Below are 104202 nucleotides of genomic sequence, written 5' to 3'. Positions count from 1 at the left end.
AGATTTCGTACCTGTTCTCCACCCTGAAGGTTCTTATGATGGCAGCAACTGTGTAGCGGCTGAGGTTGGGTTGGACCGTCTGGCCAGCCTCCCTCATGCTCAAACCATGGTTGAGAACGTGGTCTACCACGGTTGCCCGTATCTCATTAGAGATGGTAACTCTCCTTCTTCTTTCTCCTCCTCCTCCTCCTTCTCCTTCTCCTTGTCCTCCTCCTCTTCTCCCTCTTTGTCCCCCTCCTGCTCCTCTACCTCCTACTCCTCCTCCCCTTTGACCCCCTCCTCGTCCTCCTCTTCCTCCTCTTCTTCCTTCTCCTCTCTGTCCTCCTCCTCCTCCTTCCCCTTGTCCTCCTCCTCCTCCTCCTCCTCCTCCTCCTCCTCCTCCTCCTCCTCTCACTCTTACCTCTCTCCTTCTCTGGTTCTCTCCAATGTTCTCCATTGTTCACCAAACAAAACAGAGGCTCAAGGCACTTTTATACTGCAGTCCTGATTGCAAATTGCTCAACAGACCTGAAAGTTTAGAGATTTGAATATTTGTGTGTTGTAGTTTGATGCTTTGAGATTTTATTTGAGAAGTGTGTTCAACGACTGAACATTGTGTGTAGTGTTTTGAATATTTGTGTGTTATAGGTTGATGCTTTGAGATTTTACTTGAGAACTGTGTGCAACAACCGAAAATTATGTGTAGTGTTTTGACAGCAAGGTGATTTGTAATTGACATCAGACTGTAAAGAAGGAAAGTCAGACTCTAATGCAGATAAGGGAGTGTGAAGTAGTGCCAACTTGGGTCAAGCAATTGATACATGAAGTGAAGGTTGTGCAAATTGTGCCAAATTTTTGCTTTTTGGGTGTTAGCAACTGTGAAAAACTGTAAAACCTGCCTCATCGACAAAGAGCAGCTCGTGTCCCATGGCATCTGCCTCCAGCTCCATTACTCTCTGCACAAGACAAAACAAATGCAACACATCAGACCCATACACAGCACTACAGTAGCCTATGCACTTCGAAATTCAGAACCAATGACACTATAGCTTACCTGCACATACTCATATCGCAGTTGCTTCACACGTTCACTATTTCTTTCGAAAGGAACTCTGTAAATTTGTTTCATCCTTATTCTGTTGCGGGCAAGTACACGACTTAGTACTGACATGCTCACACTGCGTATATTTTGGAAGATGATGTCATTATCAATTATACGCTGCTGTATTTCGCGTAGTCTTATTGCGTTATTGGCAATCACCATATTCACTATATGGGGCTCTTGCTCTGGAGTGAACATTCTTCCTCTGCCCCCAACATCTGGACATGTAGCAATTCTGTAAAGTAACAATTTCAGAATTTTTGCATGTATGGTATTGTTGTGTTTCTCATTAGAGTAGGGCAGTGCTACAAATCTTAGTGCAATGTGACTGTACTTACCGATTTTCATTTCGAAATGTCCTAATGATGCTCGCTACAGTGTAGCGGCTCAAATTAGGCTGAACCCGTTGGCCAGCTTCCCTCAGGGTCATTCCATGGTTTATGACATGGTCCACTATTGTTGCTCTGATGTCATCAGTTATTCTATTTCTTCTTCTTACCCTTCCTCTTCCCCCTCCTCGTCCTCCTCTTGCTCCTCCTTGTCCTCTTCCTCTAACTTCCTCTAACCCTCTCACTTCTTCACCTCCACGTCCTCTTCCTCCAACTCCTTCACCTCCACGTCCTCTCCCTCTTGCTTCTTCACCTCCACGTCCTCTTCCTCCAACTCCTTCACCTCCACGTCCTCTTCCTCGGCCTCCTCTGATTCTTACTCTTCTTGCTCCTTCCATTGTACTCCACACAGACAGCTTACCTGTGGCTTATTTATAGTGCTTAGGCTGATTACAAAACTATTTATTAAATTGAACTAATTCTCTAAAATTGTTTTCACATGTGAAAGTGTGCCAGACAGTTGGCAAAATAGTGTAAATAATAGCCATACATGTGTATAATTTTGCTATAGTGTTTTGGAAATTTGGCAATTGAGTGTAAGCAGCGAGTTGTGTTTAAAGTTCTGCAAAAAGAGTGCTGTGCAGTGAATTGTGCCTACAGTTTTGCAAAGTGTGTGTTACAAAATTACAAACTGAGTGCAAAGCAGTATTTGTGCTTTTAGTTTGGCTAACTCAGTGAGTGGTTTTGCTATATGTATTAATAGTTTTAGAAATTGTGCTACAAGAACATGATTAGCGCTTAAGCATTCAGAAAAAACTGTAATTCTCAGAATGAAACTGCAAGCACAAGAATAAGTACATTATTTCTCAAATTGTGGCATATTTAGTCACCATGATGTTTACTAGTGTACTTTTAAAATCTGAATGCACGAATTTTACTTTTAATTCAGTATTCTCTAAACTGTGGAATTAGCACTTTTACTGAAGTAAAGTATTGAATTACTTCTTTCATCACCACTGTGCACATTAATTAACACTCAAACCAATATCAATAGTATATGACTAAAACAGACAAAGCAGATAAAAACAGGGACATTATCTTTATTTAGAAGACTAGATTTAATCATTTTTAATCCCACAAACAACCAGTAAGTGGTGCTATACTTCAGCTAAAGAGAAACAGGGTTCATGTACAAGTACTGTCAGTATATGTACATTACCTGAAACTAAAAAGTGAATATTCAGAGATGGACAAACTAGATGGTTGATTATCACTTTTTCAGTGTGTTCATTAGTGCACTGAAGAAGGCTTCAGCGGTAAATGTTTTGTTTGGTGCACTCATCTGGAAATATCTGACACAAGGGTCTATGAGATAGACTGTATTGAAATTACAATAGATATATAGGTCATGTCAAACTACTGGAGTGAGTATAGCCGACACAGCATCAGTACAGCTCAGGACATCATCTGGTCAGAGTCACCTTTGACCCTGAGATGAGTAAATTGGACCAGGTTTGATATACAGACTGACACGGTCTCTCTCTTGGACAAGCAAAGATCCATTAACATTCCTCGAAGAAACCCTAAACCTAACCCAAAGTGACAAGAACTACATAAAAGTAATGTAAGACAGATTTTGGTGTCTCCTTCGGACATCATAACTTAACGGAGAGACTTCACTCCCCTTTTCTACCATCAGATTGGAGTCATACAGACCACCAGTCACAAATTAAAAGACACTGCACATTCCTAAGTTCCACCTCTCTCTCAGCACAGCATGAAAGTGAGAAATAGTATTAAAACTAATACAAAAACTTCTTGGTCAATAGTATGGTTTAAACACAATACCAATTCCTTATTATCAGAAAAAGGAAACTTCCATTATTGCATTTATTACAGCAGTCACAGATAAATAGATATTTGATTAACTGTCAGTATATTTTCTCCTTTCATAAACACAAATGTTGGTATGAGAACATTTCCTTAGTGTGAGAACATGTTACATTGATGTTATGTTTACATTATGATGATAATCAATTATTTATCATACAGAGTAGAATAACAATTTGTTATGCTATTATATAAACAAGATTAAATACTGAATGAATGAAGATGATGAAGTTTTGCGGTAAAAAGCTGGAAATTAGATCCTCAAAGTAGCTGTGAAGAATCTGATGGCTGCAACACAAGCCCTCCCCAGGAGAAAAAACAGCTGCACCCCTCCGAAACCGGCTTTGCTTTGCTTCAGGTTTACACGCCAATTTTTATTCTAAGTTTTAGTAATCTTGTATTTTTGTCAGCAAACCTATAGAAAAAAAGGTCTTTAAAGTAAACACATCATTAATTTTTTCATTCAGCCTGTTTTGACATTTTTGATGATTTTGACGTGTGGCCAACACTGAGATCTCTCCAGAAAGTTATTAAACAGTGAACTAGTTAAATTGGACTTTTTCCTCCATCTGTCATCAACCTAAGAGAACTTTTCAGCAGATAAATGTCTGTCAACCCTACGACTCTTCATAATTGAGAAGGACAAAGTCTTCAGGCAGACAACCAGCAGAGCCAGGCAGTCTGACAGAATATCATCATCAAGATCATCCTCACAGCACCTCACCCGGACCTACGACGCTCTCTGAGATCTTCCACTTGGTGTGCATATGTGTGGTTCTGAAGGACGGACAGCTGAGGCTCTCCATGGATGAAAGTAGGATCCAAATATTGCATTAATCAAGGGTTGATGTCAGATTGAGTATTGAAATTTTCTTTAAAAGTAAAACTCAGTAAAAGTTTCTCAGTTTCCACATAATTACATATCCTTCATTTAAATTCATCATTCACCATCATCTTTTATTCATGCTACTATATTGAGTAACAATCTGTTGAATTCCTTTGTTATTGCAAGTTCCTCATTATATTTATTTATACATCATTTATTAGTAGTGTGTAGTCAATTAAATCCATTAAATCCAGTCAATTGTGTGTTTATTCTTTGAAGTGATACAGGGGATTGATTGAACCGTAGAGCCACGAATTCAGAAATTTGACTGATTTATCAAAATGTATTGACTTATTAAACTTAACTAATTAACCTTTTGGTTAAGTATATAAATATTTCCTACTAAACACGGAGGTGGTGCCCCTGATAACGAGAGTTTATCATTTTAAACATCCAAAATTGCTACATGAGTAACACATATTATAAATATACCTATCAACACTATAAAGATACAGTTCTGTTATGGTCCTTGTGTATTTTGTGTCCCACAGAGAAAACTTCTGACTGCAAGTCTGAACCAGTTACCATCAAACATGAAGCAGCTGCTGAAGAACAAGAGGATCTGAAAGGTTAACATATGATATCATTTGTCACAGGGTGAGCTCGTGCCCTATAAAGTAAGATACACACTTACACATACACACTGTATAGTCATGTCCATTATTAATTAGATCAAGCTGGCTGGGAGGTGACTCTGTTGTAGTGTAGAGTAGCATGAATTCACATCTTCATTATTACTTCTGTTACACTTTTAAGAAAAGATACAGAAACTAGTTTTTGTTTTTTCAAACATTTCTGTTTATTGTTAAGTGTTGAATGAGATAATTATTTGTAACCTGTTTCTCCTCTTCTGGACTTGCACTCCTCTGGTTACACCTGGAACTGCCAAACCATACTGGAGGGTACCATTAGCTTATAAAGGGGGGTTCACAGAGGAAGGTACCAAGTATGATAGAGGTGAAGGGGTGTTTTCTGGTTGTTTAATTTGTAATGATATTTTAAATGTATATGGAAGAAAGTTCATGCCTAAATGTGTTTGAGTATGTTTTGATTCAACTGTAAATATTTGAGTATTTTGTGGACTAATCTGTGTATATAACAACTTCTTTGTCAGTTATGATCATTGTGAGTGTCATTAACTTTGTTTCTACTGCTTATTCTCATAACTGTTCCTGTACATTCACTCACCTGTCTTCAGCATCAGGTTGCAGCTGAACAGAGCACACAGTTTTGCAGTGATCCTGCAGAGGGCAGCAAAGATCCACACACAGACTACAAACACTAGTGAAGATTCACTTCATGTGAACATAAAGTGAGCTGTGCATTACAAGCAGGTATGGACCCTGCTGCATAGAGCATGTGCTGGATACTGTGATGTCATGCTGGTCAACAGTGTTATAGTAGGTGTTGGTGATGGTAGCCTGTTTATCATGGTGGGATGATAGGATGCCAGACAACTACATCATTTGTTGGTGTTATGATAAAAGCAAAATGAGAATATTATAATATGTTATATTTATGCCAGTAAACACCAAAGTAAAGAAAATGTCAGGTTTTTATTACAGTGCTTAAATTTGATGAATAAACACAATAAGCAGTTCTACAGGTTTAAAAGAAACTTTATTGAATACTGTTTGAAAAAAGAGAAAGACAGTATTTCAGTTTATTTCTGAGTTTGATTCATTTTTATTTAGTCACTGAAAATGTTCCATATTTACATGTCTACAGTAAAGATGTCAGAAGATACTTTGGACTCATTTTTATTTCATTTATTTATCATTTATTTTTGAAAGCACTATAAAACTAGTGTAAGTGTGCATGTATGCATTCTTCTTTATATTCATCTGTGTGAATTTGTACTCATCATTTATATGAACAGTGACTCAACATCTCTCCATGGATACATGACCCCTGACTGTACTACTCTTCTTACTTTTAAAATGTGCCAATAAGTTCATAATAATAATGTTAATAATTAATGCTACACTAAACATGGTCCTGGATTCTGAAATGACCACAATGTACAAATGAACCACATCAAGGGTAGTGATGATAAAAACTTTATTCATGCAGCATTTTTCAAAAGCAGGTTATACAATGCTTCATAAAAGACACAAAACGATTCAAATAAAGATCAATTTAACAGATGAAATAAAAAGAGAACAAATGGAGTTAAAGCAAAGAATAAAATGAGGATTTAAATGCAAATAAAGAGCTGGCTTGTCTGATCTCTTTCAGCTCATTTTACAGTGGAGGTGCTCTGACTGTACAACTCTCCTCTGGTTTAGAGCCTTGACTTGTGAAGTACTCATAGAGACCTATCAGAGGATCTCAGGCTGCACTCTTGAATGGAGATATTAAGTAAGAAATATAGTCAGAAGTCAATTCAATACATTACATTACATTTAATAGGTGATCATTCAAATATTTATGCCCAACTGAATCATATTTATCATCAAAGTTGTGTGTTCATATTACAGCTGACTGTCTCCATCTGCACCAGGTTCTAACTGCCTTTACACAATGTACACTGATGGGCTGTGAAAAGGGCAGAAATCATGTTGTCTTTCTGGATGTTTGCAACTTTAGCCAAATGATATAACAGGCCAATTATAATAATAATGTTTGGAGTAATTGATTACATTTATATGCCACTTTTTGATGTATTCAGACACGTCACAATACAAAAGAGAGAGAGAGAAAAAGGCAGTGAGGAGAACTGGTTGAGATATCTGTTCAACATTTTTCTGGACAATATAACTGTAGATTTCCAATGCAGACTGTTGATTTAAGAAGTTTAAGAAACACTGACAATACAGTTAAACAGGTCAGAGATCAGTCAGAAATGAAGTGATCAAAAACACAAAAGATTTCTGACTCCAGGCAGCATTACAGACTTCATATGATCTCTGTTGACCTCTAGCAACTGTGCAGCACTGCAGTGTGTCCTTTGTCATCAATGGCTTAAATATTACATTGGATGTCATATTGTTGTTGTTTTAGACTGAATAATTCAAAAGTGTCCCATTGATGACATGATGAATAATGAATCATATAGAGGAATAGTTTGTGCAGTAAAGATGCTCCTAATCTACAAATTAAACAGAAAACAAACTGTTGGTAGAGATGATCAAATCTGTGAAAAAGCTAAAAATAATTGTGACCATGATGATTCCTGTATCTTTGTTTTAATATTGGTTTAAAGCTCATGGCTAATTCATGTTGGAGATTTACTGAATAACACATGCCTTCTTTGCCACTGCAGTTATAGCTCCCACTGTAGCTCCTACTACAGCTCCTGCTACAGCTCCTGCTGCAGCTACCATTGGACCCCCAGACAACCCAATACCTCCTCCAGCTGCAGCTCCAACAGCCACGGCCGTAAGAAAGGAAATAAATGAGTTGTCTTCCTCTGCCATTTTTCTTGCTTCATCATGTGTCATATTTGGATTTTCCTTCTGGAGTTGTTTCATTTTTTTCTCTATGGCCTTCTGAGCCTCTAAGAACATTTCACTGGTGTAGTATTTTCCTCCATTTCTCTGAATCATTCCATTGATCTTCTTCAGCAACTCACTGACCTGAGAAGGATTCTTGTCTCTGTTATCAAAAACATGGTATCCTCCATGACACTGCTTGATGAAATTATGAAGAGCTGGATTTTGACCAATAAATTCATCCGGGGAGACTTCGTCCTTCTTCAGATCATCTCCATGTGTGAACAAGGCCATTGTGTAACGTGCTGCCTGTTCTCCAAACATCATCTGAATGATTTTCACTGTTTCTTCTTCTTCTTTTGTGAATCTGTTTGGCTGGATCACAACCAGGAACACATGAGGACCAGGAGCAGCCATTGTGATACATCTCCCAATCTCTGTCACCACTTCCTCTTGTTGTTTTCCAGTGTCAAACAGACCTGGAGTATCAATAACAGCCAGTGTTTGTCCACCAATCACTGCTCTTTCCTTCTGACAACGTGATGTCAGTGAGGAAGAGGACAGCTTAGATTGAAAATCTTTTCTCATCAAGATGGTGTTTCCTGATGCACTCTTGCCAACTCCAGTTTTCCCAACAAGCACAATCCTGAGCTGTGATTCCTCTGCTTCTGTTGGAGAATTTCAGAAGGACATTATTGATGTTGTAAAGGACAAACTTATGAATGAAAATAAAACTTCTAATAATTACTACAACAAGTCCCTAGACAAACTCAGTCATGAGGTCTCTTTTGTGTCTCATTGTCAACCTTTATCTAAATGAGAATGTAGCCAACTCAAAACTATTACATTAAACATGATCTTGAACTCTGAAATGTCCTTTGGTAAAATGAAAGAAGCATAATTATCACAAAGTTCTTACATTTACTTCCTATCTGTTCAAGGTGGCGCTCGTGTTAACTGATTTACAATATATACTGCTGAATAGTCCATGATACTGTATCATATTTTAAGTATTAACCAACCCAAAAATGAATCTGTAAAGTAACCATTAACAAGCTGTCAGATGAATGTAGTAAAATGACAAGTTCAGTGTTTCCCTTTTGAAATAGAATGAAAATAAATAAAATAAAGTACCTCATAACTGTAAGCATAACAGTTGAGTAAATGTACTTGGTTACTTTTCAACATGTGGCATTAAGGAGGTTGATTATTTAACTTTATCAAACAGATGATATCTTGTTACATTTTGATTGTTGGATGACAAGAACCACATCAAGGGTAGTAATGATATACACTTTATTCATACAGCACTTTTAGAAGCGAAAGTTATACAATGCTCACAAAAGATATAAAACAAGATTAAAATGTAGAACAATTTCACAGATGAAATAAAAATGTTTAATAGATTATCTTTCTGGCGCGCAGGTGGTCGAGTGGTTAGAGCGCATGCCATATACACAGCCGACCCCGGTTCCATCCTGAATCCCGATCGGAGGTCCTTTGCTGCATGTCACCCCCCTCTCTCCTATGTTTCCTGTCTATCTACTGATAAATAAAGGCGTCTAAAATCTTTTTTTTTTAAAAATAGATGATCTTTCTTGCAGTTTAAAACTATGTTTTATTGTATTTGTTGTTAATTTTTGTATTATTAGAATGAGGAAAATGTATTTGGGAAAATATCAGAATCCAATTATGACAAAGAGATTTTGACAGTAATGATCAAACCAGCATCCTGCATGACACATACAGTAAATTACTTATGATATTATTATTATTATGATAAGTACTTACTTATGTAGGAAAATATCTGTAAGTATATTTTTGACCCGCCCCCTCCAAAGTCAGATGTTCCAAATCATTTCCTGTGGTGACGAGTCAGTCTAAAACATACAGTTAACCAATGTATAGATGCTAGACATATTTTCATTACATGCAATTTTGTTATATTATTATTATTATATTATTATATGATTGATTCAATGCAACATGTTGGTCATTTTATCATTTTTTTGTGATTGTTGGTGTATCTTGATGAGTTTATGGATGTGGATCTTTCAGTGAAAGTATCACTTTCTCCTCACTTATCTCATTCTTCTCCTCTTTCTTTCACCAGAATTCAGATGATTAAGTAAAGGACTGTGTTAAAACCACTAACAACCAATTGAGGAATCCTCCCAATACTACTAACCACTGAACTGATATACATCACTGACAGTCTGAGTGTGTGTTCATGATTGATTGTTTCTGTAGTAATTTTACCTTAGTGACACATACAGTACAGTGTAAGTACTTATGAGCAAACTTTAAAAACATTGTAGGAATATAAATGCTAGTGTATTTTTGATCTGTGGTGACAGGTCAGTCTAAAACGTGCCATCAACCAATGTAGAGATGCCACAATTGGACATTTTTTATTATATGCAATTTATTATGATTGCTTTTTACTGAAGCAGCTCTGTATTGTGTTTATTGATCCAGTACTGTGTTGTGGTCAATGCAACATGTTTTATTGTATCTTGTTTTTATTGATATGTAGATCTTTCAGTACAGGTATCCTGTACTGAAAGATCCTGTTTCTCCTCCCTGTCTCTCTCACTGTCCATCTCCCTGTTTCCTTCTTTATCACTTTCTTCTTCTCTTTCTTTCACATCACCCTCCCCTCCCTGTGATGAAGCAAAGGGTTGTGTTATAATCCTCCTAATACCACTAACCACTGAACTACAGACAGATGTCACTGACATAGAAGATCCTCCCATATCACTGGGCTGAAGAGTGAAATATTCTCCCTTGAAGATGGAATCAATTTTGTCAAAGAGCTCTTTGACCTGATCAGTGTTTCCCATCTCTCTGTTGTTGAACACATGGTACTGGCCGCTACATTTCTTGAGCAGCTTCTGCAGGTTCTTATCTTCTCTGATGAACTGCTCTATGTTGGTATCTTCCAGTCGGTCTCCATAAGTGAACAGCACCATGGTGTGATCAGTGACTGCAGGGGACAGCATCATCTCCAGTGTCTCCAGACCTTTCTGTTCTTGTTCAGTGAATCTTCCGAGCTGGATGGTGAGGAGGAAGACGTGTGGACCTGGAGAGCTCAGCTCTACTGCTTTCATCAGCTCTGCTCTCACCTTCTCTTCACTCAGCTCAGTGCTGAAGAGCCCAGGAGTGTCGACCACACTGACTCTGCGATCCAGAACAAAACCTTCTCTCTTCTCACTTTTCAGTGTCACAGGTGTGCTACTGAACTTACAGTCAAACTCCTTCTTTCCCAGGATGGTGTTTCCTGCTGAACTCTTCCCCACTCTCTCCTGACCCACCAGCACCACTCTCAGGTCATACTCTGAAAATGACACAGCATTATGATTGTAATAATAATAATAATAATAATAATAATAATAATAATAATAATACATTTGAGCATAAATTTTGGAATTGCTTTGACTGCTGTAGTGGTTCTTAAGTGAGATCATGTGAGTCCTCAGAGTTCAAAAGAAGTCAATCAAACCTCTTTCTCTGGAATAATCTCCCTGTTGACATCAAACATGCTGACACTGATGAGTCCTTTAAATCTAAACTTAAAACTCATCGTTTTGCTTTGACCATCCAGCTGGTCTCTTATTGATTACTTGAGGCCCTTCTACCTGTTACTATAATATGTTCTTATTTAACCTCACTAAGTAAAGACCCCGTCTGTCCTGCCAACAAGATAAATGTAATAGTTCTGATAATAATAATTATTGCATTTTTTTTTACCTTCTTTTTTTTGTTGTCCCCCAGGCATGAGTGTCTGACCTGTGTGTGTGTCTCTCTCTCTCTCTCTCTCTCTCTCTCTCTCTCTCTCTCTCTCTCTCTCTCTCTCTCTCTCTCTCTCTCTCTCTCTCTCTCTGTTTTCATGCTGTATTTTGTATTTTGGTCAGTTCTGTGCATGTCCCTTCTTCCTCTTTGAAAACAAGGGTCTAAGGATGTTGTATTGCTTTAAAGGTTGTAAAACCCGCTCAGGCAAATTTGTGATTTGTGATATTTGGCAATACAGTTTAGATCATAGGACTTGTTACAATCACGAGTCCTATGAGCTAAATACAAATAATAGTGACTTGTCTTAACAGTAAAGAACTTCATGCAGATTACCATTTGTTATATTTATTAATGTTTATTAACATGACATAGATAAATACATGGGATACATGAAGTAAAAATCAACATAGTTCTGTGTTGTTAGATCACTTTTATCTAACTAATAACAATTTGAGTCTTACTTCCTCCATATCTGATCAAAGTACACAGTGCTGCTGTCACTGACATTTTGAAACCAAAGATTATAAATCAGTTTATTCATATAAAATGTCATTGTAGAGGGTCACTTCACCCAACATGTAAAAGAAAATCTCAATGAAACTGTTACCATTATGTTCTTTGAATATCCACATTAACCAGGACATTGCATCTGGAATAACATGATTATACTGTATACACATCTGATTATACTATTTTCAAAGCTGTGAACTTCAAAGATTAAAATTCTCTTGTGTCCACATGTTGGGATAGTGGCGGATGATGTCTCAAGGACTGGTAAAATGAAACCAAAACCATGGATAGATGTTTTTTTTGGTAATTAAGTTGAAGGGACCCTTCTCAGCATTAGTGTGATGTATTCAGAGAAAAGAGATGAAAAGAAGAATATGTAGGTTTTTGATTATGATTGTGTCCTTGTGTTTTGGACTGCAGAGTTCAAAAGTGTCTCGTTAATGACATGATGAATAATGAATCATAAAGAAGAATAGTTTGTGCAGTAAAGATGCTCCTAATCTACAAATTAATACAAAATTAAACAGAAAACAAACTGTTGGTAGAGATGATCAAATTGTGTAAGAGCTCAAAATAATTACTACCATGATGATTCCTGTACGTTTGTTTTAATATTGGTTTAAAGCTCATGGCTAATTCATGTTGGAGATTCAGTGAATAATGAATGTGTTCTTTGTCACTGATGATGTGTTCAAATATAGAGGGATGAAAAGAAGAATATGTAGGTTTTTGATTGTGATGTCAGACTTGATGTTGATAATATATAAATGTTAGTAGGTTAGGTTAGGTAAGTTTTATTTTTCCGATCATTTACAAAATAAATTCACAAGTATTTCCATGAATCATTTCTTATACAGATGTTCATGCAAACAAAACAAAAAGAAGAGAAAAACATTTTTATTCTTTCTCTTTTATTCTTTTATTTTCTTAAAGGTGTAGAGTGAAGCCTAAGCTTATTTTGTCTACCCTTTTTAAAAACATGAATTCAGTTTCTTTAAACAAAACTTACATAAGTAGCAGTGACTTTTAAAGATGACAAAGTAAAATACTGTAACACTTTTCTAAACAAACAAAAGCATAACTATCCAGATACCTGATTTCAACAATTCACAAATCCCCATATTCACTTCTTACATAACTTTCTAATGTTTTGGTTTTAAATTATTTCTTAAATGAACCCATATTTTTACTTTCTTTCAATTCAATGTCACAATCATTCCATAACTTCACTCCATACCCTGACACACATCTACTTTCCATATTAGTTCTTGCCCATTTTCTTTCAAAAATGAAATTTCCCCTCAGTGGATAAGTGCTTGTCCTCTTTGTGAATAACCCTTGGATACAGTCTGGAAGTGTTTTACAATGTGCTCTTTACATTAACTGTGGTGTTTTAAAGTTAACCAAATCCATACATTTCAAATGTTGAGAGTGCACGAATAACATATTGGTGGGGTGTGTATATTCAACCTTGTTAACCAGTCTTATAGCTCTTTTCTGCAACAAAAGAAAATTTGTGTTAGTTTTGAAAGTATTTCCCCATATCTCTATACAGTATGTAATGTAAGGAAGAATTAATAATGATGTATGGTCCAAGATGTCCTTAGTTTTATGAGTATTGCAATAGATTTTGATATTTTTGATTTGATGTAGTTTATGTGGGGTTTCCAGTTTAATTTATGGTCTATCATTACACCCAGGAATTTGTTTTCATACACTCTCTCTGTTTCTACTTTGTTCATCTTGAGTTTAACCTCATTGTTGATTTTTTTATTTCCAAACACTATTAACTATGATGTCTTACTTAAATTCAGTAACAGTTTGTTCACATCAAACCATTTTTTCTAATTATACAATTCACTTTCGACTATATCCAAAAGCTCATTCAGATCTTTATGTGAACAAAACAAATTGTGTCATCAGCAACAATAACCACATGTAGCAGATATCATTTAGATAGTATGCAGCAGTGTACAGTGATGACATCAAGCAACAAAGTGATGTTCTTAAAGTTTACCAAAATAAAGAAAAGTATCATTAAATGGCCATCATGGGTCCACAAATCATGTTGTCTTTCTGGATGTTTGTAACTTTAGACAAATTATATAACCAATTAAATCAATAATGGTTAAATCAAATGATAACAAGTCAAATTTATATGCTACTTTTTGGTGTAAAGAAAAAACAATTTTTTGGACAGTTTAACTGTAAATATCCAGTCCAGTACTTCATATGACCTCTGTTGACCTCTAGCTACTGTGCAGCACTGCAGTGGGTCTTTGAAGATTCCCTCAATCAATCAATTAATCAATATTTATTTGTATAGTACCAAATCACAACAAAGTTATCTCAAGGCACTTTACACATAGAGCAGGTCTAAACTGAACTCTTCAGGTTTAATTTTAAAGAGACCCAACATTCACACATGAGCAAGCACTTGGTGACAGTGGCAAGAAAACTTTCAGTATGAATATGTATTTACATTTTAATATTGGTCTTATGCTTGTGGCTAATTCATATTGAAAATTTACTGAATAATGCATGCCTTCTTTGTCAATGAATTTAAAGCTTTTGCTGAAGCAATGGTTAGAAGTTTCTTGAGGAACTCAGTTGCAACTTCATGAATAATTCTAATAACAATGGAAATGAATGAGTTGTCTTCCTCTACACTTTGTCTTGCATCTTCATGTGTCATATTTGGATTTTCCTTCTGGAGTTGTTTCATTTTTTCCTCTATGGCCTTCTGAGCCTCTAAGAACATTTCATTGGTGTAGTATCTTCTTCCATTTCTCTGAATCATTCCGTTGATCTTCTTCAGCAGCTCACTGACCTGAGAAGGATCCTTGTTTCTGTTATCAAAAACATGGTATCCTCCATGACACTGCTTGATGAAATTATCAAGAGCTGGATTTTGACCAATTAATTCATCTGGGGAGACTTCTTCCTCCTTCAGATCATCTCCATGTGTGAACAAGACCACTGTGTAACGTGCTGCCTGTTCTCCAAACATCATCTGAATGATTTTCACTGTTTTTTGTTCTTCTTTTGTGAATCTATTTGGCTGGATCACAACCAGGAACACATGAGGACCAGGAGCAGCCATTGTGATACATCTCCCAATCTCTATCACCACCTCCTTTTGTTTTCTTCTAGTGTCAAACAGACCTGGAGTATCAATAACTTCCAGTGTTTGTCTACCAAACTCTGCTGTTTGCTTTTGACAACGTGATGTCAGTGAGGAAGAGGACAATGTAGTTTTAAAGGCTTTTCTCATCAAGATGGTGTTTCCTGATGCACTCTTGCCAACTCCAGTTTTCCCAACAACCACAATCCTGAGCTGTGATTCCTCTGCTTCTGTTGGAGAATTTCAGAAGGACATTATTGATGTTGTAAAGGACAAACTTTTTTTTTCAAATTCAAATAAGCTTTATTGGCATGACAGATCACAAATCTGATTATCTTCAAGTTAAAAACTGGATTTTTGCCATTAAACTTCTCGCAGTACAACCTTAAATTACAACCTTATTTAAAATGTGGTGCAAAATAAGTCAAAGACTGAGTTTAAATGCAGTTTTGTATCCAGTGCATTGTAAAAGCTAGGATCTTTGTTTTCACTGCTTAGCTTGGAGTGACTAAGATGGAACTGTGTGAGGGGACAGTATTTAGTTTTGATTCTGCAAGTTATAAATAAATTTACTTTGAATGTGTGGTAGTTTGTGCTGTTTTATAATGACAGCTACCAGGCCATGCTGGTCCATGTGAACGGACTGATGAGATGGTAATGACAAGAGAAATATATATAGAGATGCTGTTGTTATTAAATGTGTTTGTTATTAAATGTGTTTGTTTAATGAGTTTCATGCAAGTTCGAACATGTTCATGCATTTAACATTGCAGCTAAAGCAACTTCACTATCTTGTTATATCATTTTCATGTAATTGACAGTGCAGTTATCCAATAGCATTCCCCTGATATAAAAGTATTATTAGGGCTAAGATGAAACAACTCATTGTTAGTCAGAATAACAGTAAACTATACTGTTAGGAGTGAAAGCCATTTGAATGTTAAGTGACATGTACATAATGTGTCTGTAATCTAACTGAAATTGTAGAAATAACTGAAGATCAGGCCTGGACTGGGACAAAAATTCGGCCCTGGACTTTTTGGTCCAGACCGGCCCACTGCAATCCATGCTCAGATACTGTGCCAACTCACGTTGATGTACATTTAAACACACAAGCCCTTAATAACAGTAGTATACTGAACAATATCCCTTATATTCTGGAGACTTGAATAGGCTTAAATTAGTTTTAACTGTATAATGTGAACCTGTTGAACGAGCAATAAACCATAAACACTGACTGAAAAAAATATGTAACATCATAGGCTACATATGTGTTATGTTGTTAGATCAATGTCCTTCATGAACATATTAGACTATAGGCACAAAGAACGGTGCATGTTGACACTTACAACACTTTAACTCTGGTGACCTGATTTGGCGGATGTCATTATAGGTAGAAATGATCAAAAATTGTGAAAGTAGCAGATCTACATGCTCAAACCACATCACATTGCAACATGTGAGTTGAGTGGTAAGCTTGCAGATTTGTAATTATGTGGCATCCTTTGATGAAAATAGTGGTAAGTGGTTAATAAAAGCAACTAATCAATTAATCAGGATAGTATATGAATATGGTTATTGTTTTCCAATACTTTAGATAACTAGATTTAGGCCTAGTTGTAACACACCACACTATGCAGAGTTTGCTATGTCAAGTGAAGTAGACAGTTAAGTAACCGTTCTGAACATTTAATGTTTGAGTGTTTATCCGCACCATGCTGGCAGGCACACACCTGCTTAAGACTGTATCACCACTTCCACATGGTGGAGAGTCTTCCTCAACCTCCTGCTCCTGCACCACCATGGCAGCAGGAGCCTCACTTGACTCACTGTCCGACACCTGCTGCTGAGAGGGACCCACTCCTGAAGCCGCTCCGGCCACGCTGGCCCCCGCAGCAAACATTTCTGAATTTGTTTTGCTCGTAGCAGCGTCGGTTGCTAGAGCTTTTCTTTTTTTTTTATCTCTTTGTTTTTCCGCTCCGTCTTTTCGCTTTTTAGCCGCATTGTCCATTTGTAGTATCTCTCACTATCTCTCATCTGATTGCTTGTCATCAAAGGTGATTGGACGAGAGGGGGTTGGGGGGGGGGGGGGGTCAAGAACCAGCGTGGGTGGGACTCCTGGGCCTCTGTAGCCAATCATAGGGCCACTGGGCCAGGTATTCTTTACCTACTAGACAGACAAGCCAATGGGCCTCTAATGTGTCTGCAGGCTGCAGCGGAGCACTGTGGGCCGGTGCATGTTTCTGCCCCTGGGCCGGGAGAGTAACCATGGCAAGGCGCAGCAAAAACTAAATAAACAAATAAAAAAATTTAAAAAACGGCAGCCACCGGCCCATTATTGACCGGCCCACCGGGAAAAGTCCCGGTACTCCCTATGGCCAATCCACCCCTGGTCTTAAGCAGGTGTGTGCCTGCCAGCATGGTGCGGATAAACACTCAAACATTAAATGTTCAGAACGGTTACTTAACTGTCTACTTCACTTGACATAGCAAACTCTGCATAGTGTGGTGTGTTACAACTAGGCCTAAATCTAGTTATCTAAAGTATTGGAAAACAATAACCATATTCATATACTATCCTGATTCATTGATTAGTTGCTTTATTAACCACTTACCACTATTTTCATCAAAGGATGCCACATAATTACAAATCTGCAAGCTTATCACTCAACTCACATGTTGCAATGTGATGTGGTTTGAGCATGTAGATCTGCTACTTTCACAATTTTTGATCATTTCTACCTATAATGACATCCGCCAAATCAGGTCACCAGAGTTAAAGTGTTGTAAGTGTCAACATGCACCGTTCTTTGTGCCTATAGTCTAATATGTTCATGAAGGACATTGATCTAACAACATAACACATATGTAGCCTATGATACTTTACATATTTTTTTCAGTCAGTGTTTATGGTTTATTGCTCGTTCAACAGTTTCACATTATACAGTTAAAACTAATTTAAGCCTGTTCAAGTCTCCAGATATTGTTCAACAATCAGGGATATTGTTCAGTATACTAGTGTTATTAAGGGCTTGTGTGTTTATATGTACATCAACGTGAGTTGGCACAATATTTGAGCATGGATTGTAGTGGGCCGATCTGGACCAAAAAGTCCAGGGCCGAATTTTTGTCCCAGTCCAGGCCTGATACAAACCCACCAACTACATTTAGGTAAAGAAGCTCTAAACTAAACTGGAAATATGGAAAGCCCTTTGAGCATTTATTCCATATCCTTGATATCAAACGTAAGTTTCCTCTACTAGTTCGGTCTTTGGCAGCACTAGTTGGACATTTTGTCAAACTAGTTGGCCATTTTGCCGTACTAGTCGAACCAAAACTCGAACTAGTTACGCTTTTTCAGCAACTAGTGACACTTTTGGCCGACTAGTTCGGACAAAAGCCGTACTAGTTGAGCCAAGCGCCGCACTAGTAGCGCCAAAGTCCCAACTAGTACGCTTTTTTGCGCACTAGTCGACTACTGGACCCAACTAGTAAAGCTTAAAGTCTTACTAGTTAACTAGTGCGCTGCAAAACCGCCAACATGTTAACTAGTCGAGCGCAAATTCGCCTTACTAGTTGACTAGTAAAGCTCAAAATGTTTACTAGTAGTACTAGTAAGAGCCAAAATGTCCACTAGTTACACTAGTGGGCTGTTTTTGGCCTTACTAGTACTACTAGTAGGAGCCAAAATGTCCACTAGTACTACTAGTAAGAGCCAAAATGTCCACTAGTTGCACTAGTATGGCGTTTTTGGCCTTACTAGTACTACTAGTAAGAGCCAAAATGCTTACTAGTTACACTAGTAGCGTGTTTTGGACCTTACTAGTAGTACTAGTAAGAGCCAAAATGTCCACTAGTGCTACTAGTAAGAGCCAGAATGTCCACTAGTTGCACTAGTAGGAAGTTTTTGACCTTACTAGTAGTACTAGTAAGGCTAAAAATGTTTACTAGTTGAACTAGTAAGAGCCAAAATGCTCACTAGTAACACTAGTTGTGCTAAATGCTAATCAGGAGGCAGGACAGGGGCATGAATTAAACCTTCCTATTGGCTCTCCAGGAAGAAGCCCCCTTAACCCTATAAAGCCTGATAAGTTTTCACTGTTGTTAACCACCAGCTCTTTGCTTGCTATCCATGCAGGATAAAGCAAGAATTAATTACTTTTTCTATTAACGACAATGAATATAAAGGTATTCAATTGTTTTTCTGTTGTTCACTGCTTGATTCATTTTTAACACAACACGGTCACATGAACATTTTATCATTCATATCATATCATCATATTATTTAGCAGTGGTGATGGTTAAAACCAAGTAACCACAGAGAAATAGTATACTATATTTTTTCTGGAAAGTGGCAATAACTCATCCAGCATATTATGCAATAATAATTAAAATCAAATGTGTCTACAACTTCTTGTTTTTTAGCTACTTTATAAACAATGAATGAGCCTATATCAGAAAAATATACTCTGCTAGGCTCGCTTTTATCAACAACAAGCATATTACACTTATATGTTGGCTCTATGTCACTCATTTCAATTGATGTGAGTACAGTGAAGGGGTTGAAATCATTTATCCAGGAGCAGCTGCAGTGTGCACCAACAACCACCAGGTGGCACATCGAGCGGTTCAGATGCAGCATTTGTCTCTTGTATTTTTTTATGACTGTTTTTCCTACATTTGGAGGGAGTTATTTTTTTAATTGAGAGTACACTAAGGAGTTTAAGGGGGCGGTAAACACACGTGTGTAATCAGTTTTTAAATATTGTTAAATAGGTGAACATTCATTTTAGCCATATTTACCGCTCCCCCAGTTGTTGACTATAATCACATGATAGCTGAGGTCCAGAGCTCTCTATAACAGTTGGTCCCATGTCTGAAGCCCCTTTCGTTCCTGAATTATAAGCCTTCAAACATGCACCGAGGTCAAGGTTCAAAGGTCAATATTTCAAAGCAAGAGCCACGTAGAACCTTCATACCAACATATGTTACTCTCCAGGTCGAGACCTTTCCAACGATGTGTTTGGTTTAACTCTACGACAAAGTTCTAATTTTCTCATTTCACAGAGACAAGCCATCGCAGGCCTAGTTTCAGAGACAACTTTGAAGGACCAAGATATAAAATTAAGCTTTTTCTTTTTTGTTTGTTTTTTCTTTTTTAGGGGAAATAGTGACCAAAATGAGTCCCTTTCAGAGATTACAATACTGCTGACAATCAAGTCAGGCTTTGAAAATCAAAACAGATTAAATCCTGTGCGACTGCGTATTTCCCAAAGCTGTACAGAAGTAAGCAACGTAATATATCACACATTTTTGGGATAAAATATATATTATGTCTAAATGAAAAGAACAAAATACTTTATTGATGTAGCATATGTAGACCTATTTATTTATTTTATTAGATCCTGTGCTTGCACTATGTTGGGTGTTACTTTTTAATAGAATTAAAGCCATTCTATCATCTTGGCTTTTATTTTTATGTTTTTACACTTCACTTCCACTTCCTGTCTGTCCCTAACATGGATGTAAGTTTTTAGAATGTTGTCACTAGTACTACTAGTGAAATGCAACTACTAGTACTAGTAGTACTAGCTGCATTTCACTAGTAGTACTAGTAGTACTAGTGGAAGTTTTAAGAAAATGCTACTAGTACTACTAGTACTACTAGTGAAATGCTACTAGTAGTACTAGTAGTACTAGTAAAATGCTACTAGTACTACTAGTACTACTAGTGAAATGCTACTAGTACTACTAGTACTACTAGCAGTACTAGTGAAATGCAGCTAGTACTACTAGTAGTACTAGTAGCATTTTAATAGTACTACTAGTACTACTAGTAGCATTTCACTAGTAGTACTAGTAGACAACTAAATGTTAATTAGGAGGTGGGAATGGGGGCGTACAAAGAAGCTGCCTATTTAAAAATAAAAGATGTTAGATTAGAAATGTTGCTGATATAATTCATAACAATTTGTAATTAACATAATTATCATAAAAAATAATTTAAATGAAATAGGAACAGTCTTTTTCAAGTAAATTGTGTAGTTGCACATTTTCTATACATAAAAAGATTAATGTTACATTCACTTTGGTTTTCATGTCATTGTACATTTAATCTACAAAATGCATTCAATGTATTGGCATATTAATACAAAATAAAACAAATTAACACACTTCCTGAAATGGCTGCTGCTTACTATACAGTGCAGGCACTTTAAGAGGTCCAGCACACAGTTTCAACACTGACCAATCACAATCTTTATCCCGCCTGCTTCATTTGCATGCAGTCCACTAGTACTACAAGTTGCCCTATTTCTGTAGTACTAGTACTACTAGTGAAGCTCAAAATGTTTACTACTAGTACTAGTAGGAGCCAAAATGTCCACTAGTTGCACTAGTTGAGTGTTTCTGACCTCACTAGTACTACTAGTAAGAGCCAAAATGTCCACTAGTTGCACTAGTTGAGTGTTTTTGACCTTACTAGTAGTACTAGTAAGGTCAAAATGTTTACTAGTAGTACTAGTAGGAGCCAAAATGTCCACTAGTTGCACTAGTTGAGTGTTTTTGACCTTACTAGTAGTACTAGTAAGGTCAAAATGTTTACTACTAGTACTAGTAGGAGCCAAAATGTCCACTAGTTGCACTAGTTGAGTGTTTCTGACCTCACTAGTTCTACCAGTAAGAGCCAAAATGTCCACTAGTAGTACTAGTAGGAGCCAAAATGTCCACTAGTTGCACTAGTTGAGTGTTTTTGACCTTACTAGTAGTACTAGTAAGAGCCAAAATGTCCACTAGTAGTACTAGTAGGAGCCAAAATGTCCACTAGTTGCACTAGTAGGGAGTTTTTGACCTTACTAGTACTACTAGTAAGATCCAAAAAGTTTAACTAGTTAACTAGTAACACTGATTTTTGTCTTACTAGTTAACTAGTAGAGTACATTTTGTCCGACTAGTAAGACTTTGTACCGAACATGTAAAGACTTTGACCGAACATGTTGGAAATTTTTCATACATGTTGACACTTTGCTTTAACTAGTTCAGCCTCGCACCGCACTAGTAAGAAACTGCGCGCAACTAGTAAGACTTTTATTTAACATGTTGGGCTTTTTGTCGAACTAGTTGAGGTCTTTGGCGCACTAGTAGATGTTTTCGTCGTACTAGTTCTACAAAAGTGCGTACTAGTCAACACAAGTGCGTGACTAGTACTACTAGTGACATGATAAACTTTCACTAGTTAACATGTATGACAGTTGCAATGCTTTACTAGTTAACTAGTCACGTGCTCATGCCGACTAGTACGCAATTTTGTCGAACTAGTACAACGAAAATGTCGACTAGTGCGCCGAAAATGTCAACTAGTTCGACAAAAAGCCCAACATGTTAAACAAAAGTCTTACTAGTTGCGCGCAGTTTCTTACTAGTGCGGCGCGAGGCTGAACTAGTTAAAGCAAAGTGTCAACATGTATGAAAAATTTCCTACATGTTCGGTCAAAGTCTTTACATGTTCGGTACAAAGTCTTACTAGTCGGACAAAATGTACTCTACTAGTTAACTAGTAAGACAAAAATCAGTGTTACTAGTTAACTAGTTAAACTTTTTGGATCTTACTAGTAGTACTAGTAAAGTCAAAAACTCCCTACTAGTGCAACTAGTGGACATTTTGGCTCTTACTAGTAGTACTAGTAAACATTTTGAGCTTCACTAGTAGTACTAGTAGTACGGGAATACAGCAACTAGTAGTACTAGTGGACTGCATGCACGTGAAACGGGCGGGATAATGAGGAAATTCTGAGTCCTGATTGGATGGTTTTCTTTATTTTGAACTGGAGTGCCAATTGGAAACCTCAGTTCATGCCTCGTCATTAGCATTTTGTGCAACTAGTGTGACTAGTGGGCATTTTGGCTCTTACTAGTACTACTAGTGGACATTTTGGCTCCTACTAGTAGTACTAGTAAGGCCAAAAACAGCCCACTAGTGTAACTAGTGGACATTTTGGCTCTTACTAGTACTACTAGTAAACATTTTGAGCTTTACTAGTCAACTAGTAAGGCGAATTTGCGCTCGACTAGTTAACATGTTGGCGGTTTTGCAGCGCACTAGTTAACTAGTAAGACTTTGAGCTTTACTAGTTGGGTCCAGTAGTCGACTAGTGCGCAAAAAAGCGTACTAGTTGGGACTTTGGCGCTACTAGTGCGGCGCTCGGCTCAACTAGTACGGCTTTTGTCCGAACTAGTTGGCCAAAAGTGTCACTAGTTGCTGAAAAAGCGTAACTAGTTCGAGTTTTGGTTCGACTAGTACGGCAAAATGGCCAACTAGTTTGACAAAATGTCCAACTAGTGCTGCCAAAGACCGAACTAGTAGAGAAAACTTACGTTTGATATCAAGGATATGGAATAAATGCTCAAAGGGCTTTCCATAAAATGCAGCTAGTAGTACTAGTAGTACTAGTAGCATTTTACTAGTACTACTAGTACTACTAGTAGCATTTCACTAGTAGTACTAGTAGTACTAGTAGACAACTAAATGTTAATTAGGAGGTGGGAATGGGGGCGTACAAAGAAGCTGCCTATTTAAAAATAAAAGATGTTAGATTAGAAATGTTGCTGATATAATTTATAACAATTTGTAATTAACATAATTAATATCATAAAAAATAATTTAAATGAAATAGGAACAGTCTTTTTCAAATAAATTGTGTAGTTGCACATTTTCTATACATAAAAAGATTAATGTCACATTCACTTTGGTTTTCATGTCATTGTACATTTAATCTACAAAATGCATTCAATGTATTGGCATGTTAATACAAAATAAAACACACAAACAAACATTAACACACTTCCTGAAATGGCTGCTGCTTACTATACAGCGCAGGCACTTTAAGAGGTCCAGCACACAGTTTCAACACTGACCAATCACAATCTTTATCCCGCCTGCTTCATTTGCATGCAGTCCACTAGTACTACTAGTTGCCCTATTTCTGTAGTACTAGTACTACTAGTGAAGCTCAAAATGTTTACTACTAGTACTAGTAGGAGCCAAAATGTCCACTAGTTGCACTAGTTGAGTGTTTCTGACCTCACTAGTACTACTAGTAAGAGCCAAAATGTCCACTAGTTGCACTAGATGAGTGTTTTTGACCTTACTAGTACTACTTGTAAGAGCCAAAATGTCCACTAGTAGTACTAGTAGGAGCCAAAATGTCCACTAGTTGCACTAGTTGAGTGTTTTTGACCTTACTAGTAGTACTAGTAAGAGCCAAAATGTCCACTAGTAGTACTAGTAGGAGCCAAAATGTCCACTAGTTGCACTAGTAGGGAGTTTTTGACCTTACTAGTACTACTAGTAAGGTCAAAAAAGTTTAACTAGTTAACTAGTAACACTGATTTTTGTCTTACTAGTTAACTAGTAGAGGAAATTTTGTCCGACTAGTAAGACTTTGTACTGAACATGTAAAGACTTTGACCGAACATGTAGGAAATTTTTCATACATGTTGACACTTTGCTTTAACTAGTTCAGCCTCGCGCCGCACTAGTAAGAAACTGCGCGCAACTAGTAAGACTTTTATTTAACATGTTGGGCTTTTTGTCGAACTAGTTGAGGTCTTTGGCGCACTAGTAGATGTTTTCGTCGTACTAGTTCTACAAAAGTGCGTACTAGTCAACACAAGTGTGTGACTAGTACTACTAGTGACGTCATAAAATTTCACTAGTTAACATGTATGACAGTTGCAATGCTTTACTAGTTAACTAGTCACGTGCTCATGCCGACTAGTACGCAATTTTGTCGAACTAGTACAACGAAAATGTCGACTAGTGCGCCGAAAATGTCAACTAGTTCGACAAAAAGCCCAACATGTTAAACAAAAGTCTTACTAGTTGCGCGCAGTTTCTTACTAGTGCGGCGGGAGGCTCAACTAGTTAAAGCAAAGTGTCAACATGTATGAAAAATTTCCTACATGTTCGGTCAAAGTCTTTACATGTTCAGTACAAAGTCTTACTAGTCGGACAAAATGTACTCTACTAGTTAACTAGTAAGACAAAAATCAGTGTTACTAGTTAACTAGTTAAACTTTTTGGATCTTACTAGTAGTACTAGTAAGGTCAAAAACTCCCTACTAGTGCAACTAGTGGACATTTTGGCTCCTACTAGTACTACTAGTAAACATTTTGAGCTTCACTAGTAGTACTAGTAGTACGGGAATACAGTAACTAGTAGTACTAGTTGACTGCATGCACGTGAAATGGGCGGGATAATGAGGACATTGAGTCCTGATTGGTTGCTTTTCTTTATTTTGAACTGGAGTGCCAATTGGAAACCTCAGTTCATGCCTCGTCATTTGCATTTTGTGCAACTAGTGTAACTAGTGGGCATTTTGGCTCTTACTAGTACTACTAGTAAACATTTTGGCTCTTACTAGTAGTACTAGTAAGGTCAAAAACAGTCCACTAGTGTAACTAGTCGACATTTTGGCTCTTACTAGTAGTACTAGAGGACATTTTGGCTCTTACTAGTACTACTAGTAAACATTTTGAGCTTTACTAGTCAACTAGTAAGGCAAATTTGCACTCGACTAGTTAACATGTCGGCCGTTTTGCAGCGCACTAGTTAACTAGTAAGACTTTGAGCTTTACTAGTTGGGTCCAGTAGTCGACTAGTGCGCAAAAAAGCGTACTAGTTGGGACTTTGGCGCTACTAGTGTGGCGCTCGGCTCAACTAGTACGGCTTTTGTCCGAACTAGTCGACCAAAAGTGTCACTAGTTGCTGAAAAAGCGTAACTAGTACGAGTTTTTGTTCGACTAGTACGGCAAAATGGCCAACTAGTTCGACAAAATGTCCAACTAGTGCTGCCAAAGACCGAACTAGTAGAGAAAACTTACGTTTGATATCAAGGATATGGAATAAATGCTCAAAGGGCTTTCCATACTACTACTACCACTACTACTACTACTACTACTACTACTACTACTACTACTACCACTACTACCACTACTACTACCACTACTACTACTACTACCACTACTACCACTACTACTACCACTACTACTACTACTACTACTACTACTACTACTACTACTACTACTACCACTACTACTACTACTACTACTACCACTACTACTACTACTACTACTACTACTACATATGATCAGTTACAAGCAGAACAACCACAAACTGTGAGCAGAGAGAGAGAGAGAGAGAGAGAGAGAGAGAGAGAGAGAGAGAGAGAGAGAGAGAGAGAGAGAGAGAGAGAGAGAGAGCTGTAGCTGTTTGCAACAAAGTAAAATAAATCTTAATGCTGGAGGCTAAACTGAACAATAAGACTATCTACTAAATCATGTTGTATGTGACTATAATGTAGATTTCTTTATTGGCTCATTTGTTAATCTGCTGCTGGGATATCTAAGGGAAGAAATCATGGCTTCTCATTCGCTACTTAATCCATTTGTTATATAGGCTGAAGTCCCCCACTGACAAAGAGCTCTGTGAATCATACCTTGGTCTAGTGGAACACAGGACTAAACTCAACAGGCACTTTTGGATGGTTCTCATACACAGGAGGGCCAGAGAGACTTCTTGTACCATGGCTGCCATCACACTGAAATGCTTTTTACTCATCAAATGGTTTTATTTGTTCTGTTTCATAAAGCAAATATTTCATGATTTGTGTATTTTGCCTGTTGTAACTTGGATTTTGAAAAGTACTCTATAATAAGTTCAATATCATTATTACTATCATTATTGTTATGATTATTATTATCAAGGGCCAAAATCAGTATGATGTTCATCCTCCTGGAGTCAGAAACAGGAGTAGAGCACAGGAATGTCTTCACATAGGAGGGCTGGAGTTTTGAATGTGCTTTATGAACAGAGCCACATGATGGCAGCATTGTGCTTCCAAGACTGGACAAACCAGCCAATTACTGCGGTAACTGAGTCACTGCTGCCTTATGGATGCAAAGACTGTATAAACAGGTGACGAATACATAATTCATTAACATGAAGTTAAACCAAATGAAGGAAACACGAGTGCCTCTGTCAGATGAATCTAAGGAAACATCCTTAAGGTTAAGAAATCCATGTCAATGTAGATGTGTTAATGTGTTCCCTTATAAACAACATTTAAACATGCATCTTATCATAATTTATACTACATCATTGCTTCAACAAAAGTAGCATAAAATGATGTATTTAATAATATGATGATAACATTATACTGAATTAGCCTAAAGTACAATCTTAGCCTACCTTCCACATTTGATTCAGTTCATTGAGTTACTCTTCACTGTTGTTATTATTATTATAAAGTATTCTGTTTATAGTCATGAGATACATGTACATAGAATGAACTCCACCTTCAACAGACGTTCAGTAAATACTTATATAATAATACTTCCTGATTATATTATCTATATTAGTCAATGATAAGAAAATGTTCTTCCTTCTTCACACTTCCCTCCCTTCGATCCTACTAAATTCTTGTGTGTCACTAAGGCACGTCTTTGAATTTAGAACTTTATGTTTTCTCCTGATTAAAATCACAGTTCTAGTTAAAAACTAATATCAAAATATAGATTTCACACAAGTTGAGACAGATTTTAAATAATTGTAACATAGGCAACATAATTGTTTTTCCAGTTTAATCTAAACTAAATGAAAAAAACTGTAATTTGATTTGATATTTTGTTTACTTTTGGGAATTTGTATTTTCTTGAGACAGATAGATCCAACTTGCTTCACACTGTACTGCTACAGCAACAAGGATCAATACTTTTTATCATGGAAATAGACAGGGTTTCTGGAGCCTTCCAGTAACTTTATAGGACTTTAAAAACACTTCGATTCACAGTGGCTGTTTTTTCATGGCTGGAAATGACCCACAAAGAGTTCTAAAGGAGGAAGTAAAACTATTTGCATGAACAGATCACACACATAGCATAGAACACGGGACTTTAACTCTGTATAAATAAACTTTTTAAATGTTGATAAATGAAATCAGAATGATCAGAAATAAAACCCAAAATATACTTTTTAAAATGGAGGAAATATATAAAATCAACCTGATGAGGGGCCACAGCTACTTTAAAAACAGGGATGTACCTTCAGTCAGTGGTGCAGGCTTAACATGCTGCCAAAACCAACTAGAATTAAACACACAATAAAAAACACACACACTTAAGGAGAAAACAAGCAAATATAAGAAGAACCACTGATTACACCAAACAACCCTGTAAAACAGTGTGACTACTCTAGGATGCTTCTTTCAATTCAACAGCTCTTCAGCAACACTTCCTAACAAACTAAAAGCAGAGTCAAATCACTAAAACCCAATAATATTATGCACAATAAGAGTAAACGTAAAGTTCAACTACAGTGAAATATCAAAACAAAGATCATTAAATAAAAACAAACAGATAAAGGTCCCATAAAATAGAATAAAAATAATAAAATTAAAGAGAGTATAAAATCTTATTTCTCAGCTGAGCAAAGCAGCACGTAACTCTCCTTGTGCAGCTGTAGCAGCCTGAAGTTGCTTTACGGCTGGTTTAACCTGCTGGTTACACTGATGAAGCCAAACATGACTTCATTACAGCAAACCATACTTTAGATAAGAAGTGTGATATACTAGTGGTTTGAAAAAGAGGCTGATCACATGTTTTATATGTAAATATGAACCATGCATTATATTGTAATATAATACAGTCATTAACCGTAACCCTAATCCTACATATATGGCTGTTGTAGGGTGTGCTCCTCTCCACACACCAGCACTCAAAAGCAGACCATTCAATGACACCATGGTAGATTGCGAAAGACAAGAGTAAATGACAGGGAGTCCAGCTCTGCCCGAGACCTACTATGAGTTTCAAGTTATAATATAATAAGTTATCATGTTATAATGTGATCAGTTGTAGCGATTCATATTCCTGCTCACTGATTTCTCTTTGAATGTTATTATCCTCCTTCATTGTGTCTCAATCTAATAAAAATCTAATGATTCCGAGTCCGACCATCTAGCAGCTGAAATGGTGACGGGTTTTAAAGGACAGTTTTCAGAGGTTAAAAATATATTTAGGTAAATTTAGCTCTGTCTCACCGATATGATAAATTAAAAATACATTTGTAACTTTTTGTAAACAAAACAAAACAAAACAAAAAAAACCCCTGCAGTTTGTATTGCTATAATAATGAATGATCATCGCAAAATTCTCCAGCACACCTGGACTTGCACACTGTTTGGAATCATCATATTGGAGGACAACCACTACAAACTATATTTTAGTATTTATTATTACTTAATAACTTCACTAATTTCTTTCTCAACCCCTGTTTACATGTTTTTTTTATTCTCTTAAACGTGTCAGAAACAGTTCACTGTAGGAAGGTCAATGTTTGTATGACATTAAAAGATACTTTGACAGGAACCAGTTGTTTATATGAAAGATGAATTGTTTCTCTGCTGATTGATATTTGGAGAAAAGTGAGCGGTCACGCCAAGAGTAGTAGAATTATAATTGTACTTACTGGGCTGAGCAAGCTTGCTGGCCATGTTTGTCTTTTCCAGGCTGTTGATCTTGTAAAGTCTTGTCAGTCTTGATGTCTCGCTGCTGAATAGTTTCATTTCCATCTGATCTCTAGATTATAATGTCTTTCTAGTCTCCTCCCCTTCCTTGTTTTATGTAAATTTAATCAACCCTCATGGCTATTGGCAGTTTATCAACCACTGCAACAACTTTGACTTTTATTTTCAAATAATATGAAGGTAAAGTTCTTCTTCGGGGACAATTAAATTTAGACTCACTCATTTTGCAAGATAATGTGAATATGAAGTGTATTGTGAACTTACTACTACTGTACTCAGTACTCAGAGACTAACGTTTGGAGCAGAGCAGTGAAGTCCAGCATTAACACAGACTGGCTGACCAACACACACTGCAGCATAAAACTACTTCAACCAACTCTGAGGTGAAAAAATAACTTCAAAATAAGAGTCTGTTTCAGCTCTAAAGCCCTCTACCTGCTTAAAGTCTTTCCCCCAGAACTAATGGTGCAGCAGAGAGGCTGCTCTCCACTACTGAAGACATGGTGTTAATAATAACATAGCACAACACTCCAGCAGGGGCAGATTTAATGATGTGGGAGTCTCAGCTAAACTCTGTCTCGCTTTATTTTCACCATCTCTCTAACTGGAAATGTTAGTATTGGCAATGATAAGCAAAAGTACTCAGTACTTTTTTCTCAGGTACAACTATTAATACCACACAGTATTATTTATGTTTTAGTTAGTTTTTTTGTTGTTTTTTGTGTGTGTTATATTTCATGAATTAAATCTAAATCTGCATCATAACCAGTAACATTCATCTGTCAGGTACAGTAAGTGTAGTATTACAATGTTTTCCTTTGAAGTAGAAGTAAAGGATACAATTGTGTATTTTTTATTTTTGTGTTATTTTGGGGACAGTGAGTTAAAATAGTATGTTTCATATCTAAACATCATAATAAATCTATCACTAGGGCCCCAACTATAGCTTTTAGTTGAGGGCCCCAGGTAATTGCCTTAATGGTAAAGTCTGCACCTCACTCTGCCTCCCCCTCATGTTGTTATTCTCATACAAGCAGGAGACTGTAAAGCACTTTCAATTTAATTAATGTATTCATTTAATTCAGTTAACTTTTTCAAATAAAAAGGCTGTGGACCATTTTTCTTAATTTCCAGTTTTGTTTCCTATTGTATTTCAGTGGACTAAGTACACCTGTGAATGGTTTAACACACATTATACTGGAGCAATAGACTGAAAATAGTCTCCCCATTTCTATTCATTTAATCCAGAATTTCCAAATTCCCGAAGATTGAATTTCCCTTCAATAATTAAAGGCCAGTTTCAGAATACTGTGAGGCGTATGTAATAGATAATGTTGATATAAATACTACTTATTAGTAGTAATTATGATCCTACAAAAATAACACTCATTTTTTAATTGGAATGCCCAAATAGTGTGTGAGTAGATGTGTAGCAGTGGAAAACACACAAGCTCCATGCAAACACTATGGTTAAGCACTTCTTAAAAGGGGTCAGAAGATAACAACCTGTGCTGCACAAAAGGAAAGTGTTAGACATTAGTTTAATAAGTAACTGTGATGAAGGGCATAATGACTGTCTCTGTGTTTATCCAGTGGCCGATGCATTGAGATCACAATAGAAACATTCTACCCCTCCCTGCATTTCTTGTTTTTTTTCTGGCACAGATTATGAGGTTTCCAGTAAGCTGTGTGGTACATTCACAGTCAACATGTTAGACAGGTAGGGTGACATTGTAGAAGGAGAGAAGAGTCTTTCTCATCACACTAAGTATGTGTTTTGGGAGTGCTCTGCACATCTACTTAATAAACCGGTCCAACAATGGCAGTGCGTGAGAATTAAAACTTGTTGACTGATACAAAGTCATGCAGTAATCTTTAAATGGACAGTACAAGTCATGAAGTACCTCGTTTATATGGGTAAACAGGATGGGTTCCAGGATGTGGCAAACTTAAAAGTGACTTGATACTAGAGTGAAACCTAAACATAATCTTTTTTACTAGTAGGAACTGCAGGATAACAAGGAAGTATCCTAAAGACTCTGAAAACTCTATAACACACACAGATGTGCAAGAGATTCTGTTAATACTACACTGAGTGAAGGGTGGTACTACAGTCAGTGTGTGAGTAGATGTGTAGCAGTGGAAAACACACAAGCTCCATGCAACCACTATGGTTAAGCACTTCTTAAAAGGAGCCAGAAGATAACAACCTGTGCTGCACAAAAGGAAAGTGTTAGACATTAGTTTAATAAGTAACTGTGATGAAGGGCATAATGACTGTCTCTGTGTTTATCCAGTGGCCGATGCATTGAGATCACAATAGAAACATTCTACCCCTCCCTGCATTTCTTGTTTTTTGTCTGGCACAGATTATGAGGTTTCCAGTAAGCTGTGTGGTACATTCACAGTCTACATGTTAGACAGGTAGGGTGACATTGTAGGAGGAGAGAAGAGTCTTTCTCATCACACTAAGTATGTGTTTTGGGAGTGCTCTGCACATCTACTTAATAAACCGGTCCAACAATGGCAGTGTGTGAGAATTAAAACTTGTTGACTGATACAAAGTCATGCAGTAATCTTTAAATGGGCAGTACAAGTCATGCAGTAACTCATTTATATGGGTAAACAGGATGGCTTCCAGGATGTGCCGAACTTAAAAGTGGCTTGATACTAGAGTGAAACCTAAACATAATCTTTTTTACTAGTAGGAACTGCAGGATAACAAGGAAGTATCCTAAAGACTCTGAAAACTCTATAACACACATAGAAGTGCAAGCAATTCTGTTAATAATACAGAGTGTAGGCATGGGTGGTACTACAGTCAGTGTGTGAGTAGATGTGTAGCAGTGGAAAACACACAAGCTCCATGCAACCACTATGGTTAAGCACTTCTTAAAAGGAGCCAGAAGATAACAACCTGTGCGCTCCTTGATTTTTTAAACTATTTATTCTAAAGGACATACAGTAGTCTCTATATGTAAACTTCTATTTTGATATCCATAGTTAAGTCAAGCAGAGAAACAACAGAGACATGTCCTTAACAGATGAGATATAACATGGACAAACTAAAAGCTTGATTATCACTTTTTCAGAGCTAATTTTGGCCGTGGGCTGAAAATGACTTGTGACACCAGGCCTCAAGTGTTCATCAGTGCACTGAAGAGGGCTTAAGAATGAAAGGGGTGTGGTCTTTTTTTTTTTTTTGATAGCTCTCTTTATTTATTTTTTCCTTGACAATAGGCAGACACAATCAAAAAGTTGGTCATCAAAATTAACCCACCACTCCTCCCCCACTCTTAAGCCCCTCCCTCAACCTCTGGCACCTAGACCAAAAAGAACAAATAATATAAAAGTAAGAAGTTGACTGAAGACAACAGCCCTTGCCTATCGTTTACATACAATAATAAGCATTAAACAGCAATTGTGAAAAATAAGTAAGTGGCATACAAAGTGTAGGAAACCACGCACACACAGAAGAAAAAAAGAAAAACCTACTGCATCAAAAAAACCACCAAAGTTAAGACAACTACAAGAGACAAGCAAACATACCTACAAACCAAAAAACATTTAGATTGTCTCAAGGCCAACATTTTTATGAATCCATGTAACCATTATAGTTTTAAGTTAGGGAGGAGAACTCGTTGGGTCTCAAAGAGATGAAATAAGTAATACATTTTATCAAACCATGTTGTTCTTTCTTGCATATCTAATTTTCTCCAGGTGCAAAGGGCTCATTAGGTCTCTCACCCACTCAATAAAGGTGAGGGGGATCTGTTTCCAGTTCTGGAGAATGACACACCTAGCTAATAGCGTTGAAAAGGCCAAAGCACTACCTAGTTTGGGGGGTATTGAAGAGCCCTCAGGCACAATACCAAACAGCGCTACGAGAGGACAAGGATCAATGCATTTATTTGAAACGGAGGAGAAGGTATTGAAGATAGGCCACCAAAACTGAGTTAAAGAAAGACAGGTCCAGAACATATGAATAAGTGCTGCGTCTGATGGTATCTGTTGCAGTTAGGGCTTATGTCAGGGTTAATTCTGGCGAGCCTGGTCTTAGTCCAGTAGACCCTGTGGACAAGACTGTGGACTTTAATTGAATGAGACCAAGATGGGCATAAGGGTGTGGTCTTACATGTGGCAAAAAAAGTCATACGTGCAGACTAAATCTTGTACTTTTATGACAAATGTTTTGTTTAGTGCACTCATCTGGAAATATGTGACACAAGGATCCAGACTGGATCCAGGAGGACATAATATGATTACAAATATTATACATATATCTATCAACACTCTACAGATACAATTCTGTTATGGTCCTTGTGTATTTTGGATCCAACAGAGAACCTTCAGACTGACAGACAGCAAGTTTGAACCAGTTACCATCAACCATGAAGCAGCTGCTGAAGAACAAGAGGATCTGAAAGGTTAACATATGATATCATTTTCACAGGGTTAGCTCATGCCCTATAAAGTAAGATACACACTTACACATACACACTGTATAGTCATGTCCATTATTAATTAGATCAAGCTGGCTGGGAGGTGACTCTGTTGTAGTGTAGAGTAGCATGAATTCACATCTTCATTATTACTTCTGTTACACTTTTAAGAAAAGATACAGAAACTAGTTTTTGTTTTTTCAAACATTTCTGTTCATTGTTAATTGTTGAATGAAAATTATTTGTAACCTGTTTCTCCTCTGCTGGACTTTCACTCCTCTGGTTACACCTGGAACTGCCAAACCATACTGGAGGGTACCATTAGCTTATAAAGGGGGGTTCACAGAGGAAGGTGCCAAGAATGATAGAGGTGGAGGGGTGTTTTCTGGTTGTTTACTTTGTAATGATATTTTAAATGTATATGGAAGAAAGTTCATGCCTAAATGTGTTTGAGTATGTTTTGATTCAACTGTAAATATTTGAGTATTTTGTGGACCAATCTGTGTATATAACAACTTCTTTGTCAGTTATGATCATTGTGAGTGTCATTAACTTTGTTTCTACTGCTTTTTCTCATAGCTGTTCCTGTACATTCACTCACCTGTCTTCAGCATCAGGTTGCAGCTGAACAGAGCTCACAGTTCTGCAGTGATCCTGCAGAGGGCAGCAAAGATCCACACACAGACTACATGCAGTAGTGAAGATTCACTTCATGTGAACATAAAGTGATCAGTGCATTACAAGCAGGTATGGACCCTGCTGCATAGAACATGTGCTGGATACTGTGATGTCATGCTGGTCAACAGTGTTATAGTAGGTGTTGGTGATGGTAGCCTGTTTATCATGGTGGGATGATAGGATGCCAGACAACTACATCATTTGTTGGTGTTAAGATAAAAGCAAAATGAGAATATTATAATATGTTATATTTATGCCAGTAAACACCAAAGTAAAGAAAATGTCAGGTTTGTATTACAGTGCTTAAATTTGATGAATAAACACAATAAGCAGTTCTACAGGTTTAAAAGAAACTTTATTGAATACTGTTTGAAGAAAGAGCAACAGTATTTCAGTTTATTTCTGAGTTTGATTCATTTTTATTTAGTCACTGAAAATGTTCCATATTTACATGTCTACAGTAAAGATGTCAGAAGATACGTTGGACTCATTTTTATTTCATTTATTTATTATTTATTTTTGAAAGCACTATAAAACTAGTGTAAGTGTGTATGTATGCATTCTTCTCTATAATCATCTGTGTGAATTTGTATCATCATCATTTATATGAACAGTGACCCAACATCTCTCCATGGATACATGACTCCTGACTGTACTACTCTTCTTACTTTTAAAATGTGCCAATAAGTTCATAATAATAATAATGTTAATAATTAATGCTACACTAAAGATGGTCCTGGATTCTGAAATGACCACAATGTACCAATGAACCACATCAAGGGTATAGTGATGATAAAAACATTATTCATGAAGCATTTTTCAAAAGCAGGTTATACAATGCTTCATAAAAGACACAAAACGATTCAAATAAAGAGCAATTTAACAGATGAAATAAAAAGAGAACAAATGGAGTTAAAGCAAAGAATAAAATGAGGGTTTAAATGCAAATAAAGAGCTGGCTTGTCTGATCTCTTTCAGCTCATTTTACAGTGGAGGTGCTCTGACTGTACAACTCTCCTCTGGTTTAGAGCCTTGACTTGTGAAGTACTCATAGAGACCTATCAGAGGATCTCAGGCTGCACTCTTGAATGGAGATATTAAGTAAGAAATATAGTCAGGAGTCAATTCAGTACATTACATTACATTTAATAGGTGATCATTCAAATATTAATACCCAACTGAATCATATTTATCATTAAAGTTGTGTGCTCATATTACAGCTGACTGTCTCCATCTGCACCAGGTTCTAACTGCCTTTACACAATGTACACTGATGGGCTGTGAAAAGGGCAGAAATCATGTTGTCTTTCTGGATATTTGCAACTTTAGCCAAATGATATAACAGGCCAGTTATAATAATAATGTTTGGAATAATTGATTACATTTATATGCCACTTTTTGATGTATTCAGACACGTCACAATACAAAAAAGAGAGAGAGAAAAAGACAGCGAGTAGAACCGGTTGAGATATCTGTTCAACATTGAGAGATCAGTCAGAAATCATGTGATGAAAAACACAAAAGATTTCTGAGTCCAGGCAGCATTACAGACTTCATATGACCTCTGTTGACCTCTAGCAACTGTGCAGCACTGCAGTGTGTCCTTTGTCCTCAATGGCTTAAATATTACATTGGATGTCATATTGTTGTTGTTTTGGACTGAATCATTCAAAAGTGTCCCATTGATGACATGATGAATAATGAATCATATAGAGGAATAGTTTGTGCAGTAATCTGCTCCTGATCTACAAATTAAACAGAAAACAAACTGAAAAAGCTAAAAAATAATTGTGACCATGATGATTCCTGTATCTTTGTTTTAATATTGGTTTAAAGCTCATGACTAATTCATGTTGGAGATTTACTGAATAACACATGCCTTCTTTGCCACTGCACTTAGAGCTCCCACTGTAGCTCCTACTACAGCTCCTACTGCAGCTCCCACTGGACCCCCAACCAACCCAACACCTCCTCCAGCAGCAGCTCCAGCAGCCATGGCCTTAAGAAAGAAAATGAATGAGTTGTCTTCCTCTGCACTTTTTCTTGCAACTTCATGTGTCATATTTGGATTTTCCTTCTGGAGTTGTTTCATTTTTTCCTCTATGGCCTTCTGAGCCTCTAAGAACATTTCATTGGTGTAGTATCTTCTTCCATTTCTATGAACCATTGCATTGATCTTCTTCAGCAACTCACTGACCTGAGAAGGATCCTTGTTTCTGTTATCAAAAACATGGTATCCTCCATGACACTGCTTGATGAAATTATGAAGAGCTGGATTTTGACCAATAAATTCATCCAGGGTGACTCCTTCCTCCTTCAGATCATCTCCATGTGTGAACAAGGCCATTGTGTAACGTGCTGCCTGTTCTCCAAACATCTTCTGAATGATTTTCACTGTTTCTTCTTCTTCTTTTGTGAATCTGTTTGGCTGGATCACAACCAGGAACACATGAGGACCAGGAGCAGCCATTGAGATACATCTCCCAATCTCTGTCACCACTTCCTCATGTTGTCTTCCAGTGTCAAACAGACCTGGAGTATCAATAACAGCCAGTGTTTGTCCACCAATCACTGCTCTTTCCTTCTGACAGCGTGATGTCAGTGAGGAAGAGGACAGCTTAGATTTAAAATCTTTTCTCATCAAGATGGTGTTTCCTGATGCACTCTTGCCAACTCCAGTTTTCCCAACAAGCACAATCCTGAGCTGTGATTCCTCTGCTTCTGTTGGAGAATTTCAGAAGGACATTATTGATGTTGTAAAGGACAAACTTATGAATGAAAATAAAAGTACTAATAATTACTACAACAAGTCCCTAGACAAACTCAGTCATGAGGTCTCTTTTGTGTCTCATTGTCACCCTTTATCTAAATGAGAATGAAGCCAACTCAAAACTTTAAATAATGAATATTACATTAAACATGATCTTGAACTCTGAAATGTCCTTTGGTAAAATGAAAGAAGCATAATTATCACAAAGTTCTTACATTTACTTCCTATCTGTTCAAGGTGGCGCTCGTGTTAACTGATTTACAATATATACTGCTGAATAGTCCATGATACTGTATCATATTTTATGTATTAACCGACCCAAAAATGAATCTGTAAAGTAACCATTAACAAGCTGTCAGATGAATGTAGTAAAATGACAAGTTCAGTGTTTCCCTTTTGAAATAGAATGAAAATAAATAAAATAAAGTACCTCATAACTGTAAGCATAACAGTTGAGTAAATGTACTTGGTTACTTTTCAACATGTGGCATTAAGGAGGTTGATTATTTCTATAACTTTATCAAACAGATGATATTTTGTTACATTTTGATTGTTGGATGACAAGAACCACATCAAGGGTAGTAATGATATACACTTTATTCGTACAGCACTTTTAGAAGCGAAAGTTACACAATGCTTCAAAAAAGACATAAAACAAGATTAAAATGTAAAACAATTTAACAGATGAAATAAAAATGTTTAATAGATTATCTTTCTTGCAGTTTAAAATAATGTTTTATTGTATTTGTTCTTAATTTTTGTATTATTAGAATGAGGAAAATGTATTTGGGAAAATATCAGAATCCAATTATGACAAATATTAGTTTAAAAAAAACAATTTGGACAGTGTGTTGCTGGTATGCAAACCAGCATCCTGCAATGACACATACAGTAAAGTACTTAAAGTACTGCATGTATATTTTTGACCCGCCCCCTCCAACGTCAGATGTTCCAATTCATTTCCTGTGGTGACGAGTCAGTCTAAAACATACAGTTAACCAATGTATAGATGCTAGACATACTTTTATTATATGCAATTTTGTTATATTATTATTATTCTTATATTATTATGATTGGTTCAATGCAACATGTTGGTCATTTTACCATTTTTCATATTGTGATTGTTGGTGTATCTTGATGAGTTTATGGATGTGGATCTTTCAGTGAAAGTATCACTTTCTCCTCACTTATCTCATTCTTCTCATCTTTCTTTCTACAGAATTCAGATGATTAAGTAAAGGACTGTGTTAAAACCACTAATAACCAATCGAGGAATCCTCCCAATACTACTAACCACTGAATCAATGTACATCACTGACAGTCTGAGTGTGTGTTCATGATTGATTGTTTCTATAGTAATTTTACCTTGGTGAAACATACAGTACAGTGTAAGTACTTATGAGCAAACTTTAAAAACATTGTAGGAATATAAATGCTAGTGTATTTTTGATCTGTGGTGACAGGTCAGTCTAAAACGTGCCATCAACCAATGTAGAGATGCCACAATTGGACATTTTTTATTATATGCAATTTATTATGATTGCTTTTTACTGAAGCAGCTCTGTATTGTGTTTATTGATCCAGTACTGTGTTGTGATCAATGCAACATGTTTTATTGTATCTTGTTTTTATTGATATGTAGATCTTTCAGTACAGGTATCCTGTACTGAAAGATCCTGTTTCTCCTCGCTGTCTCTCTCCCTGTCCATCTCCCTGTTTCCTTCTTTATCTCTTTCTTCTCCTCTTTCTTTCACATCACCCTCCCCTCCCTGTGATGAAGCAAAGGGTTTTGTTAGAACATCAACATACTGGGGAATCCTCCTAATACCACTAACCACTAAACGACAGACAGATGTCACTGACATAGAAGATCCTCCCATATCACCAGGCTGGAAAGTGAAATATTCTCCCTTGAAGATGGAATCAATTTTGTCAAAGAGCTCTTTGACCTGATCAGTGTTTTCCATCTCTCTGTTGTTGAACACATGGTACTGGCCGCTACATTTCTTGAGCAGCTTCTGCAGGTTCTTATCTTCTCTGATGAACTGTTCTATGTTGGTATCTTCCAGTCGGTCTCCATAAGTGAACAGCACCATGGTGCGATGAGTGACTGCAGGGGACAGCATCATCTTCAGTGTCTCCAGACCTCTCTGTTCTTGTTCAGTGAATCTTCCGAGCTGGATGATGAGGAGGAAGACGTGTGGACCTGGAGAGCTCAGCTCTACTGCTTTCATCAGCTCTGCTCTCACCTTCTCTTCACTCAGCTCAGTGCTGAAGAGTCCAGGAGTGTCGACCACACTGACTCTGCGATCCAGAACAAAACCTTCTCTCTTCTCACTTCTCAGTGTCACAGGTGTGCTACTGAACTTACAGTCAAACTCCTTCTTTCCCAGGATGGTGTTTCCTGCTGAACTCTTCCCCACTCTCTCCTGACCCACCAGCACCACTCTCAGGTCATACTCTGAAAATGACACAGCATTATGATTGTAATAATAATAATAATAATAATAATAATAATAATTGACTGCTGTAGTGGTTCTTAAGTGAGATCATGTGAGTCCTCAGAGTTCAAAAGAAGTCAATCAAACCTCTTTCTCTGGAATAATCTCCCTGTTGACATCAAACATGCTGACACTGATGAGTCCTTTAAATCTAAACTTAAAACTCATATTTTTGCTTTGACCATCCAGCTGGTCTCTTATTAATTACTTGAGGCCCTTCTACCTGTTACTATAATATGTTCTTATTTAACATCACTAAGTAAAGACCCCATCTGTCCTGCCAACAAGATAAATGTAATAGTTCTGATAATAATAATTATTGCATTTTTTTTACCTTCTTTTTTTCTGTTGTCCCCCAGGCATGAGTGTCTGACCTGTGTGTGTGTGTGTCTCTCTCTCTCTCTCTCTCTCTCTCTCTCTCTCTCTCTCTCTCTCTCTCTCTGTTTTCATGTTGTATTTTGTATTTTGTTCAGTTCTGTGCATGTCCCTTCTTCCTCTTTGAAAACAAGGGTCTAAGGATGTTGTATTGCTTTAAATGTTGTAAAACCCTCTCAGGCAAATTTGTGATTTGTAATATTTGGTAATACAGTTTTAGATCATAGGACTTGTTGTGACAATCACGAGTCCTATGAGCTAAATACAAATAATATTGACGTATCTTAACAGTAAAGAACTTCATGCAGATTACCATTTGTTATATTTATTAATGTTATTAACATGACATAGATAAATACATGGGATACATGAAGTAAAAATCAACATAGTTCTGTGTTGTTAGATCACTTTTATCTAACTAATAACAATTTGAGTCTTACTTCCTCCACATCTGATCAAAGTACACAGTGCTGCTGTCACTGACATTTTGAAACCAAAGATTATAAATCAGTTTATTCATATAAAATGTCATTTTAGAGGGTCACTTCACCCAAAATGTAAAAGAAAATCTCAATGAAACTGTTACCATTATGTTCTTTGAATATCCACATTAACCAGGACATTGCATCTGGAATGACATGATTATACTGTATATACATCTGATTATACTATATTCAAAGCTATGAACTTCACAGATTAAAATTCTCTTGTGTCCACATGTTGGGATAGTGGCGGAAATCTCAGAAATTGATGTCTCAAGGACTGGTAAAATGAAACCAAAACCATGGATAGATGTTTTTTTTGTAATTAAGTTGAAGGGACCCTTCTCAGCATTAGTGTGATGTATTCAGAGAAAAGAGATGAAAAGAAGAATATGTGTCCTTGTGTTTTGGACTGCAGAGTTCAAAAGTGTCTCGTTAATGACATGATGAATAATGAATCATAAAGAAGAATAGTTTGTGCAGTAAAGATGCTCCTAATCTACAAATGAATACAAAATTAAACAGAAAACAAACTGTTGGTAGAGATGATCAAATTGTGTAAGAGCTCAAAATAATTACTACCATGATGATTCCTGTACGTTTGTTTTAATATTGGTTTAAAGCTCATGGCTAATTCATGTTGGAGATTCAGTGAATAATGAATGTCTTCTTTGTCACTGATGATGTGTTCAAATAGAGGGATGAAAAGAAGAATATGTAGGTTTTTGATTGTGATGTCAGACCTGATGTTGATAATATATAAATGTTAGTAGGTTAGGTTAGGTAAGTTTTATTTTTCCGATCATTTACAAAATAAATTCACAAGAATTTCCATGAATCATTTCTTAAACAGATGTTCATGCAAACAAAACAAAAAGAAGAGAAAAACATTTTTATTCTTTCTCTTTTATTCTTTTATTTTCATAAAGGTGTAGACTGAAGCCTAAGCTTATTTTGTCTACCCTTTTTAAAAACATGAATTCAGTTTCTTTAAACAAAACTTACATAAGTAGCAGTGACTTTTAAACATGACAAAGTAAAATAACAATTTTCTAAACAAACAAAAGCATAACTATCCAGATACCTGATTTCAACAATTCACAAATCCCCATATTCACTTCTTACATAACTTTCTAATGTTTTGGTTTTAAATAATTTCTTGAATGAACCCATATTTTTACTTTCTTTCAATTCAATGTCACAATCATTCCATAACTTCACTCCATACACTGACACACATCTACTCTTCATATTAGTTGTTGCTCATTTCCTTTCAAAAATAAAATCTCCTCTCAGATGATAAGTGCTTGTCCTCTTTGTGAATAACCCTTGGATACAGTCTGGAAGTGTTTTACAATGTGCTCTTTACATTAACTGTATGTTTTAAAGTTAACCAAATCCATACATTTCAAATGTTGAGAGTGCACAGATAACATATTGGTGGGGTGTGTATATTCAACCTTGTTAACCAGTCTTATAGCTCTTTTCTGCAACAAAAGAAAATTTGTGTTAGTTTTGAAAGTATTTCCCCATATCTCTATACAGTATGTAATGTAAGGAAGAATTAATAATGATGTATGGTCCAAGATGTCCTTAGTTTTATGAGTATTGCAATAGATTTTGATATTTTTGATTTGATGTAGTTTATGTGGGGTTTCCAGTTTAATTTATGGTCTATCATTACACCCAGGAATTTGTTTTCATACACTCTCTCTGTTTCTACTTTGTTCATCTTGAGTTTAACCTCATTGTTGATTTTTTTATTTCCAAACACTATTAACTATGATGTCTTACTTAAATTCAGTAACAGTTTGTTTACATCAAACCATTTTTTCTAATTATACAATTCACTTTCGACTATATCCAAAAGCTCATTCAGATCTTTATGTAACAAAACAAATAGTGTCATCAGCAACAATAATGAAATGTAGCAGATATCATTTAGATAGTATGCAGCAGTGTACAGTGATGACATCAAGCAACAAAATGATGTTCTTAAAGTTTACCAAAATAAAGAAAAGTATCATTAAATGGCCATCATGGGTCCACAAATCATGTTGTCTTTCTGGATGTTTGTAACTTTAGACAAATTATATAACCAATTAAAGCAATAATGGTTAAATCAAATGATAACAAGTCAAATTTATATGCTACTTTTTGGTGTAAAGAAAAAACAATTTTTTGGACAGTTTAACTGTAAATATCCAGTCCAGTACTTCATATGACCTCTGTTGACCTCTAGCTACTGTGCAGCACTGCAGTGGGTCTGCGAAGATTCCCTCAATCAATCAATTAATCAATATTTATTTGTATAGTACCAAATCACAACAAAGTTATCTCAAGGCACTTTACACATAGAGCAGGTCTAAACTGAACTCTTCAGGTTTAATTTTAAAGAGACCCAACATTCACACATGAGCAAGCACTTGGTGACAGTGGCAAGAAAACTTTCAGTATGAATATGTATTTACATTTTAATATTGGTCTTATGCTTGTGGCTAATTCATATTGAAAATTTACTGAATAATGCATGCCTTCTTTGTCAATGCACTTAAAGCTTTTTCCGAAGCAATGGTTAGAACGTTCTTGAGGAACTCAGTTGCAGCTTCACGAATGATTCTAATAACAATGGAAATGAATGAGTTGTCTTCCTCTACACTTTGTCTTGCAACTTCATGTGTCATATTTGGATTTACCTTCTGGAGTTGTTTCATTTTTTCCTCTATGGCCTTCTGAGCCTCTAAGAACATTTCACTGGTGTAGTATCTTCCTCCATTTCTCTGAACCATTGCATTGATCTTCTTCAGCAGCTGACTGACCTGAGAAGGATCCTTGTTTCTGTTATTAAAAACATGGTATCCTCCATGACACTGCTTGATGAAATTATGAAGAGCTGGATTTTTCCCAATGAATTCATCTGGGGAGACTCCTTCCTCCTTCAGATCATCTCCATGTGTGAACAAGACCATTGTGTAACGTGCTGCCTGTTCTCCAAACATCTTCTGAATGATTTTCACTGTTTCTTGTTCTTCTTTTGTGAATCTATTTGGCTGGATCACAACCAGGAACACATGAGGACCAGGAGCAGCCATTGTGATACATCTCCCAATCTCTGTCACCACTTCCTCATGTTGTCTTCCAGTGTCAAACAGACCTGGAGTATCAATAACTTCCAGTGTTTGTCCACCAATCACTGCTGTTTGCTTTTGACAATGTGATGTCAGTGAGGAAGAGGACAGCTTAGATTTAAAGGCTTTTCTCATCAAGATGGTGTTTCCTGATGCACTCTTGCCAACTCCAGTTTTCCCAACAACCACAATCCTGAGCTGTGATTCCTCTGCTTCTGTTGGAGAATTTCAGAAGGACATTATTGATGTTGTAAAGGACAAACTTTTTTTCAAATTCAAATAAGCTTTATTGGCATGACAGATCAGACATCTTATCTCCCAGTTAAAAACTGGATTTTTGCCATTGCACTTCTTGCAGTACAACCTTTGGTATTTAAAATGTGGTGCAAAACAACTCAAAGACAAAGCTTGAATGCAGTTTTGCAGCCAGTGCATTGTAAAAGCTAGGATCTATTGTTTTCACTGAGTGACTAAGATGGAACTGTGTGAGGGGACAGTATTTAGTTTTGATCCTGCAAGTTATAAATAAATGTACTCTTTGTATCCAGTGCATTATAAAGCTAGGATCTATTGTTTTCACTGCTTAGCTTGGAGTGACTAAGATGGAACTGTGTGAGGGGACAGTATTTAGTTTTGATTCTGCAAGTTATAAATAAATTTACTTTGAATGTGTGGTAGTTTGTGCTGTTTTATAATGACAGCTACCAGGCCATGCTGGTCCATGTGAACGGACTGATGAGATGGTAATGACAAGAGAAATATATATAGAGATGCTGTTGTTATTAAATGTGTTTGTTATTAAATGTGTTTGTTTAATGAGTTTCAAGCAAGTTCAAATATGTTCATGCATTTAACATTGCAGCTAAAACAACTTCACTGTATTGTTATATCATTTTCATGTATCTGACAGTGTAGTCATGAAATAGCATTCCCCTGATATAAAAGTATTATTAGGGCTAAGATGAAACAACTTATTGTTAGTCAGAATAACAGTAAACTATACTGTTAGGAGTGAAAGCCATTTGAATGTTAAGTGACATGTACATGATGTGTCTGTAATGTAACTGAAATTGTAGCAATAACTGAAGATACACAATATAGTATCAATCCATGGGAATATATGTTTATAATGGTTATAGATATACATGTTTGGTTGGTGAGGATGATACTGAATTTAAAGAACATCCTTGAAATGATTTTAATGAGACAGAATAAAAATGGTGCTTGAGTTGGTCACACACTGATCATCTCTTGTTTGTTCCTTATTGCTCCACAGCCATTTAAGACTAAGCAGCACATAGCTGATGGCCCAGGTATACCTAGGCTTGAGACTAGTGTGAGTTGCATGGTCTGACTTTTATGTTACTTACATGGTTTTATCAGTTTGCTGTTTTCATAATGCATATTGTTTTGGGACTGAGGATCAAGGTGATGAGAAACAGCTGTGACTAACTGGACTACACCCCCCACACAGCCAGGACTGGTGGATACAGGACAGTGTGCTTTTTAAGATAACCTGAGACCGATGACGGTGCATAGAAAGACAGAGGAGTGAGGCATGAGTGAGCTCAGGGAAGCTTATACAATTCTTTTTTTCCATAAGAAAATGAGCATTTAAATGTTTAGCCCAAGCAACTGTATAAAACAAGCTTAATAACATTTAATTTAAAAACTACACTGTGTAGTGTAATATGATTCAAAGGTTTTTTAAATATGTAAATATGTACAGTTACATACATATATCTTGTGCAATATGAATGTACTATGCAAATTAGAGTGTATTTAAAGTGTATAAATGTTAAAAAAAACACAGGCAATTCAGGTCCAATAACCTGCAATGAACATATAGCATGTGGAGTTGCAGTTTATGAGAAGAGTAATTTAAAGATTGAAGAGCCTCACAGCCTGATGGAAGAAGCATCACTGCAGTCTGGTGGTACTGCTATACTTCTGTATCTCTTGTTTGATGACAGCAGGGTGAGCAGGTGGTAGCTGGAGTGGTTCTTGTCATCTTTTGGGCTCCACACAGGTATTTCATCTCACTGATAACCCTGATGCTCTATAGATGGTTACCAAGGATGTTCTGGGTGGTTTAAATCACCTGCTGCAGAGCCTTCCAGTCTTGGATGGTGTATATCCCATGTCAGTTTTCTTTTCCAGTCAGGATGCTTTCATTGTTCCTCTATCAAAATAAACCAGTGCTCCTTTAGTTTCTTTAAGAAATAAAGTTGTTGCTGAGTCTTCTTTACTAGGATGGATATATGAAATGTTCATGACAGGTCCTCTGTGATACTGATGGTCAGGTGTCTTAAACTGTTTACCTGCTGCACTTCAGCTCCACTGATGTAGACAGTAGTGAGTGTCTTCACCTCATTTTTCCTAAATGAACAATCAGCTCCTTTATTTTGCTGCCATTGAATAGTGGGTTGTTCTCTTTGCACTACTCAGTTATATTGAAATTGAAAGGGTAATGGAGGAGTAAACTAAATGCTCAGAGAATTACTTGATATTATACAGATTAAACATTAGCATGACATCGTCCTCTAAAAGGTATTCAGTGACAGTCCATGCTGGTGCTGCTTTATATGCAAAGTTATTTGATATTAGATTTAAAGTGTTGTCACACATACAAACTATTAAGATCTTTTCAAAAACAAGAATTAATTTAGACATAAACTGACTTTTTAAATCAACATGACACAATGTACATACAGACACATGATGTACATGTCTCTTCTCTACCTCTTCTATCCATCTCTTATAAATAGATTGAAGCAAAACTTCTCCTCTACTCGGACACAAAGTACAGATCAGTAAAGGAATAACTAACCCAAACTCAGACCAACTGTGTTCACATCAACATGTATGAATGAATGTATTAAATACAAATATTTTACAGTATTACCTATAAAAGCTCATCACTTCTTACTTTACCGTGTCTATATAGACAACAATGATAAACTTTAGTTACTTTGACTGTAATACAAACCCACCAACTACATTTAGGTAAAGTAGCTCTAAACTAAACTAGAAACCACTACTACTACTACTACTACTACCACTACTACTACTACTACTACTACTACTACTACTACTACTACTACCACTACTACTATTTGATCATTTACAAGCAAAACAACCACAAACTGTGAGCAGAGAGAGAGAGAGCTGTAGCTGTTTGCAACAAAGTAAAATAAATCTTAATGCTGGAGGCTAAACTGAACAATAAGACTAACTACTAAATCATGTTGTATGTGACTATAATGTAGATTTCTTTATTGGCTCATTTGTTAATCTGCTGCTGGGCTATCTAAGGGAAGAAATCATGGCTTCTCATTCGCTACTTAATCCATTTGCTATATAGGCTGAAGTCCCCCACTGACAAAGAGCTCTGTGAATCATACCTTGGTCTAGTGGAACACAGGACTAAACTCAACAGGCACCTTTGGATGGTTCTCATACACAGGAGGGCCAGAGAGACTTCTTGTACCATGGTTGCCATCACACTGAAATGCTTTTTACTCATCAAATGGTTTTATTTGTTCTCTTTCATAAAGCAAATATTTCATGATTTGTGTATTTTGCCTGCTGTAACTTGGATTTTGAAAAGTACTCTATAATAAGTTCAATATCATTATTACTATCATTATCATTATTATTATTGTTATGATTATTATTATCAAGGGCCAAAATCAGTATGATGTTCATCCTCCTGGAGTCAGAAACAGGAGTAGAGCACAGGAATGTCTTCACATAGGAGGGCTGGAGTTTTGAATGTGCTTTATGAACAGAGCCACATGATGGCAGCATTGTGCTTCCAAGACTGGACAAACCAGCCAATTACTGCGGTAACTGAGTCACTGCTGCCTTATGGATGCAAAGACTGTATAAACAGGTGACGAATACATAATTCATTAACATGAAGTTAAACCAAATGAAGGAAACACGAGTGCCTCTGTCAGATGAATCTAAGGAAACATCCTTAAGGTTAAGAAATCCATGTCAATGTAGATGTGTTAATGTGTTCCCTTATAAACAACATTTGAACATTCATCTTATCATAATTTATACTACATCATTGCTTCAACAAAAGTAGCATAAAATGATGTATTTAATAATATGATGATAACATTATACTGAATTAGCCTAAAGTACAATCTTAGCCTACCTTCCACATTTGATTCAGTTCATTGAGTTACTCTTCACTGTTGTTATTATTATTATAAAGTATTCTGTTTACAATCATGAGATACATGTACTTTACTTTATAATTGAGATTTGACTGTATGCTTTACATTTATCTGACAGCTTGTTACGAGTTACTGATTAAGAGTTTACAAACAAAGTATGATCAACAAGTACAGTATGATGAATTATTATAAACTATCCAGCAGTTTGTAGAACAGCTAGAATTTGCTCCACCTTCAACAGACGTTCAGTAAAGGTAAGTACATTGTGCCAATAATACTTCCTGATTATATTATCTATATTAGTCAATGATAAGAAAATGTTCTTCCTTCTTCACACTTCCCTCCCTTCGATCCTACTAAATTCTTGTGTGTCACTAAGGCACGTCTTTGAATTCAGAACTTTCTGTTTCCCCCTGATTAAAATCACATTTCTAGTTAAAAACTGATATCAAAATATAGATATCTATATATATATATATATATATATATGTACATAATTTTTTTCCAGTTTAATCTAAACTAAATGAAAAAAACTGTAATTTGATTTGATATTTTGTTTACTTTTGGGAATTTGTATTTTCTTCAGACAGATAGATCCAACTTGCTTCACACTGTACTGCTACAGCAACAAGGATCAATACTTTTTATCATGGAAATAGACAGGGTTTCTGGAGCCTTCCAGTAACTTTATAGGACTTTTAAAACACTTCGATTCACAGTGGCTGTTTTTTCACCAGTGTTTTTTCATGGCTGGAAATGACCCACAAAGAGTTCTAAAGGAGGAAGTAAAACTATTTGCATGGACAGATCACACACATAGCATAGAACACGGGACTTTAACTCTGTATAAATAAACTTTTTAAATGTTGATAAATGAAATCAGAATGATTAGAAATAATACCCAAAATATACTTTTTAAAATGGAGGAAATATATAAAATCAACCTGATGAGGGGCCACAGCTACTTTAAAAACAGAGATGTACCTTCAGTCAGTGGTGCAGGCTTAACATGCTGCCAAAACCAACTAGAATTAAACACACAATAAAAACACACACACAAACACACTGATTACACCAAACAACCCTGTAAAACAGTGTGACTACTCTAGGATGCTTCTTTCAATTCAACAGCTCTTCAGCAACACTTCCTAACAAACTAAAAGCAGAGTCAAATCACTAAAACCAAATAATATTATGCACAATAAGAGTAAACGTACTAAAACCCAATAAAGTTCAACTACAATGAAATATCAATAAAACAAAGATCATTAAATAAAAACAAACAGATAAAGGTCCCATAAAATAGAATAAAAATAATAAAATTAAAGAGAGTATAAAATCTTATTTCTCAGCTGAGCAAAGCAGCACGTAACTCTCCTTGTGCAGCTGTAGCAGCCTGAAGTTGCTTTACGGCTGGTTTAACCTGCTGGTTACACTGATGAAGCCAAACATGACTTCATTACAGCAAACCATACTTTAGAAAAGAAGTGTGATATACTAGTGGTTTGAAAAAGAGGCTGATCACATGTTTTATATGTAAATATGAACCATGCATTATATTGTAATATAATACAGTCATTAACCGTAACCCTAATCCTACATATATGGCTGTTGTAGGGTGTGCTCCTCTCCACACACCAGCACTCAAAAGCAGACCATTCAATGACACCATGGTAGATTGCGAAAGACAAGAGTAAATGACAGGGAGTCCAGCTCTGCCCGAGACCTACTATGAGTTTCAAGTTATAATATAATAAGTTATCATGTTATAATGTGATCAGTTGTAGCGATTCATATTCCTGCTCACTGATTTCTCTTTGAATGTTATTATCCTCCTTCATTGTGTCTCAATCTAATAAAAATCTAATGATTCCGACCATCTAGCAGCTGAAATGGTGACGGGTTTTAAAGGACAGTTTTCAGAGGTTAAAAATACATTTAGGTAAATTTAGCTCTGTCTCACCGATATGATAAATTAAAAATACATTTGTAACTTTTTGTAAACAAAACAAAACAAAAAAAACCCTGCAGTTTGTATTGCTATAATAATGAATGATCATCGCAAAATTCTCCAGCACACCTGGACTTGCCTCACAGCACACTGTTTGGAATCATCATATTGGAGGACAACCACTACAAACTATATTTTAGTATTTATTATTACTTAATAACTTCACTAATTTCTTTCTCAACCCCTGTTTACATGTTTTTTTTATTCTCTTAAACGTGTCAGAAACAGTTCACTGTAGGAGGGTCAATGTTTGTATGACATTAAAAGATACTTTGACAGGAACCAGTTGTTTATATGAAAGATGAATTGTTTCTCTGCTGATTGATATTTGGAGAAAAGTGAGCGGTCATGCCAAGAGTAGTAGAATTATAATTGTACTTACTGGGCTGAGCAAGCTTGCTGGCCATGTTTGTCTTTTCCAGGATGTTGATCTTGTAAAGTCTTGTCAGTCTTGATGTCTCGCTGCTGAATAGTTTCATTTCCATCTGATCTCCAGATTATAATGTCTTTCTAGTCTCCTCCCCTTCCTTGTTTTATGTAAATTTAATCAACCCTCATGGCTATTGGCAGTTTATCAACCACTGCAACAACTTTGACTTTTATTTTCAAATAATATGAAGGTAAAGTTCTTCTTCGGGGACAATTCAATTTAGACTCACTCATTTTGCAAGATAATGTGAATATGAAGTGTATTGTGAACTTACTACTACTGTACTTAGTACTCAGAGACTAACGTTTGGAGCAGAGCAGTGAAGTCCAGCATTAACACAGACTGGCTGACCAACACACACTGCAGCATAAAACTACTTTAACCAACTCTGAGGTGAAAAAATAACTTCAAAATAAGAGTCTGTTTCAGCTCAAAAACCCTGCACCTACTGAGTGTCCCCTGGAAGTAATGGTGCAGCAGAGAGGCTGCTCTCCTCTGCTGAAGACATGACGTTAATAATAACACAGCACAACACTCCAGCAGGGGCAGATTTAGTGATGTGGGGGCTTCAGTTAAACTCTGTCTTGCTTTATTTTCACCATCTCTCTAACTGGAAATGTTAGTATTGGCAATGATAGAAGTACTGAAGTAAAACTATTAAAACCACACAGTAAAAGTCAGTATTCATATTTTTACTTTAAAGAGTGAAATAAGTATTATTGACAGAGTGTACTTTCATGCACTTACCTTGTGGAGCTTTTCATTCTTATATAATGCTAGACAGTTTAACAAATAATGCTGCATATATATTTATACACATATCAGGCGTTATCAGCCGGACACACACAACTTAAACATTTCCTGTTTTCATGACATTGCGAGCCTACCTTTGATACAACCACCTCTCCCTTCTCCCTCCAGAGAGACTAACATGGCTGGCTTCCTGTTTCCTTGCACCACACCCAAAATGACTTTGCACGAATCATCCTAGTTTTAACACTCTACCTAAAATTATTTTTGTGCTATTTCAACGGCCAATGAGTTATATAATTCAATATTTTTAATTTCTAAACATCATAATAAATGTATTGCTTGGACCCCCACCAATAACTGTTAACTGAGGGCTCCAAACTTTACACAACACAATGGCATATCTTTCACACAACCACCTCTCACCCAAAATGACTTCACACAAACCATCCTGTTTTTAATACTCTACCTAAAATGACCTTACAACACCATATAGGTAAATGTGGACTTGTTTACTTAAAAATGTAACTCAAATGACGAGTTAACAAGCAAACCATCACAAGTCATTGTTATGTCAATGGGGTTTTTTTAAATGGAATTTGGTGCACTTAACATTACATCAAGTGCTGCTAAGCAATGGCTCTCCCTCTGACCAGATAAATCTCTGCCACACAGCCAGTGCTGAAGCCGTTAACAGACACTGTAACTGAGTTTATAATAATTCCTTGAGTATAAACAACAAAAATGACTCCATTAAATATTAACAGTGGCTTTTCTGAAGTGAATCTGAGTGTTTCCAACTAAAGTTTGTAAAAATATCCAGTCTAAAAATAGTACATGCACTCTAGTGTTTATACAGTGGGGGAGGGGTCGAGCCAGTAACCCTTCTATAATATCGACCCACCATTTCAGGCCTATTAAAAAAAAACCCTGAACATAGAAATGGCAACATGTCTTTTCATGTTATCAGCAATTCTTTTCTAACATGTATAATGTGTAGAAATCTCATTGTCCTTTTCACAACTTTAGGAAAGTTGATATATTTATTTATACTGAATTTACTTCTAATAAATAAATGCCAGTCTCACAATACAGAGAGACTTATGCAATAGATGATATTATATGAATATGAATATAAATGTGGCTTGATCATGAATGGAAAAAATGGAAGTGCAGAGGCTGAACTCATGGTCAGGAACAGAAGGCCGAGGCATTTCCCAGGGCAGAGAGAAGGCACAATGATCAGAGCTGAGCTGTGACCAGCAAGTCAAACCCATGGTGAGTGCAAAGAACAATCTGGCAATGAGTGAGTGGGCATGAGAGGCTTAAGTAGTGGCTTGGTTGCTAATGTGGAGCACCTGAGTGTCCAGGTGAACAGAGTTAACTGATGAGGTGGGTTTAGCTGACTGGCAGGCAACAAAAGAGAGTTTTTAATGATCATCTCTGAATGTTGAACTGTCTCTGTCCTTTTTTTCTTGTGTTCATGTTCATTTCAAGTGTTCCTTCCTCATAGGAAAATGCTGATTTTCCACACTGATTTAAAATCCTAGGATCCTGGCTTTAGAGTCTCCCAATTGTAATGTTGGATTGTGTGTGTACATATTTCCTACTCCATAGTGATAATATTATTCTAATTATATAATAACAGGTTAGTATGAGTAAATGTATGTTTTTCCCATGGAAAATGAAAAGTGCTGCATTGCTTGATTTACAGGGTTATTATGGTTATAGTAGGGCTGTCAATCAATAAAAACATTTAATCACGATCAATCGCATGATTGTCATGAGTTAACTTGCGATTAATCACAAATGAATTGGACTTTTTGTAAATGTTCTTTAAAGGGATATTTCAAGTTTATAATATTCTTATTAACATGGGAGTGGACACATATGCTTGCTTTATGCAAATCTATGTTTATTATTATTGAAACAATCCAGAACAATGAAATACTGCATGCTTCATCTATCAGTTATGATATCAGTTAAGAACTAGTTACATTCACTCATTTGTTCACACACACACACACACACACACACACACACACACACACACACACACACACACATACAGACACACACACACACACGCATGCACACACACACATGCACACACACACACACACACACAGTTCTGCAGTGATCCAAGCAGTAGTGAAGATTCACTCCAGGTGGGGAAAAGAGATCTGTGCATTAACAAGCAGGCATGGACACCGTGTTGAAAATAACAGCATAGACCACATGCTGGATAATGTGATGTCATGCTGGTCAACAGTGTTATAGTAGGTGTTGGTGATGGTAGCCTGTTTATCATGGTGGGATGATAGGATGCAAGACAAAAATACACTGATGGACAGTAAAAGGGCAGAAATCATCTTGTCTTTCTGGATGTTTGTAACTTTAGACAAATTATACACACATAATAATAGATAATAATAATATAACACATATAATAATAATAGTTGGAGTAAATGATTATATTTATATGCCACTTTTTAATGTACTCAAAGACACTTCACAATACAAAAAAGAGAGAGCGAAAAAACAGTGAGGAGAACGGGTTAAGATATTTGCTCAGCATTGTGTCTGCTTTAAGTTTGTTTTAATTCTTACTTTGTCAGAACATGATGATGTCATTTTTTCTGAACATTTTATCTGTAAAATTCCCATGTGGACTATTAATTTAAAAAGTTTAAGAAACACTGACAATACAGTTTAACAGGCCAGAGATCAGTCAGAAATCATGTGATGAAAAACAAAAAAGGCAGGCAGCATTATAGACTTCATATGACCTCTCTGGACAGGAGTTATTATCAGGCTGTCCTAACAAGTCTCTAAAGACTCTCCAGCTGGTCCAGAATGCAGCCGCCCGTGTTCTGACAAAAACTAGAAAGAGAGATCATATTACTCCCATCTTAGCTTCACTGCATTGGCTTCCCGTAAAATTCAGAATAGAATTCAAAATCCTCCTCCTCACCTTCAAAGCTCTTAATGGTCAGGCCCCATCATATCTCAAAGAACTGATAGTACCTTATGTACCTACTAGAAGACTGCGCTCCCAGCATGCAGGTCTACTTGTGGTTCCTAATATCTCTAAAAAGTAGAACAGGAGGCAGAGACTTCAGCTATCAGGCTCCTCTCCTGTGGAACCATCTTCCAGATTTGGAACACCCTCCCTACATTTAAGAGTAGGCTTAAAACTTTCCTTTTTGATAAAGCTTATAGTTAGGGCTCTTTGAGCTCTTAACTTATGCTGCCATAGGCTTAGATTGCCGGGGGACCCCCACCCCCATGATGCACCGGGCCTCTCTCTCCTCCTCCTCCCTCTCTCTCTCTCGATCTATCTATATCCATTAACACTCATGTTCTATTAATGCATTCAATAACCTAAACTTCTTCCCCGGAAGTTGTCTTTCTGGTTTCTGGTTTCTGGCTCTGCTTTCTCGTCCTACAGGTAATCTGGGCCTGTAGACGTCCGGATGACGGATTCCAGTCCCGGACCATCTGGCTCCATTGTTGATTTTCATTGTGCCTCTCTCCTCTATCCTTCCTTTCTCTCCTCTCAACCCCAACCGGTCGAGGCAGATGTCCGCCCACTTCTGAGTCTGGTTCTGAGGTTTCTTCCTGTTAAAAGGGAGTTTTTTCTCACCACTGTTGCTCATGTGGGAACAGGGACGTGCACATGATTGTAGAGGGGCAGGGGCTCAAAGGTAGAAAAGGGCAGATAAAGTGCACGCCAATTTTTTTTTTCCCGGTCCTTTACACAATATGGAAAGTAATGTAAAATTAAAAAATCAAGTGCTAATAGAAAGCTTACTACTTAGCTGTGTGTCCTGTGTAGGTGAAAGTGATATGCAATTGCCATTTCTTTTGTGTCAACAAATTATTGTCAACATGAGTTCATTCACAAGGCTTGGAAGACATGCAAAGCAATAAAACACTGGTTTATTATTAGGCTATTTAAAGTTTAAATACAGATGGTAATAATTCAAACACAGATACACAGCTTATATCCCCAGAATGCTGAAATTACTATATTATTATTATTATTATTATTATTTTGTTAGCTCACACAGTAGTAGCAAAGTCACAATAAACTTTATATCTAAACCTCGGACCTGTACTTCAGACCTGTAGTGAAGGAAATATGATCCGCCGTAAACACGGTGCATTCTATTTTGAAAATTAACCCGGTGTTTTATTTTGTATTTTGTACACGATTTCCTGTCCCGCACAATCTGCTCTGTGCTGATTTGATGTCCGGCAAAAATAGAAGCTGACACATTGACTAAAATAGAGCGTTTTTCTGAAATATTACTCATATTTAAGCACATTAAATACATTAACTAGTTAGACCATAACTCTCAGGTTCAAGTTGCTCCACTGTCACGTCTCCTCAGTTATCCACGGGGAAGCTGCTTCTCTCTCTCTCTCTCACTCACTCACTTGCTCTCTCTCTCTTTCTCTCTCTCTCTCTCTCTCTCTCTATCTCTCTCTCTCTCTGGCGGCTCTGTGACCGAGCGGAGCCGCAACGGACAGAGAAGAAGCAGACTCAACACACACAACAACCCCGTATTACAAGAAAATGGGTATGGTAGAATACCGTGGAGTTTTTATTTTATTTTTTTACATCCCTAACAGACATTTATTAATGTTATTTAAAAAACAACAACAACACACACACAGAGGGCACTTTTTAATACGAGGCAAAAAGGGCAGGGGCTCAAGCACCCCTAGGGCCCTATGTGTGCACGTGCCTGTGTGGGAATGTTGGGTCTCTTTAAAGTTAAAACCTGAAGAGTTTGGTTTAGAACCTGCTCTATGTGTAAAGTGCCTTGAGATAACTTTGTTGTGATTTGGCGCTATACAAATAAAGATTGACATAAAGATTGACATGACAAAGAGTTACGGTTTTCTCACAGTTTGCAATTGTTCGGGCCCTTGTCAGAAGCCAAATTCTGGGGCATTTTCAGAATTCTTTCCAAGCAGATTCTCAAATCGCCGTAGCAACCGCAGGGCCTTAGCTGACCTTGGCAACCTGTTGCTGGGCAGAATCTGATCTACTCTTTTGTGATTGGCTAAACTGATCTACCTTTTTGTGATTGGCTAATTCTACCTGTCTGTCTGTTTTGCCAGTTAACTGAGCTAATTCATTTGAATGGAGATTAATTCATGTTTTTACTGAGGACACAATAAATAGTTTTATTGTTTTGTATTATAGTTATATGATTTGTGGTATATAAAAAGATTCAACATTTATCAATAGAAGAACAAAATGTACATAATATAATTTCATACAACCAAGTAATTTAAAATAAAAAGTATAATAAAATCTACTCTCTTAATTATTTGAAGATTTACTTAATAATTTCATAACAGTGATGTTCCTGTCTGTGGAAAAAATGAAGTAGACTTTAATTCATAAGTTTAAATAAATATTATTTATGCTTAAATATGATAATAACATTTACTTAATATCTTCAGGGATGTTAAGTTGAGAATAAAGTACATTCATAAAGAAAAAATAAATCATGTACTCGTCCCGGCAGTAGCCTCGTGGCACTCAAAATTTCCCTGGAATTTTCTAGTATTTACTTAATATTTTCAGAGATGTTAGGTTGAGAATGAAGCTCATTACACTTGACACTGACTAGTAAGATGTACTTAATAGTCTAAACCAGAATATGATCAGGGTGACTTTTGAACACTGGAAATAAATCGTGTACTCATCCCGGCAGCAGCCCCGTGGCTCTCAACATTTCCCTGGAATTTTCTAGTATTATTATATAATAATTATATAATAATTATTATTATATTTAAATCCAATCATTGTAATTTCATTTAATAAATGAACTATTTTCTTTGCCTGTAAATTCTGTGCTGCAACAATCATGGTAACTTCATCTTAAAATCATGTGTTGTATCATAGAAAAAAGAAAAGAATTACCTGACAACAACATCTCATAAGTCAATTTGTAACTTCTCTGGTTCAGAGATGATATTATAAAGAGGACAGGTGGTTCAGAGATGATGTTATTATATTATAAAGAGGTCAGTAATACGGGGTTGTTGTGTGTGTTGAGCCTGCTGATTCTTTATCCGTTGCGGTTCCGCTCGGTCACAGAGGAGAGAGAGAGAGGGGGGGGGGGGGGATAACTGAGGAGATGTGACAGTTGAGCAACTTCAACTTGTGATTGTAGGAGGAGAGAAGAGTCTTTCTCATCACACTAAGTATGTGTTTTGGGAGTGCTCTGCACATCTACTTAATAAACCGGTCCAACAATGGCAGTGTGTGAGAATTAAAACTTGTTGACTGACACAAAGTCATGCAGTAATCTTTAAATGGACAGTACAAGTCATGAAGTACCTCGTTTATATGGGTAAACAGGATGGGTTCCAGGATGTGGCAAACTTAAAAGTGACTTGATACTAGAGTGAAACCTAAACATAATCTTTTTTACTAGTAGGAACTGCAGGATAACAAGGAAGTATCCTAAAGACTCTGAAAACTCTATAACACACATAGATGTGCAAGAGATTCTGTTAATACTACACTGAGTGAAGGGTGGTACTACAGTCAGTGTGTGAGTAGATGTGTAGCAGTGGAAAACACACAAGCTCCATGCAAACACTATGGTTAAGCATTTCTTAAAAGGGGTCAGGAGACAACAACCTGTGCTGCACAAAAGGAAAGTGTTAGACATTAGTTTAATAAGTAACTGTGATGAAGGGCATAATGACTGTCTCTGTGTTTATCCAGTGGCCGATGCATTGAGATCACAATAGAAACATTCTACCCCTCCCTGCATTTCTTGTTTTTTGTCTGACACAGATTATGAGGTTTCCAGTAAGCTGTGTGGTACATTCACAGTCAACATGTTAGACAGGTAGGGTGACATTGTAGGAGGAGAGAAGAGTCTTTCTCATCACACTAAGTATGTGTTTTGGGAGTGCTCTGCACATCTACTTAATAAACCGGTCCAACAATGGCAGTGCGTGAGAATTCAAACTGGTTGACTGACACCAAGTCATGCAGTACTCTTTAAATGGGTAGTGCACGTCATACAGTATCTCGTTCATATGGGTAAACAGGATGGGTTCCAAGATGTGCCAAACTTAAAAGTGGCCTGATACAAGAGTGAAACCTAAACATAATCTTTTTTATATTGTAGGAACTGCAGGATAAAAAGCAATTATTCTGTTAACAGATACAACATTGTTCATTATTAGTAATTATCACCTAAATTTTACACTAGCCTACAGTATTTTGTGTCCCAGAGAGAACCTTCAGACTGACAGACAGCAAGTTTGAACCAGTTACCATCAAACATGAAGCAGCTGCTGAAGAACAAGAGGATCTGAAAGGTTAACATATGATATCATTTGTCACAGGGTGAGCTCGTGCCCTATAAAGTAAGATGCACACTTACACATACACACTATATAGTCATGTCCATTATTAATTAGATCAAGCTGGCTGGGAGGTGACTCTGTTGTAGTGTAGAGTAGCATGAATTCACATCTTCATTATTACTTCTGTTACACTTTTAAGAAAAGATACAGAAACTAGATTTAGTTTTTTCAAACATTTCTGTTTATTGTTAAGTGTTGAATGAGCTAATTGTTTCTAACCTGTTTCTCCTCTGCTGGACTTGTACTCCTCTGGTTAGACCTGGAACTGCCAAACCATACTGGAGGGTACCATTAGCTTATAAAAGGGGGTTCACAGAGGAAGGTGCCAAGTATGATAGAGGTGGAGGGGTGTTTTCTGGTTGTTTAATTTGTAATGATATTTTAAATGTATATGGAGGAAAGTTCATGCCTAAATGTGTTTGAGTATGTTTTGATTCAAATATTTGAGCATTTTGTGGACCAATATGAGCATATAACAACATATATAACAACTTCTTTGTCAGTTATGATCATTGTGAGTGTCATTAACTTTGTTTCTACTGCTTTTTCTCATAGCTGTTCCTGTACATTCACTCACCTGTCTTCAGCATCAGGTTGCAGCTGAACAGAGCTCACAGTTTTGCAGTGATCCTGCAGAGGGCAGCAAAGATCCACACACAGACTACATGCAGTAGTGAAGATTCACTTCATGTGAACATAAAGTGATATGTGCATTACAAGGTAAGGCAAGACAAGGCAGTTTTATTTATTATATAGCGCATTTCATACACAATGGCAACTCAATGTACTTTACATAAAACAGAAAAACATGCAATTTGAGAAACATTAAAACATACAATTAACCCCCCCCCCCCATCCCCCCACCCCCCACACTAATAATAAAAACATAGTACAGAAAAATAGAAAGATAGAAATAAAATGCTAGAATTGAGCATTAAATATAAGATTGCAGCATAAAATAGTGATTTGCTTTAAAATCATTAAAAGGACATAGAGTGCAAATGAAAGATTAAAATGTAAAGTGCTTTTAAAGAGCTCAATCATAAGCACAGGAGAAGAGACGTGTTTTTAACCTGGATTTAAAAGTGTTCACAGTTGGGGCTGATTTCAGTTCTGCTGGTAGTTTGTTCCAGTTGTGTGCAGCATAAAAGCTGCTTCACCATGTTTAGTTTGAACTCTGGGCTCAACTATCTGACCTGAGTCAGTAGATCTCAGAGCTCTACTGGGTTTCTATTCTACTAACACGTCATTAATGTATTCTGGACCTAAACCATTCAGTGATTTGTAGACCAGTAGCAGAACTTTAAAATCTATTCTATAGCTGACTGGGAGCCAGTGTAAAGACTTTAGAACTGACTGGGAGCCAGTGTAAAGACTTTAGAACTGGAGTAATGTGCTCTGATCTCTTTGTTCTGGTTAAAACTGGAGCTGCAGCGTTCTGAATGAGCTGCAGCTGTTTAATGCTTTTTTGTGGGAGTCCAGTCAGAAGACCGTTACAGTAGTCGAGTCTACTTGAGATGAAAGCATGAATCAACTTCTCCTGGTCTGTTTGAGACATAAAACCCTTCACTCTGGATATGTTCTTAAGCTGATAGAAGGCTGTTTTGGTGATTGATTTGATGTGACTGCTGAAAGTCAAATCTGAGTCTATCAGCACGCCAAGGTTTCGGACTTGGTCCCTAGTTTTTAGAGAGAGTGACTCGAGACGTTTACTGACAGCAATCCTCTTCTCTTTATTGCCAAAAACAATGACCTCAGTTTTGTACTGATTTAACTGTTGGAAATTTTGATTCATCCATTTAGTTACTTGCTCTAAACAGTGACACAATGACTGTATTGGACTGTAGCCGTCTGGGGACAGTGCTAGGTATATCTGTATGTCATCTGCATAACTGTGATAGTCTACATTAGAGTTCTGCAGAATTTGACCCAAAGGCAGTATATATAGACTGAACAGAAGGGGTCAAAGAACTGACCGCTGAGGAACTCCACATGTCATAGCCACTCGATCAGATTCATAACTTCCAATGGTCACAAAATAACTCTGTTCTTCCAAGTAGGACCTGAACCAGTCTAGGACTGTTCCACTGAGTCCTGCCCAAGTTTCCAACCTGTTCAACAGTATACTGTGATCCACAGTGTGAAACGCAGCACTGAGATCCAACAGGACCAGATATGGACCCTGCTGCATAGAGCACCTGCTGGATACTGTGATGTCATGCTGGTCAACAGTGTTATAGTAGGTGTTGGTGATGGTAGCCTGTTTATCATGGTGGGATGATAGGATGCCAGACAACTACATCATTTGTTGGTGTTATGATAAAAGCAAAATGAGAACATTATAATATGTTATATTTATGCCAGTAACCACCAAAGTAAAGAAAATGTCAGGTTTTTATTACAGTGCTTAAATAAACACAATAAGCAATTCTACAGGTTTTTTAAAAAAGAAAAACTTAATTGAATACTGGTTTAAAAAAGAGCAACAGTATTTCAGTTTGTTTTATTTTTATTTAGTCACTGAAAATGTTCCATATTTACATGTCTACAGTAAAGATGTTTTATTTCATTTATTTATTATTTATTTTTGAAAGCACTATAAAACTAGTGTAAGTGTGTATGTATGCATTCTTCTCTATAATCATCTGTGTGAATTTGTATCATCATCATTTATATGAACAGTGACCCAACATCTCTCCATGGATACATGACCCCTGACTGTACTACTCTTCTTACTTTTAAAATGTGCCAATAAGTTCATAATAATAATAATGTTAATAATTAATGCTACACTAAACATGGTCCTGGATTCTGAAATGACCACAATGTACCAATGAACCACATCAAGGGTATAGTGATGATAAAAACTTTATTCATGCAGCATTTTTCAAAAGCAGGTTATACAATGCTTCATAAAAGACACAAAACGATTCAAATAAAGAGCAATTTAACAGATGAAATAAAAAGAGAACAAATGGAGTTAAAGCAAAGAATAAAATGAGGATTTAAATGCAAATAAAGAGCTGGCTTGTCTGATCTCTTTCAGCTCATTTTACAGTGGAGGTGCTCTGACTGTACAACTCTCCTCTGGTTTAGAGCCTTGACTTGTGAAGTACTCATAGAGACCTATCAGAGGATCTCAGGCTGCACTCTTGAATGGAGATATAAAGTAAGAAATATAGTCAGGAGTCAATTCAATACATTACATTACATTTAATAGGTAATCATTCAAATATTTATACCCAACTGAATCATATTTATCATCAAAGTTGTGTGCTCATATTACAGCTGACTGTCTCCATCTGCACCAGGTTCTAACTGCCTTTACACAATGTACACTGATGGGCTGTGAAAAGGGCAGAAATCATGTTGTCTTTCTGGATGTTTGCAACTTTAGCCAAATGATATAACAGGCCAATTATAATAATAATGTTTGGAGTAATTGATTACATTTATATGCCACTTTTTGGTGTATTCAGACACGTCACAATACAAAAAAGAGAGAGAGAAAAAGACAGTGAGGAGAACTGGTTGAGATATCTGTTCAACATTGAGAGATCAGTCAGAAATCATGTGATGAAAAACACAAAAGATTTCTGAGTCCAGGCAGCATTACAGACTTCATATGACCTCTGTTGACCTCTAGTAACTGTGCAGCACTACAGTGTGTCCTTTGTCCTCAATGGCTTAAATATTACATTGGATGTCATATTGTTGTTGTTTTGGACTGAATAATTCAAAAGTGTCCCATTGATGACATGATGAATAATGAATCATATAGAGGAATAGTTTGTGCAGTAAAGATGCTCCTAATCTACAAATTAAACAGAAAACAAACTGTTGGTAGAGATGATCAAATCTGTGAAAAAGTTACAAATAATTGTGACCATGATGATTCATGTATGTTTGTTTTTTTATTGGTTTAAAGCTCATGGCTAATTCATGTTGGAGATTTACTGAATAACACATGCCTTCTTTTTCACTTCAATTATAGCTCCCACTGTAGCTCCTACTACAGTTCCTGCTAAAGCTCCTGCTGCAGCTCCTAGTGGACCCCCAGACAACCCAGCAGTTCCTCCAATTGCAGCTCCAACAGCTATGCCCTGAAGAAAGAAGTTGTTTTCCTCTGCAATTTTTCTTGCAACTTCAAGTGTCATATTTGGGAGTTGTTTCATTTTTTCCTCTATGGCCTTCTGAGCCTCTTGGAACATTTCATTGGTGTAGTATCTTCCTCCATTTCTCTGAATCATTCCATTGATCTTCTTCAGCAGCTGACTGACCTGAGAAGGATCCTTGTCTCTGTTATCAAAAACATGGTATCCTCCATGACACTGCTTGATGAAATTATGAAGAGCTAGATTTTGACCAATAAATTCATCCAGGGAGACTTCGTCCTTCTTCAGATCATCTCCATGTGTGAACAAGGCCATTGTGTAACGTGCTGCCTGTTCTCCAAACATCTTCTGAATGATTTCCACTGTTTCTTGTTCTTCTTTTGTGAATCTGTTTGGCTGGATCACAACCAGGAACACATGAGGACCAGGAGCAGCCATTGAGATACATCTCCCAATCTCTGTCACCACTTCCTCTTGTTGTCTTCCAGTGTCAAACAGACCTGGAGTATCAATAACAGCCAGTGTTTGTCCACCAATCACTGCTCTTTCCTTCTGACAGCGTGATGTCAGTGAGGAAGAGGACACCTTAGATTGAAAGGCTTTTCTCATCAAGATGGTGTTTCCTGCTGCACTCTTGCCAACTCCAGTTTTCCCAACAAGCACAATCCTGAGCTGTGATTCCTCTGCTTCTGTTGGAGAATTTCAGAAGGACATTATTGATGTTGTAAAGGACAAACTTATGAATGAAAATAAAACTACTAATAATTACTACAAGAAGTCCCTAGACTCAAAACTTTAAATAATGAATACAACATTAAACATGATCTTGAACTCTGAAATGTCCTTTGGTAAAATGAAAGAAGCATAATTATCACAAAGTTCTTACATTTACTTCCAATCTGTTCAAGGTGGCGCTGAGTTAACTGATTTACAATATATACTGCTGAATAGTCCATGATACTGTATCATATTTTAAGTATTAACCAACCCAAAAATGAATCTGTAAAGTAACCATTAACAAGCTGTCAGATGAATGTAGTAAAATGACAAGTTCAGTGTTTCCCTTTTGAAATAGAATGAAAATAAATAAAGTACCTCATAACTGTAAGCATAACAGTTGAGTAAATGTACTTGGTTACTTTTCAACATGTGGCATTAAGGAGGTTGATTATTTCTATAACTTTATCAAACAGATGATATTTTGTTACATTTTGATTGTTGGATGACAAGAAACACATCAAGGGTAGTAATGATATACACTTTATTCATACAGCACTTTTAGAAGAGAAAATTATACAATGCTTCACAAAAGACATAAAACAAGATTAAAATGTAAAACAATTTAACAGATGAAATAAAAATGTTTAATAGATTATCTTTCTTGCAGTTTAAAATAATGTTTTATTGTATTTGTTGTTAATTTTTGTATTATCAGAATGAGGAAAATGTATTTGGGAAAATATCAGAATCCAATTATGACAAATATTAGTTTAAAAAAACAACCAATTTGGACAGTGTGTTGCTGGTAGGGATTTTGACAGTAATGACCAAACCAGCATCCTGCAGTACTTACTTATGTAGGAAAATATCTGCAAGTATATTTTTGACCCGCCCCCTCCAAAGTCAGATGTTCCAATTCATTTCCTGTGGTGACGAGTCAGTCTCAAACATACAGTTAACCAATGTATAGATGCTGGACATATTTTTATTATATGCAATTTTGTTATATTATTATTATTATTATATTATTATATGATTGATTCAATGCAACATGTTGGTCATTTTACCATGTTTCATGTTGTGATTGTTGGTGTATCTTGATGAGTTTATGGATGTGGATCTTTCAGTGAAAGTATCACTTTCTCCTCACTTATCTCATTCTTCTCATCTTTCTTTCATCAGAATTCAGATGATTAAGTAAAGGACTTTGTTAAAATCGCTAATAACCAATCGGGGAATCCTCCCAACACTACTAACCACTGAATACATCACTGACAGTCTGAGTGTGTGTTCATGTGTACGGCTAGTTTAGGTTAGATGTTGTAACTATTAAAATCAGGCCCTGTTTAATGTGAAACAAATGTTAGTGACATTTCTGTTGATGGAAAATATTGAATCTAATTTGTTTTATTTAAAATCTGATCAGCATCACTGCTTTCATGTTAACTCTGATTGATGGTTTGCAGATACTCTGATTGATTGTTTCTATAGTAATTTTACCTTAGTGACACATACAGTACAGTGTAAGTACTTATGAGCAAACTTTAAAAACATTGTAGGAATATAAATGCTAGTGTATTTTTGATCTGTGGTGACAGGTCAGTCTAAAACGTGCCATCAACCAATGTAGAGATGCCACAATTGGACATTTTTTATTATATGCAATTTTTTATGATTGCTTTTTACTGAAGCAGCTCTGTATTGTGTTTATTGATCCAGTACTGTGTTGTGATCAATGCAACATGTTTTATTGTATCTTGTTTTTATTGATATGTAGATCTTTCAGTACAGGTATCCTGTACTGAAAGATCCTGTTTCTCCTCCCTGTCTCTCTCACTGTCCATCTCCCTGTTTCCTTCTTTATCACTTTCTTCTTCTCTTTCTTTCACATCACCCTCCCCTCCCTGTGATGAAGCAAAGGGTTGTGTTATAAATCTCCTAATACCACTAACCACTGAACTACAGACAGATGTCACTGACATAGAAGATCCTCCCATATCACCAGGCTGGAGAGTAAAATATTCTCCCTTGAAGATGGAATCAATTTTGTCAAAGAGCTCTTTGACCTGATCAGTGTTTTCCATCTCTCTGTTGTTGAACACATGGTACTGGCCGCTACATTTCTTGAGCAGCTTCTGCAGGTTCTCATCTTCTCTGATGAACTGTTCTATCTTGGTATCTTCCAGTCGGTCTCCATAAGTGAACAGCACCATGGTGTGATCAGTGACTGCAGGGGACAGCATCTTCTCCAGTGTCTCTAGACCTTTCTGTTCTTGTTCAGTGAATCTTCCGAGCTGGATGATGAGGAGGAAGACGTGTGGACCTGGAGAGCTCAGCTCTACTGCTTTCATCAGCTCTGCTCTCACCTTCTCTTCACTCAGCTCAGTGCTGAAGAGCCCAGGAGTGTCGACCACACTGACTCTGCGATCCAGAACAAAACCTTCTCTCTTCTCACTTTTCAGTGTCACAGGTGTGCTACTGAACTTACAGTCAAACTCCTTCTTTCCCAGGATGGTGTTTCCTGCTGAACTCTTCCCCACTCTCTCCTGACCCACCAGCACCACTCTCAGGTCATACTCTGAAAATGACACAGCATTATGATTGTAATAATAATAATAATAATAATAATAATAATAATAATAATAATACATTTGAGCATAAATTGTGGACTTGCTTTGACTGCTGTAGTGGTTCTTAAGGGAGTTCATGTGAGTCCTCAGAGTTCAAAAGAAGTCAATCAAACCTCTTTCTCTGGAATAATCTCCCTGTTGACATCAAACATGCTGACACTGATGAGTCCTTTAAATCTAAACTTAAAACTCATCTTTTTGCTTTGACCATCCAGCTGGTCTCTTATTGATTACTTGAGGCCCTTCTACCTGTTACTATAATATGTTCTTATTTAACATCACTAAGTAATTACCCCGTCTGTCCTGCCAACAAGATAATTGTAATAGTTCTGATAATTATTGCATTTTTTTACCTTTTTTTTTGTTGTTGTCCCCCAGGCATGAGTGTCTGACCTGTGTGTGTCTCTCTCTCTCTCTCTCTCTCTCTCTCTCTCTCTCTCTCTCTGTCTCTCTCTCTCTCTCTCTCTCTCTCTCTCTCTCTCTCTCTCTCTCTCTCTCTCTCTCTCTCTCTCTCTCTCTCTCTCTCTCTCTCTCTCTCTCTCTCTTTTCATGCTGTATTTTGTATTCTGATCAGTTCTGTGCATGTCCCTTCTTCCTCTTTGAAAACAAGGGTCTAAGGATGTTGTATTGCTTTAAAGGTTGTAAAACCCGCTCAGGCAAATTTGTGATTTGTGATATTTGGCAATACAGTTTAGATCATAGGACTTGTTGTTACAATCACGAGTCCTATGAGCTAAATACAAATAATAGTGACGTGTCTTAACAGTAAAGAACTTCATGCAGATTACCATTTGTTATATTTATTAATGTTATTAACATGACATAGATAAATACATGGGATACATGAAGTAAAAATCAACATAGTTATGTGTTGTTAGATCACTTTTATCTAACTAATAACAATTTGAGTCTTACTTCCTCCACATCTGATCAAAGTACACAGTGCTGCTGTCACTGACATTTTGAAACCAAAGACTATAAATCAGTTTATTCATATAAAATGTCATTTTAGAGAGTCACTTCACCCAAAATGTAAAAGAAAATCTCAATGAAACTGTTACCATTATGTTCTTTGAATATCCACATTAACCAGGACATTGCATCTGGAATGACATGATTATACTGTATACACCTCTGATTATACTATATTCAAAGCTATGAACTTCACAGATTAAATTTCTCTTGTGTCCACATGTTGGGATAGTGGCAGAAATCTCAAAAATTGATGTCTCAAGGACTGGTAAAATGAAACCAAAACCATGGATAGATGTTTTTTTTGTAATTAAGTTGAAGGGACCCTTCTCAGCATTAGTGTGATGTATTCAGAGAAAAGAGATGAAAAGAAGAATATGTAGGTTTTTGATTATGATTGTGTCCTTGTGTTTTGGACTGCAGAGTTCAAAAGTGTCTCGTTAATGACATGATGAATAATGAATCATAAAGAAGAATAGTTTGTGCAGTAAAGATGCTCCTAATCTACAAATTAATACAAAATTAAACAGAGAACAAACTGTTGGTAGAGATGATCAAATTGTGTAAGAGCTCAAAATAATTACTACCATGATGATTCCTGTATGTTTGTTTTAATATTGGTTTAAAGCTCATGGCTAATTCATGTTGGAGATTCAGTGAATAATGAATGTGTTCTTTGTCACTGATGATGTGTTCAAATATAGAGGGATGAAAAGAAGAATATGTAGGTTTTTGATTGTGATGTCAGACTTGATGTTGATAATATATAAATGTAGGTTAGGTTAGGTAAGTTTTATTTTTCCGATCATTTACAAAATAAATTCACAAGTATTTCCATGAATCATTTCTTATACAGATGTTCATGCAAACAAAACAAAAAGAAGAGAAAAACATTTTTATTCTTTCTCTTTTATTCTTTTATTTTCTTAAAGGTGTAGAGTGAAGCCTAAGCTTATTTTGTCTACCCTTTTTAAAAACATGAATTCAGTTTCTTTAAACAAAACTTACATAAGTAGCAGTGACTTTTAAAGATGACAAAGTAAAATACTGTAACACTTTTCTAAACAAACAAAAGCATAACTATCCAGATACCTGATTTCAACAATTCACAAATCCCCATATTCACTTCTTACATAACTTTCTAATGTTTTGGTTTTAAATTATTTCTTAAATGAACCCATATTTTTACTTTATTTCAATTCAATGTCACAATCATTCCATAACTTCACTCCATACCCTGACACACATCTACTTTCCATATTAGTTCTTGCCCATTTTCTTTCAAAAATGAAATTTCCCCTCAGTGGATAAGTGCTTGTCCTCTTTGTGAATAACCCTTGGATACAGTCTGGAAGTGTTTTACAATGTGCTCTTTACATTAACTGTGGTGTTTTAAAGTTAACCAAATCCATACATTTCAAATGTTGAGAGTGCATGAATAACATATTGGTGGGGTGTGTATATTCAACCTTGTTAACCAGTCTTATAGCTCTTTTCTGCAACAAAAGAAAATTTGTGTTAGTTTTGAAAGTATTTCCCCATATCTCTATACAGTATGTAATGTAAGGAAGAATTAATAATGATGTATGGTCCAAGATGTCCTTAGTTTTATGAGTATTGCAATAGATTTTGATATTTTTGATTTGATGTAGTTTATGTGGGGTTTCCAGTTTAATTTATGGTCTATCATTACACCCAGGAATTTGTTTTCATACACTCTCTCTGTTTCTACTTTGTTCATCTTGAGTTTAACCTCATTGTTGATTTTTTTATTTCCAAACACTATTAACTATGATGTCTTACTTAAATTCAGTAACAGTTTGTTTACATCAAACCATTTTTTCTAATTATACAATTCACTTTCGACTATATCCAAAAGCTCATTCAGATCTTTATGTGAACAAAACAAATTGTGTCATCAGCAACAATAACCACATGTAGCAGATATCATTTAGATAGCATGCAGCAGTGTACAGTGATGACATCAAGCAACAAAGTGATGTTCTTAAAGTTTACCAAAATAAAGAAAAGTATCATTAAATGGCCATCATGGGTCCACAAATCATGTTGTCTTTCTGGATGTTTGTAACTTTAGACAAATTATATAACCAATTAAAGCAATAATGGTTAAATCAAATGATAACAATTCAAATTTATATGCTACTTTTTGGTGTAAAGAAAAAACAATTTTTTGGACAGTTTAACTGTAAATATCCAGTCCAGTGCTTCATATGACCTCTGTTGACCTCTAGCTACTGTGCAGCACTGCAGTGGGTCTGCAAAGATTCCCTCAATCAATCAATTAATCAATATTTATTTGTATAGTACCAAATCACAACAAAGTCAACTCAAGGCACTTTACACATAGAGCAGGTCTAAACTGATCTCTTCAGGTTTAATTATAAAGAGACCCAACATTGACACATGAGCAAGCACTTGGTGACAGTGGCAAGAACATGTTCAGTATGAATATGTATTTACATTTTAATATTGGTCTTATGTTTGTGGCTAATTCATATTGAAAATTTACTGAATAATGCATGCCGTCTTTGTCAATGCACTTAAAGCTTTTCCTGAAGCAATGGTTAGAACATTCTTGAGGAACTCAGTTGCAGCTTCAAGAATAATTCTAATAACTTTGGAAATGAATGAGTTGTCTTCCTCTACACTTTTTCTTGCATCTTCATGTGTCATATTTGGATTTACCTTCTGGAGTTGTTTCATTTTTTCCTCTATGGCTTTCTGAGCCTCTTGGAACATTTCACTGGTGTAGTATCTTCCTCCATTTCTCTGAACCATTGCATTGATCTTCTTCAGCAGCTGACTGACCTGAGAAGGATCCTTGTCTCTGTTATCAAAAACATGGTATCCTCCATGACACTGCATGATGAAATTATGAAGAGCTGGATTTTTCCCAATGAATTCATCCGGGGAGACTTCTTCCTCCTTCAGATCATCTCCATGTGTGAACAAGACCACTGTGTAACGTGCTGCCTGTTCTCCAAACATCTTCTGAATGATTTTCACTGTTTCTTGTTCTTCTTTTGTGAATCTGTTTGGCTGGATCACAACCAGGAACACATGAGGACCAGGAGCAGCCATTGTGATACATCTCCCAATCTCTGTCACCACTTCCTCTTGTTGTCTTCCAGTGTCAAACAGACCTGGAGTATCAATAACTTCCAGTGTTTGTCCACCAAACTCTGCGGTTTTCTTTTGACAACGTGATGTCAGTGAGGAAGAGGACACCTTAGATTGAAAGGCTTTTCTCATCAAGATGGTGTTTCCTGATGCACTCTTGCCAACTCCAGTTTTCCCAACAACCACAATCCTGAGCTGTGATTCCTCTGCTTCTGTTGGAGAATTTCAGAAGGACAGTATTGATGTTGTCACGGGCAAACTTTTTTTCAAATTCAAATAATCTTTATTGGCATGACAGATCAGACATCTTATCTCTCAGTTAAAAACTGGATTTTTGCCATTGCACTTCTCGCAGTACAACCTTTGGTATTTAAAATGTGGTTCAAAACAACTCAAAGACCAAGCTTGAATGCAGTTTTGCAGCCAGTGCATTGTAAAAGCTAGGATCTATTGTTTTCACTGAGTGACTAAGATGGAACTGGGTGAGGGGACAGTATTTAGTTTTGATCCTGCAAGTTATAAATAAATTTACTCTTTGTTTCCAGTGCATTATAAAGCTAGGATCTATTGTTTTCACTGCTTAGCTTGGAGTGACTAAGATGGAACTGGGTGAGGGGACAGTATTTAGTTTTGATTCTGCAAGTTATGAATAGATTTACTTTGAATTTGTGGTAGTTTGTGCTGTTTTATAATGACAGCTACCAGGCCATGCTGGTCCATGTGAACGGACTGATGAGATGGTAATGACAAGAGAAATATATATAGAGATGTTATTGTTATTAAATGTGTTTGTTATTAAATGTGTTTGTTTAATGAGTTTCATGCAAGTTCGAACATGTTCATGCATTTAACATTGCAGCTAAAGCAACTTCACTATCTTGTTATATCATTTTCATGTATCTGACAGTTAGCCAATAGCATTCTCCTGATATAAAAGTATTATTAGGGCTAAGATGAAACCACTTACTGTTAGTCAGAATAACAGTAAATCATACTGTTAGGAGTGAAAGCCATTTGAATGTTAAGTGACATGTACATGATGTGTCTGTAATCTAACTGAAATTGTAGCAATAACTGAAGATACACATGACAGTATCAATCCATGGGAATATATCTATATTATATAGATAATATATATCTTGGTTATAGATATACATGTTTGGTTGGTGAGGATGATACTGAATTTAAAGAACATCCTTGAAATGATTTTAATGAGACAGAATAAAAATGGTGCTTGAGTTGGTCACACACTCTTGTAATAATGATAATCTCTTGTTTGTTCCTTATTGCAATTGTGAGTTGCATGGTCTGACTTTTATGTTACTTACATGGTTTTATGAGTTTGCTGCTTTCATAATGCATGTTGTTTTGGGACTGAGGATCAAGGTGATGAGAAACAGCTGTGACTAACTGGACTATACCCCCCCGCACACAGCCAGGACTGGTTGATACAGGACAGTGTGCTTTTTAAGATAACCTGAGACCAGTGACGGTGCATAGAAAGGGAGAGGAGTGAGGCACAAGTGTGCTCAGGGAAGCTTATACAATTCTTTTTTCCCATAAGAAAATGAGCATTTAAATGTTTAGCCCAAGCAACTGTGCAAAACAAGCTTAATAATATTTAATTTAAAAACTGTAGTGTGTAGTCTAATATGATTCAAAGGTTTGTTTTACTGTTAGTAAACAATACAGGACTGCACAATTATAGAGCCCTCCATGCTACACATAGAAATATTAAGTACTGTATGTATTATATATTTAAAGTATTTTAAACTAGAATCCAATAGGACAATTAAAGTACACAGAATACTAAAGAATGAAAAATATATATACATATATAAATATATATATATATATATATAAATATGTACAGTTACATACATATATCTTGTGCAATATGAATGTACTATGCAAATTAGAGTGTATTTAAAGTGTATAAATGTTAAAATTCACAGGCAATTCAGGTCCAATAACCTTTATAGAAGACATGCAATGAACACATAACATGTGAAGTTGCGGTTTATGAAAAGGGTCATTTAAAGATTGAAGAGCCTCACAGCCTGATGGAAAAAGCATCACTGTAGTCTGGTGGTACTACTATACTTCTGTATCTCTTGTCTGATGACAGCAGGGTGAGCAGGTGTTAGCTGGAGTGGCTCTTGTCATATAATATATTTTGGGCTCCACACAGGCATCTCATCTCACTGATAACCCTGATGCTCTGTAGATGGTTACCAAGGATGTTCTAGATGGTTTTAATCACCTGCTGCAGAGCCTTCCAGTCCTGGATGGTGTACATCCCATGTCAGGTTTCTTTTCCAGTCAGGATGCTTTCATTGTTCCTCTATCAAAATAAACCAGTGCTCCTTTAGTTTCCTTAAGAAATAAAGTTGTTACTGAGCCTTCTTTACTAGGATGGATATATGAAATGTTCATGACAGGTCCTCAGTGATGCTGATGGTCAGGTGTCTTAAACTGTTTACCTGCTGCACTTCAGCTCCACTGATGTAGACAGTAGTGAGTGTCTTCACCTCATTTTTCCTAAATGAACAATCAGCTCTTTTATTTTGCTGGCATTGAATAGTGGGTTGTTTTCTTTGCACTAATCAGTTATATTGAAATTGAAAGGGTAATGGAGGAGTAAACTAAATGCTCAGAGAATTACTTGATATTATACAGTTTAAAAATTTACCTTTTAGAGCATCGTCCTCTAAAAGGTATTCAATGACAGTCCATGCTGGTGCTGCTTTATATGAAAAGTTATTTGATATTAGATTTAAAGTGCTGTCACACATATAAACTATTAAGACCTTTTCAAAAACAAGACGTCATTTAAACATAAACTGACTTTTGTTTAAATCAACATGACACAATGTACATACAGACGCATGATTTACATGTCTCTTCTCTACCTCTTCTATCCATCTCTTATAAATAGATTGAAGCAAAACTTCTCTTCTAAGACACAAAGTACAGATCAGTAAAGGAATAACTAACCCACACTCAGACCAACTGTGTTCACATCAACATGTATGAATGAATGTATTAAATACAAATATTTTACAGTATTACCTATAAAAGCTCATCACTTCTTAGACCGTGTCTATATAGACAGCAATGACACATTTTAGTAGCTTTGACTGTAATACAAACCCACCAACTACATTTAGGTAAAGTAGCTCTAAACTAAACTGGAAACCACTACTACAACCACTACTACTACTACTACCACTACTACTACTACTACTACTACTACTAGTACTACTACTACTACTACTACTACTACTACTACTACATTTGATCATTTACAAGCAGAACAACCATTAAGTGTGAGCAGAGAGAGAGAGAGAGAGAGCTGTAGCTGTTTGCAACAAAGTAAGATAAATCTTAATGCTGGAGGCTAAACTGAACAATAAGACTAACTACTAAATCATCATGTCATGACATGACAAGCCAAAGCTGCCTTTGATTGGCTTGCCCTGGCAGCACTCGAATGCTTCACAGAGAGGGTGGGTTTTTGTGGCAAGGAAGGTAGTGCCCATATAAGCACACAAGCACGGCATGGACAACCCTCCCACCTCCCATCTAGTGCTGGTGCCTAACTGTTAGTGCCTCCTGAAGTCCCTGTCATGGTTTTTAACATTGTTCAAGACACACCGATCTAGAATATGTCTACCTCTTTGTATTTTTATTACATTTTTTGTTGACTGATTTACATTTCTGATTTACAAGTGGGTATTATGGTAGGATTTTCATTTTCTCTATATATTACCAAACAGGTGAACCTAAAGTATGTTGACCAAAAATGTCAGCTTTTTTTCTTTAAAAAAAAATAAAACTGAGTTGAGAGGCATATTTCTGCTGGCATGTGAATTTTTTCAAGGCTATTATATTTTGTTTCATATACACCACATGTTGATCTAATGCTGAGTTAAATCTAATGAGTATAAGTAGTTGCTAAAGCTACTTTTTCAGCTCTAGTTTTACAAACTACATTCCTCCAGGGGTAGAAATGTAGTTTGTTCAAACTACTGCCAGACTGAACTACATGTAGTTTTACAAGCTACGCTTCCAAAGTAGCTTCCCCAACACTGTGCATAAGTCTCTCTGTATTGTGAGACTGACATTTATGTATTAGAAGAAAATTCAGTATAAATAAATATATCAACTTTCCTAAAGTTTGTGAAAAGGAAAATTAGATTTCTACACATTATACATGTTAGTAAAGAATTACTGATAACATGAAAAGACATGTTGCCATTTCTATGTTCAGGGTTTTTTTAATGGGCCTGAAATGGTGGATCGATAATATAGAGGGGTTACTGGCTCGACCCCCTCCCCCACTGTATAGACAAGAGAGGCATGTACTATTTTTAGATCGGGTACTTTTACAAACTTTAGTTGGAAACTCTCAGATTATAAATAAAAGGTCAAACATGCTAATATTTCGTTGGACCACCTTTAGCTTTGATTACAGCACGCATTCGCTGTGGCATTGTTTCGATAAGCTTTTGCAATGTCTGTGATGTTATTCCATCAGTGGATTTGTTTGTTCCCTGATGGCATGGGCATATTCCAAGATGACAATGCCAGGATTCATCGGGCTCAAATTGTTTCTTAGCTGACTGATATTTGGAGAAAAGTGAGCGGTCATGCCAAGAGTAGTAGAATTATAATTGTACTTACTGAGCTGAAAAAACTTGCTGGCCATGTTTGTCTTTTCCAGGCTGTTGATCTTGTAAAGTCTTGTCAGTCTTGATGTCTCTCTGCTGAATAGTTTCATTTCCATCTGATCTCTAGATTATAATGTCTTTCTTGTCTCCTCCCCTTCCTTTTTTTATGTAAACTTGATCAACCCTCATGGGTATTGGCAGTTTATCAACCACTGCAACAAATGTTTTCTTTGACTTTTATTTTCAAACAATATGAGGGTAAAGTTCTTCTTAGGGGACAATTCAATGTAAACTGACTCATTTTGTGAGATAATGTGAATATGAAGTGTATTGTAAACTTACTACTACTGTACTCAGTACTCAGAGACTAACGTTTGGAGCAGAGCAGTGAAGTCCAGCATTAACACAGACTGGCTGACCAACACACACTGCAGCATAAAACTACTCTTCAACCAACTCTGAGGTGAAAAAATAACTTCAAAATAAGAGTCTGTTTCAGCTCAAAAACCCTGCACCTACTGAGTGTCCCCTGGAAGTAATGGTGCAGCAGAGAGGCTGCTCTCCTCTGCTGAAGACATGACGTTAATAATAACACAGCACAACACTCCAGCAGGGGCAGATTTAGTGATGTGGGGGCTTCAGCTAAACTCTGTCTTGCTTTATTTTCACCATCTCTCTAACTGGAAATGTTAGTATTGGCAATGATAGAAGTACTGCAGTAAAACTATTAAAACCACACAGTAAAAGTCAGTATTCACATTTTTACTTTAAAGAGTGAAACAGGTATTATTGACACAGTGTACTTTCATGCACTTACCTTGTGGAGCTTTTCATTCTTATATAATGCTAGACAGTTTAATGAATAATGCTACATATATATTTATACACATATCAGGAATCATCAGCCAGACACACACAACTCAAACATTTCCTGTTTTCATGACATTGCCTATCTTTCATACAACCACCTCTCCCTTCTCCCTCCAGAGAGACTAATATGTTCCTGTATCTTCCTGTTTCCTTGCGCCTCACCCAAAATGACTTTGCACGAACCATCCTGGTTTTAACACTCTACCTAAAATTATTTTTGTGCTATTTCAGTGGCCAATGAGTTATATAATTCAATATCTGTAATTTCTAAACATCATAATAAATGTATTGCTTGGACCCCCACCAATAACTTTGCACAACACAATGGCATATCTTTCACACAACCACCTCTCCCTACTCACTTTCCTTGCGCCTCACCCAAAATGACTTCACACAAACCATCCTGTTTTTAATACTCTACCTAAAATGACCTTACAACACCATATAGGTAAATGTGGACTTGTTTACTTAAAAATGTAACTCAAATGACTAGTTAGCAAGCAAACCATCACAAGTCATCGTTATGTCATTGGGTGTTTTTTTTTAAATGGAGTTTGGTTCACTTAACATTACATCAAGTGGTGCTAAGCAATGGCTCTCCCTCTGACCAGATAAATCCCTGCCACACAGCCAGTGCTGAAGCCGTTAACAGACACTGTAACTGAGTTTATAATAATTCCTTGAGTATAAACAACAAAAATGGCTCCATTAAATAGTAACAATGGCTTTTCTGAAGTGAATCTGAGTGTTTCCAACTAAAGTTTGTAAAACTATCCGGTCTAAAAATAGTACATGCACTCTAGTGTCTGTAAAGTGGGGGAGGGGTCGAGCCATTAACCGTTCATACATTATCGACTGACCATTTCAGGCCTATTAAAAAAATCCTGAAATGGAAGAAATGGCAACATGTCTTTTCATGTTATCAGCAATTCTTTTTTTTACTCCATAATATTTTTATTTGAGTTTTTCCAAGTTACAAGAAACAAACAGGAACAAGGACAACAAACAAAGGGACAGCTCAGACATTATACAGGCAGACAGTTCTAGCTTGGTTGAGAGGGGAGTCGGAAAGGCATACAGATTGAATTATACATATCCGATACAGGTGGACATAAAAAAATAAATAAATAAAATACACATTGACAAGTTATTGGTTAATAATCTCTTGTTCAAAACCACACCCAGCACAGTTAGACTGGGGCAAAAAGTATAGTGAGGTATAATAATCCTAGACATCAAGGTTGGCAGTGTCACTCATTTTCAGATATCCAACAGTTAATATATTAGCTAGGTTGGAACCAATGTAATGCAAATACAGCTCCCATACTTTGTAAAAGGTATCAGTTGTTGAATGCAGTAGACATGTGAGAAACTCCATGGGCATACATTGCATAATAATTTTATGCCAGTTTTTCCTCGTTGGAGGCTTCTCCTTAATCCAAGACAACAAGATATTTTTCCTAGCAGCAAAAGTTAAGAGATTAAATAATCGCATGTGGTCTCTGTTAACTATATTCTTGTCAGGGAGGCCAAGAATAAGGCGTATAGGATCTGGGTCAACTTCCACGTTAAATATCACACTCAACTGTTCTATTACACCACACCAGTATCGTTCTATTTTAGGACATGACCACATACAATGGATATAATCACCCACTTCAGTTTTGCATTTAAGGCAGAGAGGAGACAAGCTGGAGTTCATTTTATGACGAAGGCTGGGTGAGATTTGCAACCTATGTATGATTCTCAGCTGAGTTGACCAAGTTCTGTTGCAAATAGAAATTCTCTTGGCAGCCTTAAAAATTGCACCCCAGTCCTCAGCAGGAATTTCCGATCCGAAATCTCTTTCCCACACCTGCTTAGTGGCCACAGTACTAACATTAGTGCAGGACCTCAATATGCCATAACAAAAACCAATCAGACCTCGTCTAGGGCTGAGTAGGAGGGCCTTCTCGATTGGAGAGGTTTCTGTGTGAGTTATTAAAGTTGTACGGCGGAGTATAAAATCTCGCACCTGCAGGAACCTGAAAAAAGTGATGCTGGGGAGGCCATGTTTTTCCTTTAACTGATTGAAAGACATCAAAACAGGGCCATCAAATAAATCTATGAGTACTGTTACACCACTGTCTCTCCATAGCTTAAACCCTGGGTCATTAAGACCTGGAGGAAAATCAGGGTTCCCCTGAATTGAAGTAAGGGGAGATGTTAGACTGACTCGGCCCTCCCAGGATCTTGCTAATTTCCATGCTTTCAGTGTATTAAGAACAATTGGGTTTGAGCAGAGTCTTTTCACTAGGGTTGTATTTATGAGAAATAGCAAACTTCGGAGCGGACAGCTACATTGGGCAGCCTCTACATCCAGCCATATAGAGGATGGATCTTCCCTCAGCCATTCAGCCATAAACCTCAAATGAGCAGCCAGCTGATACCATTTCACATTTGGGAGGTCTAAGCCTCCAGCATCACTAGGTAAATACAGTTTAGATAGTTTTAACCGAGGCCTCCTCTTGATCCAAATAAACGAGCTCAGTCAACCTTCGATAATCTTAACTGCCTTGTTTGAAAGAATAATAGGGACCATCTGGAGTGGATATAAAAGTCTTGGCAAGATATTCATTTTGATGAGTGCTACTCTACCAAGCCATGAGAGTGGCAGGAGCGCCCAGCGGTCCAGATCTCCTTTTATGATGTCTAAGAGAGGGGTAAAGTTTGCACTGTACATTTGGGCAAATGAGGGGGTTATATGTATACCAAGGTATACAAAACCTGAGGGGGACCAAGTGAATGGAAATGGGTCAGGGGTTTGAGGAACTGCATTAAGAGAGCCAAGTGGCATAGCTTCAGATTTAGAGAAGTTGATCTTATAACCTGAAAAGGAACTGAACATAGAAAAGATGTCTACAACACTGGGGACTGATTGGGTCGGTTTCGTTAAAAACAATAACAGATCATCTGCATATAAATTAATCTTATGCTCTCTTTCTCCAACAAAGATTCCAGATATTGTGGGTGATTGGCGTATAGCCTGGGCCAGCGGCTCTATGGCCACTGCAAAGAGAAGCGGGTTCAGCGGGCAGCCCTGGCGATTCCCACGCTGCAGAGAGAAACTTTTGGATCTTAAGCCATTTGTAATGACCGCTGCTTGTGGGTCATTATAGAGGATCCTAACCCAATTAATAAATGTATCACCGAGACCGAAAGCATTCATTGTATGGAAAAGATAGGGCCATTCGACGCGGTCGAATGCCTTCTCCGCATCGAGAGAAAGCACTAGACCAGCATCCTCCCGTTCATGCATAAGCTGGATAATATTGAGGAGCCTCCTCACACTATCAGAAGAGTTCCGACCCCTTATAAATCCAGTTTGGTCTGTGTTAATGATACAGGGGAGGAAACGTTCGAGCCGTAGAGCCAGCAATTTGGAAAGCAGTTTCAAATCAGAGTTTAGTAAAGCAATAGGCCTGTAAGAGGCACAATTTTCAGGACATTTGCCCTTTTTTAAAATAAGTGAGATATTGGCCTCCCTTAATGATGGGGGGAGGATTCCTGTTGTGGCCGAATGTTCTAGCATAGCTAAATAGGGATCCAGAAACAAATTTGAAAATTTCTTATAGAATTCGCATACAAAGCCGTCAGGGCCCGGCGATTTTCCTGACTGGAGCTTGGTTAGAGCGTTGAGAATTTCCTCCTTTGAAAAGGGGGCATTTAGGATAGTTCTCTGCTCCTCCGAAATCGTGGGGAGATCAATGTTGGAGAAAAAGTGTTGCATGAGTTGAGGATTATCTTCACTATGTTCAGCTTGATACAGATTCATATAGAAAGCTGCAAACTTATCATTGATAACTTTTGTTTCAAAAGATCTATTGCCTTCAGAGTCTGTGATTGACACGATAGTCTGTGACTCTGTTCTCCTTTTGGCAAGGCGTGCCAGGTATTTACCAGGCTTGTCACCAGATTCAAATAGACGTTGTTTTGCAAACTTTAGGTTTTTCTAAGATTGCAGGGTAAGCAGAGATTCTAGAGCTAAACGAGTAGCATTTAACTCCCTCAGCTTGACTGGACTTGGGTCAGCCAAATAGCTTTCATTAGCTTGGGACAGTTTTTTTTTCTAAATGTTGTTGTTCCTTGGTTCTACGATGCCTCCTGCTGGCTGTGTAAGATATGATCACACCTCTGGAGAAAGCCTTACATGTTTCCCATAAGATAGCTGGGCTAGGAGAAGAAAGAGCATTAGCCGCATAAAATGCATTAAATTCAGCAGTAAAATGAGAGGTGAAATCATCATCACACAGCAGGATGGAGTTAAATCTCCAGGACTTGAAAAACCTATTTATCTCTCGGAAAGATATGTCCATGTAAATTGGAGCATGGTCACTCACTGCTATGTTACCAATTTTACAAGATACTACTGAGTGCAACAATCTTTTAGGGGTAAAAAAATAATCTAATCTAGTGTGGCATTTATGAGGATTGGAAAAGAATGTAAATTGTAACAAAGAAGGGTTAAATGTCCTCCAAACATCAGCAAGATCAAAATCATTACAAATTGAAATGAGGGTTTTGGCTTGCCGACTAGGTGGGCCATCAGCAGAGGGGAGCCTGTCAAGCTGGGGGCTAATATGACAATTAAAATCCCCTGCAATATAGGAATAGTCAGAAGCTAATTCGTCAAAGTCTGCAAAAGCTTTAGTGAGAAAATCTGGAGGGTGTCCTGGAGGGCAGTAAATATTCATAAAGCTAACAGATTTCCCAAACAAAATACCATTGATAATCACATATCTACCACCGCTGTCTTTTATAAAAGTAGTGGATCTGAAGGCAATATTCTTATTCATGAGAATAGCAACCCCTCTACTATTAGATGCATATGACGTCATAAAAACCTCACCAACCCAGGTATGTTGTAACTTAGCAAGGTCCTTGTTTTGCTCTAAATGGGTTTCTTGTAAAAATGCAAGATCAACACGCTCTCTCTTCAGAAAAGATAATACAGTCCTCCTCTTAGCCGGCTTGTGCAGCCCCCTGACGTTCCATGAACAAATTTTAAGGGTATTCAATGACATTTGTTATTATGCACATGAAAGAGAAAAAAAACACCCTGTAGAGCCAATCCAAAGTACATTTCCACCAGATCTCAAAAAGGAAAAAACCAGCAAACAAAGGAAAAAAAACAAAAACTGTCCATGTCAAGAATATTGAGTAAATAAGTCTAGAGCTGTCGAACAAACACAGTATAACGAACTGCGTGGCAACAAAGAACAACAAAAACACATTCACATTGAGTGGTGCTACCCATGATGAAACGGGTTTCAGAAAGGTATGACAGCCTTCAATTTGGATTAGGTGTGTTACTTCGTTCAGTAAAATAGTATGGCTATGTAAACAACTGGTTGAGCATGTTTATATGATCACAATAATAACCGGATATAACTGGTCACTAATAATCCTTTTGTATTGGTTTACATTCATTTGACTTCCATATAGGGAACTGATAATTAAAACCACAGGTTTACATGGAAAGAATAGTAAGGGAGGGGAGGTTGTATAGGGAGATGAGGGAGAGGAAGGAGAGGGAAATGTTTAAAAGTGTTTACATTTCTAGGTAATCAGAATGTGTAACAACAATAGTCTTATAGTGATTGTTTCTTTTGGTGTGCATGTGAATACACTGAGTCATGTCTGGATATTACAGGTGCTAGTCATATCATTACAATATTGTGGAAAAGTTCTTTAATTTCATTAATTCAATGTAAAATGTGAAACTCGTACATTATATAGATTCATTAGACCGTAAGTGAAATATTTCCAGCCATTATTCATGTTAATTTGTGAAATTAAAGAACTTTACCACAATATTTAAATGATATGACCAGCAACTGTAGTACATGTTATTTTTGGCTGTCTTTCACAGGAACCTAAGCGTCCCCGCACTGGGGTGAGCACGGAGGGGGGTGGGGTGACTGTCGCCTCTTGGAAATGGTTTACCCTTATGGATGAGGCAATAGGGAGCAGGCCGTCTGTGACCCCTCCTGCTCTCTTTGCCTCATCCAGCCGGGAGGTGGCAGTGACCCCACCCCCCCCTTCTGTGGAGAGGGAGACTACCTCCACTTTGTCAACCCCCAAGAGACGGCGGGTAGGCAATGTGGAGGACATTTTAAACTCGCTTAAAGAGAGCAACAAGCAGCAGGAGGCAGCCATGGAAGAGATGGAGAGAGAGCAGCAGAGGAGAGATGAGGCCAGGGAGAAAGAAATGAGAGAGGCTGCAGAACGGGAGGAGAGGCGCTTTCAGCTCATGATAGAGAGGGACGAAAGGAGGCACAGGGAGATGGTGGAAAGGGAGGAGAGAATGTATAGGGAGATGAGGGAGAGGGAAGAGAGGAGAGACAGGGAGGCGGCTCAAAGAGAGGAGCGCCTCATGGCAATCATTGAGAAAATGAGTAAAAGCTAAGTGAGAGGTGTTGAGGGATTCTGTTAATTGTAATTATATTTGAGTTATATTATTTGTATTTAATTGAGTTATATTAGAAATAAAGAATTACATTAAGAAATTTACATCTTATATCTTTCTTCTGTTTGTTAATTCTGTTTACTCACTCATGGTTTTTTTTATAGGGAGCTTGGTTACACCAGACATTCATTCATTTAGCTCTGCGCCTCTCGGTGTTGAATGAATGAAGACAGTAGCTGGGTCTATTTTTACATTTATGCATTTAGCAAACGCTTTTATCCAAAGTAACTGACATTGTCAACACTTGAAAGGTAAAAATGTAACACACACACACACAATTTTTGTCAAAGCCAAATTATTTATTATTATTTAAATGAAGTTAGTCACGATATGGGTAATTTAAATGTAATCGTGATCAGGGGTGTAACATACCATTGCCGTCCTCTGTCTGTTGTCAGCCCCAGAGACGGTTCCTGGGGGTGCTGGTGCTGGTCCTGGTGCGGGTTGGTCCCTTGCTGCTCTCCCAACATCGACATCAGCATCTGGCTCCAGGAGGTCCCCGTTGCTCACACAGATGTTGTGGAGAACAGTACAGCACACAATGACCTCCGGCACGTACTTCACCTCCACCTCCAGAGCCTTGAGGAAAATGGATGGTTGCCCGGGGCATATCAAAAGCCCGGGCAACGACGCGGTAAGAAGTGGCGCTTCTACAATTAAAATAACGTAGGTTACGTACCATCTCAGCTTCCGCCAATAGGAGGAGGATCCTACGATCACGTTGGATTCGGCGTAGCCTCAACTTGGGTAACAGGGGGTAAATAAAGGCAAGCAAAAGCAGGAGGAAATCCATTGTAATGTAAACAATACCGTAGATATTTTCGCGGGTCGGAGAATCGCGATCAAATGTTAGCCCGTCACTTCCGCTAAGTGCTAAACGCCAGTGCTCCATTTGAGACAATACTTACCCACGACAGTGTGCACTACAGAGGTAAGTGCTCAGTGCGCACTCTGCACTACATTCTGGTGAACTTGGCTTCAAATGTACTTAAGTATCAAAAGTAAAAGTAATTTGGTGTAATGTAGTTCCAATGTCTTGGTATGTCCTTTATACACTCAATCAAGTCATTTAAGGTTAAAAAGCCCACTAACACCACCCTGAAAACACAATGTTTTTTATTTGTGATATCTGGTATTGATATCTTTTGAAATTATCATAAGCACATCATACTAAATGGAAATCACCTGATTAGGAATTAATAGGGAGGGGGAAAACCACACTAGACACATATTTCTTCAACAATTTATTGTTTGAAGAAATGTAGAAATCTTATTCCTTTATCACATTGCTCCTTTACTGTATCACAGCTGCGCATTAACTTGCAAAAATGTGTTTACTCAAGTCTTTTTTCCAATTTACTAAACATGACTCCTTACAACACAGCTCATACAACACTAGACTTCCCTGAAGATGAATGTAGTATGTAGAACTACTGTACTAACTAGTAGTGATGTGCTACAACAGATACAACACAGCTGTATGTCCACTCGTAAAAACAAATTTTAGTGTTTGCATAAATCACACAAAATCAGAAACTCACACAACACTAGATTTCCCTGAAGACTTACATAGTATGTAGAACTACTAACTAGTAGTGATGTGCTATAACAGATGGCAAAAATCACACTAAATCAGAAACTCACACACCACCAGATTTCCCTGAAGACTTACATAGTACAGTATGTAGAACTACCAACTAGTAGTGATGAGCTATAACAGATGGCAAAAATAGTACTGTTAACTGTATGACCTACCTAAAGCTAAAATATGTTTTGTTTAGTTTGAGAAGGAGCGGATTTTCAAAATTTCTGGCATCCAATCTTGCTCTTCTTGGGCTGAAAATCAGCCCAGCAGCGCTAAAGAGACATTCGCATGCAGCAGACGCTGGCAAGGCAGTGTTGATTTTAAGTGACAATTTGCAAACTTGAGGATAAGATTGTAGTATCTCTTTGTTGTCTACTTTAGAGGCAAGGTACCCTTCTAGCTGTTTAACACTTTCCTGCCCCTGAGTTGTCTTCATGCTTGAAAAGAAGTCATCGTCATCTGAAGCACTCGATCCATTGGCTGGTGACTGATGTGAACATTCTTCCTCCAGATAGTCCTTGATGTAGGCAAGTCCTAATATACAACATATATTGGGACAGATGCCAGAAGTTATGTTATATAAAAGACTTGGCAAATTCTTCATGCTTTCATGCAATTTTTCATTCTGCTCATCCTACAAATGACTAAACTAAACAGGCTTTCCAACGGTATAAGATTTATTGCCAAAAATAATTGTTACCACAGAGGAATAAATTACCAAACACATATTTCCTTACTTTTTGAGCTAAGTTTAGATACATACCCAGGTTCAATAGGTTCTCATCAGATGTGCACGCAGTTTTAAATTTGGGGAGCAGGATGGCAGCAGCAATGAACTCTGGTTCTGCCATCATGTCCTTAAAGCGCTTCTGTAGTCCCTCTAGGACGGCCTCCACCAGAGGCTTACAGTACCTGGAATTAGAGGTGGGGGAGAGAAACTGATAAAGTACAATATCACAACATTTACAGCGTGCATTTATACTGAGACAATGACAATAACATGTTAAATATGATTTGTTAAATTGTTAAATATGATTGTTATATATGATTTGACGGCCATCTATTGTGTTCTTGGTCAATATGTGTTCATATAGGCTTCTTTTTAATCAGTTTACTAATGGCACACATTAACTTCCTGCACATATGCTATGTGAAGTTTTAAGGGAGTTGAATTGGGAGTGTATGACATCTTAATAACATGGGGGGGGGGGGGGAGAATCTCTACCTGGAACTGATGTGGATTCGTTCAAGCTTATTGATGAGGAGCGTCAGCATGGGCAGAAGCCACCCCATCTGAACATCCATCTCAGCCTGAAGGATGTTGAGGGCTTTAGCGAGAGGACCCATGGTTCTGGCAAATTACTCCAGAAAGGCAATTTCAACTGAACTCAACCTAACAAAACATAAAGAACACTTTTAAGTGTGTGTGTGTGTGTGCGTGTGTGTGTGTGTGTGTGTGTGTGTGTGTGTGTGTGTGTGTGTGTGTGTGTGTGCGTGTGTGTGTGTGTGTATCCTGGTCTGTGTGAGACATAAAACCCTTCACTCTGGATATGTTCTTAAGCTGATAGAGGCTGTTTTGGTGATTGATTTGATATGACTGCTGAAGGTCAGATCTGAGTCTATCAGCACGCCAGGGTTTCGGACTTGGTCCCTAGTTTTTAGAGAGTGACTCGAGATGTTTACTGACAGCAATCCTCTTCTCTTAATTGCCAAAAACAATTGTCTCTGTTTTGTCCTGATTTAATTGAAGGAAATTTTGGTTCATCCAATTAGTGACTTGCTCTAAACAGTGACACAATGACTGTATTGGACTGTAGTCATCTGGGGACAGTGCTAGGTATATCTGTATGTCATCTACATAACTGTGATAGTCTACATTACAGTTCTGCAGAATTTGACCCAAAGGCAGCATATATAGACTGAATAGAAGGGGTCCAAGAACTGACCCCTGAGGAACTCCACATGTCATAGCCACTCGATCAGATTCATAACTTCCAATGGTCACAAAATAACTCAGCTCTTCCAAGTAGGACCTGAACCAGTCTAGGACTGTTCCATGAGTCCTGCCCAAGTTTCCAACCTGTTCAACAGTATACTGTGATCCACAGTGTCAAACGCAGCACTGAGATCCAACAGGACCAGAACTGACACCTTGCCTGAGTCAGTGTTCAACCTTATGTCATTTAACACTCTAATAAGAGCTGTTTCTGTACTGTGGTGAGGTCGGAAGGCTGATTGAAATTTGTCAAAAAGGCCACTGGAGTTCAAGAAATTGCTGAGTTGATTAAAAAACACTTTCTCAAAGATCTTGGCACACCCGAAGAGCTACATTGCACAATGTACTTTCGACATCAGCCCGGACATGACAAAGAGTACAATGATACATTTTTTAAATCAACCCAGCTGCAAAGTGACTCTAACTGAACTGTATTGGGACACAAAAGGAAATCGTGCCTGGGCGGTGAGCCTCCAAGAACCAGAAGTGAAACTATTTAGGGTGGGGCTCACACCACACATCTCCTGTTCAAAGATAATGAATGCACAGTGAAGGGATTTAGGCAAGTTTGTCTCAAAAATAAAAAGATCAGACTGTGTTGTATTGCCTGATACACTCTAACTGCTGACGAAGAGTTAGAACTAACTGATCTACCTCAAGAGTTGTGGTCCAAGGGATCAGCAGATGTGGGACTCATTAAAGGGGTAGAACCAGTTAAAATAACTCCAAAAGGCTCTTACAGGCCATACCAAAGACAGTATCCACTCAAACCAGAAGCAGAAGAAGGTATTGCGCCTATAGTAAGCGATTTACTCGATGCAGGAGTCATCAGAGAGTGCTCAGATGCAGCATGTAACTGTCCTCTATTCCCTATAAAGAAAGCTGCCCCATCAACAGGATGGAGAATGGTACAGGATTTACAAGCAGTAAATAAAGCAATATGCATTTATGCAAATAAAACAGTTTTTAGTAAGCTCAGCATTATTAGCATTCCTAGATTATAAGAAACCATTTATACAAACGTGTGATGCTTGAGGAGGATTTATGACTAGTGTGTTACCTCAGCCTTTCGGAGGAAAACTTAGACCTATACCGTATTATTCGTCTAAACTAGACCCAATTGCCTGAGCAATGCCACAGTATTTACAAGCAGTACAGGCCGCAAGCCTAGCAATTCAGAGCTCAGCTACAATTGTTTTATTCCATCCATTGACACTAAAGGTGTCACATGCTGTCGACGCGTTGCTAACTCAGTCAAAAATAGCTTTTATGTCTCCAGCCTGACATTTCAATTGTATGACTATCCTACTCTCTCAGCCTCATCTAACTACTGAAAGGTGCACAACACTAAATCCAGCATCATTGCTACCCAACGAGACAGAAGGCACTAAACATGGCTGTGTGGCTGAAGCAACAAAAAAGGTATTACCTAGAGCAGACTTAACTGACGTCGCATTACAAAACCCAGATGTAGTGATGTTTGTAGATGGATCATGTTAAAAAGAATGTGGACGGGACGAACAGTAGTGGATATACAGTGGTAACTATAGACAAAATATTAAAATCTAAACCGCTTGCACCACACTTTTCAGATCAAGCAGCAGAACTGATAGCACTAACTGAAGCATGCAAGTTAGGAACAAGGAAAAGAGTAACTGTCTATACTGATAGCGCGTATGCCTTTAATACCTTACATGTTTTTGCACAACAGTGGAAAAATAGAGGTATGATTATATCCACTGGAAAGTCAATTTTGCACACAAATTTGATCTTAACTTTATTAAAAGCTGTACGATTACCACTCGAAATTGCAGTATGTAAGTGTGCAGCTCACACAACAGGGACAGATTTAGTTACACAAGGTAACCGCAAAGCAGATGAGGAAGCGAAAGCAGCAGCTGCCAGGCAAGATTATCAAGATATATACACAGCTGACATATTAAAAGATATGCAACAGAGCTCACCCGAACCAGAAAAACAATTTTGGGCAAACAAGGTGTCAACATTATCTGAGAATGAGTTGTGGGAATGACCATAGGGCAAGTGCATACTTCCAAAGAATTTATTCCGATTTGCAGCAGTATTGACGCATGGGATAACCCATACATCAACAGGGGGGATGTATGAACTAATAAATAAAATATATACAACTTATGGATTCCAAAACTACTCAGAAAATGTTTGTGCATCATGTCTAGTGTGTGGGAAACAGAATGCCCAAGGTAGATTAAGACCAAGACCAGGTAAAATGCCTAATGCTCAATATCCATTCCATACAATACGCATGGAAATTATTGAATTAAATAAATGTGAAAACAAAAAGTATCGTCTAGTGATTATAGACTTATACTCAAAATGGACTGAAGTTATTCCAACCACAAGAAATGATGCAATAACAGTAGCTAAAGCTCTAGCAACACATATTCCACCAAGATTTGGATTTCCAGAAGTTATATATAGTGATAATGGACCTCATTTCAGAAATAAACTGAGTGAACTGTTTTCCATCAAAATGAAATCATTGTTCTTATCATCCACAATCAGCAGGACTAGTGGAAAGAGCTAAATGTACAATTCAAGGCTAAACTCAGGAAAGCAATGGATGAGACAGGGAAAGGATGGATAACTTGTTTACCAGCAGTAATGCTAAGTCTTCACATACAACCCAACAGTACAGGACCATCATCTTTTGAAATTTTGTATGGTAGACCTTACAGAGTACCTTTGATCAACTTAAAGGGCTAAATGACACAGAATTGACAGAGACAATTGTAGATTATATGAGCAAAATGTTTAAAAACAAAGAGACTATGTCCCTGACTAAAAGACACCTGTGAAGCCAGGAGACTGGGTATTTACCAAGATGCTTAAACAAAAGAATTGGAGTTCTCCAAGGTGGGAAGGGCCATTTCAAGTGCTACTCGCAACACCCACAGCAGTACGCATAGCTGAGAGAGCAACGTGGATACATCTTACACACTGTAAACGAGCACCAATACCTACAGATAAGTAACAAACCAAATAAACAAGCAGATGACGATTGTTGAAGAACATTCAATCGTAGAATTAGATTGCACACCAACTCATCAGACTCCAGGAAGAGAAATTCTGCTCGCCTGGGGTGTGAAACAGCTAAAAATACAGTTTGGTCTGACTATAGTGGTAATTTTATTGACAGGCTTTACTTTGATACTGCTAGTGCTTTACATTGTATACATGTGTACATTGATTTACGCTGACGCTCCAGGTAAAATGGAAGAACTCCCATGGCATCCATTCAAGAGGATGGGGTGTGGAATGAGGGGGTCCATATGTCTTTTCACAATACTTTCAGCAGCTATAGTCATACAAATTATCAGATTTGGCAAGCAAAATAAGTATAAAGAAATGACTAATGTGACACAGACTCAGAATTAAGACTCTTTCCGGAGCAAAGCGAGGCAACATAACCCCTAGAGTGACTATCTATTGTAGATACTGAGAATCTCCGTGTGTGGCTAAAATTTACTTTTGTGATGTAGCACCTTGTGGACGGGCAAAACAGAATGGCTTTAGACATGCTATTGGCTAAAAAAGGAGGAGTATGTAAGATATTTGGGAATCTGTGCTGTACCTTCATCCCAAATAACACCACACCTGATGGCAGCATCACAAAGGCACTGGAAGGACTGACGTCACTATCGGAGGAGCTGAATTCAGGTTTTACAGACCCGCTCACAGAGTGGATGGAAGCCATGTTTGGGAGATGGGGGAACACCCTTAAGATGATGATATTGTCTATGGGAATCATGATTGCTGTCTTGGTCACTCGTGGATGTTGTTGCATTCCATGTATGAGAGAATTGATACAAAGATTGATTACCAATGCACTAACAAAATAACAACTTTTGTATCAGTCTGTCCCCACAGAGTACGAGAGACATGTGGTGATTGGGGGGCATGTCATGGTTGGACACAGAGACGAGGATGAGTATGGAGAATATACTCGAACCAATGGAGGAGGCCGTTTACATCTTGGAAGAGAGGCACCTGCTGGAAATGACACACCTGTGTACTCTTTATTCCAGAGCACAATGACAAACCTATAGAAAATCTGAGAAGAAGTTATAGTGTTCTGATGTAATGTATGCTTAAGAGAAAGAAGAAAGGGAAAGGTTCCCGGGATCGGGTCGGCTGAGTCGATCAACCCACCTTGGAACGAGTTTCTTTTGCCGGGGCAGCAGGGCCGTGTGGAGAATTTTCTTATCTAGAAGGTAACAGAATGAAATAATGAGAATGATAGAAAACCAGACAGGTTTTTCGCTCCCACATCATTTATAGTTATTTGAATCAATTATCTAACACGGATTGATTTTTATATTTACGATTACAATTTTATTATTATATTTATGTATCTTTTAAAAAGTACAAACAGGAGGGAAATGTTATAAAATTTAGGATTATACTGTGATTCAGATGTCTTAAATCACACAATGTGTGTGTTCGTATTTTTATATGACTGTTGTTGGTTGTTGATAGTTCCTGTCTCAACAGTTTGCTGAGACTGGCAGAAGTGTCACTTTTTAAACTTCTGCTTGTCTACTGATTAAGGGAATTGAGAAACCGTTGTGATGCTATGGAATATGTTTGCCAGTTATGGGAGGTGACTGAGACAGCCCAAGTAGAGAACAATATAAAAACTATGTGATGAAGATCCACAAGGAGCCTTTTCTATTGTAACTCTGTCTGTTGCATTGTTAAAACGCTCTGCTTGTACAAGCTAAATAAATTCAACTTAAACTTTGATATTTTGAATCCAGTCTCCCTTATTAAAAGTAAATCATTAATTTCATATAACACTGTTGGTTATCATATCAGTTAGGAAGTAGTTATATTCACTCGTTATATTCACTCATTTGTTCACACACACACACACACACACACACAGTCACACACACACACACAGTCACACATGCACGCACACACACAGACACACACACACACACACACACACACACACACAGTTCTGCAGTGATCCAAGCAGTAGTGAAGATTCACTCCAGGTGGGGAAAAGAGATCTGTGCATTAACAAGCAGGCATGGACACCGTGTTGAAAATAACAGCATAGACCACATGCTGGATACTGTGATGTCATGCTGGTCAACAGTGTTATAGTAGGTGTTGGTGATGGTAGCCTGTTTATCATGGTGGGATGATAGGATGCCAGACAAAAATACACTGATGGACAGTGAAAAGGGCAGAAATCATCTTGTCTTTATGGATGTTTGTAACTTAGACAAATTATACACACATTATTATAATAATAATAGTTGGAGTAAATTATTAAATTTATATGCCACTTTTTAGTGTACTCAAAGACACTTCACAATTGTTCTTGCAATATTTATTATCAAGAAGCACACAATCATTCCTTGTCTATTCAGTCGTCTGCAGACGGACTCCTTGCTGTCTCAAGCGTGAGATGGCACAGCGAGCCCAGAGCAGAGAAAATAGTCAGATTATATACACAACACATTATCTCATGAAAGGATGACCTAGTTCTATCATCAAAACAATGTAAGCACAATAGGCACGTCATAATGTGTGTACAATCAGGACAATGGTAAGTCAGTAGATTGTAACATACATGATGTTCACTCAATGTTCAATGATATTAACTCAATCAGGATTTCATGTAACATAAGTGGTGTCATGGTCAGCAGATTATGACACACACATACACCTAATAATATGACATAGTTACTCATTTGATCAGAGAAGATTAATAATACGAATTCCACATTACACAATACAAAAAAGAGAGAGCGAAAAAACAGCGGGGAGAACCGGTTAAGATATTTGCTCAGCATTGTGTCTGCTTTAAGTTTTTTCTAACTCTTACTTTGTCAGCACACGATTATGTCATTTTTTCTGAACATTTTATCTGTAAAATTCCCATGTGGACTATTAATTTAAAAAGTTAAGAAACCCTGACAATACAGTTTAACAGGCCAGAGATCAGTCAGAAATCATGTGATGAAAAACAAAAAAGGCAGGCAGCATTACAGACTTCATATGACCTCTGTTGAGCTCTAGCAACTGTGCAGCACTGCAGTGTGTCCTTTGTCCTCAATGGCTTAAATATTACATTGGATGAATAATGACATGTCTCTTGTTTTGGACTAATAATAAATTCAAAATTATCTTAAAAAATAGTTTTAAAAGCAGCATTAGATTTCTTAATATGTATATTTTGTGTTTTTGTTGGTTTTGTGTCATTTGACTTTGACATTACTTTCTGTGTGCGTGAACGTAAAAAAATAAGTGCAAGTTTACCTGCATTTAAGTTTAGCTTGTAATTATTTTCGCTACATGTAGAGGCAGCTCGTTGAGTTGTTACAGCCCGTGTTTAGCTAAGTTTCACAGCTAACCTATATTACCAAGAAATGTTTAGTACGGATGTTTATAGCATTTCCTTTATTTCTGTAAGCTATACTTCTGGCATAATTATTCTGTAACTTTATGTATGTAAGCAGGACAGAGTAATAATAATACGTTGGTGTTTAATGAGTGCAGATAATTGATGCATAATGTGTAGTGTTATTTGGTGACAGTTCATGCATCCAGTTTAGTGCTACTGTGTGATTAATGCATAATTTGGAATGTGAAACTTTAGAGAGTGCCACCTGGAGTTTATGAGACCATAAGGCATGTTTTTCAGTTAAAGATGTGATGTACCAAATGAAGGAGACTGAAGGCCAGTTTATTCATTATTTTATAAATATTGTTTCTGTTGGTCCTTGCTTTAGTCTCAGCTACATCTTCATCATAAAACGTGTCATATTGAAGCGAGGCCGTTACAATAAAAGGAGTGTTTAATTGAGGCTGTTGTATGCTTCATCTATGCCATAGAACCACATCAACACACAAACACTTAATACCAACATAAACGTATTAATTAATATTTAATATATAAGACCTAATCTAATTAATTAATTAGACCAATAATATTGTTTTCTGTACCATTTTGCAATGTAACTCAGTGACAGGTCTCCAGCCAATGATACGAAACGGTTTACTTACGCTACGCAGCCAATCATAGCCTTGTGACAGTGCTTGCATATGTGCCCTCTGACCTGCAACAACAACCCTTACCATGGCGAAAGGAACGGGCAGAGACACATACACTCACCAAGCCAAAGTAAAAAAGAAATGCGTTTCTTTTAAGATGGAATGGCTGTCGACCAACACTGAAGGCTCTTTCTCCTGCAACTGTGCTGAAGGATTTATCCGCAGGGAAAGTGTTTGCGTAAAGAAGTAGCTGTCGGAGTATGTGCATGCAAATAGAAGAACAAGCAGTGAAACTGGGTCAGATTTTTTCTTTTTCGAGTGAGAAAGGTCTACTCTGCAAAACATGCAGCGAAGCCAAAGTAGCTGTCACACAAAACAAAATCTGACCCCAAGCAAGTTCAAGTTCTCATTGACAATCAAATCAAATCAAAACAGCATCCAAAAATCATCTTGAAGTGACACATTTGGACCAGCTGATGCGCATAAAGTCAAAGCAAGAAGCAGACGAAGCTATCAACCTGGACAAAGTGTACAACCATTGGAGAAGTGAGAAGGACAGATGTGAAAAATAAGGTAAAATTTAAGTCAGATTTGTGCATATTCTAGTGACATTTATTAAGATTTTTTATTTATGGATATTAATCATTAAATGCTGTTACTACTAGATAATTTATGGGTAGTAGAAATGCTAATTAAAAACTGAGTAATTAGATATTTTACAGATAAAGAGTTACAGGAATTTACACTGTATCACAAGCTACAGCACACGTCATTGTGCAAAATGTGAATGTTTTAATGTGAACAAAATGCTATGTCTGAAAGGTGTAATCATATAAACATGACAAGTTATAAATGTCAGTGTTCTGCAAAAGTTATCACTAATGCAAGCAACAAAACAATGTTCTCAAAGTTTACAGTGATAAATGTCTGTATGTCATAGAATGTCCATCATGGGTTCAGAAATCACATTGTTTTACTAGATGTTTGCAACTTTAGCCAAGTTATATAACAGACCAATTATAGCAATAACGGTTGAAGTCTCTAGTGCGCTAGCTGTTGTCAGCTTCCTCTCATTCTGCTTTTGTTTTTATGTAACAGGTTACTGGAGGGTGGAGTCTCATTAACACTGTAATGGGACTTGGCCTGGTGCACTGCCATCTGTCATCTCTCTCCCTCTCTCTCTCTCTCTCTCTACTACTCTCGTTGCAGTTGTCATTTTGTTTTCACCCATTCAACATCTTTATTTTACACACACACACTCACCACTGATTTAACTGATACTCACACCTCATGTTTTTTTTCCTTAGTCTGTTTGCGTTATGCAGGAATCTTATTATTATTATTAAGTATTTTCTACACTATGGAATTAGCACTTTTAAAATCTGATTTCATCACCACTGTCCACATTAATTAACATTCAAACCAATATCAATTATTATATGACTAAAACAGACAAAGCAGATAAAAACAGGAACATTATCTTCATTTAGAAGACTAGATTTAATCATTTTTAATCTCACAAACAGCCAATAAGTGGTGCTATACTGTAGCTAAAGAGAAACAGGGTTCATGTACTAGTACTGCAGGCACATGTACACATTACCTGAAACTAAAAGTGAATAGTCAGAGGTTTACAAGACCATTTAGTCTCTAGATTAAACCATAGTCAAGTCAAACAGAGAAACAACAGAGACATGTCTTGAACAGATCAGATATCACATGGTCAAACTAAACTAAACTATGTTCATTAGTGCACTGAAGAAGGCTTAAGGCTGCAAAGGGTGTGGTCTTTGCAAAAAAAAAAAGATGGAAAAAAAAGTTATACATGCAGATTGTTTCTTCTACTTTTGTGGTGAATGTTTTGTTTAGTGTACTCATCTGGAAATATCTGACACAAAGGTCTATGAGATAGACTTACTGAAATTACATAGAACCTTAAAACTGACAGACTGCAAGTTTGAACCAGTTTCCATCAAACATGAAGCAGCTGCTGAAGAACAAGAGGATCTGAAAGGTTAACATATGATATCATTTTCACAGGGTGAGCTCATGCCCTATAAAGTAAGATACACACTTACACATACACACTGTATAGCCATTAGTCCATTATTAATTAGATCAAGCTGGCTGGGAGGTGACTCTGTTGTAGTGTAGAGTAGCATGAATTCACATCTTCATTATTACTTCTGTTACACTTTTAAGAAAAGATACAGAAACTAGTTTTTGTTTTTTCAAACATTTCTGTTTATTGTTAAGTGTTGAATGAGCTAATTGTTTGTAACGTGTTTCTCCTCTGCTGGACTTGCACTCCTCTGGTTAGTTAGAACTGCCAAACCATAGGGGAGGGTACCATTAGCTTATAAATGGGGGTTCACAGAGGAATGTACCAAGTATGATAGAGGTGGAGGGGTGTTTACTGGTTGTTTAATTTGTAATGATATTTGAAATGTATATGGAAGAAAGTTCATGCCTAAATGTGTTTGAGTATGTTTTGATTCAACTGTAAATATTTGAGTATTTTGTGGACCAATCTGTGTATATAACAACTTCTTTGTCAGTTATGATCATTGTGAGTGTCATTAACTTTGTTTCTACTGCTTATTCTCCTAGCTGCACCCACCTGTCTTCAGCATCAGGTTGCAGCTGAACAGAGCTCACAGTTCTGCAGTGATCCTGCAGAGGGCAGCAAAGATCCACACACAGACTACATGCAGTAGTGAAGATTCACTTCATGTGAGCACAAAGTGATCAGTGCATTACAAGCAGGTATGGACCCTGCTGCATAGAGCATGTGCTGGATACTGTGATGTCATGCTGGTCAACAGTGTTATAGTAGGTGTTGGTGATGGTAGCCTGTGTATCATGGTGGGATGATAGGATGCCAGACAACTACATCATTTGTTGGTGTTATGATAAAAGCAAAATGAGAATATTATAATATGTTATATTTTCATGCCAATAACTACCAATGTTGTAGCCATTTAAAGCATTTAATCACACAATTTTATAATTTTTATTTGTTGTGCACACATCAGTTATGTTTATATAATTTACCTGGTAGTTTGTGTTTTTTAGAAATTCATTGCATCACCATAGCCATTGTTTTACACGTCACTGGGGGTGGACCAAATGAGTACAATGTCGGACAGGTGGAGGTCGGTGGTAACCTACAGTTTTTGACCACACAACTATTATTTTACAACCTTTAAGACACAATTTCGTTGCTTGGAAGGTTTTTTCGTTAACTTTTGGAATTTGTTATCATTTTAAAGTCAACCTTTTTTATAATTTTGTTTGCATGGACAATAAACTTCCGAAAAGAAGTACCTTGCAGTGAGGTTTGTTTGGAGGTGCGTTCAAAGGCCACAGACCGTCCCTGTCCACGGCATTATATGCCGTAACAACCAAAGTAAAGAAAATGTCAGGTTTTTATTACAGTGCCTAAATTTACACAATAAGCAGTTCTACAGGTTTAAAAAACAATTAAAAAAAACGTTTTAAAAAAGAGAAAGACAGTATTTCTGAGTTTGATTCATTTTTATTTAGTCACTGAAAATGTTCCATATTTACATGTCTACAGTAAAGATGTCAGAAGATACGTTGGACTCATTTTTATTTCATTTATTTATTATTTATTTTTGAAAGCACTATAAAACTAGTGTAAGTGTGCATGTACGCATTCTTCTTTATATTCATCTGTGTGAATTCGTATCATCATCATTTATATGAACAGTGACCCAACATCTCTCCATGGATACATGACCCCTGACTGTACTACTCTTCTTACTTTTAAAATGTGCCAATAAGTTCATAATAATAATAATGTTAATAATTAATGCTACACTAAACATGGTCCTGGATTCTGAAATGACCACAATGTACCAATGAACCACATCAAGGGTATAGTGATGATAAAAACTTTATTCATGCAGCATTTTTCAAAAGCAGGTTATACAATGCTTCATAAAAGACACAAAACAATTCAAATAAAGAGCAATTTAACAGATGAAATAAAAAGAGAACAAATGGAGTTAAAGCAAAGAATAAAATGAGGGTTTAAATGCAAATAAAGAGCTGGCTTGTCTGATCTCTTTCAGCTCATTTTACAGTGAAGGTGCTCTGACTGTACAACTCTCCTCTGGTTCAGAGCCTTGACTTGTGAAGTACTCATAGAGATCTATCAGAGGATCTCAGGCTGCACTCTTGAATGGAGATATTAAGTAAGAAATATAGTCAGGAGTCAATTCAATACATTACATTACATTTAATAGGTGATCATTCAAATATTAATGCCCAACTGAATCATATTTATCATTAAAGCTGTGTGCTCATATTACAGCTGACTGTCTCCATCTGCACCAGGTTCTAACTGCCTTTACACAATGTACACTGATGGGCTGTGAAAAGGGCAGAAATCATGTTGTCTTCCTGGATGTTTGCAACTTTAGCCCAATGATATAACAGGCCAATTATAATAATAATGTTTGGAGTAATTGATTACATTTATATGCCACTTTTTGGTGTATTCAGACACGTCACAATACAAAAAAGAGAGAGAGAAAAAGACAGTGAGGAGAACTGGTTGACATATCTTTTCAACATTAAGAGATCAGTCAGAAATCATGTGATGAAAAACACAAAAGATTTCTGAGTCCAGGCAGCATTACAGACTTCATATGACCTCTGTTGACCTCTAGCAACTGTGCAGCACTGCAGTGTGTCCTTTGTCATCAATGGCTTAAATATTGCATTGGATGTCATATTGTTGTTGTGTTGGACTGAATCATTCAAAAGTGTCCCATTGATGACATGATGAATAATGAATCATATAAAGGAATAGTTTGTGCAGTAAAGATGTTCCTAATCTACAAATTAAACAGAAAACAAACTGTTGGTAGAGATGATCAAATCTGTTAAAAAGCTAAAAACAACTTCTACCATGATGATTCCTGTATCTTTGTTTTAATATTGGTTTAAAGCTCATGGCTAATTCATGTTGGAGATTTACTGAATAACACATGCCTTCTGTGCCACTGCAGTTGCAGCTCCCACTGTAGCTCCTGCTACAGTTCCTACAATACTTTTAATGAATGAGTTGTCTTCCTCCGCACTTTTTCTTGCAACTTCATGTGTCATATTTGGATTTTCCTTCTGGTTTTGTTTCATTGTTTCCTTTGTGGCCTTCTGAGCATCTTGGAACATTTCATTGGTGTAGTATCTTCCTCCATTTCTCTGAACCATTGCATTGATCTTCTTCAGCAGCTCATTGACTTGAGAAGGATCCTTGACTCTGTTATCAAAAACATGGTATCCTCCATGACACTGCTTGATGAAATTATGAAGAGCTCGATTTTGCCCAATGAATTCATACAGGGTGACTCCTTCCTCCTTCAGATCATCTCCATGTGTGAACAAGGCCATTGTGTAACGTGCTGCCTGTTCTCCAAACATCTTCTGAATGATTTTCACCATTTCTCCTTCTTCTTTTGTGAATCTGTTTGGCTGGAGCACAACCAGGAACACATGAGGACCAGGAGCAGCCATTGTGATACATCTCCCAATCTCTGTCACCACTTCCTCTTGTTGTCTTCCAGTGTCAAACAGACCTGGAGTATCAATAACAGCCAGTGTTTGTCCACCAGACTCTGCTGTTTGCTTTTGACATCGTGATGTCAGTGAGGAAGAGGACAGCTTAGATTGAAAGGCTTTTCTCATCAAGATGGTGTTTCCTGATGTACTCTTGCCAACTCCAACTTTCCCAACAAGCACAATCCTGAGCTGTGATTCCTCTGCTTCTGTTGGAGAATTTCAGAAGGACATTATTGATGTTGTAAAGGACAAACTTATGAATGAAAATAAAACTACTAATAATTACTACAACAAGTCCCTAGACAAACTCAGTCATGAGGTCTCTTTTGTGTCTCATTGTCACCCTTTATCTAAATGAGAATGTAGCCAACTCAAAACTTTAAATAATGAATATTACATTAAACATGATCCTGAACTCTGAAATGTCCTTTGGTAAAATGAAAGAAGCATAATTACACAAAGTTCTTACGTTTACTTCCTATCTGTTCAAGGTGGCACTGAGTTAACTGATTTACAATATATAATGCTGAATAGTCTATGATACTGTATCATATTTTATGTATTAACCGACCCAAAAATGAATCTGTAAAGTAACCATTAACAAGCTGTCAGATGAATGTAGTAAAATGACAAGTTCAGTGTTTCCCTTTTGAAATAGAATGAAAATAAATAAAGTACCTCATAACTGTAAGCATAACAGTTGAGTAAATGTACTTGGTTACTTTTCAACATGTGGCATTAAGGAGGTTGATTATTTCTATAACTTTATCAAACAGATGATATTTTGTTACATTTTGATTGTTGGATGACAAGAAACACATCAAGGGTAGTACTGATATACACTTTATTCATACAGCACTTTTAGAAGAGAAAGTTATACAGTGCTTCACAAAAGATATAAAACAAGATTAAAATGTAAAACAATTTAACAGATGAAATAAAAATGTTTAATAGATTATCTTTCTTGCAGTTTAAAATGATGTTTTATTGTATTTGTTGTTAATTTTTGTATTATCAGAATGAGGAAAATGTATTTGGGAAAATATCAAAATCCAATTATGACAAATATTAGTTAAAAAAAACCCAATTTGGACAGTGTGTTGCTGGTAGGGATTTTGACAGTAATGATCAAACCAGCATCCTGTAATGACACTTACAGTAAAATACTTATGAGTAAATCTGTAGGAAAATATCTGCAAGTATATTTTTGACTGTGGTGACAAGTCAGTCTAAAACATACAGTTAACCAATGTATAGATGCTAGACATATTTTTATTATATGCAATTTTGTTATATTATTATTATTATTATTCTTATATTATTATATGATTGATTCAATGCAACATGTTGGTCATTTTACCATTTTTCATGTTGTGACTGTTTCTTGATGAGTTTATGGATGTGGATCTTTCAGTGAAAGTATCACTTTCTCCTCACTTATCTCATTCTTCTCATCTTTCTTTCATCAGAATTCAGATGATTAAGTAAAGGACTTTGTTAAAATCGCTAATAACCAATCGGGGAATCCTCCCAACACTACTAACCACTGAATACATCACTGACAGTCTGAGTGTGTGTTCATGTGTACGGCTAGTTTAGGTTAGATGTTGTAACTATTAAAATCAGGCCCTGTTTAATGTGAAACAAATGTTAGTGACATTTCTGTTGATGGAAAATATTGAATCTAATTTGTTTTATTTAAAATCTGATCAGCATCACTGCTTTCATGTTAACTCTGATTGATGGTTTGCAGATACTCTGATTGATTGTTTCTATAGTAATTTTACCTTAGTGACACATACAGTACAGTGTAAGTACTTATGAGCAAACTTTAAAAACATTGTAGGAATATAAATGCTAGTGTATTTTTGATCTGTGGTGACAGGTCAGTCTACAACATGCCATCAATCAATGTAGAGATGCCACAATTGGACATTTTTTATTATATGCAATTTTTTATGATTGCTTTTTACTGAAGCAGCTCTGTATTGTGTTTATTGATCCAGTACTGTGTTGTGATCAATGCAACATGTTTTATTGTATCTTGTTTTTATTGATATGTAGATCTTTCAGTACAGGTATCCTGTACTGAAAGATCCTGTTTCTCCTCCCTGTCTCTCTCACTGTCCATCTCCCTGTTTCCTTCTTTATCACTTTCTTCTTCTCTTTCTTTCACATCACCCTCCCCTCCCTGTGATGAAGCAAAGGGTTGTGTTATAAATCTCCTAATACCACTAACCACTGAACTACAGACAGATGTCACTGACATAGAAGATCCTCCCATATCACCAGGCTGGAGAGTAAAATATTCTCCCTTGAAGATGGAATCAATTTTGTCAAAGAGCTCTTTGACCTGATCAGTGTTTCCCATCTCTCTGTTGTTGAACACATGGTACTGGCCGCTACATTTCTTGAGCAGCTTCTTCAGGTTCTCATCTTCTCTGATGAACTGCTCTATGTTGGTATCTTCCAGTCGGTCTCCATAAGTGAACAGCACCATGGTGTGATCAGTGACTGCAGGGGACAGCATCTTCTCCAGTGTCTCCAGACCTTTCTGTTCTTGTTCAGTGAATCTTCCGAGCTGGATGGTGAGGAGGAAGACGTGTGGACCTGGAGAGCTCAGCTCTACTGCTTTCATCAGCTCTGCTCTCACCTCCTCTTCACTCAGCTCAGTGCTGAAGAGCCCAGGAGTGTCGACCACACTGACTCTGCGATCCAGAACAAAACCTTCTCTCTTCTCACTTTTCAGTGTCACAGGTGTGCTACTGAACTTACAGTCAAACTCCTTCTTTCCCAGGATGGTGTTTCCTGCTGAACTCTTCCCCACTCTCTCCTGACCCACCAGCACCACTCTCAGGTCATACTCTGAAAATGACACAGCATTATGATTGTAATAATAATAATAATAATAATAATAATAATACATTTGAGCATAAATTGTGGACTTGCTTTGACTGCTGTAGTGGTTCTTAAGGGAGTTCATGTGAGTCCTCAGAGTTCAAAAGAAGTCAATCAAACCTCTTTCTCTGGAATAATCTCCCTGTTGACATCAAACATGCTGACACTGATGAGTCCTTTAAATCTAAACTTAAAACTCATCTTTTTGCTTTGACCATCCAGCTGGTCTCTTATTGATTACTTGAGGCCCTTCTACCTGTTACTATAATATGTTCTTATTTAACATCACTAAGTAATTACCCCGTCTGTCCTGCCAACAAGATAATTGTAATAGTTCTGATAATTATTGCATTTTTTTACCTTTTTTTTTGTTGTTGTCCCCCAGGCATGAGTGTCTGACCTGTGTGTGTCTCTCTCTCTCTCTCTCTCTCTCTCTCTCTCTCTCTCTCTCTCTCTCTCTCTCTCTCTCTCTCTCTCTCTCTCTCTCTCTCTCTCTCTCTCTCTCTCTCTCTCTCTCTCTCTCTTTTCATGCTGTATTTTGTATTTTGTTCAGTTCTGTGCATGTCCCTTCTTCCTCTTTGAAAACAACGGTCTAAGGATGTTGTATTGCTTTAAAGGTTGTAAAACCCGCTCAGGCAAATTTGTGATTTGTGATATTTGGCAATACAGTTTAGATCATAGGACTTGTTGTTACAATCACGAGTCCTATGAGCTAAATACAAATAATAGTGACGTGTCTTAACAGTAAAGAACTTCATGCAGATTACCATTTGTTATATTTATTAATGTTTATTAACATGACATAGAGAAATACATGGGATACATGAAGTAAAAATCAACATAGTTATGTGTTGTTAGATCACTTTTATCTAACTAATAACAATTTGAGTCTTACTTCCTCCACATCTGATCAAAGTACACAGTGCCGCTGTCACTGACATTTTGAAACCAAAAATTATAAATCAGTTTATTCATATAAAATGTCATTTTAGAGAGTCACTTCACCCAAAATGTAAAAGAAAATCTCAATGAAACTGTTACCATTATGTTCTTTGAATATCCACATTAACCAGGACATTGCATCTGGAATGACATGATTATACTGTATACACCTCTGATTATACTATATTCAAAGCTATGAACTTCACAGATTAAATTTCTCTTGTGTCCACATGTTGGGATAGTGGCGGATGATGTCTCAAGGACTGGTAAAATGAAACCAAAACCATGGATAGATGTTTTTTTTGTAATTAAGTTGAAGGGACCCTTCTCAGCATTAGTGTGATGTATTCAGAGAAAAGAGATGAAAAGAAGAATATGTAGGTTTTTGATTATGATTGTGTCCTTGTGTTTTGGACTGCAGAGTTCAAAAGTGTCTCGTTAATGACATGATGAATAATGAATCATAAAGAAGAATAGTTTGTGCAGTAAAGATGCTCCTAATCTACAAATTAATACAAAATTAAACAGAGAACAAACTGTTGGTAGATATGATCAAATTGTGTAAGAGCTCAAAATAATTACTACCATGATGATTCCTGTATGTTTGTTTTAATATTGGTTTAAAGCTCATGGCTAATTCATGTTGGAGATTCAGTGAATAATGAATGTGTTCTTTGTCACTGATGATGTGTTCAAATATAGAGGGATGAAAAGAAGAATATGTAGGTTTTTGATTGTGATGTCAGACTTGATGTTGATAATATATAAATGTTAGTAGGTTAGGTTAGGTAAGTTTTATTTTTCCGATCATTTACAAAATAAATTCACAAGTATTTCCATGAATCATTTCTTATACAGATGTTCATGCAAACAAAACAAAAAGAAGAGAAAAACATTTTTATTCTTTCTCTTTTATTCTTTTATTTTCTTAAAGGTGTAGAGTGAAGCCTAAGCTTATTTTGTCTACCCTTTTTAAAAACATGAATTCAGTTTCTTTAAACAAAACTTACATAAGTAGCAGTGACTTTTAAACATGACAAAGTAAAATAACAATTTTCTAAACCCATATTTTTACTTTCTTTCAATTCAATGTCACAATCATTCCATAACTTCACTCCATACCCTGACACACATCTACTTTTCATTAGTTGTTGCCCATTTCCTTTCAAAAATGAAATTTCCCCTCAGTGGATAAGTGCTTGTCCTCTTTGTGAATAACCCTTGGATACAGTCTGGAAGTGTTTTACAATGTGCTCTTTACATTAACTGTGGTGTTTTAAAGTTAACCAAATCCATACATTTCAAATGTTGAGAGTGCATGAATAACATATTGGTGGGGTGTGTATATTCAACCTTGTTAACCAGTCTTATAGCTCTTTTCTGCAACAAAAGAAAATTTGTGTTAGTTTTGAAAGTATTTCCCCATATCTCTATACAGTATGTAATGTAAGGAAGAATTAATAATGATGTATGGTCCAAGATGTCCTTAGTTTTATGAGTATTGCAATAGATTTTGATATTTTTGATTTGATGTAGTTTATGTGGGGTTTCCAGTTTAATTTATGGTCTATCATTACACCCAGGAATTTGTTTTCATACACTCTCTCTGTTTCTACTTTGTTCATCTTGAGTTTAACCTCATTGTTGATTTTTTTATTTCCAAACACTATTAACTATGATGTCTTACTTAAATTCAGTAACAGTTTGTTTACATCAA

At 36.9% G+C, this 104202-nt stretch overlaps 3 protein-coding genes across 3 annotated transcripts; all 3 read right to left on the bottom strand.

The window, feature by feature from the left end:
- Window positions 1–7380: 7380 nt before the first annotated feature.
- LOC128366540 (GTPase IMAP family member 8-like) lies at window positions 7381–29596 on the bottom strand. Its single transcript, XM_053327279.1, has 4 exons — window positions 29572–29596; window positions 14648–15276; window positions 10382–10949; window positions 7381–8285 (listed from the first exon to the last, which is right to left on the bottom strand). The coding sequence occupies exons 1-4, from the start codon at window positions 29594–29596 to the stop codon at window positions 7417–7419; spliced, it is 2091 nt and encodes a 696-aa protein (XP_053183254.1). The 3' UTR covers window positions 7381–7416.
- A 7014-nt stretch (window positions 29597–36610) lies between these two features.
- LOC128366531 (GTPase IMAP family member 8-like) lies at window positions 36611–50685 on the bottom strand. The gene is made up of 4 exons (XM_053327267.1): window positions 50589–50685; window positions 43592–44220; window positions 39405–39972; window positions 36611–37467 (listed from the first exon to the last, which is right to left on the bottom strand). Exons 1-4 carry the CDS (start codon window positions 50683–50685, stop codon window positions 36611–36613), a joined length of 2151 nt encoding a protein of 716 aa, XP_053183242.1.
- Window positions 50686–62749: 12064 nt separating this feature from the next.
- On the bottom strand, window positions 62750–85357 carry LOC128366521 (uncharacterized). Its single transcript, XM_053327257.1, has 9 exons — window positions 85236–85357; window positions 84774–84922; window positions 84351–84544; window positions 83105–83167; window positions 82798–83004; window positions 79107–79908; window positions 69958–70586; window positions 65634–66201; window positions 62750–63597 (listed from the first exon to the last, which is right to left on the bottom strand). The coding sequence occupies exons 1-9, from the start codon at window positions 85355–85357 to the stop codon at window positions 62750–62752; spliced, it is 3582 nt and encodes a 1193-aa protein (XP_053183232.1).
- Between the last annotated feature and the right edge of the window lie 18845 nt (window positions 85358–104202).

Source organism: Scomber japonicus, chromosome 2 (genome assembly GCF_027409825.1).
Source record: "Scomber japonicus isolate fScoJap1 chromosome 2, fScoJap1.pri, whole genome shotgun sequence".
NCBI lineage: Eukaryota > Metazoa > Chordata > Actinopteri > Scombriformes > Scombridae > Scomber > Scomber japonicus.
The sequence above is the reverse complement of the archived record's forward strand: the minus strand, read 5'-3'. Positions and strand labels throughout refer to the sequence as shown.

What these genes read in the sequence shown, in the direction of transcription:
- LOC128366540 (XM_053327279.1), bottom strand. Translation starts at nt 29,596, where the DNA reads ATGGCCAGCAAGCTTGCTCAGCCCA. An exon ending in CAGCAAGCTTGCTCAGCCCA is followed by an intron (nt 15,277 to 29,571) that starts GTAAGTACAATT and finishes ATTCTCCAACAG; the next exon opens with AAGCAGAGGAATCACAGCTC. An exon ending in AGAAGGCCATAGAGGAAAAA is followed by an intron (nt 10,950 to 14,647) that starts ATGAAACAACTC and finishes TCAGAGTATGAC; the next exon opens with CTGAGAGTGGTGCTGGTGGG.
- LOC128366531 (XM_053327267.1), bottom strand. Translation starts at nt 50,685, where the DNA reads ATGAAACTATTCAGCAGCGAGACATCAAGACTGACAAGACTTTACAAG. An exon ending in AGAAGGCCATAGAGGAAAAA is followed by an intron (nt 39,973 to 43,591) that starts ATGAAACAACTC and finishes TCAGAGTATGAC; the next exon opens with CTGAGAGTGGTGCTGGTGGG. An exon ending in ATATTTCACTTTCCAGCCTG is followed by an intron (nt 37,468 to 39,404) that starts GTGATATGGGAG and finishes CTCCAACAGAAG; the next exon opens with CAGAGGAATCACAGCTCAGG.
- LOC128366521 (XM_053327257.1), bottom strand. Translation starts at nt 85,357, where the DNA reads ATGGGTCCTCTCGCTAAAGCCCTCAACATCCTTCAGGCTGAGATGGAT. An exon ending in AATGAATGCTTTCGGTCTCG is followed by an intron (nt 70,587 to 79,106) that starts GTGATACATTTA and finishes ATTCTCCAACAG; the next exon opens with AAGCAGAGGAATCACAGCTC. An exon ending in ATATTTTACTCTCCAGCCTG is followed by an intron (nt 63,598 to 65,633) that starts GTGATATGGGAG and finishes CTCCAACAGAAG; the next exon opens with CAGAGGAATCACAGCTCAGG.